Source organism: Amphiura filiformis, chromosome 10, assembly GCF_039555335.1.
Source record: "Amphiura filiformis chromosome 10, Afil_fr2py, whole genome shotgun sequence".
Classification (NCBI taxonomy): domain Eukaryota; kingdom Metazoa; phylum Echinodermata; class Ophiuroidea; order Amphilepidida; family Amphiuridae; genus Amphiura; species Amphiura filiformis.
The window spans coordinates 51,882,044-52,026,222 of NC_092637.1; the positions used below are offsets into that span (position 1 = coordinate 51,882,044).

The 144,179-nt window shown below is 37.2% G+C and overlaps 2 protein-coding genes and 1 pseudogene across 2 annotated transcripts in view; 1 reads left to right on the forward strand and 2 right to left on the reverse strand.

Annotated features, from left to right (window-relative positions):
• Nucleotides 1-34,290: 34,290 nt before the first annotated feature.
• On the reverse strand, nt 34,291-76,059 carry LOC140163009 (uncharacterized; annotated as a pseudogene).
• Nucleotides 76,060-76,343: 284 nt separating this feature from the next.
• LOC140161964 (nucleolar transcription factor 1-like) lies at nt 76,344-114,965 on the forward strand. Its single transcript, XM_072185258.1, is given in 23 exon segments — nt 76,344-76,656; nt 80,103-80,141; nt 81,230-81,349; nt 82,954-83,126; nt 84,495-84,578; nt 85,841-85,913; nt 85,916-85,995; nt 87,790-87,854; nt 88,730-88,859; nt 90,109-90,219; nt 90,966-91,096; nt 97,538-97,682; nt 99,616-99,657; nt 99,870-99,983; nt 103,674-103,835; nt 105,127-105,161; nt 106,016-106,109; nt 106,549-106,659; nt 107,543-107,595; nt 108,225-108,414; nt 109,571-109,648; nt 110,049-110,250; nt 110,655-114,965. Coding segments are annotated over 23 exon segments (2,487 nt in total). The 5' UTR covers nt 76,344-76,640; the 3' UTR covers nt 110,894-114,965.
• Nucleotides 114,966-129,768: 14,803 nt separating this feature from the next.
• LOC140163010 (sorting nexin-17-like) overlaps nt 129,769-144,179 on the reverse strand; it is a 24,137-nt gene continuing 9,726 nt past the window's right edge. The window contains exons 5-12 of the mRNA XM_072186346.1: nt 143,386-143,470; nt 141,590-141,659; nt 140,168-140,260; nt 137,077-137,277; nt 135,797-135,982; nt 134,544-134,663; nt 132,753-132,815; nt 129,769-130,989 (exon numbers count right to left, since the gene is read on the reverse strand). Of these exons, the coding sequence (XP_072042447.1) occupies nt 130,891-130,989; nt 132,753-132,815; nt 134,544-134,663; nt 135,797-135,982; nt 137,077-137,277; nt 140,168-140,260; nt 141,590-141,659; nt 143,386-143,470 (917 nt within the window). The 3' untranslated portion in view covers nt 129,769-130,890. The remainder of the gene's footprint in view (nt 130,990-132,752; nt 132,816-134,543; nt 134,664-135,796; nt 135,983-137,076; nt 137,278-140,167; nt 140,261-141,589; nt 141,660-143,385; nt 143,471-144,179) is intronic.

The window sequence follows — 144,179 nt, forward strand, 5'->3', positions numbered from 1 at the left end:
TCCGATTGCGTAAAGCCCGAGTAAAGCGTCCATATTCTATGCAGAGCAATACTTGTGAGGTTTCGTGTGCAAATTTTACATGATACGTGACGTAGCTTACATTGTGGATACGTGTTATTACGTTACCTTGATGTAAGCTATATAGGCCTACTTCAAATATTTATTTTAAAAAGTGATATTTTCTCAATCGCACTAATACTTGGAAATAAAGGTTGCTGCCTCTTTTATACACCCAAATAATTTTGTCCTTGGCAGTAAAAACGTTGAAATAAAGGGTTCAGGTGTGCCTCAACCATTGTGTTTTTACTGCCTCTGACACATTTATACATGACGTGCACAAGTTTTCAAAGTGAGGGGACCTGACAACTCAATCCCCCGACCGCTCAGAAAATTTGAGCTCACTTCGCTGTAATTGTATGCCACAACGGGAGCATTTACCCTAACTGAACTGATAAAGTGGGTGGGGGGTATATCCACACCCTCCCCTCGTGAAACATATATAGAACCAGTGGGGTACAAACTTGTTAGTGCACCAACAGAAATACTTTTTACCAACGGAAGCTGTGAAATGTTGACCCAATTTATAGGGCGTGCAATAAATGATTGCCCACTTCTTTGCCAGAATAATGACTACACTAGGCTTATGGAAAATGAAACATAGTCATAAGAACATGTTATGTGCTTGCACCAAATTATAAGCTGTACATTACTTTTTACTTCATCAAAATTGACAGAATTTTGACAAAGTTATGTCAATTTATAAGAAATGTTCTAAAATATGCACGTTTGTATCTCAGGAAGAATGTTTGATGGCATGTGCTTACATTAGGGGGTGGGTGTGGGTTCAGGGGTGTGTGGGGTGGGTGGGTGTGGTTTGACACCCCGAACACTTCCCCACTCGCTCGATCAATAACCTTCTTCTTCCGATACGTAACCACCCTTTTATTACATAACTTATCATAACTTTGTTAAATATGGCTCTATTTTGATTCAGTAAAAAGCAAAATGCAGCTTACCTTTGGGTGCATCCAATTAAATGTTTCTTTACACTTTCACACATCTTTGTACGTCAGGAAGGTACATGTAAGGGAAGGGGGCAATCACTTATTGCACACCCTATATTTTGCCTATGCAGTGCCTCGAAAAGGGGGAGGTGTGTTAAGGCATTTTTTTTACCGCACACAATGTAAACATTCATATTAGTTTCGGGGCAACATAATTATGTACTTTGTTTCTTCAGATACACATGCTGTTCGCGCAAAATTATTGTCTATTGTTGACTCAATTTTTTTCCCCAAGGCCCGCCGTGTGTAAGACCGGCCTCTATCGACCGACCCCACTGACTACGCCACTGTATGCTCAGCTGTATACTACTGAAGTTGGCCATTTCTCAAGTTCATGATATATTAGATTGTGAATACTATACTGAAATCGTGATAATAAGTTCTAAGGTCTCATGAGATTGAAACATGATCAAAATCTCGCTGCACACCGCTGCAGTGTTACATATTGTAGATTAATATTTGTTACAAGAGAACAACTTCAAGAATAATTTCTTCAAAGATGTAATATAAGACATGATATTGTAAACATACATAAGAAAGAAGCCTTTTAGTTGCCTGTTTGTCGTAATATATTTATTACAAAGGTTTGCACCGGTCCTGTGCTTGCATACTCCATCATTATTGATCCCGATCAGAATCGGTAAATATTCACTAACAAATCCGTAACAGAATTGAGGCATGCATACGGCATGCATGTCAATAAGGAAAATGTCATCCAGATAAACGACACGTCTCATTTGCCAGATTTTGTCAAGTTTCTATCAAGTTTCCTCCAAATTGAATAGATTCCAATCTCAGGAAGCTTCGCAGTATAGCCCATTCAGTTCTCACTCAATTGCATTAATTGCATTGTTCCAAAAAAAAACATGTTATTGAACTTTACTAGGATCCTAAACATGCTCACCTATCAGGGTAAACTTCTTTAACCCCAATTAGAGTCAAGCGGTAGCATGACCAGCAAGTTTTAAAAAAAACGACTGATAAAGAAGAATAAACAGATGCACCGCGGACTATATTTACACGAAACAAAACGCTATTTTTCTATGATATTTTTCGCTGGGTACAAAATATATCTAAAACCATGCTAAATCTTATTTACTGTCCAAAGTGTAATATTTTAATAACTCATTAATTCAAAAAGTTACACCAATCTTACAGTCAATCCGATTGTTTGATAATAAACAAACATTCTTGCTTCATTTTACGCGGTATTTTATAGCCAAATTTAGTGGCAAATCATAGCTAATCATACTGATATCCAAAATCTTTCGACACTGCTACAGCCATACATGGCTGTCACGGTCGCACTACTTTTTGAGATTCACTTCCAAATATACCCTAGCATTTTCCTGGATACCCTCCATACAAATTCTGGATCCCATTCGCCAAAAAATCAAGTTTTTCACAATTCTTTTATTCTTTCCGGACACAGCATACATTCATATTAATAAATGCTCCACTTTTACACGTCGTTATATCGAGACATCCCCGTGGTGAAGCGGTTAAGGCCATGGACTTCTAATCCATTTATGAGTTTTTGCTCAAGTTCGAAACTTCCCACCACTTTTTTTTTCAATGTTTTATTAACCAATTTATTGTCATAAATCAAGAATAACACCATTTTGAACACCGATTGCTATGGTGATATTATTTTTTTCATCAAACAAACAATTTATCAGTGGCTCTGTTCACAGCTCAGACTGAAATTATATTTGGAATAAATGTTATAAATTGTCACAAATTAAAATCACAAACCGCGAAAGATAACCAACAACTGCCGCTAAATATTGATATCCAACTAGATTTCCCCACAGGGCTATAAAGAACCACAAACCGCGAAATTTGGATATCCAACTAGATTGCCCGCGAAGCGCAGCAAAGAATCACACACCACGAAATATGGATATATCCAACAAGCTTAAATTATAAATTAGCTCCCGATAGAGGGCAGGGCTTGATAAGGGAAATTCAAATCACAAACCGCGAAAGATCGCCGACAACCGCCTTTCAATAGGGATATCCAACTAGATTGCCCCGCAGGGCTACAAAGAACCACAAACCGCGAAATTTGGCTATCCAACCAGATTGCCCTTAGGCCTATCGATTATAAAGAACCACAAACCGCGAAATATGGATATCCAACAAATTAAGACCACAAACCGCGAAAGATCGCCAACAACTGCCGCTCAATATTGATATCCAACTAGATTGCCCCGCAAATCGCAAAGAACCACAAACCGCGAAATTTGGATATCCAACAAGCTTAAACTATAAATTAGCTCCCGATAGAGGGCAGGGCTTGGTGAAAACAACAAACCACGAAAGATCGCCGACAACCGCCGCTTAATAGGAATACGGTATTCAACTAGATTGCCCCGCAGGGCTATAAAGAACCACAAACCGCGAAATTTGGATATCCAACCAGATTGCCCGTAGGCCTATCGATTATAAAGAACCCCGCAGGGGCTATAAAGAACCACAAACCGCGAAATTTGGATATCCAACTATTGCCCCACAGGGCTTCAAAGAACCACAAACCACGAAATATGGATATCCAACAAGCTTAAACTATAAATTAGCTCCCAGAGGGCAGGGCTTGATGAGGTAAATTAAAACCACAAACCACAAAAGATCGCCGATAACCGCCGCTTAATAGGGATATCCAACTAGATTGCCCCGCAGGGCTACAAAGAACCACAAACCGCGAAATTTGGATATCCAACTAGATTGCCCGCAGGCCTATCGATTATAACGAACCACAAGCCGTGAAATATGGATATCCAACAAATTAAGACCACAAACCGCGAAAGATCAACAACAACTGCCGCTCAATATTGATATCCAACTAGATTGCCCCGCAGGGATACAAAGAACCACAAACCGCGAAATTTGGATATCCAACAAGCTTAAACTATAAATTAGCTCCCGATAGAGGGCAGGGCTTGGTGAAAACAACAAACCACGAAAGATCGCCGACAACCGCCGCTTAATAGGAATATCCAACTAGGTTGCCCCGAAGGTCTATACAAAGAACCACAAACCGCGAAATTCGGATAGCCAAGTAAATTGCCCGCAAATACAAAGAACCACTAACATTAAAACACGATTATCTTGCCTAGTCGGGGCATTTAGACGCTTCCGTAGTATAGGCTTAAATATATGCGCATTAACCAGTTCCGACTTGAAGTAGGCCTAAATCGGACTTACTCTCTGTGTCTATCTGGCATTGTCTACATTGGGTGTGTGTTGTTCATATTTACATTTTCTTTACATATTTACGTTGCCTTGAATAATTAAAGTGTATTAAAATGTATCTTAACATTACAGTCACGCGTGACGAGCAAGTTTTAAAATAAACGACTGATAAAGTTTTGTTAATTTATCTTTTATTGTCATGAATCAAGAATAGCAATCTCAAACATCTATTTTTCGTTATATTATTCGTTTTATGGAGCACTTCGTAACCTGATGACTTTCCAAGCTTGGCGCTGATTGGCTACATTCATAAAAAGAAAAGAAATCTACCAAAAAAACGTTGACAACGTAAAGAAATCAGCAAGTTTAAAAAACCCACCTCGGCTCACTTTTTGAAACTTGGTCCCATTTTGAACACCAACAGCAAATCAGTGTTTTTATTTTATTTCAACAGAATACAGCGTTTCCAACAAGATTACAAGCCTATTTTGTTTAATTCAATCATGAATCATGATTATTATAAAACAAAACACAATAGGATATTGGTTTACCATGCAAGAACAAGATAATAACCTTTTAGGTCGTTTCAGAAAGCTTACAAATTAATATCGCATTTGCACATTAAAGATACATAACACTTCTGGAAATGTTTTAAATTTATATAAATGGTCAATTCCAGCGAAAGCGGGACAGAATTCTCTCTATGTTAACTTTCCACTTTAAAATGTCATTAATAAAGGAAATCACGTTATTGATGGAGCATATCATGTCACGTCCAATGTGCTCTCTTTGTGCATATAGGCCTTTACTAGCAAGTCATACCAGGGGACAAGTTATGATGGCTTAAATGAATTGGCGTTACCCACGAATTCAAAGATAAAGCACCATATATGTCATTGAATGTCCTTCAATCAAAATGAAATTATTACCATTAGAAAGACGTTTGCATGATCTCTCATCATATGTAAAACGATTGAATTCCACCAAAGTTTGTGGACTCTAGAGGCCATTAAGTCAATTTGGCTAATAATTTTGTTACCCGCGTATCAAAAATAAAATGATCGTTCTGAAAATGTTAAGTGAATATGCCATAAATGACTATATCATGAAATGAAGTTTTGTTCTTTTATTCTGAGGTCCAAGTGATTATTTTATGCAAATACGTTTTACCCATAAAATTCCATAAAATCAAATTTGACGTTACCCACGTATCAACTGTTACCCACGAGTCCAGCAAATATAATTGCCATAACTTAAATTAACATTTAATGACTTTGGACACTGAATTTAGTTTGACAAGCGCTTAGAATTGTAAACCGTAAAAATACGTTCACCGCTTTAAGAAAGAATCTACGACGGTTTAAACTTTTGTTACCCACGAATCCCGAATAGATGTTAACCTTGAAAAATAAGGAGATTGTTTATTTTAAGTTTAAATCAGCACATATTCAAGCCATGGGTATGCTATAATTTTTACAGTACTTACAGTTTATGCACCTAAGAAACGCAAACCCCAAACGGTACTATAGTACTTATAGCTTTACCCACGAATTCGGCGTTACCCACGAATCCAAGGATTTACTCGTAAATCATATGTTTCTTATGCATCTTAACATTTTGAAAACATGCGAAATAGGTTCCAAAACAGTCCTGTTTAATAGCGTCCCCTTGAAGTTATACTGAAGCTGTATCGTGAAGTTTTGATTGATTATCCTAAATTACCATTTTTGGGTAAATGCAATTGGTTAGAGAAACGGAATAATTGAAACACAATGGAGGAATAACCGCATGATGGTTTCCAACCTTCTGTAATATTTTCTATTTTGCCGCTTACCAATACATACCTTCAAATATGTGTTACCCACGAACATTTTGGTGACCCACGAATCCCTACTTAAATTATAGTTAACAATGTATTGATAGTGTTTTAGTTCATAGGAACTGTCAAACACGAGTTAATAGAATATTGCTGCATGAAAATATGGAATGATTTTACTAAAATAATAATATAAAACTGTTTGCTCTGTCTATTTGAATTTGGCAACTTCATTATTCTCAAAATTTTTATACCCAAAATGTCATAATGATCCATTCTAAATATTCCATGCAGTTTGTATTTTGATTAAAAATTCATTTTAGTGCCATTGCAGCCTGAATTAATGACATACGGAAAAGTATTTATTATTTTTATTAAAAACTTTTAATAGGAATTGCTATTTTCCTGACGCTGTTACCCACGAATCCATCCGAGATCCTCATCCTGCGACGAGATACAAAATCTAACTTTATATTTATATGAAGCATTTATTCTAATCTTTCGAAATAATACAGTAATGTTAAATGACAGCCACTTTGGAAAGAGTTCGAAGAATTGACACAATCTTAACTGTACACCTGGTTCTTTCTTAAAATTTGTAATAACCAAAATATTTCTTTGTAGATATATGTAATAACATTCTATATGAATGTCACACTGCAAAAACTCATCGTCCATAACTTCGTTCAATTGTGTACTGTCAGGTACTGTGACTGACCATGATTGTTTACTGGATCGAGGAATGGTTTGAAATGGAGAAGAGACCACTCATTTTGTCCTTAGTGGCTTCAATGGGTTATAATAACATGCACTGACTTAGGGCAAATTTTAATGTATTTCAGTAAGAAAATGAATTCAGCCAATCACCTACAATACCCATCCATAACAGAATTGTATACGGCATGCATGTCAATAAGGAAAATGTCATCCAGATAAACGACACGTCTCATTTACCAGATTTTGTCAAGTTTCTCTCAAGTTTCCTCCAAATTGATTGGGAATAGATTCCAATCTCAGGAAGCTTCGCAGTATAGCCTTTTCAGTTCTCACTCAATTGCATTAATTGCATTGTTAAAAAAAAAACATGTTATTGAACTTTACTAGGATCCTAAACATGCTCATCTATCAGGGCAAACTTCTTTAACCCCAATACATTTGTACATTCATTGAATGACCTGTGTACACTGTAAAAACTCATCCTCCACAACTTAGGTCAATTGTGTACCATTGTGTCAGGTACTGTGACCATGATTGTTTACTTACTGGATCGAGGAATGGTTTGAAATGGAGAAGAGACCACGCATTTGGTCCGTAGTGGCTTCAATGGGTTAAGTGCTGGTCATTAGAATGCTGGCTGATGTGGCTGACCGGTTGTTATAATGTAAGCTGTTGAATCCAGGGTTCGTTATATTCCTGAGATGCAAGTCTATACAGCAGCATGTGCCATAGTTTTTCTCAAAGCTGTTCCCAAGTTGAAACCTAATGCGGATGCGCGTTTTTTTAAGGATTTTTTTTATCTGTCAGACGAGTTTTAAAGTCCCATTCCGTGATCTCAGCGAAAGTATAGGATAAGTCGTTAAAATTGTCATTGGGTATTTCTGAAATGAAATATTTGGGCAAAAAAACAATTATTGACAAAGTTGAAGCCCCAAAAATAGACCACCTTTCATTTTTTTAAGGTTTCACTGTGGTCTAGATGAAGAGTTTTATTGAGATTTACGATTTAGGCTATTGTCAGACTTTTGTGCGTTGGAATTGAAAAAAAAATAAAACAAAGGGATAAATAATGAAACTTACTCAATCGGCACTTTCATTCATACGCACGGGCTTTGAGATCAACTATTCTTAGTCAGTGGGAGTGGTCTAGTTCGTAGACACATTTCTGATTGGACAATCGCATGATTTCTGGTGCCGTCTATCAGGCCGTAGACGACCCCACGTCATCATGCGTCTTGATAATGCGGAACACGCGTGTAGAGATGCGCGTATGTATCGTGCTGGATGCGTAGACTAGTGCGGAATACGCGAACGCGCTAGCAGTACGCGCAACAGAATACGTGAAGTTGTAAACAAGTTTCGTTCATTTTATAATGAGGGGAGTTTTATGACGGTAACTTAGTTTTTGCTTTAAAAAAATTGTTTACAGTTATTAAAATAATATTTAACGGACTAAGAATGAGAATAAACGATAGGAATTTTTATTTTGCCTATCCTCTACCTATGATAGACGACAGGCAGGTCCAATATTTTTATCGTAGTGGATACCGGCTGCGCCGGCATCCACTACTCAAAATATTGGACCTGCCTGTCGTCTATCACATGAAGAGGATAGGCAAAATAAAAATTCTATCGTTTATTCTCTAATTAAATTAAGATGGCTTCACTTTCAAGCAGGACCAAAGGAACACTCAAGTAGAACAGCTTAAAATGCTATATTTCATAATAGGAAAAATTCGAAAATATAGGTCGGGTCAAAAATGAAAATGTTCAAAATATGGTTCACTTTTCTGAATTTGAATTATTTATAGAAGATAGAATATGTGGGGAGCACATGCAGGTCATATATGGAGATGGCAGACAGCAAGGGATCACATGAATGATCAGCAAGGACTCAAGCCGGATCAATGGCGGACAAAGATTTTCAGAAAAAAGTAGGTCATTCAGTGATTATAGCACAATAATGAGGTAAATTGCGGTCCTTTTTTTCTGAATGGGACATTGGGTTAGAGAACGTGCTACAAAAAGGGGGTCATTCAGGGACAGCATGTATTAATTTAAACCATAATAGTGGTATACTGATTCGCCAAACAGCACAAATCATTATATCAAATTGCAGGGATTTCATAATAACAAGCATTGATTTTTAGGGTAAGTTCCAGTGTATTTCAGTAAGAAAATGTATTCAGCCAATCACCTACAATACCGATTTGCTATTTTTATGCCCAGCAATGTACATGACAATGTACTTTGTCATCCATTCCATAAGGAAAAGCAAAGCACCATTAGAACATTCCAGTAAGTAAGGCAGTCCCAAGATGTGTCTGCTCTAATTACAACATTTACCTGTTATTGATCAGATTTATTCCTTAAAGAGCTTTCCTTAATGCAATTCTCCATTAGCAGGTACTTCAACATCATATTGCTCAGGCCAGCTATAAACCTGTCTCAAAACAATTGTGCAAGTGAAAAGCGCCGTCTATGGCAATTAGAAAATGTGACGTGTCATGTCAAAAGGAGACACTTTTGGGCAGGTTGTCAATTTTGAGGTTTTTACATATCTTAAATATAGAGATATTTTGCTCCACAATGCCGTTTTCCCCAATGAAATCGGACAGTCCTAAGCAAAGATATTGAGTTCGTAAGTTATGGTATTATAAAAAATGGAAATTGAGATATCGGCCTTTAAAAATATTATTGACAATGTTGAGAGTAGGAATTACCTTAAAAAATGTCTCAAAAAATACAAGATGCCAGTTATTTTCCGGTCTGAAACTTCAGACAATATTTTCAACATTAATAACATCACAAATTCGCAGCAAACCCAAATTGTGAAAAAATCACCCCCGGGCAGATTTTTGACTATTTCTCCATTTACGATCCTGCCCAAAAATGTCCAAGTTTTATGAGGGTCCAATGTTCAAAAAATTGCAATCCCCCGATTTCCACAAGACATTTGACATCAAATATAACTGATTTTAACCATGTTCACTAGAAAATAAAAATGAACTGAAATAGATTGCATACTTGTCATGCTTGTTGAACATATCGTATGTTGAATATCATATGTTGAATATATATGTGCTTCGTATCATGAATACCATTGTAAAATTATAGCCTGTTATAGGTAACAAAAAGTGGGACAAGATTGAGAATTGTTTGCAGAACCATGGATCACGGCAGTATTGCACATTACACAACTTCTTCCTCATGAATACCACTTAAAAATAACAGTAAATTTATAGCCAGATATATGGGTATATAGAAACCAGGAAGTGGGGCAACCATACAATATCATGCAATGTTGAGAAGATTTGGAACAAACTGTTATGAATCAAGAGGGATATAGGCCATCATAGATAGTTTTTTAGTAGAATGTTATTGTTTTTTCCTTCTGGGGATGGTGGAAGATGGGGATGGTGGCAAGCAAATTTCTGGGAACTATAGGGCAAAATCTGATTAAAGGCCCATTCAGTGATCCCAGAGAAAGTGCAAAAAACATTAACATTTTTTAACTTGCCTAAAAGTTGAGGATAATTCATTAAAATTCTCATTATTTTGAAATGACAATATTTGGGGAAAAAATGAAAAAACAGCAGCATTGACAAAAAAATTGAATCCCTGTAGCTAATTTCTCTACATAAGTACAGAAATTACAGATTCATATAAAATGTCTTATCTTGTCTTATGGCTCTGGTTACAATGTTTGCACAGTATTTTTTGTGGGACATGAGAGCATATTGTACTTTATTAAGCTAGCATACCTACCAGTGGTGTATCATGGCCGCTCCTACCCCGGGAGGCTAAAGAAAAAATGTTGCCGCCCCTTGCAGCAACAGCCCGAAAAGGTTGACCCAGTTATTTAGTTATTCTTTTTGCCGCCCCTTTATCTACCGCCGCCCCTTCTTTTATGCCGCCCCCTGCTCGCGCCCCCAAAGCCCCCCCCCCCCCAAAAAAATACGCGAATCCCTGCAAAACTCAAGACTCTGAGGTGTTGTAGTTTTATCAAAATCTGATTTTGAATAAAACGCAGGAACCATCATTTAATCATTACGACGGAAATATTAGTCAAACGCGTATGGGATGTTCATAACACAGTACGTACATGGCGTGTGGGACGGCATACACACATCAAAGGATCCGTACAGTAGCACGCCCGACGGAGTGACACACATTCAATGATGTCATTGGCGACATCAGCGCTGGTAGTGCCTGACCTCCGTTGTTCGGCTTAAAATTAAAAGGGGACATATCTGACAATAATAGCTAACATTTTATGGAATAAAAATACTAATCTATTTTTTATGGAAATATTATATTATCATGGCCCCGGGGGGGGGGGCACTTCAATTTGAAATGGATATAGGTGTAGGGCTGGCGCTTTCGCACTAAGGGGCATTCGGTGAGAGCAAAATGTAAAAAATATGGGGTCATTGGGTGAGAGCATGATTTTTGGCATTCGGTGAGAGCAAAGTGTAAAAAATATGGGGTCATTGGGTGAGAACATGATTTTTTTTTAATGGAATCTTTGGGTGAGAACCGAAACAGCGCCACAAAAACCTCGAATTCTAGTTCTAAATGGCATCAAATTTCTTTATTTTTTCAAAATAAGTAACAAAATCAGTGATAAATGAAAGTTGCTGTTTAAATTGAACTTGTAAGGGTCTTTGGGTGACAGATCAAATGGAAAAATATGGGTTCTTTGGGTGACAGAGCATGTGTTCGTAAAAAATTATGGGGTCTTTGGGTGACAGCGATGCTGAAAAAGGGGGTCTTAACACCCCTACATACGCGTCACCTCCAAAGTTGGAGTACCCCCCCCCCCGGATCATGGCTTTAAATACATTGATTTCGGCATCACCACTACTAGCAGGCTATGTTGTTAGTACATCTATGACACTAACAAAAGGTGCCCAAACCTGAATTTTGAATTTTTACCATCCTTCGGATCATATCACTTCAGGCCTTATGGCTCATGGGATATTTTACCAATTTCTTATTTTGACTGGAGGCTAGACTATGCCATAGTCGAATTTTATTAAAAATATGTTATTATTAGTCATGATGAACCCATTTCGTTGAGCTCAAAATTATACTGATGTTTATTAAAATTAAAGTATTCAATAGTAAAATGGTCATAAAGAGTTAAAATATCAGACGATTAGTGACAATAAAAGTAATTGAATGCAACATTATCTTGCATAATTATAACGGCTCACTTTAATACTGAACAATTCTGATTTTGGAATCTACCAGTTTATTGATAGCGAACCCCGAAATTTCGGAAGCTAACAAACAGAGGGAGTAGGGTGACTGATCAGATGTGAAAATCTATCAATTGTGCACACATTAATTAAATCAGAGTTTTAAGCTTAATACAATATCCAGAGAGTATGCACAATATGGGCAAGTGGACTACGGGGTAGTCTAACTGGAGGCAAGAGGGTAAGGCTAGGGGGAGGGGAAATCATATATACAGATGGCCCAATAAGTGTTGAGACAAACTAGCCAAATGGTACATAAAAGTGTTCATGGTTTATATAGAAAGTGCCATATCAACTGTGGATTATGTTCACTTTGAACCCGGGGGAGGGGGTACTCATCTATATAAGGATATAAGATACACGGAGATATGCCGCTCTAGGGGGGTTGCATTTTTACAAGAAAACTCTAAACATGGGTCCGGATTTAAAGAAAACAGATGGTCAAAACTGTCAAATTGGCAGTTTTTTAGGTTTAAAAATCCCTAAACATGGGTCCCAATTTGAAAAAAAAAATGCCAAAAACTGTAAAATCAGCCGGTTTTAGTTTTTTAACTTTTTGAGGGTCCTATTCTTTGAAATTAATTTTGTTGGAAAACAATACACCCATTTCTAGTTGCTTTTATGAAAATTGCTTAAAATGAACAAAACCCACACAGTTGTAATTTACATACCTAATTAACCTGTTCAAAGAAGTGCCAGACATATCATCTTCAAAAATATTGATTAAAAAATAAAATACACGTTAATATTTAGTATACCGGTATTTATTCATAAACATTATGCATGTCTTTTGAACACTATTCGCCCATTACAGTCTTTCAATGTAGCAGCATACATCTGCCATAAATTACTGAAATTGGCGAATTGGTAAGACTAAAACTTTTACGGTTTACATAATTTCGGAAAACGGCATTAGTGCCATGCGAAGAACAAGGTCGTGCGCACTTCAATAAAACGTCGAATTTTATTTTTGTTTATGTTAAGGGAGTCAAAGTTAATAAGTTTCGAAAGCACTGAAAGGGCCTTTCGGACTAAAATAAGCTTTTCATATTTTTCACTCGCATACTACTTTTTTGTCTCATACTCCGGTAACTGCATCAACTGAAAGAAGAAACTCATTAACATGTATTGCTTATTCAACTAATTTGTCAACATTAGCATGCAACAGTAGAGTGTTTGTTTATTGAATTAGTTCAAGTTTTTGATGCTTTTGTGTTGAAGGACAAATTAATCAGGGTTGCCAAACCCGTGGTTTGGTAGCCCAAATGGGTGATTTTTGAAGATTTTTCCTGATAATTTCAACAATTTTCCCGCCAATTCCTGTCCCAATAGGAACAGATGTTGGGTGACTTTTCAGCATTGCAGGTGACTGGTAAGGTAAGCATCTGGATGTCTTGAAGGCCTACATTTATTCAACTAAGGGACTGTGCAATAATTAATTGTAAACCCTGCTCAGACCCTGGGTCGAAGAGGGTTTGTCTGATACTGGGTCACTCATACAGGAGTAGCAAAATATTTAGGCCCATGTTGAACGTAAGTGTCCTACATAAAATAGTAAATTTATTTTGATTTTTCTGAGACTGCACTTCAAATTGCGCTGCATCAGGTGAAATTGCACCACAACTTTCCAAAATGGGGTGCACCCAAGGTAAAAAAAAATCAAACATTGAAATTGTACCTTCTCAATTGTAATTCTAAATGACAATATCCTCTCACCTCACTAATCACATTAAATAGAGCATTAAAAAAAATTATATAAAATATTAGTACCACAAAAACAGTGACCGCGAAAGACGGTGACCGCAAAAGACGGGTGACTGCTAGTGAATAGCATGTATGGGCAAAATTAAGTTACTGTACCTTTAACCTTCCCTGAACATATTCACTCAGGAAAATGAACTAAGTTCAGGGTGCATATTTATGTTCATGAAGGTTTGGAGGTGTTGCACTGCCTTGCTCAAAATCACTGCTTAAAATAACACATAACTGGCAACTTTGCTGGATGTTTTTCTACCTGGGATGCTAAAGAGCGTTAGTATAGCAATAAAGCGTGTCAGTGTTTACTGCCGTGTAAAAACACTGAGATCATACATACAAGAGTGCTCAAGCCAGGCCAATAACTAGACTAATATGTGAAATATAAACAGTCTCAGCCAGGAAGACAGGATTAGGAGCCATATACAAGATGCACCAGTCACACCCACACACTAGACTAATATATCAAATATAAACAGTCTCACCAAAAAGGCCTAAAGGGCAGGTCTATTGCAAAAACAAGTTTAAAACAAATTACCGTCTTTCGTCAAATAGTCGCCCCCCTCAAATAAACGCCCCCATCACTTTTTTTAACCAAGATGTTTCAAAAATGCTGATATTTCCATGCTATCTTGTGTAGTAAGCTTACCAAGTTGCCCACATGCCATGGTCAATAATAGCGTCAATAATTGGCGAAAATCTGGATTGGAAACCCGGAAGTGAACCAGAAGTCAGTGTTTCTAGTTCATTTTAGCGTGAATTTTAAGTTTAATGATTTTAGCAGGAATTATCGTTCTAAAATTGACCTTGAATAAACGCCCCCCCCCTTGCGAAAATGTAACGCCCCCGGGGGTGTTTATTTGACGAAATACGGTATGTACCGTATGTATTTATTTTTTAGGCCTAATATTTCTCATGATATTGATATACATATGAATTGTAATATCACAATTTACTAAAATATTAAAAAAAGCGGCTGATTTCATGTTTAAAAACCATTAAATTTGTAATACTTAATTTGGAGTTTTTTTCTGTGAACAACAACAGTTTACGTTCTGTCCATTGAGAGCGTTTATAGTCTCTTTTCTCAAAGCGGGCACATCTCATTTCATGACGTCACCTTTTTTCTAGGCCAAATCTGTCTCGTTCGAAGGAACTCACCGCTTAAGTTGGTTTTGTGGAATATCAATTTTAAAGGTCTTATTTTCTCAAAAAAGGAGTCATTTTCATTATCCTCATAATATTAGCTTGCCAATGATATGATGTTGTTTTTGCAATAGACCTGCCCTTTAAAAGCATGCTGGCATTTATAGTTACTAGCGGTCACCCGTCTTTTGTGGTCACCGTCTTTCGCGGTCACTATCAACAAGAACAACAAGAAGCAATGAAGCTACTTCCTACAATCAATATAAAGTGTATGCAATACACCAACCGGAACGGTATCAATTGAAATGGCAGCCAAGCTGGAGGACAGTTCTTAGATAACAGACATGACAGAGGGACAGGTCTCTAGGTCGATTACACAACCATTCATACCTATCACACGTTTTATTGTATTATCGTGCGAATTTTCCCGTGGTACCTTTTGGAGGGCAGAATTTTATTTAAATGAGGATGACTCTGTTATGAGTGACGTCGTATTGCATACCCTCTATAGGGATGAGGCAGGAAATGCTGAGAGCTCAGGCATGTAACTAATAACTACCCCCCCATCACCAAATGCCCTTTTGGGTCAAAAAAGTCCACATTAAAAAGTCCACTTCAAAATCCATCCTCCCCCTAATCCACTTTTTCAAAATCAGCCCCCCCCCCTCAAAAAAAAAAGAAAGAAATCCTGGTTTATGGGCCTGGGAGAGTTCTTGTCCCTTTGCTCTAATGGGGTAAATGAAAGTGATCATGGATGAAATGGTAGTAGATCTTTAAAGTATGAGCCAATTGCAAATCTATAACTTACATTCACTTTTCTTTTTGTGACCCAGTTCAGCGTCTAGAATGAAATGGATAACAAAATGTGAGCCATTCGGAAGCAAATTACTGAAACTGTGTCAGTTAATTCTTTGGTCAACAATTATATGCGGGAAAACAGCAATGCAGGTTGCTTGATATATTTACTTTGGTATGAGGAAGAAGGCCCACAATGAGGTTGAAGTTTGTCCTTATTCAGAAATTCAAACTACTTTCAACTTACAATTGTGATTGGTCGCTTCTCTACGTGATCTATCTATCGCTAATTGAGTTCACGATTTGAGATTTTTGTTCGAAATCTAGGCTATAATAACATTGCCATGCATGGCTTATACATAATGCTCATCAACATAATATGATCTCTGCGAACATCTATGTAAAATCATGGACTAAACTGCAATACGGTATACTGTCTCAAAAACGCGGTCCCACATAGGTCGTGCAAAGATACGAGGCACTTTTTTCATTTTCAGCCAATTTTACAAGTTGTCCTTTTGGCTAAAAATGAAAAAAGTGCCAACTTAAAAGTTGTACTTAAGGGATGGGGCCATTTTTAAGCGATCTACAAAAGTTTTTGATACGTTCTTTGATTTCTAAAAAGTAAAAATCGCAGTTTAACAAATAACGGTTAAAATGGAAGCCATTATTGGGGGGCTAATTATTGTATCAATTTGAAAGGCCTGACACCAATATAAACATTTGTTTCGGTGACTCAAGTTCATAGTCACAAACGCTCACGCACTTTTTACAGATGGCCTAGAATTGCATATTTCGGTTTCAGCGATTGCCCGAAAAAAAGGTTGTATGTTTTTGAAAAGCGTTTCCGCTTGGAATGTAGATAGTTATTGTTGATATTGCTGTTCGCGATTTTTATTTATGCACTCTTTAGCCGACAATTTTCAATGCATTTTACACGATAGAAATGTCGCTTGCATAAATACCGATATTTTTAACAGTATCGGGTTTTTTAACCAAAATACCTTCCACATTAGTTCCCAGGGATACCATATCAGACTGCAGGTGACGGATAGATTTTAAACTAGAATTAAAAGAATCAGCGTAGGCCCTCTCAAAATTTAGTTTCGAGATATATCGCCTTGTGCAATTTTGGACAGCTTTTTGGCTGTTTTTTATAACAAGGAAATGTTTTACTTACCCCAAACTTCTCACGTAGTCCTTACTCAATGTCCGTTGCTGTTTGGTGTTATTCCAGTAATCCGATTTTAGTTATTTAATTACATTTTAGCACAAGTTTGCACACCGAACGGTGTGCTATATCCCAAAACTGTTAATGGCGTCGTCAGGCTCGCCTTATTTCAAACCAAGTCGTAGGTGTGTGACACTAAATTCACGGTTTTTATATTGGCAATTCAAACCTACGACAGATTTGGTGGTTTGCGATAGGCGATACCATTTTCCACGATTTTATGATATCCAGCTATATAGGCCTAGTATTTCATTTGATTACACTGAACATGGACATGATGAAGCTAAATCTCTACAGCCATCATGCACTGATCATTATTTTGCAGACCCAGCCTTTCGCATCGGTTCCACATGCAGTAGTCCTAAGCACCACATTAGATTATGTTAACAAAAAATATTTATAAAATATGCAGGGCCGGATTTACCATTGGGACAGATGGACCAGGGCCCAGGGCCCAGGGCCCGCGAAATCTGGGGGCCCCAATTTGGCATGTGCATGTTTCTTTTTAGCCCGAATACACCATATTTTGCACCAAAATATGCTAACATTGCAAATTTTACGCGCTTCGCGCCCACTGGCCTTTTATAATTAAAACAAAATTCACCTTCATTTTGGGCTAAAATTGTCTGAAATCGAAATGTTTGTGAAATATAAACAGTCTCAGCCAGGAAGACAGGATTAGGAGCCATATACAAGATGCACCAGTCACACCCACACACTAGACTAATATATCAAATATAAACAGTCTCAAAAAAAAGGCCTAAAGGGCAGGTCTATTGCAAAAACAAGTTTAAAACAAATTACCGTCTTTCGTCAAATAGTCGCCCCCCTCAAATAAACGCCCCCATCACTTTTTTTAACCAAGATGTTTCAAAAATGCTGATATTTCCATGCTATCTTGTGTAGTAAGCTTACCAAGTTGCCCACATGCCATGGTCAATAATAGCGTCAATAATTGGCGAAATTGTGGATTGGAAACCCTGAAGTAAACAAGAAGTCAGTGTTTCTAGTTCATTTTAGCGTGAATTTTAAGTTTAATGATTTTAGCAGGAATTATCGTTCTAAAATTGACCTTGAATAAACGCCCCCCCCCCCCTGGGAAAATGTAATGCCCCCTGGGGTGTTTATTTGACGAAATACGGTATGTACCGTATGTATTTATTTTTAGGCCTAATATTTCTCATGATATTGATATACATATGAATTGTAATATCACAATTTACTAAAATATTAAAAAAAAGCGGCTGATTTCATGTTTAAAAACCATTAAATTTGTAATACTTAATTTGGAGTTTTTTTCTGTGAACAACAACAGTTTACGTTCTGTCCATTGAGAGCGTTTATAGTCTCTTTTCTCAAAGCGGGCACATCTCATTTCATGACGTCACCTTTTTCTAGGCCAAATCTGTCTCGTTCGAAGGAACTCACCGCTTAAGTTGGTTTTGTGGAATATCAATTTTAAAGGTCTTATTTTCTCAAAAAAGGAGTCATTTTCATTATCCTCATAATATTAGCTTGCCAATGATATGATGTTGTTTTTGCAATAGACCTGCCCTTTAAAAGCATGCTGGCATTTATAGTTACTAGCGGTCACCCGTCTTTTGTGGTCACCGTCTTTCGCGGTCACTATCAACAAGAACAACAAGAAGCAATGAAGCTACTTCCTACAATCAATATAAAGTGTATGCAATACACCAACCGGAACGGTATCAATTGAAATGGCAGCCAAGCTGGAGGACAGTTCTTAGATAACAGACATGACAGAGGGACAGGTCTCTAGGTCGATTACACAACCATTCATACCTATCACACGTTTTATTGTATTATCGTGCGAATTTTCCCGTGGTACCTTTTGGAGGGCAGAATTTTATTTAAATGAGGATGACTCTGTTATGAGTGACGTCGTATTGCATACCCTCTATAGGGATGAGGCAGGAAATGCTGAGAGCTCAGGCATGTAACTAATAACTACCCCCCATCACCAAATGCCCTTTTGGGTCAAAAAAGTCCACATTAAAAAGTCCACTTCAAAATCCATCCTCCCCTAATCCACTTTTTCAAAATCAGCCCCCCCTCAAAAAAAAAAAGAAATCCTGGTTTATGGGCCTGGGAGAGTTCTTGTCCCTTTGCTCTAATGGGGTAAATGAAAGTGATCATGGATGAAATGGTAGTAGATCTTTAAAGTATGAGCCAATTGCAAATCTATAACTTACATTCACTTTTCTTTTTGTGACCCAGTTCAGCGTCTAGAATGAAATGGATAACAAAATGTGAGCCATTCGGAAGCAAATTACTGAAACTGTGTCAGTTAATTCTTTGGTCAACAATTATATGCGGGAAAACAGCAATGCAGGTTGCTTGATATATTTACTTTGGTATGAGGAAGAAGGCCCACAATGAGGTTGAAGTTTGTCCTTATTCAGAAATTCAAACTACTTTCAACTTACAATTGTGATTGGTCGCTTCTCTACGTGATCTATCTATCGCTAATTGAGTTCACGATTTGAGATTTTTGTTCGAAATCTAGGCTATAATAACATTGCCATGCATGGCTTATACATAATGCTCATCAACATAATATGATCTCTGCGAACATCTATGTAAAATCATGGACTAAACTGCAATACGGTATACTGTCTCAAAAACGCGGTCCCACATAGGTCGTGCAAAGATACGAGGCACTTTTTTCATTTTCAGCCAATTTTACAAGTTGTCCTTTTGGCTAAAAATGAAAAAAGTGCCAACTTAAAAGTTGTACTTAAGGGATGGGGCCATTTTTAAGCGATCTACAAAAAGTTTTTTGATACGTTCTTTGATTTCTAAAAAAGTAAAAATCGCAGTTTAACAAATAACGGTTAAAATGGAAGCCATTATTGGGGGGCTAATTATTGTATCAATTTGAAAGGCCTGACACCAATATAAACATTTGTTTCGGTGACTCAAGTTCATAGTCACAAACGCTCACGCACTTTTTTACAGATGGCCTAGAATTGCATATTTCGGTTTCAGCGATTGCCCGAAAAAAAGGTTGTATGTTTTTGAAAAGCGTTTCCGCTTGGAATGTAGATAGTTATTGTTGATATTGCTGTTCGCGATTTTTATTTATGCACTCTTTAGCCGACAATTTTCAATGCATTTTACACGATAGAAATGTCGCTTGCATAAATACCGATATTTTTAACAGTATCGGGTTTTTTTAACCAAAATACCTTCCACATTAGTTCCCAGGGGATACCATATCAGACTGCAGGTGACGGATAGATTTTAAACTAGAATTAAAAGAATCAGCGTAGGCCCTCTCAAAATTTAGTTTCGAGATATATCGCCTTGTGCAATTTTGGACAGCTTTTTTGCTGTTTTTATAACAAGGAAATGTTTTACTTACCCCAAACTTCTCACGTAGTCCTTACTCAATGTCCGTTGCTGTTTGGTGTTATTCCAGTAATCCGATTTTAGTTATTTAATTACATTTTAGCACAAGTTTGCACACCGAACGGTGTGCTATATTCCCAAAACTGTTAATGGCGTCAGGCTCGCCTTATTTCAAACCAAGTCGTAGATATGTGACACTAAATTCACGGTTTTTTATATTGGCAATTCAAACCTACGACAGATTTGGTGGTTTGCGATAGGCGATACCATTTTCCACGATTTTATGATATCCAGCTATATAGGCCTAGTATTTCATTTGATTACACTGAACATGGACATGATGAAGCTAAATCTCTACAGCCATCATGCACTGATCATTATTTTGCAGACCCAGCCTTTCGCATCGGTTCCACATGCAGTAGTCCTAAGCACCACATTAGATTATGTTAACAAAAAATATTTATAAAATATGCAGGGCCGGATTTACCATTGGGACAGATGGACCAGGGCCCAGGGCCCAGGGCCCGCGAAATCTGGGGCCCCAATTTGGCATGTGCATGTTTCTTTTTAGCCCGAATACACCATATTTTGCACCAAAATATGCTAACATTGTAAATTTTACGCGCTTCGCGCCCACTGGCCTTTTATAATTAAAACAAAATTCACCTTCATTTTGGGCTAAAATTGTCTGAAATCGAAATGTTTCTCGCGCGTCACTTGAGTGCACATGCCTTCCCCACGGTGAGTTTGAGGGCCTCCGAATTTTGGCTTGGCCCAGGGCCCCAAAAAAGGTAAATCCGGCCCTGAAAATATATATACAAAATTAAATTCATGTTAGATTTATATAGCGCTATGAATCAACTAGGCCGGTTGCAGCCGAACACGGCGCACACCTATCCGCTGCTAAGATTGTAACATCATCACCAATATTATTACAATATGGAATTTTGAGCGCTATGAATGAGCAAGAGTCGCCTCCTGTGTGAAATCTGCTATGGGAGATTTGATGATCATATCTAGAGCAACACCTGTGTTGATTCAATTCAATGCCTCTCTTTTATCTATTGACCTCAAATAAAAGGATTCGAACCATTATAAATAGCGTCCCTGACCTAATGTGACACATATTTAATGAGGCGAAAAGGGATTGGTCTGGAATATATGCTTGACTGAACTCAATGCGATCAGTACACTGTCCTATGCCTTATTGTGATGAGGCGGGAGTTTTAAAAACACGGCCCCTGAACATAACATAAAGCCCGAACATATTTCCAGATAAGGAACAATAGCCATAATACAGACAAACTGTCTGGTATAATGACGTCACAATAGTCTATAGTATGATCAGTACAAAATAGTCTGTGATCGTCTACAGTATAATCAGTACTAAAAGTCCAGAGCGATTTTTCATTTATTTTCTAAAATTAAAAGAACCACTTTTCAGCGGAAATTTTTGTAAGTTGCCAGCTGAAGTTGTGAAAGGGTTGAAAGACTACAATATTACGGCATAAACAAGAATATGTTTGTTTGGTCTTTATTCCTATAGGCACATCCCTTAAGTCTTTTAAAGTCATGTCACACGAGTCTTGTGTGAAGCAATGCATGGTTTGACCAAATCATTGGCGTAATAGGGGGCGGCGCCAAATTGACCGATTCAGCATCGATTCTGCGCCCATTCAAGCGATGAAAGTCAAAATGTTCATGCGCATTTCAGCACAAAATCAATTGAAAGAACATTTTAAGACCGATATTCAACTTCTAGTAACCAAAATTAATTAGTGGTAGGCTTTTCGTGCGCTTCAATAATTGGGGTGGCATTATGTATCCTTAGCCCTGGGCGCCACAACCCCTAGCTACGCCACTGCCCGCATCTAAGATAAAGTTTGAAATTTTGACATTTGATGATGTTTAAAACCAACCGGTCAACATGGTCTGTCCGGTGCCTATCTGTATCCGAAATATCGGATCAATGCGTCGAAGAGCGGCAAAATGCATAGCCGGACAGACACCACCAGGCCCATAAACCAGGATTTATTTTGGGGGTGGATTTTGAAAAAAGTGGACTTTTTTCCCAAAATTTGGACCTTTTTTGACAAAAAAAAGGCATAAAAAACCCAAATTTTTTCACTCGCTACGCTAGCAAATGGGACTTTTTGGGTAAAAAACAGGACTTTTTGGACATTTTGGGATTGAGGAAAAAAGCAATGCAAATTACTTTTGTACACTACTCAACAAAATTAATGGATCAGACTTATTAACATTTTTCAATAACAGCATTATTATTATTGGAAATCAGATGAGTGTCAATTCATAGTAATGGTAAGTCTTGTACTGAAGTCCCATGACACTTGAAACATTCTGGCCAGCACCATGAGAACAGGACAGAAAGAATGCAAATGAGGATTGACAGTGTCTGGTCGCTATCTTAGAGTGTAGTAATCTTATCTAAAGCCATATTGTAACATGAATCTGGATGCCTTCAATATATTTCAAAATTCTTTTTTTTACACAATTTTAATGTACTTTATTAAACTAACCTACCCTGCAAAAATCAAGACTTTAGGCCGGGACTTTAGGTGCTGAAGTTTGGTCAAAATCAGAGATTTGAATAAAGCGCAGGAACCATCGTTTAGTCATAATGGAAACATTAGTCGAATGCATATGTAATGTGCAACACAGTATATACATGGCGTGCGGGACGTTCATGTACATCAAAGGATCGTGCCATAGCACGACTGACGCATTGGCGACATCGGCGCTGGTACTAAATTCCTATTGTCTTTGCTTCACCTCAGTTGTATGGCTCAAAATTAAAAAAAGGATATATATGACACTAAAGCTAACAATTTATGGAAAAGAAAATCTAATCTATTTTTATGGAAATGTTACAATATGGCTTTAAGCTCTCACTGTATCATGTATATTATTGAAGACAGAATTAAATAGACTAGTTTGCGTCTGATGTCAGGGCAATGGCGCGGTGTGATTGGCTGCTGACCTGCGCAGTATAGCATTTTTGGTTTGGTTGACAGGACGTCATACACAAACTAGTCTTTTTAAATCGGTCTTCAATAGTAGTTACCATTTGTAACAACTAATGTCATGTGCATCTATGAGCTATGAAAACAAATAAGTTGAATTGAATTGAATAAGGATGAGAGGTGGCATGCTATTAACAACTGAAGACTCAGAAATAAAAGGGGTTAAGTCACATTGAGTGCATGTCTGAGTGGAATGTCTGAATTAGGGAACAAACCAAAAGTTCGATGATATCCTGTAAATAAAAGTGCTTTCGTTACGAGGCTGACAAGCTGCCCCCTCGCTGAAAGGTAAGTATGAAATGTTGACAATTCCAATCTGAAAGACCAACTTTGACCAATATTTTAACAGTCAAGTTAGCTCAATCGATAAGGCGTTCGACTATGGTGCGAGAGGTTGCGGGTTTGAACCCTGGAGATGCCTAGTACGCTCTCGTGGAAAAATTGAGTTAGCTTGAAATTCCCCTGGACAAGGAACTAACTGCTAATTTGTCTCATTGTAACTCGTACGAAACTCGGGGAGCTGATCCTGGTTGCGAAGGTTATTTGTGGAATGTCTAGGGTGTGCACTCTTGAAGCAGCAAAAAGTCCCTGAATTGTTGTTTAATGGTTTCTGGAATGATGTGGGGCCATAGTGGTCAGCGACAACCTGTAAAGAGTGCTGAAGCTTGTGGATCAACGTCTAGGCATTGTGCCTGTGCGTAAAGCACTATAAATCACTCGCCTTTTTTTTTTTTTTTTTTAACAATTTTTTACAAAAGTAATCACACTTTTGACACCCTCCGTTCCTAATGAAAGGATTTTCGTTATAGGATATGTCAACAACCTTTTGGTTTGTTCCCTTAATCTGATAATAATGTGTATGTCTGTGAAGACTTACATGCATATTAAGTGTGAGTCAATCCAAAGCAAATTAATGAAAACATCACTGATTTTTCTGCTTACTTTTGTATCTGCCAGCAGGTTGGTTCTAACACTTAAATCCCACAATGCACCAGAAAAAAATTTGTTCGATCTTTGGATCGACTGTCAATGCTGCTTCGATGCTTTTCTTAATGAACTAAAAACTAATTAATCAGAATTAAAGCTAAATTTAAATATCAATACAGGCAAAGACTGATATGTGATCACAATTAATATTGGTAAATTAATTGATTTCATAATTGATAAATAATAAGGATCGAGCAAGCATCGATGGTCGATCGAGAGATCAAACCAATTTGTCTCTATTGCCTAAGCAGGTCAGTTTATAAATAAAGTCCCACATAATTAATGAATAGTATGATTTTTTTAAATTCATGATAAAATACAAATGTTATGACAAATTATTACAATTTGATATTTTAAAATTTTTTGATATATAACAGTCCTCAAACTGGTAAAGTGTATGTAGCTGGGATGAAAAGTCGACCATCAATTGAAAATTTTGACCTTCATATTGAAGATATACATTTTCCCCAAAAAGACCTATTTATTTTTGTTTATTGAAGATATACATTTTCCCCAAAAAGACCTATTTATTTTTGTTTTGGGTAAAAAAAATCCATATCTTCAATACGAAAGGACAAAATTTTCCATTAATTGCGTCGTCAGCTTTTCATCCCATTTTCATTTACTTCGAGGACTGTTAAATATCAAAAATATCAATTTTTAATCATTTGCCATAAAATGTGTATTATATCACAAATTTAAAAAAATCAAAATTATTTGATATCAGAAGGACATTCTTCGTATTCAGAATGCAATTCAAACTGTCTGATGCACTCAAACCAAAGACCTTAAACGGTCTAGATCGGGGTCTAGATATATAATGCAATCGTAGCGAGCAGGAAATTTTGAATATTTGAAGTTTCTGTACTGTTTTCATCTCAAACACTTTCAAATTATACACCTTCAATTGTCTCATTATAGATGATAGTTACATTTTATTAGACACTTTTGTGACTCTTCAAAAAGCCCCAAAATAACCCATATTATTGCAACATTTAACAAGCACTTGGATATACATGTACAAACAAATAAAATCTAACATTATTTTCAATTCATACTCTTAGATAGCGAGAACCAATCAGAACAAGCGTTAGAAAAATCCAAACCATGCATTGACTGTGTCTAATTGCACTCCGCGCAGTGTTTCGCGCGCATTCGCGTCGCGTCGGATTGATTCATTTTTCGGGCGGGTTGATGCATTTATATTTACCTAGCTGGGGGGTTTACAACCCCTCGAGCTAGGTACTGTTTTGCTATCCGATCTTTCTTCTTCTTTCTGGCAATAATTTCAAAATGCTTCTACTCCTACATGTTACACCCTATAATTACGTAACTTGCACATATGTATTGGCTATATCCAGTGCCTATAGTGTCTAAACAGAATTGGGGTCAAAGGTCATTAAGGGGGCATTTCCGGTATTTAAGCAAATATCTTCAAAATGCTTCTTCTGCCACATATTATATAGTACAATGATGTCATTTGCATATATGAATCGGCTATACCACACGCCTATAACTTGCATACAGAATTGGGGTCAAAGGTCATTAAGGGGGCATTTCCGGTATTTAAGCAAATATCTTCAAAATGCTTCTTCTGCCACATATTATATAGTACAATGATGTCTTTTGCATATACAGGGTGTCCCATAAAAAATTACCGAGTGAATAAAAGTGAACGTAAGTCGAGTACTAGACATCAAAATCAAATAATTTAAAATGTAGCGCATAGCCTATTTTATTGTGCATCACATACGAAAACTTTGTTTGATTCGGTTGAATGGTTGCGAAGAAATTAACAATCACATAATGCGCCCATCAATGCAGTTCATTCCAAGTTTGATCAACAGGTGCTTTTTTCATACTCGCTCACCGCTTCCTAAAGGTTGTGTATCTCATTAAATTAATCCACATTGTCTATTTTATAATCCGACGGTGTTATGTTATTCATGTTTTCACTGAAGATGAATAACAGTTTGTCCGAGAAAACTTTGATTTCTGCAATTGGAAGCTTTCTAGCTTTAATTCTTTAGGTTGTGCAAATATGTTATGTTTTAACTTTCCAAAGAACATTAGAGCCAAGAATGACAATGAACAAGTGCTTACAGCTTTACCTGTGATTTTTGATACCATGCAACATTAATATTGAAGTTTTAAAAGATTTAAACTTTGCATTACAATTTATTGGAAATATTCCAAAAACATTAATGTGTGTGGGAATTTTTTAAAGCCAGATGGAATTCATTATGCAACATTTATATCAACATTAACGAAAAAAAGATATTTACAAGTACCGAGCATCATCTTACATGCAAGCTTTCATTTTTAATGTCGTGTGGGTTTTCAAATTTGAACAAAACCTGATCAAATGTTTTGCAAGAAACAGATTATTTAAAAGGAACGAAAAGGATTTCACGGTACAAAATATGAAACCCATTGACAGTTAACTACTATTGCGCATTGTGTTGAATGATCTATCTTTCAAACTTGGAATGAAGTGAATTGACGCATGCGTTATGTAATCGCTCATTTCTTCGCAATCAGTCGACCGATTCCAGTAAAATTAGCGTATAAGATACAGAATAAGATGGGCTATACGCTGATTTTTAGATTTTTGAATTCTGATGTCTATTTCTCGACTTACGTCCAAATTCATTCGCTCGGTAATTTTTTCTGGGACACCCTGTATGTATCGGCTATACCACACGCCTATAACTTGCATAACTTGTAGAATTGGGGTCAAAGGTCATAAGGGGGTAAAATCTTACAATTACATTATCTGGACATCTGTAAGGGGTATGGGGCTCAAACTCAGTGACAACAAATCTCATGACCAGGGGAACATTTTGCAGGGGTCAGGTCAAAGGTCATGCAGAGGTCAAATCTTAGAAAAGTATTTTCTGGACATCTGTAAGGGGTAGAGTGCTCAGACTCGGTGACAACAAACTTGATGACCAGAAAATCTTTTTTGAACATTTTGCAGGGGTCGGGTCAAAGGTCATCTGGGGTCAAATCTTAAAATTGCATTTCCTGGACATCTGTAAGGAGTATAGGACTCCAACTCGGTGACAACAAACCTCATAACCAGGGGAACATTTCTGGAACATTTTGCAGGGGTCAGATACCTCCAAAACACCAACATGCCCCAGCTAGGTTTGTGGTCTATGACCACCATTTGCCACTAGTTGGTTCTGTTTTCCAACATTTTTAGTGATAATTTGTTATATAAAAAAAGTAAATATCACGCTTTTTTTCTTCTCGTGTATGAAATAGATTAATATAATAAACTTGTATTACTTATTGGGAGAGAAATTAGACAAAATAATGCACTTGCGCTGATGTTGATGCGTCTAATGCACGAGCCCCGAATACGTGTTCATTAACCTATAATTCATGATAGTTGGAATGTTTGTATTACAGTGGAAACTCATTATAACGAAGTAGTCTGGGACAGAGAAATTAGTTCTATTCGCTATATCAGGGTTGTAAAAACATTAAATAACAAAAGAATTTTGTATCTTGGTTCTGGAAAAATACTTATAACAGGATTTTCCTTGTATCAGATTTTGTTATAATGAGGTTTTACTGTATATCCAACCATTACAAGATCATATTAATTGATTGCTGCTAAACAACTGTGCACCTTACTTGTGTGACATTTTGCATGCTACTTTAACCAGACAATTTTTTTGAAAAGAAATAAACCACTTTTTGGCTATAATTTTGCTGGGAACACCATAAAGATGCAAATGGGCTATTCCATTTAAAATCCACACTACCCCTGTGGAAGATTTTGGAAATATCTGCCACAGAGGGAGTATGAGTTTCAAATAGAATAGCAGTTGGGTAACTTCCATTTGAAAAACTCACTCCAGATGTGGAAGATTTAGGTAAAGCCATTATACAGGGGGAGTATGGGTTTCAAAATGATTAACCCTGACTAGTTACATTTGAAAAACATACTCCCCCTGTGACAGATATTTCCAAAATCTTCCACAGGGGTAGTGTGGATATTAAATGTAGTAGCCCAAGCGAGATTCTCAACACGTGGATCAAGGATTACTGAAGTTTGGTTTGGGTAGGGATAGGCCACTGAGAATTTACAAGTGGACCCATCAGTATACCAATTTTTGTGCTCTGAGCCTATGTGTAAGCATGACGTCAAAGCTAGAGAATTTGAAACAGCAGCGCAATCATGGACGAAAAAGATAACAGACCACGTACAAGCAGTCAAAGTCTCAGCATCACCTGATAATGAGGGCTGATTGTTCCATTAAATGCGATAGGCAAAACTGCTATGCACTTAACACATATTTTTACGGTCTATTGCATAATGTTATACACGGCACAATCAAACAATCGGCCCTCATGAATATGCGAGAATTCACAGCATACAATGCACAGGGACTTTGACTGTTGATACATGGTCTATAGTAGTCTGTGAGCGCATTCCTTTCATGAAAACTTGCTAAAGAAAATGTTAACGCATTGTGTCAAATCGGAAAGAACTAACAAAGACTGTAAGTTTTGTATGCACAGATTGTTTACCCTGGACCATCGGTTTTGCATATTAATTGGATTTGATACTCAGTGTAAACATTCATTTGCCAAAGAGTTTATGATTACACTCCCACTGACACAATAAATCTTGGATACTATTTCTATCCTTTGTCAAATATTGTGAATCCCAGGAGTAATCCATACATGTACATGGGCACATTCCACCATGCCTGTTTGGTACAAGAACATGGACTCGATCCTACATTGAGTCCGCTTCCAAGCCTGGTGAGAATGTGAAATATGTGGTCTTGATCCTACATCCAGGATGTAGCATTTACCTAGGACAAAGTACCAACTTGCCTAGTGAGAATACATTTACACATTGTATGTGGACTCGGTCCACTTACGCCCGAAAAACGTAAGCTGTTTTTTTTCAATCAACTTAAACATTAGAATTTTCAGATTTTTTATATTCTTTAATAAACTTGTAATATTTATTGGAAGTCTGAATGTCCATCTATCATTGGTGTAACGGCATGGCAGCCTGCAGTATTACGTGGAGATCATAGGAAATGGAGATGCTGGACGAGTTGTGGGCCAAAGAACACGCCCAAACATATAACATCCGTGTAAGTGGACCCGAGAACGCAATATCCATGTGGACCGAGTTGACTTGTAAGTGGTCCAAGACCACATATCTGTACCGAAAAATATGCCTTATGAAACTCTTTTTTGCATCTTTCCCTAGGTTGCATCTCCATGGCAACCAGATATTGGATCCGTTCATTTTGACACAATACAACTTGAATGGAAGACATGTTAGTATAACAATTTTAATTAAAATATCCCACAACATGATACAACATTTACCAACACACAAATTTGTGCTGTTTATATTAGTGACACGGTCAAGTGAAATGAGACTAATGTCAAACATTTTCACTTTCAAATCAATTACTAGCCCCTCGAAAATCCTACGTTTTGATGTAAATCCCATAAAAAAACTGAAAAATGAACTTCTGGTTCTAGGCATTTTATTAGTTGCTGAAAACAAAACATTTGAACAAGTTTGTGCCAGTAGCTCAAAATAAATATTACTAATGGCATTAGACTCCTTCCCATTGATCGGATCACATAGTACTTGTTTTACACAACCCTCATATAGACCCATTTTATATACAATTACATACAATATACTATAACCACTATAGGTTTATTTTTATCCATTTTTCAAATGGAAACAAATAGGGGTATTCCATTTCACACTCCCCCTGTGGGACATTAACCAACTCTATTTGAAATTCACCCACACTGTAAACTGAAAAGGTCCTAAGAAGGACAAATCAACCTAAGAGTTAATACCCTACTACAATGGGGAATTATCTCTACACTCCTTTGTGCCTCAATTCAACTTAGGCAAAGTTAGGTCACTAAAGAATTGAATTTAGGGCACTTTTTAGGATACCCACTTCACATAATAATGGAACCACTTCACTCCCAGGAAACCCACTTGAAGTGAAGTGGCTGTCCTAAAAGTGAAGTGATTGCCTTTGTTAAGTGAAGTGGTATCCTAAGAAGTGCCCTAAATTCAATTCTTTAGTGCCCTAACTTTGCCTAAGTTGAATTGAGACACAAAGGAGTGTAGAGATAATTCCCCATTGTAGTAGGGTATTAACTCTTAGGTTGATTTGTCCTTCTTAGGACCTTTTCAGTTTACAGTGCCACCCTCTGTGGAAGATTCAGGTCGAATCTTTCTCAGCGGGTGTATGAAATTAAAATGGAGATGCCTAATGTGTTCATTCTACTTAAAACTCCATTTTTGGAAATATTTGCCACAATCTCCCAAATAGCCCAATACAAAAAAGTAAAGGGTTACAAAGAGAGGCATGAATGACTATTTACTTGGTTTCATCTCAAGTTTGGTAGTGATGTGGGAGCATGTTTCAAATCTTGTGTGTCAACCTAATCCTGCAAACTGTATGCACATACATACAATTGCGGTTTATTAACATGCTTGTAGTACAACCATGTAAAAGCACCGACATAACACCTAAACTCAAGGGGAAACTAAGTACAGAACCCTGACACTAGGCAAAAGTTAACATTAAACTCATTTCTGATTGCATAGGCTATAGCCTGTCTCGTCTCTAGTTGAGAGGAACGTCAGGTAGGATTTTGCAGTGTAGTTTCGAATGGAATGCGCTAACCTATTAAATCCCGCAGGGCGTAAACACACACATAAAAGGACAACTTGTCCATACGCTGGCGACACAACATAAACTCACTTCAAATCTGTCACTGCAAAATCTAACATGGTGTTACTTGAGACACACTATAACAGAATATTGTGGCATCTCCTTCTGTCATTTTTCTTTTTGCCAGCATGGCACCTAATTCTCCAATTGCATGGTTCCACCATATGCGAGGAGAGCCTCGAACTGGCAATAGACATGAAAGTATTACGTAACTTTACGCAATGTTATATGACTGGTTCAATTCCCATTTATGCCTGCTGCCAGATCGAGGCTCTCCTCGCATATGGCAGAACCGTGTAATGGGGGTCATGAATGCACAGAGAGAGAAAACAGAGCCCGTACCACCAGTCAAAGTCTCCGCATCATCCGATAATGAGGGCCGATTGTTCCATGAAATGCGACAGGCGAAACTGCTACGCAATTACCGCGTATTTTCATGGTCTATTGCGTAATCACGAAAGCACGCAACGCTCTGGCGTGATTGTTTGACACAGCACGATCGAACAATCGGCCCTCATGAATATGCGAGAACTCACCGTATACAATACACGGGGAGTCGGGACTTTGACTGGTGGTACGCTCTGTTTCCTCTCTCCTCTGTGCATCAATGGTATTGTATTCTTACAAGGTGTAGATAATTAATGTTGTCCACATGCAGACTGATTGTAATATGTAACCAATTACAATGCCTCAAGACAAAATACAACCCTGAGATACTTGTAAATGTAGGCAGCAATTGGACTATATTGTTGAATTTTCTTGTGCCCTCATATAAGCCTCTACACAGGTTAATAACATAAAACATCCAAAGTGTTTAACAACATATATGTCCATATATAATTTAATTTAAGCAGCACCACAACCACCATAATCCTTAAATAGTAAAAGTGTATGTTTATTTTAACCCTAACTGCCCTGAATCCCATAAAACCCTATATCTGGGTGCTCCCTTCAGCAGGCAGGGGTGGGCAGCACATTGGGCACCTCTGACAAAACCCCTCTGAATTAAGGGATCTAAAATGAGCGTTTATTGTGTTTCGACAGTATTTTTTGTGGGACATGAGAGCACCTCGGACCTATCGAATTGCATTCTGAATACGGAGCATGTCTTTCTGATATCAAATAATTTTCATTCTTTGAAAATTACAATATAATACAAATTTTATGACAAATCATAAAAATTTGATATTTTTCAAATTTTTGATATATAACAGTCCTCGAAGTAAATTATATAAATCTAATGATATATTCTTAAAGTGTATGTAGCAGGGAGGAAAAAGCCGACGGTCAATTGAAAATTTTGACCTTTCATATTGAAGATATGAATTTTTTTCCCAAAAGACCTAATTTTTTTTGGTGTTTTGGGAAAAAAATCCATATCTTCAATACGAAAGGTCAAAATTTTCAATTGATCGTCGGCTTTTCATCCCACCTACATACACTTTAAGTATAAATCATCAGATTTATAAAGTTTACTTCAAGTACTGTTAAATATCAAAAATATCAATTTTAATGATTTGCCATAAAATGTGTATTAAATTGCGAATTTCAAAAATCAAAATTATTTGATATCAGAATGACATTCTTCATATTCAGAATGCAATTCGATATGTCTGATGTGCTCTGATGTCCCAAAATAAATACTGTCCAAACGTTCATACCCCAGCCCTTAAGGGAGTAATACGAAGCATTTTACAAGTGACGACAAAAAATCATGAAATAATGGGGAAAACCTGTATTTTCCTATACTTTGTACAAGAAAGGAGGATAACAAATACTGAATTCAGATTAGTCCTGAAAACGTACATCTTGATTTCAGTGTTACACCTTGAACACTGACAAACCTTGAAAGAATCATCTTCCAGTATTTAAATCTGGACTTTGTTGGTTCTAAATCAGCAAATTGGAACTTGTTTTCCCTTCTTGACTTTATTTCAACATGGCAGTGTATTCGATGAGGGTAATTTTTGTTCATTAAGAAATATTGCTACCAGTAAACATTATTAATCTATTCACGGAGATTATATTGTCACCCTGTTATGATAATTTCTAATACACTTTTCAGCCAAATTGAGCTTTTTGCATCAATCATGTCTCTATTAGTATGTGCACCTGCTGTAATTATAATAATGCCATTTACAATGACCAAGCATAAATGAGATTTTGGGGTGAGTTAGGCATTTCAACAAAACTCGGCTGTTTGTCTGAAAATTTTGCTCTTATGTTTGCCTAAGTCACAGGCCAAAGTCATGGAAAGTCACATCATTTGTTCTTGTCAAAGAATGGTGAATTAATATACTGCACCAAACAAAAGTATCTGAATGCTACTTTTCATGCCAAACCATATTTGGGTAATTTTTCAAAAATCCATGCACTAGACTTCTTTTCACCATGTATAGGTCAGTTTGTAACTTCTTCAGATCACATTGGATTCAATGGGGTGGCATAATGTGCAGGATTAGATAGTTCATCTATTAGGTTATTTTCAAATTAGCATTTTTTCAAGTGTTCTGATACTTTTGTAGTATATATTTATATGGGGGATATGCTTGAACTATATTTTTTACTTTTTCTCAAAACTACAAAAATTAGTTAGGCAGTTATCGTAGCAGGGTAATGATAGAGCAATTTGCATAATGAGTATGGATTCAAGAGCTTATTTACTAAGCAAGTCCTTACTGCATATATTTTTGAGTGCAAATCCATTAAGACTAAAAGGTTTCCATTAAGTTTTCGATTATCTGCTGCTATTGCTTTAATCTTAGATGTGATACCCCGCTGAAAACATTTGGTACATTAATGGAAAAACATGTTTTCATATACCCTGGTCTTAACTCTTATTGCACGCACCTCACATTTCAGTGGCCCTATTATAATGCTATAGGAGGATGGTCCGTTTACACCACATGCTATTTCAGCCTTGCTTAATGCTCTGCGTGCTAGCCATGCGCTTCAACGGAAAAAGTTGAAGTTTAGAAATATTTTTTCAAAATATCAAGGGATATCGTAAAAACTACTGGACCAATACTAGGCTTGTTTGTACTCATTTTAATGCATTTTTCATGCTTATTCCAAATATGGTCATGAAAATTTACATTACTGAAATTTTTGAATTTTGAATTTTTTTTTTTTGAAACTTGTCGTCTTTGCAGTCGACACCCGCGTGAAGCCCACTGCCCAACTGTAAAGTCTCTTGCCAGTATTCAAATCTCTTTTAATATGAGAGAAAAAAATAGAATTTGAAGGCTCTTCGAATACATAATAGTGTGAAATGGGTTAATACACTTTAGACACACATTGGCTTACCAATCCAAACAAGCCATCTTTCACTCAGCCCTAATAGTTCACAGGGCCAATGAGATGAGGAAAAGTGCAGATGTGGCTGTTGATTAGACCATCCTCCTTTACATACAACATTTCTGGTTTCTACATTACAACACTGGTTCGTCTCAAGTTCGGTAGTGACGTAGTTGCGAATTTCATTGGCAGCAGTATCGAATCATGCGCCTAAAGTTAGTCGTGTAGAGCATATTCGCACACATATACAGGCGATTTATCAGCACGCTTGCAGTGCAACAGCGATAATGCATCGACGTCATTACTGAACTTGAGGTGGACCAAAGAATACAATATAAAACAAACCATATTATATTGTGGATGTTATATATAAAATTTAGCTTTTATCTCTTTAAATCAAACTTGTTTCTCTCTTTGAATTTTAAACTATTCCCATGCAACTAACTCGAGTCAACAAATTGTTATTATTACAGGAAGGAATGAGCAGAAGAAATATTTATTTTTGCCTTTCTTTGTTTCATTTGGTCCATAAATTATATCTTGGTCCATAATTTGGTTCACAAAAACACCACCAGCTTCCTTTTAAATTTTGATACCAAAGGCCACAATTATACAACATATATCCAAAGCAGTCCTCAGAACTTACGATAACAAATCTTGCTGTAAATAACTTCTGAGGATAAGTATATTTATTACTTGTTGAGGTCTAGTAATTACTATGGGCAACTTATTGAGTGAACCTTAATACATCAAATATACTGCCTGGGTTATTATGAAGCGCCAGTGTTTAAGTGGTTAAGGCTCAGGTCTCGCAAACCTGGCTTTGATTCCCCAACAAAATTGGGCTATTCTAGTTGAAATCCACACACCCCTACAGAAGACATGACCTTAATCTCCCACACAGGGGGTGTAGATTTCAAATGGAGTCACCCATTCAGGTAACCCACTTGAAATTCACGGAGCGATTGCCGAATAGGGTGCAACTCTACTAGTCTTATTACAAGACTGCATTCCCCAACCTTAAACCCTAACCCTAAACTCCGTAAACGAGGACTGGACTCAAGTCTAGCAAGTTGCACCCTATTCGGTAATTGTACCAAATTCACACCCCTATGTGTGAGATTAATGTCATGTCTTACACAGGGGATGTATGGATTTCAACTGGAATAGCCCATGACTATTCCTACACCATCCTTTAAAATGCGTTACAATAAGAAACATGTTGAATCCATATTAACAATCAAGCAAAATGAGTCCGATGTCGAACAAAATCAAAATTCAGTTTTTAATCTCATTATTTGAGCCATTCTCAGAGCTTGATTTTGCTGAAAACCCCATCATAATTGGACTTACGGTTCCAGAGTTATGGCCATTTTAGCGTTGCTCAGAACAATAAAATACAAAGGAAGTTGAATACTATTATTGATTATATCTAAAAATCAATATTCCCAAGATCCGACTCATTTTGCTTGATCGCATCACATATTTGTTTATTAGTTTATTCCTGATGATTCAGCCTCCATTTTTGTTACTCAAACTTTGTTCTCCATGGACATTTGTATGGTTTGTTAGTCATTGTGAGAAATAATTTTGATTTGCAAATCGAACATTATAATTTCATAGGCACAATATCTATTCACACAGAGTTGAATGGACAAAAGGTAGCTGAATCAGTATCATAGGCTTTGAGGTTTATGGTCGGACATCTTGCGGGTGATTTTCCATCTCGACACACACAACAACTAATTTTCAGGCAGTGTCTTCCACAGCAGCTAAATTTGCCTCGGCGTTTGTTACGGAAGAAGCAAAACAACACCAGCACACAGCTAATCACTTGAGTGGAAAGAAAAGTCATTGCAGAAAACTGACATTGGATTATGCCTGCATGGCCTTTTGGCAGTTCCGGTGGATGACATTAATATCATACCTGCCAACCCTAAAATCTCACAAATAGGGACAAATGGGAGAAAAAATCTGGAAATAGGGACATTCCTGAATTTCCTATACATTACTATAGTCATATTTTTGCAAAAATAGGGACACATGGTAAAATTGCTCTCTATTTGCTTTTTGTTTCAGTAATAGGGACAGTTGGCAGGTATGCATTATCACCATCACATTCTTTCTTTCAGGACTCAACTTTTCACCAGAATTTATGCTCACTGCAATTCTAACCCTAAGACCATCAAAAGTGCAGTAGAATGTAATAGCTCCAATTTACAACATTTCTATCAATGTACTTACTTTTGATCAATAACACATAAAGAACCCCACACAGCGACGACGCCTGGGAAATAATCATTTCAGGCTATGCCAATAAATACCAGTGGTACACTACTGTAATCTCCTGTGTGACAAACCAATATATCAGATTTACTGTGGTTTTACACACACGGCAATTCTGAGTCGGTTCTCTTTGACATTAATTTGTCCACTCAACTCCTGAATGATCAGTACACATATTGATGAATGTTTTCAGTCATCCAGTTGTACAGTCAGTATACTCTGAAGTACAAAGTACCGACGCGGACGCACGCATTGTGCCGACTTTGAAGGCAAGCATACCTGCAGCAGAGACGCAGCACTACGCACTGTTAACGTGCTGTATATGCACACGTTGTCACTTTGTACTTCAGAGTGGACAAACTGTAGTATATGAAGTTTGGAATTAAATCAAAATACTGGACTTACTATTTTTAGCAAAGTCACATGACCAGTCCAGCGTAAGTCAAGTATTTTGATTTAATTCCAAACTTCATCAGTACACATACTATACAACCTACAAATGCATTAACTATATAGAAACACCACACCACATTAAAACTTTGCTGACCCAGCACCCACAGTCCGGTTATCGCTAAAGGTATAAAGCACATCGCTTTCCTTCATGACGACGTGTACAGAGCTAATCCCCTGAGCTGCTGCTACAACCTTGTGACCTTTCTCTTCCAGACTCTGAACAATTGTTGTATTCTTGTATAGTGTCTCTGTGGAAGAGATGAGAAATAGAGCAAAGCCTGTCAACTAACCATATAAAGTGTACACAGGTTAAATAGAGGGACTTATCCCTATTAACCAAATATATTATAATTATCGCTTTAAAAAGTCAAAATATATGATTTCCATCAAATTTTAATTTTGTTATTTAAAAAACCTGAAATAACATTAGTAATAGCTGTCAGGAAAGGTTTCTGTCTGAAATAAATGGTGTAGTGAAAGAACCCCCAATTAAATTGAAGTTCATTGGGGACTTAATGTGCACTGTTGACCTACAAACACAATGCATTTGGCTGATTCCATATAGGTGTAGTGGTTATGTATATTAAAATATTACAAATATGCCAAAAATCAGGTTTGAAAAAAACTAACCAGTTTCATATTATAAGAGTGTAAATTATGGCTTTAATCATCTGATGCACAAATAATGAAGTTATCGTGAGATATGCAAATGCAGAAATCATGTGTAGTGTATATAGTGTGTATACACCATGTCACACACACAGATCATAGCAAGGTATGAATTACTGGTGTGTGCAATAGAACTTTATGATCAAACGTGATTGGATCACATATGCTATGTAAAAACATGAGATAACTAACATGGGGTACAGCAATTTGTAAAATAGGTTAAATCCTCTCGTTTGTTAGAAACAGTAAATGTAATGCAAAGGACTTGACAAATTTGATCCGCTGATTTGTGGACAGACTGTTGGTCAAACTGGTCCAGTGGTATAACCTTACTCCTAAAAAAATTGTTAGGTTGGCGTAACATAAAAAAAAATTAGGGTAGGTAGGTAGGTCATTACATGTACACCTATACTTCAACCCTAACAGATATTGGTCAATACAGCAAACTGAATCAGGCAGTCAACCTTTAAAGGGTATCCAACCATTTTGGGCCTCAGGGCAAAGCTTAGACAGTCTAACAGGCCATATCAATTAATTTATATATACTCAGGAATCAGGATGTAATTTTTGGTAAGAAAAGGCTTTACAGGTTGGATTGGACACACAGAGGAGAAAGAAAACATAGAGCGTACAACCAGTCAAAGTCTCCGCATCATCAGATAATGAGGGCCGATTGTTCCATGAAATGCGATAGGCGAGACTGCTTCGCAATTACCGTGTATTTTCATGGTCTATCGCGTAATCGCGAAAGCACGCAACGCTTTTTCCCGTATACGCGAAGGTGCGCAGCGCTGGCGTGATTAATTGTTAGACACAGCACGATCGAACAATCGGCCCTTATGAATATGCGAGAACTCACCGCATACACTACACGGGGACTTTGACTGGTGGTACGCTCTCTGTTTTCTTTCTCTGACAGCTGCATTGTGGGACATCAATTGTTTTAAATAGAACCCGAGTTTCATGAGGTAATGAATAGTAATTACTAACCTTCAGCCTCTATGTGGTTGGGTATAAATGGGTGATGTAGTCTTGTCATTGATTCAATTGAATCAGGCAGTGAGTCTCGAAATCCAAGTAAATTCAGTAGAACCTGTGTTACACCAGTCCATATCCGACTTCCGTTGGTTCCCCGGTGGCCATCTTGCGTGAACAGGCGTTGGTCTTGTTCCAGGCTATGACTGGAGCCATGTGAGACTGGGGGCGCTTGCCTCCTGAAATGAAGTTCACCTTCAAATGGAAATTTCAAAAAATATTAAAAGTTAATAAATATTTTTTTAAAGCCGACCTATATTTTTTAAAGTCTGTTATGCAGATAAAACAGTATTTATTTATTTATTTATTTATTTCTTATTTAAGGGAACAAACCAAAAGATCGATGACGTCCTATAAACGTAACTAGTTTCGTTTCTCAGCCGACCCCCTCCCTCCCTGCCAGAAACGTAATAATGATATGTTGAAAATTTTGACATAATAATAATAATGACACATTCTTCAGACCGATGTTTTTGTACAAACGTAATAGAGTATTTTTACCCCCTCCCCCCTAAACGAAACTAGTTTCGTTTATAGGACGTCATCGATCTTTTGGTTTGTTCCCTAACCTGGGGTGACCAATCAATGCACTGGCACTGTTCTCCCTTGGTTCCCAGGGAACAGAAAAATATTTCTGTTTACTCCTTACTCAAGCTGTGAGTCTAATGATCATAAGAGGCAATTTCATGTGGTGATTTTTTCTTGGGAGGGGAAAAATGTCCAAACGTTTCATTTTTACATATTATGTGACATGATCTGGTCCATGGGGGCCAAAGGAGGCACTTTTGAAAATTGAGTTACTATAATTATTACCTTATAGTAACATTAGGCTATTATATACTTAGTTCTAAAGTTATGAGGTTTTGTGATGTGTATTTTCTTATGTATAACTATTTTATTGTTTTTTTACTCCACATTTTTGCCTTTATCTCAGTTCCAAATTTGCTGCCTTTGGCCCCCAGGTCATGGACCAGATTGTGTCACATGTTATTGGCCACAACTTACAAAGCGCATGACCTATGGAAATATAAATGCGATTATTGGCATCCTGATTCATTTCCAATCTGTCGGCGTGAGTGTGACATCAACATCTATCGTTGCCAGGTTAACTGGTTCACGCTCTCGGAACCACAATCAAAATGATCACAACAAAAAGTATATGGGTTGCTAATGGATGTACAAACCAATAGTGAACCAGTCACAGCAAATAAGATCAATGTTACACTGCAATATTTTAGATAAATGGCTAAAACTGGACAAATAAGGCTTCTGCCAAATAGGATGGAATATAGGAATATAAAGTCTGCACAAAAAGTAACTCAGCTGTTATAAATACGCCTATAGATTCAGAACAAATAATTGTTTTCACAATATTTCAACATAGAGAAAGGATGATTTATTTACCGCATTTTGATACCCCATTTATCAAATGTCGTTCAATATTAACAACACAGTAGTGCTTTTACAGAAAAATATCTTAATTTAAAAGTTGCAGTTTACAGCGATCAATGGTTATAATGCCAGCATTGTAAACACATAAAGCCCGCCATTATCTTCGCGGTTACTTCAAATCAATACAAATAACTGCAACTTTTAGATTGGGGTATTTTTCTTTCAAAACACTGCTGTATTGTCAATATTGAATAAAATTGGACAAATGGGGTATCAAAATGCGCGTAAATAAATCTTCCTTCTTTTTATGTTGAAATATTGTAAAAACAATTATTAGTTCTGAATCTATAGGCGTATATATAACAGCTGAGTTACTTTTTTGTGCAGACTTTATATACAGTAAATAGCAAACATACCACACTATCCCCTATGGGGTCTGCTGACTTTCCTAGCCAGTTGAAGTCATCCATCTCATTGTTGAGAATTATGCCACTGTCTGTCATTATCAGAGATCCAAATGCCCTGTTTATTGAACTGTCAACAAAGTGAAAGATACAAACTGTTGAGTCATCGCGGCAATTGAGATTGATGCCACATTGATACTTATTATTTGTGACATGTCATGTCAAAAGGAAACACTTTTGGGCAGGTTATCAATTTTGAGGTTTTTACATATCTTAAATATAGAGATATTTTGCTCCACAACACCGTTTTCCCCAATGAAATCGGACATTCCTAAGCGAAGATATTGAGTTCGTAAGTTATGGTATTATAAAATTGAAAATTGAGTTTACAGCTTTTAAAAATATTATTGACAATGTTGAAAGTAGGAATTACCTTGAAAAATGTCTCCAAAAATACAATATGCCAGTTATATTCCGGTCTGAAACTATCAGACAATATTTTTAACATTAATAACATCACAAATTTGTAACAAACCCAAATTGTGAAGAAATCACCCCCAGGCAGATTTTTGGCTATTTCTCCATTTACGATCCTGCCCAAAAGTGTCTCCTTTTGACATGACACGTCCCATTTAAAACTAATGAATCAAAATTATTGGTAAAATGTTATTTGGTCAATACATTAAGAAATGAAGCTACAATGTGTTTGATCTTTAGCTGGATCATCAATGCTTGGTTGAGCCTTACAATTTATAACATACCAAGTAATCATACCTTATTCATTATGAACATATTTAGTCATTTATATATATTGTATTGACCAAAACATATAGTTAATTCTGATTAATTAGTCGATAGTTTATTAATCAATTGATACTTCATTAAAAACAAGTATTTCCATAATTGTTGTATTCAACATATGGAAGTTGTGAAATAAATGTAATTATGAATGAATGTATCATGCAAAACATAACTGGATGACTTTGCACCCATTTAACTGTGAAATCTTTATTGAGGGATTTAAACTACTTCAATTTTCTTAATCTGTTTCGCGCTGACTTCCGTGTTGACAATATTGCTTATAACACGACCGAAGCGCCCGCCCAATGTGTGCAATGCGACGTCACTACAGCCCAAGTATCGAAACATGGCGACTTCCACTGATGAATTTAATTAATTTATTACACTAATTAGCTAATGTGTTTGATTCTAACAATACTGTCAATGTATCTAGAAAGACAAGTTCATTCATTCAATTTATTCACACATGATTTCACATATATATAATAACAATATTTCCAAAATCAAATATATAATATGTATTATATACAAAATTTAAGCATCAATAACAAAACAAATTTAATTAAGTTGGTAACATAATGAAATGTATCTGAAGGATAATACAGAATTAAAATGGTTATATGTGACTACAATATGTCCTTTAAAAAAATTGTGCAGCCATTTCCTTGAAACAAAAGCACAAAAAACATGAAACAATTACCTTGTAATAGAAACCATATTGTTTGCGTTATCAATGACAGAGACATGTGCTGTACCATGTGATTGCTGTGGCAGGAATGATTCAATGCCGGTGTTATTAAAATAGTAACCTGGATCATGTGTCATGTCGTCAGTTATTTTATCTCGTATTGCAGCTGCATTGATTTTGCTGTAAATTGTGAAACAAAAAGAGATGCAAAGACGAGAAACAATTAGTGATTTAAAAAAAAATAAAATGCTAGAGTGAACAATAGCCCATAAGGAGTGACACATTTCAAGAACTTATATAGGCACCTAGGCACTATAAAAGACAACCACATGGGCCAGTCAGTGGTTCACAGCAGCTTACGAACAACAAGAGTGAAGGGGTACTACTTAAGCATAAGACACATGAAATGAGATGTTTATGCACTCTGCTCTTGAAGGATGGTGCGCCGTTGTCAGTTACGTCTCCGACTACTCCATCTGCAGGCTATTCCAAATGTGAACTACAGTGTGGATGAAGGTCCTGCCAGTAGATATGGTTCTAGAAACTGGTACTGTGAGAGGATGGCAAGGCATGGACAAACTGGAGCGGGTAGCTCTTCCGACTGCAAATGACTTTGGTAGCTTTGCTTTCAGATCTGGTGGGCACAAGCTGGTGTGCATTTTGTAGAGGACTGTTGCTGTTGATTTCTTTGTATCTATATTAAATTAGGGAGTTGGGTAATCTTTAACCCTAACCCCACGCAATCTTGCATAATCTCACACCCTGGCACCTATGCTAGCCTGGGCCTAGTCGGGTAACACACAAGGCACCCTACAAAACCACACCTGTGGTGATATGCAATCTTGCAATGTAGGCTAAACCTTACACTCCATATATTATTCATTTCAATCTTTGCCGGCTTCAGCCCCTGCTTTCTGTAAAAGCATGCAAAATCAGCTTATTAATTGGGGCTTGTTTCAGTGGGTTCCTACCACTAGAAACTTACAAGGTCCAGAAAGTACTAATTTTAGGCAAGAAAAGTCCAGAGTAGGAAAGACTAGGTGAACAAAGTCTAGGTAGCATATTAAAGTAGTCCAAGAAAGTCCAGGTGAAGATAATCCCAGATGACTTTATCCACAAGTCAAAAATAGGCGAGGAAAGTACGGGTAAATTGAAAATAGTTTGTTGTGGGATAGACTTTTATTACTGGAGTTCATAACAACAAGTAAGTTTTTAGAACTGTCTAAGCAGTTCTAAACTTGTCCGACACAGGGTTCAGTTTTTGCCTGCAAAAACCTGTTTTTGCCAGCAAGGGTGGCAAAAACTGGCAAAAACCTGTTTTGCCAGTTTTTGCCTGGTTTAAACTGGCAAAAATGGCAAAAAATGGCAAAAACTCACTTATAGTCACTCAAATATTAAAAAGTAACACAGGAAGCTCATAAACAGTAACACACAACTTTTAATGAATCATTCAACTTATTTTTTGTCTCATCAAGTCCTTAAAATGAAAAAGTTTTGAATTTGATATATGCCACATTTTGGTTAAATGCACTTGAGCAATGAAAACGCATGCCTTTAATTTTACTTAATGTTACTTATAATTAAAAAATCTGGCCTTGTTACACTCAGGAAATTATTTTTGTAACTTAATAATTTGTTTTGAGATGAAAAAAATGAACTACAAATCACTTTAGTTTTTGCCATTTTTGCCGGCAAAAACTGTTTTTGCCAAGCGGTTAAAACCGTGGGTTTTTCCACCTGCGGCAAAAACCTGCGAACTCTGTAGTGAACCCTCTAAAAACAATAGTGTTAAGTGGGTACAACTTCTTGCAGACACGTGGCAAGTCTGAGTGAGCTGAATCTCAATTTCACCTGGACTTATTATCCTCACCTAATCTTGACCTGTACAGACTTTCATAGATAAAACTCACCAAGGATCAGAGCAAGACAACTGAACTTCCATGGACTACTTTGATATCCTACCTGGACTTTTCTCGCCTAACCTTGCTTGGTCTGGACTTTTCTCGCCTAAAATTGATACTAACTGGACTTTGCGGTTTTCTAGTGTACCCACTCCCCCAGGTGCTCAGATTTCTGAGCAAAATTATATATTTGCTTTACATCCTCTCAAACAAGTCAGTATCAGTTATAGGTCATTACTTTTAATTTCTCCCCTACCCATTTCAGATCACGACTAGATCAAACACAATCCTTTCACGCATTCCTTTTTATTTTTCTTACCTTAGCATTTCTGTGGTAACATTCTGTACTTCATCACTGAAACCTGGATCTCCAAGATGAGACCCCATGGCAGACGTAAACTTGAATGCCTACAAAACAAATGACAATATGAGAATATATGTGCAAAATGAGTCATTTGCCATGCAAGCTCAATTTTTATTTGCATTATTCTAAGCATAGGGAAAATGCACGATTTTTGAGGGCAAAATGCGCACACCAGATTTTGAAAATGCGCAATTTGCACATATTTTTTCCAAAATGCGTGATTTTTCTCCCCAAAATATTTGAATTTGCAAATTTGAAAAAAAAATTCTTTTTTTCTTCTATATTTGTTTGCAATTTTTTGTGACAGCCTATTTTCTATACTTTATGATTGTGTTGCAGATCATTATGGATTCTTTGATTTTAGTGAAAACTGCAGGTTTTTGGAAAATGAGTACTTAAAAAATGGGTTTGGGGGGGGGGAAACTTAAAATAGAAATGAAACATATCTTGGACATTAAATTCAACTGGGATAATGAGAAAAAAAAAGGATTTTCTTCCTTATACAGGGATGATGGTGGCCACTTTTTAAAATATCTGAAAATGGTGAAGCGTAGCAAGCAAAGCTCTCGCCTACTACGGCATGGGGTCCAGGGGCCCGCTAAGGGCCCCGGCAGGGGTCCAGGTGGCAGAGTCTCAGTGTTCCAGAATTAAGGGCCCCAGTGGGGGTCTAGGGGCAGAGTCTCAGTTTTGATTTAAAAAATGGGGGGAAAAGCTGTTGATCCTGTTAACATAAATAAGCCTCCAGTTTTGACCATATAGCTTGAAATATAGATTGAAAACGGAAATCTTATTTTATTTGTTTAGTATTATATGAGCACAATGGGTGAATATAATACAGTTTTGGCAAGGGAAATGATATAAAGAGTTGCAGTTTCCTGTAAGCTTACCTCAACCAGTCTGTGATAAAACAGAGGTGACCCTTTGTCAGCTGTTGTTATGTTATAGCCTTCCATGATATTCATTGCTGACAACACAAAAGGACCACCGCTTGGGGCTGGTAGTGAACTGATCTGATAACCTGAAATAGGCACATAAAATAAGAACAGTTGTGAAAAGCTTAACCCTAACACTCCCAAATACTATGAGATTTTCTTATTGAGGCTAAGGCTCATTTGCATACTGATTATGCTAATCAAGGGCATGAGGTTTTTGGATGCCATGGAGGGGTGTGGTTCCTCATTGACCGTGTTCAGCCCTATGCATACAGACGTGCTAGTTGGTTTCTCTTTCAAGAAGCAGCTTTAGTTTTCTCACAGCAGCAGTTTTTTATAACAGTTATTTCTCAGTATTTTTATAGTAATTTCAGATTAAGAGCGAGAAGAATTACAAGCATGGATAATGTTTGAGGGTCGGCAAGAATTGGTGGAAGAACAATTGCAAGGCCGAACGTTGCGGTTTAATAACAACAACAGCAAGGGCCCGTAAACTAAGCTCCGATACAGCAAGCTCCGGTACAGCAAGCACTGTTACAAGTAATCTCCATTGATAGCATATTAAGTTCTACAGTGAAAGTAGCTGTGGGAGGAATGAAAGAATATATAATAAGTATATCATGAAAAGCATGTAGGATGTATATTTGTGTGTTTAACCATTCTTGGTGTGCATGTTGGAGAATGTCAATAAGGTTTTTATTTCTATAGATGATGCACTGATAGCTCAGAAAGGACAGGTTTTGGAGTCAAGCAAAGTGCAAATTAAATACCATGGAAACAGAACCCAATACAATTTCCACTTTCAACGTAAATTCCGTAAAGGTAATAATCTGGGAGGATTAGCAGATTTAGAAGAGGCAGTCGGCGAGAAACAAGAGGAATTGCGGACAAGTCAGACGAATACCTGGCAGACGAGTTGGCATCAGACAGCAACGATGAAAAGAAGATTAGGGCAGCGCAACGGACAGCAGCCACAAAACATCGCCCCCATACCGCCAAGATAGGCGTCGAGGTCCCGCAGAGACGTATCCTAATCCAATCATGGTAGTTCTTTTCGCAGCTATTATCACCAGAATAGGCGACCGTATGGATCAGCTAGTAGCTACCCAGTCAGAGACCGCTCACCAAACTACTGCTTTGCATTGGCGACAGGACTTCCCAGGTTTTCGTGCTTCATCATATAAACCAGTCAAGGAGGATACCATGGGCTAGTAAAGAATATAGAATATTACATGATATATGCATCCATGGCTACTGGTCAGCGACCTGGTCAGCCAGGTGTTTCAGATTTGAATTCCAACCAAAACAAACAAATTCTTTGTCCATCTCTCTTTATTCCTTCCCTCATTCATTTCCATTTGCCAAAAAGCACTTAGGCATTAGGGTTAACCCTATCACTCCATTCCAGAGAGGCACCAGTGTGTGGTGATTTGTGGGATTGGCTGGCATAAGGGTTAACCCTATCACTGCCGCATGGTTTGGGCGGAGTGTCCCATATGTTGCCCATTCCCACTCCATTCCAGGGAGGTACCATAGTGTGGCGAATTGCGGCATTGGCGTTAGGGTTATCCCTAACACTGCAGAGTGGTTTGGAAGGGTGTCCCATATGTTGCCTCTTTTTGCTTCATTCCAAGGGAGGCACAAGATGCTGTACATGCCATCCATAATTCACCTCTTGAGGTGGAGCATGTGTCAGGTCAAAGAGTATGATCTCTGCAGTACAAATGAGTTGTGTGATGTGCTGCCATGTAACGATCCAAGATCATGCATGATGAATCATGCCAATGTTAAGCTTAAGAGCACAAATTAATTCTACTTGTACAGTAGGAGTCCTGGAGGTTCCTTTCTAATATCACAAAAGATAATAAACTTCTGCATTTCAAACTGGTAGCATGTGTGACTAGCATGAAGTGAAATGGATACAACTTCACGTTTGTACTTCTTTATATTTGAATCGGTTTCATTTTGGTTGTCAATTAATCATTATAATAGCCAAATACAAGCTGGTAAAATACAATTTATAAAAAAAAAGGTAAAGGAGGCGATCCTGTACATAAACAGTGATCGGAGTGCCCATCTCTCTTTCATTGGCGATTAGGCCAGACTCCTCCATGTAATGTTGCTATAGGGGATCGCTACACCTCCTCCACAGCGATTCTGTTACTTTCCCAGCATTTAAGAATTCCTGTTTGCCATACAGGGTGGTTTGTCACCATGCTTGCAGTGCAACAATATAAAATAAATAAAATAAAAATAAATGTAGACATTTATATAGCGCTTTATGCCGTAAACAGCCTCTAAGCGCTTTACATTTATTCCGCCGTCATTAGAATATGCCGGACCCACGTTTGCAGCCTACAAGTGGCGCAGGGTCCAGCAGTACAACGACTGTGACTACCCCTAACAGCTTCCCATTGCACCTGGGTGGGGTGAGGCAAGCGAGGCAAGCGCCTTACCCAAGGGCGCAACACGGTGGTGGGACGGGAATCGAACCCACGCATACGTCGAGCAAGCTCTCAGATTATGAGTCCAAGGCCGTAACCACTGAGCCACCGTGCCTCAAAAGCACCAACAGCAAGCTCTCAGATTATGAGTCCAAGGCCGTAACCACTGAGCCACCGTGCCCTCAAAAGCACCAACTTCATTACCAACTTGGGGAGATATGCAGTGTAAAAATAATTATTTTACCACAAAATCACAGTAGGCTTTGCTTACCTTCATAATCTAGGCTTATAAATGGAGGTGTTTTAATCTGATAACCAGCAAGGTCTGATTCTGTCATGATGCCTGCACCGTCAGTAACCTTAATGTCAAACATAGAAATTAAACAAGAAAATTAATACTATTAAAGACTAGTTTGCATTTAACGACCTGCCAGCTCAAGCATAGTGCAAATAGCACGAGCGCACACAAAAGAGAGTTCGTGCAAGCGCTGACAAGTTGAGCCCTCAGTGTCGCCAGGTCCAGATACTGAACCTCTGCTGAATTCAAGTACGATTAGAGGGCACAGGCATAAAATAAATAAATTAAATAAGACCCTGGTGGATAAAGTAGTTAAGTGCCATTTTGGCAAAAATGAGTTTTATATTCCCAATTCCTTATTTTTATATACTTAATTCAAAACACAAAACAAAAAATTAAAATTCAACTCTTAAGTACCCAAACAGCCCCCCTGCTGTTTCTGACCAATGCTCTATTGTTATGGAAGAAGTAGTCAAGTACAGCACTTCAGTGGAAGAAGCAGTCAAGTGTAAGTGCAGCCAATCAGTGATGCAGAAAGCAGTCACATGACATGCACAGATGAAAGTTTTGAGGTTCATGAATATTAATAGCAACAAACACTAAACATTCAACATGGATGATCCTGGAGAAGGTGGTGCTTTTGGCAATGTCTTGCAAGAAATTGGCAACAAGAATGGTAAAAGAAGGAGAAGTGACCCAAATGAATGGAAGAAAACAAAAACCAAGAAGTTGAGAGATAAAGGTATGTTTTTTTGTTGTTGTTGAATATTTAGTGTGTCATATTGTCTTTAAAAAAATCATGTTTTTTTTAATATCTTTATAAACTTTATAAACACAGTGTTAATGCAGTCAATGTTATATTTCTTTACAATGTTTAGCGTATGAGAATGAATAACCTTTTGTTTGTCTGGAAAAAACTATAATTAAAACAAAATTTATAGAGCAATATATTGTGTGAAATAGAAAAATAAAATATAACATTAAAGTAAAAAACTTGTATGGAAAATATCATAATGTTACTGCATGCCTTCACAGTGTGTAGGCCTCCTTGGATACTAGTTTGCGTACATGTAAACACACGCACGCGTTAAGGTGCGTATATACGCATTAATTCTTCACATCAGTGACAGGACTGCGCTCTTTAGGATTTAAAATATTATATTTTTTTTGCTTTTTTTACTATTCACATCGGTGACATAACCGTGCTTTTTTTTCTTTTTTGATTTGAAATATTAACCCATATCTTTTTATTACGGTACTATTAAGATTTCTTTCTTTTTTCTTTCTTTCTTTCTTTCTTTCTTTCTTTCTTTCTTTCTTTCTTTCTTTCTTTCTTTCTTTCTTTCTTTCTTTCTTTCTTTCTTTCTTTCTTTCTTTCTTTCTTTCTTTCTTTCTTTCTTTCTTTCTTTCTTTCTTTATTTATTTATTTATTTATTTATTTATTTATTTATTTATTTATTTATTTATTTATTTATTTATTTATTTATTTATTTATTTATTTATTTATTTATTTATTTATTTATTTTTTTGGCTTATGTTTAAAATAATGAAATATCACTGGAGTTTAGTATAGCATCTGTGTTATTTTTTTCCTGTAAAAAAAAATTATGAGCACCGGCCTATACATGTATTTTATTTTACTAGATTTACTTGCTATTTATTTATTATTTTTATTCACTGAACCAATGCCTGTGTTGAAGAAGGGATCAAAGATGGCTAATGTCAAATCTGCTGTTAGAAGGGCCGCTGATGCATTTGCAGACTTCCTACCCATAAAGGATGCAAAGCTAAGAGATGTCAACTCTTTACTTGAGCATGTTCACCTTCCACCATCTGTGACATTCTATGGTACTCTTAGGGGAATAGAAGCTGATGACTCAGACGATGATGAACTGGAATAAAGTGAACTCTAAAGTTGTCATAAAAGAAAATGACTTATGTTCCCAAACCATTCAAGCACACGCTTTTGATTATTATTTATGAGCAATCATGTAGGCCTAGGCCTACTTAAAGATTTGTAACATTACAGTTCATTGGTAATTATGACGGTGATTATGATCTTGAAAGCCATGGTAATTATGAGGATGATGTCTTTTGTTTTTATTATACATGTAGGCCTATTATAGTATGTTTTTACCAAACAATAACATCATTTTTGATGACTTTAAGATGGATTTATGTACCTTTCTTTTCTGAACCTAATGATGTTGGTAATGATATACATTACAATGATGATGATGTTAGTGTTTTGTATTACGGTACTTCAAACAACATCATTTTTAATGGTTTTAAGATGGAATTTTGTATGTTTCTTTTCTGAACCTAATGATGTTGGCCATGATATACATTACAATGATGACCATGATGATGATGACGATGTTAGTGGTTATTATCTTTTGTTTTCATTATAGTTATGTTATTTTATGCAGTGTTTTGTATTATTTCAAACAAAAACACAATATTTTTGATGGTTTTAAGATGGATTTCTATACATTGGTTTTCTGAATCTAATGAAGTTGGCCATGATGTACATTATTACAATGATGACCATGATGATGATGTTAGTGGTTATAATCTTTTGTCGTATTATGCTACGTTATCATATGCAGTGTTTTATATTATATCAAACTATAACATTATTTTTGATGGCTTTAAGATGGATTTCTGTACCTTTTATTTTCTGGATCTAATGATGTTGGCCATGATGTATATTACAATGATGACCATGATGATGATGACGATGATAGTGGTTATTATCTTTTGTTTATTATTCTATGTTATTACATTCAATATTTTGTATTATACCAAATAATAACATATCATTTTTAGTGATTTTAAGATGGCTTTTTGAACAGTATGTTATTTTTCTGAATCTATGTTGGCCGTGATGTATATTACAATGATGACCATGATGATGATGATGATGTTAGCGGTTATAATCTTTTGTTGTATTATGCTACGTTATCATATGCAGTGTTTTGTATTATATCAAACAATAACATCATTTTGATGGCTTTAAGATGGATTTCTGTACCTTTTATTTTCTGGATCTAATGATGTTGGCCATGATGTACAATGATGACCATGATGATGATGATGACGATGTTAGTGGTTATTGTCTTTTGTTTATTATTCTACGTTATTACATTCAGTGTTTTGTATTATACCAAACAAGTGAACAACGACATAATTTTTGGTGATTTTAAGATGTTTTTGTTTTTATGACATTACTTTTCTGAATCTAATGATGTTGGCCATGATGTACATTAATGATGATCATGATGATAATGATGATGTTATTGGCTATTATACCAAGTTTTGTTATATCATGTTATTATAATCAGTGTTGTGAGTTATTTGTTGCAATAAACCTATTTTGTATCATTTTAAGATGGAATTCTGTATGTTTCAAACATCATTTGTGTGGAAGAAGTAGTCAAGTACACATTTTCTGTGGAAAAAGTAGTTAAGTGTAAATTATTGATTATTAATTAAAGAAAATCGATAAGCAGTACGGCGTTAAAACTTTACCAAAAAAGTTGTATGCTCATATCATACAACCTCTGTAAATTTTGTTTAAAAATAATAATGTGTGTGATCTGCAGACATAAATGAAAACTTTGAACCCCATTTTCTCAGTTATGACATTATGGCACTTAACTACTTTATCCACTAGGGTCTTCGCAAATGGGATTTTCAGGGAAATAGGGTCACTATTTTTCCCTCTGTACTGGCTACAGGCGCACCACCCTGAACTCGAAGGTAGCCAGTACCTCAGGAAAAATAGTTTCCCCTATTTCCCTTCAAACGAAGTAGTATATTGTATATTTTGTATATAATTATTGTATAATTTCTGCATATTTACCTCATTTGACCCCAAGATGATCTTTGACGTCAACATTCATCAGGTCACTGTAAGTCCCCTACACAATGATCATTGCTATACCAAGTTTGAGTTCAGTAATAGGGATACTTTGGGAATGGGGATTACTTTACAAAACTAGAACCAAATTAGCCCCTCATACATGCATACACATTGTATTATAAAGCTACCGTAGTAGAAAAGTTATGGAAGATTTTGGTATTCTGAAGAAAATTTCCTAAATATCGTCTCTATTTGGGTAAAATACAACTGCACTTGAACATATTCCATTGTTCTCAGCTGGATTTTAACATAAACAGCACAAACTAATCCAGCTGGATTCAACTATAATTGAGATTGCAGCTTCATTTTCCACAGGGGTGACTGGATTTCAAGTGGAATAGCCTAGTTTCTGCTAAACCAGGTGGTGTATGACGTGCAGTCCCTAAATTCAGTAAATTTTCATCGTCAACCGTGTAATTGAATGGGATTATTTTGAAATTTTAAAACGCTTGAAATCACAAAAAAATAGGCCTATGTTGATAAATAATATAAATACAAGCTAAAACCGTTGGGGTTCGATAATGAACCCCACAAAACTAACCGAGTATATAGAAAATGCCATACGGCCGGGCGGTTTCACGAGTTGCCGGCTCGATCATGTCATGCGCCGCCTGTGCTAAACTTACCTCTTTAATAATTTCTTTGCCTACATCTCCTTTGTAAAACAGATTCACAGCTCCATCACGGCTTTCAGCAAGCCGTTCCAACAAAGCAGCAAGGGTTGGTCTCTTTATAATGTCCCCTTCTGTCTTTTTCTGTCCTTCAGGTGCGTACACATCTTTGAAGTTGTCCGACATGTCTTCTACTGACAATTTGGCAATTTGGTCCGCTGCATTTTTGAAAAAAAAAATGAGCAGCAAAGTCAGTTTGGTAAATTTCTTTAACACAGATGCAAACTAAAAACAGGAATGGTATTCCATACCTGCCAACTTTTGAAAACTAGAAATAGGGACACTTGCGAAGCGGAGCGAGCATAGCGCTCGCGACTACGGCCGGGGGTCCAGGGGCCCGCTTAAGGGCCCCTGGTGGGGGTTGAGGGGGCGAAGCCCCCCGAAGCCAGAGGGTTTCTACACATTTTACACTACAGGAGACACCATTTCTGAGGGGAAATTACATTTAAATGGATTAAAAAATAAGGTTATTTTGAGAAAACAAGCCTAGATTTCTGAAAGCATCATTTTTGGAAAATGTGATTATTTTTGGCCCAAACAAAAAGATTTTTTAATGAAAGAACTTTGGGAGGGTAGGAAAATGATTCCTTTATTCACAGGTTTTTAGATTTTTCAAAACAACGAATTCTATGTCAAGTTATGCAAAGAAATGTCTTGTAATTTTAGGGGGGGAGTTATTTTTGTGAACCCTTTATAATGCATAATATAAAATGATGATTCATCAAATTTTGACCCCTCCCCTCTTCTTTTTTTTTTTAATTTTCAAAAAATATTTTTGGCCAAAAAAGCAACTTATAGGCCCTAAATTACTTGCTATTCAAGGTTGGAAACCAGAGAAATATTGAAAAAAAAAAAAAAATTGCCAATTTATTTTTACAACATTGGATAAAGTTGTACATGTTAATTACTTTTGCTTCTATTGAACAGCTAGCAATGTATGGTAATTCAATGTGTCCCTGACTGTTCAAAAGAAGCAAAAGTAATCAAAATGTACAACTTTATCCAACTTTGTAAAAAAAAAATTGGCATTTAAGAAAAAAAAAAAGTAGCAGTATTTCTATGGTTTCCAACCTTCAATAACAAGTAATTTTTTTTTTTTTAGAAAATCGGGACTTCGGGGGTCTAAAATCGGGATGTCCCGCCAAAATCGGGACACTTGGCAGGTATGGTATTCCTGAGACACAAATGCAAGCATGTTGTTGATTACGGCAGCTCCAGTGTATTGAGTGTCAGTGTTGATATATCGAGGGTTAAGAGCCAGAAAGCCTGAACTCACAATCACCTGATCCCACAAAATGAGCACAAAGTAGCTAGGGCACTATAGACGATACAGTCCATTAAACATGACAATCATGGAGGTTATTGATATCCATCAATGACCTCGGCGTGTGATTACGCGGTACAATGACTTCCGCGTCAGGGACTGCCTTTTGAGAGGAGTGAGAGCAATCACTCCTCTACAGCTCTTCTTATGTTGCATTTGCAAGAGCGATTAATAGCTCCTCTACCTGACTCGTTCAATTTTTTATGCTTTAATGGCCACAGGTGCAAACAGCTCTTCTAAAACTCTTCTTGAAGAGACCAGAAGAGCATTCTACAGCTCTTTTAATCATTTTCAAAAGGCAGTCCCTGCGCGTGTGTGCATCTGTTGCGCAAACACTTCACACTGCACATGGTGTGATTGTGCACTGCTGTAATTGGTAAGTCTGTTTTAGCCTGTTCGATTTTTTGAAGGGCGAAATATAAGTTGTGATAAAAATTGTATATTTCAACAAATTTGGTTGAGTGATGAGTTAAAAATTACAGTTATGAATTCGCTTAATAACTTTGCATCAGTTATATGTCGGGCACTGTGAAAAATCTAAACATTTTGCTTTGGACCTCGGAATATCCCTCGGTTCCAAAGGCAAAATGTTTAGGTTTTTCACAATGCTCTCCAAATAAGGGCTCATATTGAAATTCCCTTACACAGGAAGGTGTGCGCCATCCTGCAGCTTTCCTGTGCTAGCCTTCTTTTGTTAAAATCCTGGGCAGGGTGTATCACTGATGCATATAATCCATCCGTTTTATGACCGAGCTTTCCTGAGGCGCACGCTTAGCGAGGGGAATCCTGCCTTCTTTCTGTGGGAAAACGTGGTAGGGTATTTCAATATGAGCCCTAACTGATACGCAGTTATTACCTATAAGTATTACACAAATTTAAGATTGATAATATTTGTTTTATATCACTTATACAATACATATTCTATAACTTTTCAAAGTTGATCAGAATAACTTATACTCATTTGACAAAACGACACAAGTTTTACATTACATAATTTCCAATAATTTACCTGATAATTTAACAAAAATGACTTGCAGAAAAATAAAAATAAACATTGATATAATTCAATTCAATTAAAACCAATTTTAAATACACATTTTGACTTGATGAGAAACATATGGTAGAATGTAGATTCTGAGTCAGTGGGAGTGGTCTATTATGTAGACACACAATCTGATTGGACAATCGCATGATTTTGGGTGTCCTCTATCAGGCGGTAGACGACCCCACGTCATCATGAGTGTTGATAACGCGTAACACGCTCATAGAGGTGCGTGTATATATCACGTTGTATGCGTAGACGCAGTGCGGAATACTCGCACGCGCTAGCAGTACGCGCAACAAATAATTGGAAGTTGTAAACAAGTTTCGTTCATTTTAGAAAGAGGGGAGTTTTTATGACGGTAACTTAAGTTTACAGTTATTAAAATAATATTTAACTGACTAAGAATGAGAATAAACGATAGGAATTTTTATTTTGACTATCCTCTACATTGTACCTATATGATAGACGACAGGCAGGTCCAATATTTTTGTAGTAGTTGCGCCGGCATCCACTACTCACTATACACAGTAGAGGATAGTCAAAAAAAAATTCCTATCATTTATTCTCTAAATAAATCAAAAATCAGCTCTAGAGGTAATAAAACAACAAAACACCCAGCTGGTTGCAGGAAATTGATAAGTATACGTACAATACTATATTAAATCATATCACCAAATCAGGGGCAATTTGCATAAGTTGCTTTGGTATTAAAGCCAAATTCAGCATTCTAATCGTTGTGCCTTCACTGTTTTCATGACCATCAAATGAAAGAATAGACAAAAATGGCACTGTTGATGTCCTTTTCTCATTCACAGGGCATTCAGTAATAAATTTGCATTTCCTACCTACTGTCAAACTACCATTGAAAATTAATATGAAAACCAATCCAAAAACATTAAAAAATAAAAACATCATTCTTTCCACACTGTCTTCATGCTGTGAAGAATGTTAGCCCTGGGTTTTGCAAAACCGACATTTTTTAATGCATGGCTTATTTTCATGTGATACATGATTATATTTTTCTTTCAAGAGCAATTATATTCTTGTATTGTCCACAATAAGCCATTGAATATTATTTTTATCAGACTTAGATCTGGAATGAGCGTTTTGAGCATTTCGACAGTATTTTTTGTGGGACATGAGAGCACATCAGACATATCGAATTGCATTCTGAATACTGAAGAATGTCTTTCTGATATCAAATAATTTTCATTTTTGAAATTCACGATATAATACACATTTTATGACAAATTATTAAAATTTGATATTTTTCACATTTTGATATATAACAGTCCTCGAAGTAAATTTTATAAATCTAATGATATATTCTTAAAGTGTATGTAGCTGGAAGGAAAAGTCGACGATCAATTGAAAATTTTGACCTTTCATATTGAAGATATGGATTTTTTCCCAAAAAAAACTAATTTTTTTTGGTGTTTTGGAAAAAAAAATCCATATCTTCAATACGAAAGGTCAAAATTTTCAATTGATCGTCAGCTTTTCATCCCACCTACATACACTTTAAGTATAAATCATCAGATTTATAAAGTTTACTTTGAGTACTGTTAAATATCAAAAATATCAATTTTTAATCATTTGCCATAAAATGTGGGATTACATTGCGAATTTCAAAAATCAAAATTATTTGATATTTGATATCAGAAGGACATTCTTCGTATTCAGAATGCAATTCGATATGTCTGATGTGCTCTATTGTCCCACAATAAATACTGTCCAAATGTTCATACCCCATCCCTTAAATTTGCCTGATTTGACCTAAATATTGATTAAAAAACAATATTTAGGCCTATATATTGTAGTCATCCAGGTACTTTATGACGACACACTGCAATATATGCCATGTTATTGTGCAACTCAGAAGCCTGATATAAATAATAATGAAACATAAATGTGACATGTCATGTCAAAAGCAGGCACTTCAGGCAGGTTATCAATTTCGAGGTTTTTACATTATATTACATATCTTAAATAAAGAGATATTTTGCTCCACAACACCATTTTCCCCAATGAAATTGGACATTCCTAAGTGAAGATATTTAGTTCGTAAGCTATGGTATTATAAAATTGGAAATTGAGATATCAGCCTTTAAAAATATTATTGACAATGTTCAGAGTAGGAAGTACCTTGAAAAATGTCTCCAAAAATTCAAGATGCCAGTTATATTCCGGTCTGAAACTATCAGACAATATTTTTAACATTAATAACATCACAAATTCGCAACAAACCCAAATTGTTAAAAAATCACCCCCGGGCAGAGTTTTGGCTATTTCTCCATTTACGATCCTGCCCAAAAGTGTCTGCTTTTGACATCACACGTCACAAATGTACTCCTCCTTACTTACCAAGAGAACCAGAGCACTTAAACCCATTCCTTGCTAGTTTGATTGACCCCTGAAAAAGTTCACTCCAACTCACTCTGTCAAACAAATATGACATAATATAAATCAAAATGAATAACATGATCTGATCTACTCAAGACAAAAAAAGGGTCATTCCATGGTTTTGTGACAAAGCTAAATGGGTAAAGTAAAGAACAAGACCCAAAGTTATTGGATTATTTCGCAACTTGATCGCAGAGAAACAAATGTGGTGTCAAAATTTGCAGTATTTGCTCAATACCCTTTTGTTTTTTTAAGTGCAATAGTATAATCCAATACATTCAATATTTGCAAGCTACTGTTTGCTTCCCCTATACCTTATTCCGATTTGAAAAGAACTGTATCTTGTCTCAGAAATTATTTAAAAACATGTGACCCATCACAAATAACGTCAATAATGACAATAATGCTACTGACCAACACTTGTTCAATCAGGCTGCAGTGCCTTGTATTTGTGGACACTGGATAGCTACATCTGAAATGGTGTGCATGTCCATGCAGTATTACATATAATTAAATGATGTATATTCATCTATGACGTCATCGGAGGTGTTCCAACAACATCACTAGCAACAACAAATCTTCAGAGCAATAACATCCGCTGAAGACGCCATTTGACCCGGTGAAAGCGCTCCGGTGAGTGAAATTTGAGTAGCGTAGAAGTCTAAAATTACTTCCTATTTAGTATTACATATGTTTATAAACAATTCACATAATGTTTGAACAAGTTCATTTGGATTGTTAGATTTAACTGTTAACATTGTTCGTTTTATGCAAATCCAAGAAAAATGAAGATGTTAAACTCACATTTTTAGTGACGTTTCACCACTACACTAGTGGTTTCATCAGACTGGCAACTCATCACATCTGACTGCTTCCTTTTATAGGCAACAGGAACCGCTATATATAGAGGGCGTGATGAGTTGGTCAAAGATGTTGTTGAGTGAGTAGGCCCCCTCGTCCTTGTTTAGAGTGTCTTTTCCTTTTCGGCGTATCCAGATGGCTTCTTTCAGCCACCTAGTGGTCTTGTCAGCTTCTCTATCGATGACTTTTGAGTCCTCCCAATTGATGGAATGATGGAAAAATGTGAGTTTTACATCTTCATTTTTCTTGGATTTGCATAAAATGAACAATGTTAACAATTCACATAATGACAAAACAAAACTTACTTGCCATACTGCTCATGGGCCTTTTGTATTCCTTTAAGTTCTCCTGGAACTGCTACTGCAAGTCCTCCCTGCAATTTTAAATCATCCATATTTATTTTTATTTATTTTTTATTTTGTTATCTCATTAAAGTTTATTGTTATCATGGATAATAACTCTGCTGTCGCTTTATTGATAATGAAACATGCAACCATGTTGTTCGATCTCTTGTACTGTCACGTCTAGACTATGGGAATGTACTATTAGCAGGAACTAATGCAACATACATCATGAAATTACAACGCTTGCAGAACTGGAGTGCAAAATTAATTTTCTCTGCTTCTAAGTATGACAGTGCCAGCCAGTATTTGCAAGAACTTCATTGGCTCCCTGTGAAACAGAGAATTTTATATAAGATCATGCTTTATGTGTTCAACTGTCTGCATGGATATGGACCAAATTATCTCATTGAATCAATTTCATTATACAACCAAACTCGTCCTGGCTTGCGTTCTGCAACGGACACTACACGTCTCTCTGTACCAAAATTCAAGCCTAAAGGCCTGCAATCAGCTTTCGACAAGAGTTTTTCTCTCACCACACCTGCACTCTGGAACTCACTTCCATCTGAACTCCGTACTGCTGTTTCACTGCCAAGTTTCAAGAAAGGCCTCATGACCTTCCTGTTCCCACAATAATCTGATGGCTTTGTTTCAGTTTACTGTTTTATTTTGCCTTTCAAATGTTTTGTGTTCCATCTTGGCACCATGGTCTTTATGCAATGGTGCCCTATAAATGCCTTGTATGTATGTACATGTATGTATGTATGTATGTATGTATGTATGTAGCAAACGGCTGCATGCAATTTCGTTACAATTACATTTCAAGACACAGCCGGATCATGAATATCCTTGAAAAGGAAATTAAAAAATACAACAGGTGTGATATCTACCGTGAAAAGATCATCTCGGTGCCCTGGTCACGAATGAGCGATGATGAAATTGAATTCGCAAACATCTTTCAGGGCATTCAAGCAAGAAAACCAGACTTATTTCTCATTGATCACGAAAACATGAAGTGTTTCATTTTGGAAGTAACTTGTCCTTTCGATGCTTTCATTGAGGAAAGTTACAACACAAAGTTCCAGAAGTATACTCCTCTTTGTAACTTGCTCACATTGTGCGGATTTGATTGCAAAATCCTTGTCTTCGTGATTGGGTCACTCGGTCATATTCATCACTGTTTCAGAAGTGGGTTGAAGAAACTTGGCTTCCCTAAACGTGTTTCCAAGGCTGTTGCCAAGTATGCTTCTGTCAGTTCCATGATTGGAACCAACATCATTTGGAGACTGCGAAATAGGCTCGCCAAAATCAATTAATTCTTCCTGTTCATTTTCATGTTGTTTGTAATTTATTCATGTAATGATTTATAATGCCGCTTTGGTGGCCCAAATGTATTTGTTCATTATTGAATAAAAAATTTGTATATGTGATGCGATCAAGCAAAATCAGTCGGAACTCGGATATATTAAATTTTCAGTTTCTTATAGGATAGTAAAACGCATTTACAAAGCTGCATTTTGCAGAAAACTCCATTAAAATTGAACAACCAGTTCCAAAGATATTACCAATAACAGAGTTTCCAAAACAATAGGAAACAAAAGGAAATATTACCTTTGTTTAGCTATATCTCAAAATCAATATTCCCGAGTTCCGACTGATTTTGCTTGATCGCATCACATATATATGTTGTCAACCAGGATATCAAAAGTCACGTTCAAATGGTCCATGATAATTGATTACATCGTAAACCTCTATGATTAGCTTGTAGTTAGTACATGTACATTTAATCTGATAGCTTATTTACTTGCAGGTAAAAAGGTTGCATCTGATGTGTTGTCTGTTTACAGACACAACACTTTTCCTTGGCCACTTACTTTAATAGCAGCATCTGGTCTACCAGCAAACATTGTATCATTGCTATTACTTGGGGCTGTCTCTCGAAGATAGGCGATGGCGCTATCAGCTTTATAGTCACGCATCAGCATGAAGCCACCACTAGGTAAAAAGTAAAATTATGCAAAAAAATTGTCTAAAAATAGGGAAACATATTCAAATACATAAAAGGATGCTTTTTTTGCAAAATAAAACATTAATTAAGGGATTGGGTATGAACGTTTGGACAGTATTTATTGTGGGACATTAGAGCACATCAGACATATCGAATTGCATTCTGAATACGAAGAATGTCCTTCTGATATCAAATAATTAAGATTTTTTGAAATTCGCAATGCAATACACATTTTATGGCAAATGATTAAAAATTGATATTTTTGATATTTAACAATACTCGAAGTAAATTTAATAAATCTGATGATTTATACTTTAAGTGTATGTAGGTGGGATGAAAAGCCGACGATCAATTGAAAATTTTGACCTTTCATATTGAAGATATGGATTTTTTTCCAAAAAAAAAAAAAAAAAATTAGGTCTTTTGGGAAAAAATCCATATCTTCAATATGAAAGGTCAAAATTTTCAATTGATCGTCGGCTTTTCCTCCCACTACATACACTTTAAGAATATATCATTGGATTTATAAAATTTACTTCGAGGACTGTTATATATATCAACAATGTGAAATTTTATGACAAATTATTAAAATTTGTCATAAAATTGTATTATATCGTGAATTTCAAAATATGAAAATTATTTGATATCAGAAAGACATTCTTCGTATTCAGAATGCAATTCGATATGTCAGATGTGCTCTCATTTCCCACAAAAAATACTGTCGAAACGCTCAAAACGCTCATTCCAGATCCCTTAAGGTAATGGTCAGGAAGGGTTTCTGTCCATTTTAAGCTGAAATAACGAGGTAATGAGAAAGAAACCCAACTTGCTATTTTGGCCATTTACAACAAATAGTATGGAGTTCTATAGTGGACTTAATGTCATATCGAGGGTTTAGAACAAGAAAGCCATAACTCACATGAGCATAAAGTTGCCTTGCTTTTGTCCTCAAAAATCAATATTTCCTCCACAATGTCTTTTGTTTTCTATTGAATTTTGTCATGAATAATGGACTGTGTCTTCTATAGTGCCTTAGCGACTTTAAGCTCATTTTGTGGGAGCAGGTGAATGTGAGTTGAGGCTTTCTGTCTCTCAACCCTCGATATTATGACTTTATATACATATATGTCAATATTGCTCTGCTGGCCTACAAATTAACACAATGAATTTTGGCTGATACCATTTAGGAGTAAGTTGGGACAAGTATAAACATTATATTTATATAGCAAAATCTGCCAAAAATAATTTTTTTTATTTTTATTCCCGACTTTTTTTAAGGTACATGTATTTTGAGAAAAAAAGTCTGATTTTCGCCCAATTTTTCTGGAAAAAACTATAAAATTTTTTTTTTTTTTTTGAAATAAAAAAAATGTCCGCATTTCTTTTTGTCAAATCGTGTGATTTTTCAAATGCACGTGCGAGCTTTGAGACAATCATTTTTATTTGTTGACCTAATCACCTACCCTCCCAGGCCAGAAGCATGTCCCTGCACCACCCCAAGACATGTCAAGGCAGCTAATGCTGCATCCACAGCGGAGCCACCCTTCCCCTAATCACTCACCCTCCAAGACCAGAAGCATGTCCCTGCACCACCCCAAGACATATCAAGGCGGCTAATGCTGCATCCACAGCGGAGCCACCCTTCCCCTATTCACTCACCCTCCAAGACCAGAAGCATGTCCCTGCACCACCCCAAGACATATCAAGGCAGCTAATGCTGCATCCACAGCAGAGCCACCCTTCCCCTAATCACTCACCCTCCAAGACCAGAAGCATGTCCCTGCACCACCCCAAGACATATCACGGCGGCTAATGCTGCATCCACAGCGGAGCCACCCTTCCCCTAATCACTCACCCTCCAAGACCAGAAGCATGTCCCTGCACCACCCCAAGACATATCAAGGCAGCTACATATAATGCTGCATCCACAGCGGAGCCACCCTTCCCCTAATCACTCACCCTCCAAGACCAGAAGCATGTCCCTGCACCACCCCCAGACATATCAAAGCAGCTAATGCTGCATCCACAGCGGAACCACCCGTCCCCTTATCACTCACCCTCCAAGACCAGAAGCATGTCCCTGCACCACCCCCAGACATATCAAGGCAGCTAATGATGCATCCACAGCAGAGCCACCCTTCCCCTACAAGTAATCACTCACCCTCCAAGACCAGAAGCATGTCCCTGCACCACCATACTCGGCAGTGAGGTTTGACTCCCACCCTTTTTATTTTACCCCCACCCTTTTTATTGAGGCACCCTTTATACTGAAAATTCCTGACCCCCACGCTTTTTACTGAGGCACCCTTTATACTGAAAATTCTTGACCCCCACCAGTTTTTGCTTTTTCCGCTATTTGTAAACTGACAAAGTCACACACAATTTGGTTCGAAGTATCAAGTACGCCGAATTCTGCACCTATTTCACACGTGCGTGCGAGTCCGATGTTTTTCTCTCCATTAAGTTGATACATTACGTGAACAATGCAAATTATATATGAAAAACTACTACTGTACTCTAAAATAAGCATTTTAATGAATAACTGTACTTTTATGGCGTTCAAATGTTGTTCTTGTCATGAAACTTGACGTACGCTATGTTCAGCGACTATATCCTACTTCTTCTGTGCTGCTTCGCTCAATCAATTATGCATGATAATGACGTCACTCATATACGATCAATGTAAAGAAAAATAACACGTCATGGAAAATCGGACATTTGCATATGACGTAGGTGTTTTGGCAGGGCTTCCGGGGAGGATATTGTGTACATTGCACTGGATTCACGTAAACAAGCGCGAGCCTGCATCAAATGGAATTTTATGGTGATTTTTCTTGGAACTATGATTATTTTATCATTCAATAAAAATATACTGTAAGTTGGAAGAAGCACCACGCTTTTTATTTTAATCCCACGCTTTATATCAGTCCACGCTTTTCACCCAAAAGTTTAAACCCCACGCTTTTACCAATTTTCAGAATTTCGAACCGCACGCATTATAAAGCGTGGACTGCCGAGTGTGCCACCCCAGCCAAATCAAGCCAGCTAATGCTGCATCCACAGCAGAGCCACCCTTCCCCTAATCACTCACCCTCCAAGACCAGAAGCATGTCCCTGCACCACCCCAAAACATATCAAGGCTGCTAATGCTGCATCCACAGCGGATCCACCCTTCACCTGTAAGATAGATTTGCCAATCACCCTCCAAGACCAGAAGCATGTCCCTGCACCACCCCAGCCAAATCAAGCCAGCTAATGCTGCATCCACAGCGGAGCCACCCTTCCCCTAATCACTCACCCTCCAAGACCAGAAGCATGTCCCTGCACCACCCCCAGACATATCAAGGCAGCTAATGCTGCATCCACAGCAGAGCCACCCTTCCCCTACATGTAATCACTCACCCTCCAAGACCAGAAGCATGTCCCTGCACCACCCCAGCCAAATCAAGCCAGCTAATGCTGCATCCACAGCGGAGCCACCCTTCCCCTTATCACTCACCCTCCAAGACCAGAAGCATGTCCCTGCACCACCCCCAGACATATCAAGGCAGCAAATGCTGCATCCACAGCAGAGCCACCCTTCCCCTACATGTAATCACTCACCCTCCAAGACCAGAAGCATGTCCCTGCACCACCCCAGCCAAATCAAGCCAGCTAATGCTGCATCCACAGCGGAGCCACCCTTCCCCTAATCACTCACCCTCCAAGACCAGAAGCATGTCCCTGCACCACCCCAAGACATATCAAGGCAGCTAATGCTGCATCCACAGCGGATCCACCCTTCACCTGTAAGATAGATTTGCCAATCTCTGAGCAGTCTGCATTTGATGAGGCTACAGCTCCATGAGGTGTTATCTGTAGTATGAAAATAACAAAATAAAATAACAACATTGAACTAAAATATCCATAAAGTCCTGTAATTAGTTTTGTTTCATACATGTAGTTGACCCTCCCTCCACACTCTACCTTGATTTAAATAACTTGACCAGGCCAGGCATGCCACCAAATGGTATAATATATGTTGTCAATATCATTATAGAGCACACCAAAATCACCCTGATAAGGTAAGCTGACAATATTATTTATAAGGTTTCCTGCAGTAGAACGGACGCTACCATCTATTGTTTTTTATACCGCAGGTCACCCGACACAATTAGTTGTTATCAGCTAATCTGTTTTATCACCGAAAAGTGTGAGACTGATCAATAAACACCACCGCATCAACTCAATACGAAGCCTACATGCGTAAGCTTCCAGCACCGATCTATTTACATAGGCCTACCTAAAGTCACTGATTTGAAACTCTTATCTTAAATCATGTTTATATTGTTAATTAACATATAACTGGTAGGGGAAATGGCCTGGCGGGGTTGAAGCTTTTGGATTACAGCTTTTTCAAAGCCGATTGGGAGCCATTCTGGAAATAGGACTCATTTTAAAATCGCTGGTAAATTGGTAAAAATGGTTTAACCATAGACCCTGGGTATAACCTAGAAAGGTTTTCGATTTCAACACACCAATAAATGAGCCTAATAGTAACATAATTATAACATTCCTCATGGTAATGTTACATGGGTTATAGAACTGTTTTTATACCGCGAAAACTTCAGATAACTGTCCTGAAAACATCAGTCGCTCGTCGCATGCAATACACGGCATGACGGCAATCCCCTTTTCCGCATTAAAATATATGCACTATCGCCTCGTGTTTTCATACACCCCACTGCACGTGCGAATTGGCAATCTTTCCCAGTTTCGCGTTATTTTTGAACGGAGGGTGCAAGCATTCCCTGCATATTTTTTTTCTACGATATCAGAATCAGAAGTTATGCTGAAAAGTATAGTCCATTATAATAAATCTTCCCAAGAGAGAAAAAATCTGATTTTTATATAATTTTTATATGAGCTTAAACTCCTAAAAATGTACTTATTAAAAATTTTAATAGTATATTTGAAAACGCTTCAGCACAGAGTCGGGTTTCCCCTTTACATGATAAATGAAAACATTAGGCGATCTAAAACATGCTTCAAAGTCTTACTTTTTAATCGAGTCGTATCAATTTCATGTATATGATCAACCAAGCTTCATTAATAAAAATAAGTATAGTCCTGACGTTTGTGACAATGTACAGTATTTCAAATTCAAATTTTCCATTTTGTAGGTTGTCATGATCTGTTTGCCGATACACCTCCTGATTGAATCGCCGCCCCAATTAACATTGTTTGAGCATTCAATAGAATAATGAGATAATCTGTTAATTCTGTTTACCACTAAAGTGTGTGAATTGTTCTCGATTGACCGGGACCGGGACCGTGTTTACAACTCTATCCTAATTGCGAGATTAAATCAATTGCATGGGATTTGGCAGTTCACACATCGGATTTGGCAGCCGTGTTTACAACTCTATCCTAATTGCCAGATTAAATCAATTACATGGGATTTGGCAGTTCACACATCGGATTTGGCAGCCACAAGTCAATAATATTATAATAATCTGCATTGCATTTGCCACTTCGATTTTCGTTTAGTGCTGGCCAGTTAGGGCCTACTAGTGCCGCCCGTAAAGTAAAAATCACTAGCTACCGATACCATCAACAATAGCTGGTTAATACTGTAACAGTAAACAGTTATATTCATCCATTATCACACATTCACACACACTCCCTAGATGTTTATAGTTATATTGACCCATGATTTAAACCAGCGTAAACAATGAACATTGTTTATTCAATGTGCACTAGTGCAGAAGTCCGTCGTACTGCGGTGTACCGCGACTGGTGCCACTACTATTAGTGACCATTGATTTTATCGGAAATCTCAAGAGGTGCTAATTGCTACTTACAGAAGTGTGAAAAAATGGGATGAGGTATGCGCCCCATTTGCGGGATCCCGCTAAAAACTGCAGTGCGACTGGGTAGGCTTTATAAATAATATTGTCAGCTTACCTAAATTTTGTGACTAATTTTGCATTTTTCTCAAAAATATCTACACACTGGTAACAAAAGTTATGTATGTATATTACAGGGGCAGGAATCCAATTTCAGTGATTCAAGACAAGTGGATCATTAAGAAATGAGGTACATTCTAGCGGTACCTCTTTTCTTATCATACATGTAACGTACCGCTTGTCTTGTCCAGTGTAGTAACTGGATTCCTTGCCTTTATAATATATACATTTACTTTTGTTACCAGTGTGTTATTATTTTTTGAGAAAAATGCAAAAATAGTCACAAATTTTATATCAAGGGGTGTAGTACCACCAAATTGTCAAATCTTTTATGCTAGATTGTAAAAAAATGTCATTATTCTATTCAAAAAATTGGTTATTTTAATATGAACACCACCCTTATGTCTGTAGGTTGAGGTGGTTAGCACAACCCTTTAAATTGCACTGTTTTTGTGATATAGAAATGAATAGGGGTGTTGTAGCATTATATATCACCATTATGTCATTGTCTTCGGCAGTAAAAATGTTTAAAATTAGGAGTTTCACTACACTTCACCGATTATTTACGGGATTTTTTGTCAAACTTTTCTGAAAAACATGGAAAAATCATTTGCGATTTTGCACCTTGATGTAAACAACTTAAAATTTTGGGCAAGAAAAAGGTGATACTCTCTTTTTTAAAATCACACTATTTGTGCAGTAAAAAAGTAAAAACAAAGGTGGTGCCTCATTCATTACACCCAAATAATGTGTCCTCGCCCCTCGGCAGTAAAAGGGTTTAAATAATGGGACTGTGTCTCACCCATTATTTACATTTTTACTGCTTCGGATTATGTGGGTGTAAAGGAAGGGTATTACCTGGATTCATTTCTTAATTTAGGACACTCACTTGTGGATCTCCAATGAGAATAGTTACAACCAGCGCAATAAGGATAGCCACCGCAAATATAAGAGCAGACACAACAATGAACTTTAACCCATCAAATCCAAATATGGTTTCCTGGTGGTAGCTCGCATCACGTAGTGGCGCTGTTTCTATACCCGTCGAAGAATGTTTCTTGCTCTGAATTAAAGACTGCTTGTCTGAGGAAAACAAAATAGAAGAACACAAATAAAATATTGCATTTTGTGAAACAGGAACAAGATCTAGAGCTCTATACAAAATGTACAAATTCCTAATCCTTAATTAGTTGGCACTAGAGTACGATACAGAGCATATATCATGCTGAAATGATGAACATGGCTGCATGGGATCAATGATTTCCGATTGAACCAGTTCACTTCCAGGTTTTCCGATGTCATTTTCAACTGTTACCAATCGCGCATGGAACGTGGTATGCTTACTTACACAAGATAGCGTGGAAATTTCAGCATTTTTTAAACATCTTGGTTGAAAAAAATTTTGTGGGCGCGTTTAAGGGGGTACTACACCCCTCGATAAAATTGTGTCTATTTTTGCATTTTTCTCAAAAAATAATAACACAGTGGTAACAAAAGTTATGTATATTATAGGGGCAAGGAATCCAAAAATTACACTGGAATTTCAGTGACCCGAGACAAGCGGTTCATTATTTATGATAAGAAATGAGGTACCACTAGGATGTACCTCATTTCCTATCATATACTGAACGGCTTGTCTCGAGTCACTGAAATTTCAGTGTAGTTGATTCCTTGCCCCAACAATATACATAACTTTTGTTACCAGTGTATTATTATTTTTGAGAAAAATGCAAAAATAGTCACAATTTACCACAGGGTGTAGTACCCCTTAATTAGAAAGGAGTGACAAATACTGAGAAAATACATTCAATGGTAAAATATATATACATGGTGATTGGTGACCAATTAAAGTCTTGTCTTTGGCAATTTTTGTCTCAAAATGACTGACACCAACCTTTGTAACCAACAGCTTGTTCTCCCTCATCATATTCTACAGAAGCAGTCTGCAGATCATTCTTATCGCTGTACACTTCTGCTGTGGCCATTATGTCTATGAATATTTTTAATTAGATACTGGTATGTAAATTCTTCTGCAATTCTTCCGTGGTAGTCAAATCAATAACTGTATGGTATGCGCATAAATCATCCCAGTCTTAAGACTAGCATCTGAGGCGATAATGCTCTTACTGAATGTGATAAATGATGAAAAACAACCCACACACTACCGCGGCCTCAATATAATGTTCTGTATGCATGCAATTTCAAATGATTGGAATGGAATCTATACCAAACCAATTTTCTAGGATGCAGTAATAATAGTAATGAGGATAAAGTCCATGCACTGGACTCTCGTCCTGTTACGTGATGTATTGCGTAAATATACCATCCATCAATATGCCTTGAATTACAGCAAATACTATGCCAGAGCTGTAACAGCTAGTACATTGTAAATGGATCACAATGACATGGTTGTCAACACCACCATCGACAGCATCCAACCTATGAATATATACTCGTCACTAACTGAGTGCCTAATTTTATAACAAATGCTGTATTTCACAAAATCTATAGATCTGCTAGCTGATTGTCCCAGCAGCTATACGCTTGATGTCCCGCTACATGTACAGTACTTTAAATGCTTCAAAAATTTAATGCATATTCCTTCAATCCAATTGATCCAATAAGGCATAAAACTCAATACACATACACTGCAGTCACGGCAATATAGTGTAGGGTTCAGTATACAGTGTCTGTACAGAATGATCAAGCAGCACAAACAGGTTTCAAAACATCAGGTAAACCACTTGTCAAGAAGATCCAAACTGACACAGATCTCATTTGTACAACAATATTTCACCTTGTACAGGACAGATAAAATACATGTACACAATAACTCACTGTGCTGCATGCAGTACAGCAAACAGTGTATTTACCGAACAGTCCCATTTATATTCAGTGACCCATGACCAGCTGCTGAGCTGACAAGTAGGAGCTTTAGAAATATTGAAAGTGGTTTGGCAAGTGGGAATCATTAGGCTGGCAACCCAGGGATTGATCAGCTGATTATATTATTGCTTGAGAAATTTTCACTGTGCGTTTATTTTGTAGAACTTTCAATCTTCTTCTGTGCATGTGCAATTCTCTTCAACAATTCAATGATTTTTATAAACATAATTTTTCACCAGGTTCGCCGGCGCAAATAATAATGAGTTTTAGCCAAATTTAAATTTGTGTGTACTGTGTTTTAGATATAAATCTGAACTTTAATTGGCTTGAACTGTTGCAGTGTTTAAAATCTATACTGAATCAATTGAAAAACTTTGCTGCATATATTTGTGACGGGGAAAGTTGTTTGCTGCTAAAAAGAATCAACTGCACTTGCTGTTTTAGCAATTTATGATCATTTTAGTGTTGCCCATCAGAACAATAAAACACAAAGGAAGTTGAATTCTATAACTGTTCTCAAAATCAATATTACAGCGTGTATTATTAATTTATTAGCTGTATACATAGAATCAATACAGGGTGAGTCAAAATAGCCGCAGTCTGTGGCCGTCACGGACTTAGCGAGCGCGTAGCGCGAGACGTTCAATCGAGCGTCAGCAACCTCTCTGGATAGTATACTAATAGCAACAGAGCCCGAAAGTAGTGCTAAGTCAAAAGAGTGCAATAAGGCTAAGAAGCCATTATTTCAAAACCATGTTGAATCCAATTCTAGGTTACTTTCCTGAATGCACCTTGTACTGAAAGAAAACTCAGATGCATTTTAAAATGTAGAGTTGGAAGATTTTTCATTTTCTTTTCTTTTTATTTGCGCTGAAACAAATAATGGCCCTGGTCTTGAAATAAATCCTGTTTTAAATGTTAATTTTCACCTTCTTTTGTTTCAAAGAGGTTTATATTGTTAAGGGGGTACTACACCCATGTGGTAAATTTGTGACAATTTTTACATTTTTCTCAAAAAATAATTACACACTGGTAACAAAAGTTATGTATATTATTGGGGCAAGGAATCCAATTACTACACTGAAATGTCAGTGACTCAAGACAAGCGGTTCAGTATTATATGATAGGAAACGAGGTACATCCTAGCGGTACCTTATTTCTGGTCATAAATAACAAACCGCTTGTCTTGGGTCACTGAAATTCCAGTGTAGTAATTGGATTCTTTGCCCCTATAATATACATAACTTTTGTTACCACTGTGTTATTAGTTTTTGAGAAAAATGCAAAAATAGACACAAATTTATCGAGGGGTGTAGTACCCCCTTAAGTTTCAATAACAGGATCAAAAAACATATAGATTTATCTGTGGTTTTTTCAAATGTCAAAATGTGTGCAAATTGAAGTGGAGTTCATTATGATTAATGAAATATTCAGTATTTAAAGTTGGCTTGGGCATAGAGAACCTGAAGTTGGATTTTTTTCCTGGGTATGACTTAAAACATGTGTGAGAAAAATGGTGTAAAAGAAGGCCAAATCAAGTTTGAGTCAGTGTTGGATCTGCAGTGTTTGCAGGTGCGTAGTGGACAAAAAGTGAGTGATTGCATTTTTTTTAAAGGCTCGTAAAAATAACTATAGATGTGATTGAAATTTGTTCACAGATAGTGACTATTGAACGTAGCATTTATACGTTTCAACAACTGAAAACTAAATATAACCCAACATATAAACGTTTTTCTGTACAACATTTTGTGTTTGCTCCAAATGGACTTCTCTGTTTTTATTTTAACATTTACCATAATTTTAAAACAAAAATTGACAGCTGCCTTAGTGTCCGGTCACTAAAAAACCCACTTGAGAACACTAAGAGTGTCAATTCTAAAGCTGAATTTATACTCCCATCACTAATGAGTGACAGTGTGCACAAAATCGCCATTGTTTTTGTCCACCGAGCATACATGTATACATGCATTTCGCTTTTCCACATAATCGATAGCGATTGCGCAGCGCCTGATATAATTAGCATACACTCATGCAGTAGGTGGTGACGTAGGATTCAGTCTAGAACAGACGACGGTGGACTACATTATTCACTGTGGCAACAGCCAATATCGTAAACAAAACAGACAATAAGACGGCAACACTGCCTGGACATTGGACGCCCGTGCGAGTTGTGTTTTTAGCTCTATTGGCCCCAAGTTACAGAAAAAAAATGCACAAAATATATTTCTCAGTGAATGTATAAATTTTCACATAAAATAAATATTTTTGGATTCAAAATGAATGTGAAGAAAAAAAAAATTATAGCCGGGAGTGAGCGGGACTCGATCTCGGGACCCTATGCACCGCAGGCGACAACCGTTACCATTACACCACGCTAACCGTGATACACAATGGGGGAAATTTTAGGTATATCATAAACATAGCTTGCGTTATTCATACAAAACATTCAAAAAACAGTACTTATAATGAGGTTCACTGGCGAACCTCAACGGATTTAGACTGATAAAATAGTGCTTAAATAACATACGTAAAGTTTTGGAATAATTTGAGACATTTTTGTGTTTACGTGTAAAACCAATGACGACGTCAAAATTCAGCCAATCTTGGCCGGCCCCCCCTGGTCTAGAATGAGTATAAATAGAGTACACATAACTAGCCCCAACTCCATTCCTGCTTTTTGCCGAACGATGGAAGAAAGAAAGAAGATTTGAAGAGAAAACTTTCCAAGTTTTCTCTGTGCAGGGATTTGAATGAACCCTAAGATGCCAACCTGCAGACAGCGGGTAGCAAGCCATGCAGATGATGTGGCCAACATTTCTGTGCGTTCATAACTTGACAGGATTACACAGTCGATTGGCACCGTATCGTCTAGTAATTGAGACATACGGTAGTGACAAAAGGGCGTCACTGTGCCAAATATGGTGCAAAGTGACCCGGATGTCCATGGAAACTATGTACAGGTACAGCAAAATTTTCCTCCCAGCAAGAAGTTGGAAATCAGCAATCAACTGGATTCAGTTTCATGATCATGTGCCAGATCCAAGTGACTAGACACTAGTGTACAAGGTGCTACATATTACCCAAAGAAAATGTCAGACAGCGTTGACATTTTCACATACCTTCTCAGCATGTGCGGATTCAGTGGGGGCGGTGGGCCCCAGGCAGGCCCACACACCCTCCTCCCAAAAAAAGAGGAAAGGAGAGAAGAGAAGAGAAAGGGGGGAAAGGGAGAAAAAGAGTAATTTAGTAGGTTCATGCCTAAAAAACGCACAATCAGGGATAGCAAATAGAAGGCGGGTCCTCATCTTAAAAGATGTGAAAATTACTCTAGTCCCCCGATATGCAGGGTCAGTCACATTGCCACCAAAGTCGGTATTAAGACGGATTGACGACTCCATACTGACTTCATCAATCCATGCTTTAGTATAAATTGCGAGTCTCAAGTTTTGCAAATTGAGTTTGGGCCCTTTTTCTATTTAAGCAATTAATTTAAATACCGGTAGTGTAAAAATGATGCACCAAATGGCTTCCATTGGACCTTCATTTTGCACAATTTTCCAACTTAGGGGGGACGTCCCCCTTCCGTGTCCAATTCTGAAATTTCATTTTAGTTTTTCAAAATTATACAGGACTGGTGAGGGAGTCTAGCCCCTCCCGACTGCTCTAGATCCGCCACTGCTTCTCAGACCTGAGTGATATAATCGACATCCCAATCCCGGGTCCCAATGCACTGCAGCTAAACGGACATGAACAAGGCTTACGATTGGCTGATACGTTATGATCGCATGTGTATAAAATTAGTCTCAGGCCAGTATGTGGCTATCACAGGTTTGTTAGGATCGACGAGCGTCAGACCGACACAATCTGGTTGTGTAGGAGACTATCATTGTGACGCCCACGTTGGACCCCAGTTGGAGGAACCATTGGAGTACGGAAGAAATTAGTGCCGTACTATTACGCTGACTTTCGTATTCGGCGAGGAGGTCGAAATCGTTTTTTTGTTTACAAACAGAGAGGTAGACAAAAGGGCCTGTCAAAACTGTTCCGCTTGTCCAAATACTCGAGTATCAAAAGGATGGACCACAATAGAGTGAGTCAAGCAACATGAATAGGGGATTAAAAAACTGTGAAGTTCATGTAGGACCATGTGCTTCCTTTGTCCAATTTGCCATCAAGATTTCGAATGAAAACAGTTCAGACCCAGAACACGATCATGTCAGAAATTAATATTTTGTTCTGGGTCTGATTATTCGGACTAGGAAGAAATATTCATTAACTGAAGCAATGTGGCCATTTCTATGTTTGTACCGGGCAAGTACAGGGCATTCTTCGACACGGAGAGTGCTACAAATTTGTCCAAAGGTAAGCCAAGGGTTGGGATCTCATTTTTAACTATGACTAAACTGTTTCGGAGTTGAGGTCCACTTAAAGTAGACCATTTTGGGGGTTGCATTTGGTGTACTCAGGGGCGGATCCAGGAATTTTCAATAGAGGGGGCGCCGAGCCACCGCCACCAAAAATTAGGCGCCGCTCTGCAAAAATACACAGAATCAGACGCCGATCTGCAAAAATAGAGGGGGTGCGCGCCGGATGCGCCCCCCTCTAAATCCGCCCTGATGTCACGTTTTTGAAAAGAGTAAAAAACACCATTATTTCCTAGTGAGATAGACTCGCTTTACCACGCTGCAATACTACGTATTGCTAATGCTTGGAGCGTGAGATATCACTATCTATGGTGAGACACCACATAATTTTATACATTAATTTGATTCATTTATTGAATTTGATCTACAAATCATTCTCTCGGTCGGGCTGACGTCACAAAGGGGAAATAGCCTTGTAAAACCAGTGTGAGCATGTGCAGTTCCCCTTTCTCGAGCTGGTTGCTATGCGCGCGCTTGGGCAAAGGGGACGAAGGGCCAATGTTCCCGGATATCCGACCGAGTGAATGCAGCCTGCAGGTGTTTGAATAGAGGTTATCCATGTTCTGTAAGCTGCATATCCTATCAACGACTGCTATACCTTGTTAGGACTTTCAAAAGAAGTACCTGCATGTGCAACCATGACTGTTTCAAAATAGCCCGCCAAAGTCATGCAGGTCGTGTATTGAATTGGTTTGAATCAGGGACAGACTTAGGTTTCAGTTTTCTACTGGCCCTCCGGGCCAGTGAAATGGCAGATCTAGTGGCCCTGCAATAAATTTACTGGCCCAGCTTTTTCAATATATTCTACTGCAAAAAAAAAACCTAATTTTTTTCTTGGTGTTTTAGGGAAAAATCTATATCAATTTTTAATCATATGCCATAAAAATGTGTATTAATAATATCACGAAATTGGCGCCCCTACCCCCCACCCAAGGATATCTTAGACGCGGGCAGTGGCGTAGTACAGGCTAAGGATACATAGTGCTCCCTCATTCTTGAAACAATTGCGTGCGGAGCGCGTGCAAATTTGGACAATAAGGTCTATACACTAATTAATTTTGGTTACTAGATGTTGAATATCGGTCTTGTTCTTTCAATTGATTTTGTCCTGAAATGCATCCGAAGCCTTGAAAATTTTGACTTTCATCGCTTGGAGGCGCAGAATCGATGCTGAATTGGTCAATTTGGCGCCTCCTAATTAAGGGTGGCGCCCGGGGTAGTTACGCCACTGGTCCTGCCTTTTTTAGTTCCAAATATGCGGTATTTGTGGTATCGCTATCATCATCAGATAAAGCACGAAAGAGCTTAGTCTTAGAAGTAGTAGGCTACGTAGGCCTACTATCGGCGTAAAAAGCGGTATATTTCCAACTTGCTAGCAATGCAATAATAAGAATATAAATATATGAAAAATCATTGAATAAAGATATAAATTACAGGTGACAGGCGGAGCAGAAACTGTGTAAATAATGTCCATGACTGATTATATCTTGTCTCATAATGTGTTGGCTCAAAAATCTAGTGGCCCGGCGGGCCAGCATTGTTGGACGTTTACTGGCCCGACGCAAAATCCACTGGCCCCGGGCCACCGGGCCACTGCTTAAATCCGTCCCTGGTTTGAATGAGGAATACTATGGGAATCAGCGCCTTTTACATGAGTGAAGTGGATAACCCGAAGTCTAACATGCTATTTCAGTGTTTGTTCAGCATCATAAAAAAGATGATCAAACTCAAGCAAGGAAGTAGCAAATTAATGGAATTAAAATGTCATTTAACAGAGAAAATGTCAAATAAAAATCAAATAATTAAATATTTTGCAATTCTCAATTTTGGATGCGGGTATGCGGGAGGGATGATTAGAATGGATTAGTAATGTTCAATGATGTATTGTTAGTATTTTTAAGCTTACCTATTTCTCCTCCTCCACCGATATGGTCCTCTTCATCCCCACTCGTCTGGGATGCGTACAAGGGATCATAGTTTTTATCCGCCGATGTCGCACTAGCCATTGTCACTAAAAATAATAAACAAATGGTTTAAAAGTATTTACAGATCAGCAGCAGATTGACACAAACAAACTTCAGCCAGCTGTGAAATTATGGGCATGGCCACGTAAAATAATAACAAATTTTCCTATATTGTTCCAAGTGTATTCTCTAACATGCTCTACGGCGCATACAAAAATTTTGGAAACCAACTAACGTGCGCCGTTAATAAGCAATCAATTATGCGGAGAAAATTAATAAACATAAGTTCTCGGCCGTGCGCTGAATTTTGATTGGCTAATAAGATACCGTTATCCTAATAAATATTCATATAATATCATAACCAGAGTGCGTAGTGGGTCACCAATATTTTTTCAGTAATGAAATGCGTACTTTGTTATTTCATGAGAGTGATTGTGATTTCCACGTGTATTCCAACAACCAAAACATTATTTTGCAAAATTGACGGGTTCCGCGATTTCCCGCATACGTGAAATTTAATAAAATTTTCAACAAAATTGCAGAGAATTAGGGCTTTGATTGAACACATCTTTCGATGGAAAATTCGGACTACTTTCTTTGTTAAAAGCTAACGAGATTTTCATAAACAACACAAGGACGCCATCGTTGCCCAAGCAGCGCGGAGGAAGCCACGCGGGCGGAGCCGGCTGAGCTGACCCGGGAGTGCAGGGGCTGGAAACCCGGCTGATCAGCATAAAGATGGCTGAAAGTGAGGGTAAGTGACTTTGTTCTTTCTTCTTTTATTCGCAATTTTAACCATTTTGAACACATTATGTACGATTTTAGTTATATATCCGTGTAGATTATTCATTGTAGATCACCATGTGATAGTCAGCGGATAGTTTTGTGGGGTTTTAGTCGACTAAAACTGGCGGAAATGTAGCGAGTTTTTGGCTATTTTACCTTGCTTTCGTCCCCGGGGTTCAACGGGCGTTGTAATGCGCGTGACTCGTGAGCTCTCTCTTGCGTAGCTGCACGCACACAAGGCAGCATCGGCGGCATAGCACACCAGACAGCCAGGGTAGTCTCGTGTCACTGAACTGTCTGGCTTTATTTTTTTTTTTTTCGATTCCTTGAAATTTATTTTTCTCAAGAAACCTGCGTATGAGAACATATTGAATTGCCTCTACTCACGATGAATGTGTTCAATGTATTCTTGAGAACATTTTATAGAACGGGAAGTTGAACATTATGAGTAAGGAATGAACTTAGGGAAGTGGTTAAGTGGTGTCCGCGTTGCAGTTTTAGCAGACATGCCCGGGCTTGAAAACCACGACGTCATCGATGTTACAAGCCGCAGCGGGCGGGGCGCAGAATGGAATAGCATGTGCCAGATTTTTTTTCTTCTTTGGAAATCAACCCAGCATTGCTATGAATGTGACCCAGGGTTGGGGTAATATATTGTGAGCGTAGCTAGTCAAAGTCAAAATCATGATTGCTGCTGCTTTCTTGTCTGAGTGGGCCAGTTGAACGTATCGAGCGAGTAAAAACCGCTATATTATTTTGCCTCACAACCCCGGAGGCCGCGGCGGTTCTTTCTTCGATATGTTGAGCAGGCCATTTTATAATGAATCCTAGACTACTGACTCACTCACTCAACCAACGCGATCGACTCAGCTCCGCGAGAGCAGTGGATTTTAATTTATTCCTCGCCTGAATTTCATTACCGAGAAAAAATGTCATGCCGTTTGCATCATAGATATTTCTTCTTCTTCTTTCTTATCTCATAAAATTTAATAATTGATCTCCTGTATTTTTAGAGGTTAAATAATGTCCTTCCCGGCCTCGATAAGACTGAACTCTTCATTGATAAAATGCGCAGAGCAAGGTCTATTTTTGGAACATTATGTTGTGCTTATTCAGATGGCCGACCAATGCGGTGGAGGTGTGTGCATGTCCTTGCGCCTCCAAGTACCTGGGTGACACTGGTCAAACTTTAGCGAGTTTTGACCACGGTCAACAACCCAGGGTACTGAGTGTACCATTCTTGCGTAATAGCAGCACATGTGTACACTGTGATACACAGAATGGAAGTAGGCCAAGGTCCTGTATTTAAGCTGTGCAGCCTAGCCAGCCTATCACGGGCCTATCACTTACAGGGCAATAAAATTATTATTTTCCTTTAAAATCAGATTTTTATTAAATTATTTCCATGTGATTTCTGTTTACTGAGCAAAAATGTTGACTCCAAAAATATACGAATAAATATAGTCTGAACAGTTTGAATAAAAACATTGTAAGCTGACCAAATATTTTTATTCATTGTTTGAAAATTATATATTCCTTTCTTTTTTTGTCAAAGTTTTCCCCCTTGGAAATTTGCCTTGGCCCCTCTTGCCCTCCCTCTGAAAAAGTCCTGGTTACACCACTGATCCACTACACCCTACCTCAAGTAACCCCTAACCTCTTACTACCCCATCCATCCCTATCCTACCTCACCCCTTTCCCCATCTAACCCCACCCACCCCAACCTCATCCTGCCCCTTACCATTACTTATTTTGAGAACCTCCAGCCCTGCTGACCCCCGTACTGAATTTTGTTACTGTTCCCTACAGATCTCTAGATGGGGGGGGGGGAGGTACTTATCTATCCACTTCACTGTATGGAATCTACCCCCATCACACCCTCCACCACATACCTCCAGGGGTAGCGCTAACTTGCGCCATGGGGGTCATAGGCGCATTCTTTTAGCTTTTGGCGCACAAAATTACCAGTTAGTTGTTGCTAAAGGGTCATTTGCACCCTTTATTTCTATTGTTTGGATCCATAGTTTCATAAAATTTCAAATTTTTGACCCCTTGTTTAAAAACCTAGCGCTACCCCTGCATACCTCATACCTCTCTCCACCTACCCCACCCATACCCCAAGTCCCCAACCCACCCAGCACCCACCCATACCCTACTCCTACCCTAACACACTCTTACTCCTTGCCTCACTCATCCCCAGCCCTACCCTTACCACAACCCTTACCAGGGTTCGATTTAGAAAATAAAATGTACATGCACAACTCCGATTTTTTCCTCAAAATGGGCCAAATAACACAAAATTTTGCATGCACAGGCAAAATTCTACATGCACAGAGCCAAAGTTACATGCATTTGTGCATGTAAAACCCCTCTAAATCGAACCGTGACCCTTACCCATACCTTCCCACCACACTCTACACTACTCCATCCACTACACCCACCACACCTGACCCTACCCCAAGATACCCAACTGCTTACCCTAACCCTCTCCACCTACCCCACCCCATACCCTACTCCTACCCCTAACCCTGCCCATCTCCAACTTCACCCCTACCCTTTCCCTGCCCATACACTACTCTCCCAACACATACACTACCCAACCCCTTTATACCATCACAACCTTCTGTATTCCAACTCACCACTTATCCTTACAGTCCCCAATCAAAGCCTTATGGCCCTGACACATGTATACCCTTACCCTACCCCTCCAGTCCACAACTCGCTTACCCAACCTCAAATCAAGTGAAGAACCTCTGGTCCTGTTACCCTATCATTGGCTTAGGAAGATTTTCAACATGGGGGGGGGGGCTGAAAAATATTTTTAAATTGGTGAGCCACCCTGGGGGTGCCCGAGTCAGACAATTTTGCAAAATATAGGTCACAAACACCCATTTTCCCTCTATTTTATCACAATTTTTGAACTTCACCTAGGATTATTGGGGGCTGAAAGGTATTCCAGCCCCTCCCACCAAAATTATTGAGGGGCTGAGCCCCTCAAGCCCCCCCCGTTCCTAAGCCTATGTTATAATCATGATAATTACCCTTCACTTTAAGCCATTATGAACAACTTTTGACTTAAGTAGCAGGGGATCACTGATGGTGCTCTTTAAGAGGGCTGGATTTGCACACTGGGCCATGATGGGGGGGGGTGGCAATATTTTGTAAGTTGTAATTTGTATCTAACATTGGCCTGGTTTGTAATTTTTCCCCAACTTGAAGCAAAAATTCTTGAAAAAAAATTTGGTTAGGGAGGGGGGCTGGGGTGGGGATGTTACAATTCGATCCGAAGAGTTCCAGAGGGATGCCATAGACAAATGCATCAGCTGGAAGATCAGATGGTAACCATCACAAAGCCAAATGTTGTTTTGCAAATTGTAGATTTAAATTTTTGTTACCTTGTGTTTGTTTCCTCAGTTCATTCAAGCTCAACGGGGCTGACATCCTTAAAATCAGGTATGTCTGCTAGTACAAGGAACTTATACGATGTCCTCATTCACAATTTGATACTATCTGTCCATCGTATAAGACTGTTACCGTACGGCAATGTGGTGAAGGAATATTACACAGTCTAGGCTCCATCATTTTTTGATTATGATCCCTCTCAGTCTCCCGAAACATCAAAACATCAAAAGCGTTGCACTAAATACTTACTTAAGACTGTCCTTTTTCACATAACACAGAAAAAGTAGGGCCAACTTGCCTAGAAATGGTCAAATTTTGGCAAGAAATATCTCTGTGTAATCCTATGTAAGTCCCATATCACATCGTTATCGGCGATCAAGGTTTGGTTGGTACCCACCAGCGTCATGCATGTGACGTGACACAGCTAAAATAATCGACCGTCGTTAAAACGTCAACAAATTTCAAAACACAGAAAGCAGTAAACTTAATGGCGAAGCGGTCCGAATTTTGAGCCATACAAGTTTACGTGGTGAACTAGTATGTCTGCTACATGCAAAAGAAAAGAGATTTAGAGTCTATATTAATTATGTGATGCGATTAAGCTAAATGAGTCGTTTGTGTCAAATGTAGGAACTATGAACCATCACAGTCCACAAACAAATGCATGCAGCATTTTATTTTTCAGTTCAGTTCAGATTTATTTTGTATCCAATCAGTATAACATACATTTTTAAATGAATATAAAAGTTATGTAAATATGTTGATAAATTTATGTTTATTGATCATTTGGTCAATAAGGTAAGCAAATATTTTGTACTGAAAATCTTATACTTGTAAAGAGGCCCGTACGCAGGATTTTATTTGGGGGGTGCTGATTTGGAAAAAGTGGACTTTTTTTCCAGGGGGGGGCGATTTTGTGGAAAGTGGACTTTCTTCCCCAAATTTGGACCAAAAAAACGTAAAAAACCTGATTTTTTGGTTAGCTACGCTCGCAAATTCTTAAATTTTGGGACTTTTTGTATACTTTTGCAAATTTGGGGAGGTGCGGTCGCACCCCCCCTGCGTACGGGCCTGCTTGTAAATTATTAAAAAATTGCTTATTTGGAGTCATTCCTTCTCAATCTTTTAATGATTTGTAGGAGGAAGCAAGGCAAAGAAGCGTAAGCTTGCTGAAGTCAAGCATGAGATCAAGCAGGAGCATGAGATCAAGCTAGAGAAGAAAGAAGATGGCGAACCAGCTGCAAAGGTCATCAAGACAGGTAAGTGATCATGCAGCATTGAGGGAGAAAAAAGTTGACCAAATATGACTCAGTGGCAAAAAGATGTATCTCCATTGAGAGTACAACTGCCTGTGTTATCATGGTGGATCATGAATTGTGTATTGATTGACCTCATACAGATCACTGGCAATCAATCAGTGTACAGTACATGAGCTTTATGCAGATTGTCTTTCTGCTGCTGAACAGTCGCAATGAACTGATTTGTTTGAGTGGGAACAACTTGAAAATGTGGAATAATTCTGGTATATCCTGTGCACAAGTATAACCCTAATCCTAACCCTAGCCCCAACCCTAAAAAATAGGGTGCGCACTGCGCAGGGTAAACCAGATCGAATTGTATCGAAAACACAGGGTGCGCAATGTAGACCAGAATAATTGTACCAAAACAACTGATAAGGCTAATGAAAGTCAATTCCGAGTTTATCGTCCCTTTTTTTTCCCAGGTTGGTGAGGTGACTTTTTCATTTTTCATTTTTCATTATTTCATCAGATTTCATTAAAATTGACCTAAAGTGCGTGTTGATTTAAAGCCACACTCATACATGTTATTTATAAACATGTTTTTATATGGGTAGGGACTAGAAAAGTTAGAAAAGAGCCTGGTTTGGGTTCCAAGTTATACATTTTTATGTTTTACAAACAAAAATATATGTTTCCAATTGCTACAACTGGTGAAAACACTGATACTTTGAAAATAATGAATTATTTTGGCATTTTTGAAAATTTGACGCGGGTGTTTTTGGTGTCCAAAAAGTGACGCGGGCGGGGGACGATAAACTCGGAATCGACTTTCATTAGCCTAAACATTATTTAGCAGTAATAATAGCAACCTAGTGTCCATTGAAATTCCATTTGTTTTGTAGCCCATTTACATGATATTGTTTGAGGGGGTAGTCCATGAAAGCCTTATAGATTTTCAGTATAGTGTGCATAGCTAAAAATATGGCACCTGGCAGCTATTCAGATAGGGCCTTTTTGCACTTCCACCTTGTATAATAATAAATTGTGCTTTACTTGGTGTTTTGCATAATATATTTATGAAGCACATGAAAAACTGACATTTGGCACCAAATTTAAATCAACTTTTTTCATTTTTTACCATTGTTGATCAATGTAAGTTAATCTTTCTTAAATTGACTGTTTTACTTCATTCCCAATGTTTCTACAACTTTTGGATACAATTAAAATACCTCTATGATGTCACTTTATCTATTGCTGAAAATTCATCTTCAAGGTGCAGAATTCAACAGGTTTTTTCCCATGATTTTACCAAAATTTTTATTTGAAATTTTCACGTGCAAAAACACGTTTTTATTTTTTTGTAAATACTTAGTAGGATTGTGCATATGACTAGCATTCCACTGGTACTCTTTTAACTTTATCATGGGGTATAGCAGTTCTTTGAATAAAAAAAAAATGAAAAAGTCAATTTAAATCAAAAAAATCTGATTTTTTTTTTTTTTTTTTTAAATAAAAAAATCAACAACCTTATGACTAATTATAGTACCTTGTGACATCATCTGCATAGTGCATCCACCTGTAAACTGAAAGTGATATGTCCAACCATTTTATATGTTATGTAGCATTCCCACGAGAGGACCGGCTGCAACTTATAATCAACATAAGAAACCAGGCCCCAAAGAGAGATGTGCAGACATATAAGACAAGGATCAACAGGATTGACTGGAAGGTAGTCGCCTTCAAGGATTACCTGCCCCAAGATTGCAAAACGGAATGGGAGGTCATCCAATCTCAGGTATGTCAGGCTTTAAACATTCTTATTTGATGCGAAACTCGGTGGATGTGATTTCCATTGATCCCTTTTTTTGTACAAGTCTAAATTAAATGTAGACCTATTTAGCAAATAAATAAATCCAAGATATACATCCAAGATGGTTGAAATCATCCAAAGGTAAAGTATTTAGCACACATTTTTCAATTTAGCTTTCAACATAAACATTCTCACATTTCTCTTGCATTTGATCATCTTCTACTCTTCCCTAGGAAAATCATTATAATACCAAATCTACACACCATGGAATTCACCATATCACGTCCAAGCTCACATTGGGCGCCCCATTCCTTTTTTAAAGGAATTTATTATTTGTGCTTTTGGTTGTTTGTGAGAGATATGCAAACATACAAAACAGTCTTGATACAGGATCGACTTCATTCATTCATTCATTCATATTTATTCGGCAAAATCGACAAGAACAATAAATATAATCAATCACAAATTATCACAAATTTAGCATATATGAAATACAAGGATACAAGCAAAGACACCAAAAAGCCGAAATGCCAGGATAACCCATAAAGTCTAGCTGCAAATGTGTAAACTTATTTCTAATGGGGTCCAACATAAAGGCTAGATGGTGCCTGGGACGGAGGACAAAGCAAGCAAAAGGACAGAAAGGAACAGGTTACACAAATGCATCTGACTCTTGGGTTAACACACTTCTGGCAAGGTGTTTTTTATGGCATATATTTAAAAGTATTTTTGTCAATAATAGCTTTGATTTGGGATGGTAAATTATTCCAATCAAGTGTGGATTGATAGAAAAAAGACTTTTTGGTGTAAGATCCTACTCTTGGGACATGGAAATTTGAAGCACTAGACCTAGTGGTATAATTATGAACACGAGATATTTTTGTAAAGACTTGAAGCTGGTCGCTTTCAAGAATTACTCAATATTGCTTCCCTACTGATTAGCTAACTGAATGGGTGGTCATCCAATCGCAGGTGGTTTTATTTGTGTGTGGGTTTGTTAAACAGGATTGACTTGGAGGTCTTAATTTTAAATGCATCCTCTGCCAAATTTATGTAGGACTATGTAAGTTTGTTTTGTAGAATTGTCAATAATGTCCATTAAGAGGGCTCTTTTTGGATTGTTTATTTCCAAAATCATGATCGTTTAAATATAAAGCCTTCCAAATTAAGTTCAACTTCGGAGAGTCATCGCTCCAATTAGAAATGTGGACCCTAAAATTCCCACCACAGACCCCTGAATGTCATCTGGGGTTACAGGGTCCACATGCCTTTTGCAAGGTGTAAAAATGTGTTCAAAATGAAACCTTGGATTACAAATAACAGCCATAATTTTGTTCATATTCACTGATACAGGTCCGCAAGGTTAAAACACTGACTGAGGTGTGCAATGACGCACTGAATATACAGAACGACCCAAATCTGAGGAGGCGGAGGGCTGTAAGTGAACTGTGCCATAATATGCATACTTTGTTTCACCTCTGGGTGACATAGCGGTGTATTTTGCTGATATATCCCGCAGTATTGCATTGTATGTTTACCCAATTCCACAGAACGTGTATACACAAGTACAAGGGTGTTTTGTCAGCACACTGATGGCGCAACAGCCTAAAGGCACTGACGTCAACTACCAAACTCGAGGTGAAACAAAGTATAGTACCGTATTTCAGTCAAATAGTCGCCCCCCCCTCAAATAAACGCCCCACCACTTTTTTTTCAACCAAGATGTTTCAAAAATGCCGATATTTCCATGCTATCTTGTGTAGTAAGCTTACCAAGTCGCCCACATGGTCGATAATAGCGTCATTAATTGGCGAAAATCTGGATCAGAAACTCGGAAGTGAGCCAGAAGTCAGTGTTTCTAGTTCATAGTTCGTCATTTTAGAGTGTGTTTTTACTTTACCTAATGATTTTAACGGGAATTATCGTTTTAAAATTGACCATGAATAAATGCCCCCCCCCCCCCCACTTGGGAAAATGTAACGTCCCCGGGGGCGTTTATTTGACGAAATACGGTATTTAAATTGAGGAAAAACATACATTGTAATGTATGCACTCATCTTCATGTACTGAATGGCAGTTTTTAAAGTTGTGATGGCACCAGGAATGCTTAAATATGTCTTGATTGTGGGACATTTTGTTTGGAAGTTGATCCCACAAAAGTAGGGGCAAAAGTACATCAATGATTTCACAATTTTTTGACCACAGTGACTGACATCTTTGGATTTTAGCAGTGCAAAAATTGCTGAGCTTGAAGTGAGAACACAACAAATGGGATCCGTATATTTTTTTGAAGAGATTCATCAGGAATACAAATATTCAGATTACAAAGTTTTCATAGTATATTCCAAGAAAAAAACTCACTTTTTTTCCATACAGTTTCGGCAATCCACTCTGTTGCCTTTCTCAATGGTGTCTGCCAATAGATCCTTTGTTGGATGGTATGACGTCATCAGAAGATGATGACGCCCTCAGGATCAATTGGTCGTAGACGTGACTCAGTTGGTAGGCCCCCTCGTCGAGTCCATCTGGATCCGGAGGAAGTCACAACCAAGTATGAGAGAAAGTTTAATGAATCTTTGAAAACGATGTATTATGTGATATAAGTAGTCAAACCATGGTTCACTCAAGTAATTTTTTTTCTCGCTCTGGCCTCTGTAAGCTATCGCAAATTAATTTTGTATTTCTCTATACTTTTGTAGCTCCATCCAGACATGCCCAAGAGGCCATTGACGGCCTTCTTTATGTTCTACAAAGACAAGAACAAGAAATACAGGAAAAACATCCAGGAGCTTCACAGCCAGAGATATCAAAACAGTTGTCTGAGAAATTCAAGACATTGTCAGAGAAGAAAAAGGTTTGTCTTTTTTGGATTTACTATTATTTATTGTATTCAAGGACATGCGTTCGCATTGTAGTTTGAAATATGCGATATAAGATCGCGGTTGGATTGGGTGCACCTGTTGGAAAGCTGTGTTCATTCAATTTGTAGTATAGGTTTATAGTCTATCCAGTAGAAGGTGGAACATGACCTACACCAAAATGCATTCATCTCACTCAAACTTATGGTAGAACATACTTTAGTTCTTAGATCATTTAGAGAAAGATGGAACATGAATTTGGACAGGGTGCAAAGCTTCATGCACCCTGAGGTCCACTTCACTAAACTTTACGAAACTTCATAAATAGTGAAATAGTTCGTAACTTACGACAAGTCTTAAGTAATAGGGATTTACTATAGGGACCCTTTGTAAAGTATTGGGTATTCGTAACTTTACGAAAGGTTACTTGAGCTAAAAGTATGTGAAGTGGACCCCAGAACTGCACAGCTTAGTGAATCGTAACAATGTTGCGTGTCTGCACAGTTTGATATTTTGTGTCCGAGGGATTCAATGGATTGGCCGATTTTGTGCACAGGAGTAACTTGGTGAACTCAATCAAAATGGCCATAAAGAGTGGACACAAATTACATGCAAACATGATTAAGGGGGTACTACACCCCTGTGGTAAATTTGTGACTATTTTTGCATTTTCTCAAAAAATAATAAAACACTGGTAACAAAAGTTTTGTATATTATTGGGGCAAGGAATCCAATTACTACACTGAAATTTCAGTGACTCAAGACAAGCGGTTCAGTATATATGATAGGAAACGAGGTACATCCTAGCGGTACATTATTTCTTATCATAAATAAAAACCACTTGACTTGGGTCAATGAAATTCCAGTGTAGTAATTGGATTCCTTGCCCCTATAATATATATATAACTTTTGTTACCACTGTGTTATTAGTTTTTGAGAAAAATGCAAAAATAGACACAAATTTATCGAGGGGTGTAGTACCCCCTTAATTACAGGTGATCTGTTTAAGAATGAGAATACAGGTATTGTTTTGAGACCCATCATAGCATTTTTTGCATATATATATCTCGTGTTAGGCCTATATCAGGCAATAGAGATGTCTCAAAACAATGTTTGATCTCTTATGAGTCCATGTTGTTTTCATAATATTTGTTGTTGTTTGTTTTTTCATTACTCTTTGCTTGAGCTCTTTGTTGCGCCATGAGTGCTCTTTGAAGATTTGTGCGCAATAGAAATGTTCATTATTATTATGTATTGTAATGTGGGCATCAACTAAAATCTGATAATCATGATGCCTGATCCGACATTTCAGAATTGTTTGATGCCCTTTACACATTAGGCAAAAAAAAAAGGTTAGTCTCAAAGCTTGCGCTTGCGCTTAAAAATCATACGATTTGACAAAAAAGAAATGCGAATTTTTTTTTTTCAAATTTTTTTTTTTTTTTTTTTAGTTTTTTCCAGAAAAATTGGCGAAAATCAGACTTTTTTCTCAAAATACCATGAAAAAAAGTCCGGAATAAAAATTTTTTTTAAAAATCGCATTTGTTTTTAAACAAATCTTTTTTTTTTTTTTTTGGCCTTACAATGTTTATTATAACATGGACTTGTATTCAAGTGTACAAATGAACAATTTAAAAATGTACTAACAGGTTTGAGCACCAAACAGTCGATGTGATCAATTTGTGTCAGCAGATAGGAATGTACAACTGTCATCATAACTCAAAACTGTGGCAATCAAAATGAGTAATTAACAGACAGAAATAAATATGGATGTTTTCTAAATGTTTCAGAACAAGTACCTGCAGAATTTTGAAAAAGAAATGCAGACATACAACAAGGACATGGAACAGTTTATGTAAGTATTGATTTCAGCCAGGTTAATTGACACCTGTAAGGCAAAACAATTTTAGTATATCTCAGTTGCTGGCTGCACATGTTCAGTTTGCAGTACCCGGTACGCATTTGTCTCTGAGGAATTGGCCAATTTAATGTTTTTTAAACAAATGTATTTGTAACTTGTATTTTTAAAGCATGTTTGTTTGAAGAATTTACCAATTATTCTTAAAGGAGCATATAAAAATAACAGATGTGGAAATAGGAGTGAGACCAGTAGATACCAGTTGTAGTCCTACTGTATATGGCATATTGGATGGCCTAGGAGAAAGTTAGCCCATATTTGCAAGACTATCCTTGCCTTCAAGGTGAAACAAACCTACTCATGTTACCCTCTGGCCATGGGCTGGCCTGGTGTCAGATCTTACCCAGGGAAAGATGACATTCCAATATGCGCCTTTAAATGTCCATGAAATGCTGAGAGTTTGTTCATGTCTGCCTTTGTGGCATGCCAGCATTCTGAGCCATCAAGAAGAAATGGTTTAACATTCATTGCTGTTGTAAAAAAAATTGGATGAAGTTTGAATGTGTGTGGTACTAACCTTGCACTCCACATCATGAGGTCAAATTTTGAGATACGGTTGTTAAATGAGGGTTTATTGAACCATTTTCAATTGTGCTCATCACCAGGGACAGGCGATTTGCGCGGAAAAAAATAGCAAATTGCGCGGAGATTGCGCGGAACTGATTTTCAGTGCAAATTATGTATCCCTGCCCATAGGAAAAAAAATAGCAAATTGCGCGGGATAGCAAATTGCGCGGGATTGCGCGGAAAAAAAGTTCCGCGCAAATCGCCTGTCCCTGCTCATCACTACACCTTGATTGTTGCAAACACAGGGAGGATCACCCAGAATTCCGGCCGGAGCTCAAGGACAAACAACCAACTGCCAAACCACCTAAATTGAAGACCCCATATGTGATATGGTCCGATAAGAAGATGACTGATTATTTGGAGAGAGACCCAGAGGTAGGTAGCCAACTATTATTAGTTATTTGGTGAAACAGAGATATGGTTTGAAGACACCGTATGTGATATGGTCCGATAAGAAGATGACTGATTATTTGGAGAGAGACCCAGAGGTAGGTAGCCAACTATTAGTAGTCATTTGGTGAAACAGAGATATGGTTTGGCAAATACCAAGTCATACTAGGGGGAGGCTAAGCCTAGTTTGACACGGATCACATGGCATTTCCCGTACCATATCGATGCTGAACCCAATAGCGGATTTATCATATCTTAATAAAAAACATTATTTCAAACAAAAAAATATTAAAAAGTAAGGTTTTGAATAACTTATGGTAGCTCCTTTTTCACATAATGGGCTTTTCCAATGTGCAGATACACTACAAACACTCGTTCATTGACCACTTATTTATTTTGTGAAGCAGGCCTGTACCCTCAGGTTTTAAATTGCACAATGCCACCTTGCTTCCAACAATTTGATGTCAAACTTCTTATATAAGGTGGTGAATAGAGGTAATGTTTTATGCTGTGCCTCAAGACTGTATGCAAAGTTCCCCAGTTACTGCGGGAACATTGAAATAATATGAAGCTAGGTGAGTTGCCAATTGGGAAACTATTATGCCCTTTTCTGCTAAATGCACATAGTCCACAGGATTTTTTGTTAGCTTTCCTGGTTGCTGCAGGTATAACATCCTCTAGCTTTTTATCACAAAAAAAAAGAAGAAAATTCTTATTGGTAAAATGTTCCAAACTGTGGCCATTTATGCACCAACAGGTTGAAACCAAAAACAAAGCATACCGTCTGCATGTTTTGTTGATAAACTAAGGTTATGCCTTGCCAACATTTTGCTGACTATGTGTGAGAAATGGAAATATGTTCATTGAAAGGGAACGATGAACCCAAACCCAAGACAACTTTCAGATAACCCACTCGGCATGGTTCTTATGCGCTCTTATTTACTAGATATACTCACTGACTGGATATGGCAATATATAATGTAGTTGGCAGGGTTCTTTGATGTTGTTGTTGCTCTTATATGGTCTTAGTGATATGATAAAGAGTCCTTACATGGTCAATAAACACAATATTCATCATCATCATCATCATAAATCATGGTCATTATTATCATCATCATTGTTATCATCAGCATTACCACTGCGGCCACCTCACAATCAATTACCAAATGTTATGAAGTAGTGAACAAAGCATTGTAGTTATCCTGTGTCTTGTTTTCTCCAATTGATTCTCCAGGCAAACAGAGGCCAACTAGAGACCCAGATGAGAGAAGAATGGAAAGCCATGCAAAGCAAGAAGAAAATCAAATGGATAAAGAAGGCTATCGAAGAAAAACCAAAATATGAGGCAAGTCACATGATTTATAGGTTAATAAATGCGTGTCACTTGTTGGGAGTGAAATTGTACAAAATAATGCACGCGTACTGACTACTGAGATGTTGATGCGTCTAATGCACGAGCCCCGAAGGTTGGAAAAGGCAAGAGAATACAAATGCATTCACCCACAAGAAAAATGAACATGTCTGAAAGCACAACATGTACTACGCGGAGTGCGCGCCCGTGCAATTATACAATATTTATGCACAGCAAGTAATTTACTAACGGAGGCTCTGATTGGTTCTCACTATCACGGAGTGTATGAAGTATGTACAATACATACAAGTATAGGCAGCAAACATGATTACCCACATAAACACAGGCTTGAAATCAGTGCTTGCCCATAGTCTCGTAAGTCTCCGGTTGAAGCCAGCTCCTTTGTCACTACACAAACCATCTGGCGACAAGAGCATAATGGTTGGTTATGAATTTCCATATCAAAATGTTTTCAATTGGCTATGTAACCAAATGACTTTGGAATTTGGATGTGAGTGACTTGCAACAATTTACTACCAAGATTTATAGCTAAACTTGAAAACCCCAAACACATCATGAAAGTGATAATCGTCTGATAGCACGTTTTATGCCAGAGAATCTGCAGCGCTTACACATGTACCTTGATTGAGAGCTGGTAGCTCTGGTGAATCCCAAATAAATTGTTGCTTTTGTTTCTTTATCTTTCAAGTCTTGTCATTTTCCATTTCTTTACTCTGCAGCAAGAACTGGAGCACTACTGTCTCTTGCATCCAAACTACAAGATTCCAGACAACAAGAAGCCATTGTTAAACAAACATGAGTTGGACCTTAAGGAGCAGTTGGTTGATGGTAAACCTGTCAAACCACCTATGTGAGTAGACCATGAGAATAACTGGTATTTTGGAGGGAATATTAGAATTTCTTCACTCATACCTTCCGACACTGAGATCCCTCACTGGGCCCCCTCACACAAACAAATAAACATACCAAAACACGATGAAGTGAAATTAAACTATTACTCAAAGCGGAAAATGAGCTCACCTGAGAGCTTTCGAAACGTAACACTGTTTCTTGTTCACTCGGTAAAGATGGACTGGTGAATGATGCTAGTTACTGGTCAGAGACCGTCCGAACCGTGGCGTGAGTCACGTGACATGCTCTGGCGCAGTAAAGAGTTATAAGCTCCGGAGAGTCTGTGGCGGCCCTGGTCTTTGTTCAAATCACTTTTACTGGTCCTGATGTGAATGGATTCATAACGCCCCTCCGGAACCAATCCGTTTCTCTGTCAAGTATCTTGGCGTCTTTCCACTCAATGCTGTGACCTGCCTTTTGATGGTCACCAACTGGAGAAGTAGTGGTACTGGGTCTGCGATGTTCTGCGATCCTGGTGTTAAGCGGTCTGGCAGATTCACCCACATAAGCCGAGTCACAGTCATTGCAGCTGACCTGGTAAACCGTGCCGCAACATTTACCAGGGGTATCTTGTCCTTTAGGCGCAACAAGTGCTGAGCGAAGTGTGTTGGCAGGTTTAAAGTGTACAGACACACCGCGCTTGCTGAAAATTCTCCGCAGAGCTTCCGGCGCACTTTCCACGAACATATGGGACCACAATGCTCCCTACATGGGGTTTGTCTCTGATGACATGCTGTCTGTCAGGAGCTGTGGCAGGTTAGGCGACGTTATAAACCCAATCTCCATAACCACACATTCTGAGGGATTTCTTAATGTTGTTCTTCTCATTGATCTTGTCGGCTTCCTCGGTAATACAGGTATCGGCTCTGTGCATGAGTGTGCGAACAACAGACAGTTTGTGTTGGAGTGGGTGATGCGACTCAAAGGACAAGTACTGGTTGGTATGAGTTGGTTTCTGGTAAACTGTCACTTTGATGGACCCATCTGGCTTGCGGTGTAGCAGAGTGTCTAACATCGGAAGTTTGCCATCTTCTTCCCTCTCGATGGTGAATTTGATCGCCGGGTTGACACTATTCAGATGAAGTGTGAAGGTGTCGATGTCGTCTGTCTTCAATACCACCATGGTATCATCAACATATCTTCCCCAGTAAGAGGGCTTGACGGGTGAAGTGTTGATCGCCTCTTCCTCAAATGCTTCCATGAAAGATGTTGGCAACCAGCGGGCTACATGGAGAGCCCATCGCAGCACCCTCAATTTGTTGGTAAACTTGGTCTTGGAAGGTGAAGTAGGTGGTGGTCAACACAAAACGAAGTAATTCCACAATCTGGGAAGGATTAAGATTAGTTCTTTCATGAAGGGTAGTATCGTTCTCAAGTCTAGGTTGGATTATGTCCAACGCCTCCTCAACAGGAACACTGGTGAAGAGTGCTGTTACATCATACGAAACCAATTCCTCATCATCGCCGAGTTTGAGGACCCCTATTTTGTTGACAAAATCCAATGTGTTCTTGATATGGTAAGGAGTATTCCCAACAAGCGGTGAAATGATCTTGGCACAAAAATTGGCAGTGTCGTATGTGATAGAACCAATGCTGGAGATGATAGGTCTGAGAGGTATGGTGGCTTTGTGGATTTTGGGCAGCCCATAATACCTGGCGGTGGTTTCTGAGGTCGGGTACAATTTCCAAAATTCGTGTTTGGAGAGAGCCGTCACCTTTCCATTGTCATCTTCCGAGACTACGTGATCTTTCAGTTGAGTGAGCATAGAAACAAGTTTCTTCTTGTGCTTGTTGGTAGGATCAAGTTTCAATTTCTTATAGGTGTTGGTATCATTTAAAAGATCATTGCTCTTCTTGATGTAGTCGGTTTTATTCATAACAACTGTAGACTTACCCTTGTCTGCTGGTAAAATAACGATGTTTTCGTCACATTTCAAGGTCTTAATCGCCACACGTTCACCCTTGGTGATGTTGCTTTTAGGAGGTTTGCAAGATTTCAAGACTCTAATCGCTTCGCTTGCGATTTCTGCCTCATTCGGATCGTTCAACAACTTGCATGCCGACTCGGTACAGGTGACGAATTCGGCAACCGGAATGTCTTTCGGTGCTACGGCGAAGTTTAAGCCTCTGGAGAGTACATTTCTCTCATCCTCACTTAGGGCTCTGTCAGAGATGTTTATCACCCATTTTTCCTTTCTTTTAATCTCCTCTTCCTTTTCTTCTGCGCTGATGATAACATTTTCTTTGTTGGTTTTTTTTTCAGACGATCGTACTTTCCGATATGTCTTTGTTTACTTCTTTCATGTTCAGAGAGCTGTGCATGCTGGGTAAAAGATGTTACTTCCTGGTACACATTCGCGGGTAATTCTAAGCTCAGTTTTTCTCTCAAATCGGCGATTTTTCTCTCTAAAGATGAGATGGTAAAGTTAGTCTGGCGAATCCTTTCGTTGGTTAAAGCTTTTTCAGCACGCTCAAGAATCCGATTGGCTTCCATGCCAACAACGGTGGATTTAAGACGTAGACTAACCGGTGTCAATTTGGTGTGTTTACATTGAAGCGAGAAGCGGAGATGGTTCCGGAAGCGGGCCAGTTTTCTTGCATTTCTTTCCAGATCTCTAGCATCGTGGAGGCATTTCATGCCAAAATCATGTTTGATACGTTGGTGTAAACTTAGCTGCTTTGGTGGAGTCATGATGAAGTGAAATTAAACCAAAACACAATAAATTGTCGGTACTGTTATTGACCAGAGCACTATTGTAATGCTCCATGATTGCAAAAATACCATGATAGGAACAGCCATCCAAAGTGCTTGGATAAAATCACATCTTAGGGCTAGAACTATACCTATGTTCTAACAATTTATCGCCTCTGCCAGATTCTAACATAAATATTCGAACGTAAATATTTAATTTCTTGAATTTCATCCATCAGGAAATAATAAAGGCCAAAATGGTGCCGAAACCCAATGAGGGCAAATCAAGGTTCCTTTTTTTTAAAACTTTCTAGCCCGTGAGGGTCTTTATTAAAGTGACACAAAAAACAACAATATACAAACATGTATATTAACAAAAACACACACAAAAATTATATCAGCCAGCAATGATTTTTACATAATATATGACAAAACTTTTCTATAATTTGTATTACTAGGGATGACCAATGAACCATCAACTTGATTAGAACACTCCCATAGACATGCAGGGAGCTCAACTGTGCACTGCTTGCACATACATTTCTAAATTGATCTCATTCTTTTATTTTTCAATATTTTTCTGTAAAATTTGGGGAAGTTACTGCCAATTATATTTTGTAACTATCTTGCAAATTACAGCAACATAACTTATTTTGTTTTTCTGTAAGTGCGAGTCAAAATTGGTCCATCGCCACAGTGCGCTTAATTGCCAGTGGCTGAGTTTAGCACTGCTCAAGAATGGCACAAAATATTCAAATCAGTAAGATCAGGTGAAAAACGTGGCCTACTGAGCTGTAATTTGGCAGAGTTGCCAGTAATACCTCTATCATACCCTCTGTAAAAAGGTTAAAAAATTGAGCAAGTAGATCTCGAGTTACAAATTAAATCACCAGCTTCCCTTTGGAATTTTTATATTCCTTTCAAATCATGTTAAGAAGACACCTTTCTGAACATAAATGTGAAGTTTCGTGCTCATTCGATGTATTGTTCACCTGATCTTAACCCTAAACGTTTTCTTATATTTAGGCCTATAACATCTACAACTTGCTGCTGGCTATACCTTGTTTAGGACTTTCAAAAGAAGTACCTGAATGTGCAACCATAACTGTTTCAAAATAGCCCGCGATAGTCATGCAGGTAACTCCGAGGTCAAGCATTGAATTGGTTTGAACAAAGATACTCATAATGTATTGAGTGCTACTTTGGTTTGAATGAGGAATACTACAGGAATACACATGAGCATGATGAGGATAATCTCTATTGTTGTGAATGAGTCAATGACCTTCAAAACTTAAGATTTTGTTTACATACACCTACTAATTGGTCATATTAAACCCAATAACATTGAAATTCTTGGTTGTGAAAAAAAAAGTTCACCTACTTATAGTGCAATTTTGATTTTGTGCCATATCGGCTATCTTGGATGATTTTTGGCAAATGTCCTCTAAATGCATGATTTCAATGCCTTGGTTTGAAAAAATAAGTTATGCCAGTGACTAGTTAAGTGCCATTTCATAAGAAACCCTTTGATACTTTCACAATATGCTTGTTTCATGTTTGCAAATATGTTAAAATAAAGAAATATATAAAGGTAAATATATGCTTATGCCAATTTTGCTCCCAACTGCTATTTTTGGACCTTGTCATTTTATTTCGTTCCAATGACCGGTCAGAATGGGAAACTTTGATAATTCATAATTCGAAAAGTTTTTGACCGATTTTGACCATTTAACCACCAAAATACTTCTGTTGATTAGTTCTACTCAGAAAACAATCTTTTGTAGCAATAGGGTCAACATGAAATTTTGATGGTTATCCCTAGTATTACCAATACAATACAAATCAAGGTTCCTGAACATGTTTTCATCATATGAAGTATTGCCCTAGAAATCAAACTTAATGTTGGAACTAGCCAATTCTGCTCTGACGACCTATCAAAAGTGAATGCATCTATTCCATAACTACTTGGATTCCAAAACCTGAATAAATTTTGCTTGTTTCATTATAGAAGGAAACAAGCGGTCTATAGCATGAAGACCCATTATATGATAAAAAATTATGTATACAAAATCTGAAATTGCCCAATCATCAGAATCTAAAATACAACTTAAAAATCAGCTGTCATTCTTTGCTCTAGGTATAAACTCTATTTCCAAATAAATGTTGTGTCTGACACAAGTCCCACATATTCTGCAACACAGGTTTCATACTACCTTGTTTAGTTATTTTAACTACTGCTTGATTGTCAGTAAATCACTTAATCCTATGATTGGAACGTTTACCAACCATAGATTGCATCACTAGATCAACCGTTAATTCTCTCCATGTAAAGCTTCAGGAATAACAAAGCTATACTCATATCTTCGAATTTTACTACTTTCTCATGAATAAATTGGTTCACAATTCTTAGATCGAGAATTAATCTCTTCTTCCCAATCTACTGGACAAAAACTGTTATTAGGGTTAATAACATGTGGCGCTATATGACAATCTTCAACTGTGCCTAATTGACCAAATCAGCAATAGCCCCAATTACAAAATCTCTAATCTCCAAAGCAGATTTGTTATTTCTTGAAACTTGAATTTTCGGCAAATCATAAAATGGGATTACATAACCATATTTTACTGTGTCCAGAATGAGATCAGGAGCACCAATTTTATGCCAAAATTCTTGAGAACTTAAAATGGCATGTACCATTAGATTCTTCATATTCTTGCTAGATCATTTACCCTAAGCATTATCAATATTCATGATATCTACAAGAACATCAAACTTAACTTTTATTTACATTAGCGGCTGTCTCCAGTCTGGGTTGCATTCTGGTAGGGCTTATCTCTGTATTGACTGGTATTGCGTGCTCGACAGGTTTCCTTCCAATGACCGAACTTGCCGCAGAAAAAACAGGTTCCTTTCGCTTGCTTGAAACCGGGGCCATACCCGGGGTTGCCAAGAAAAAGCGGATTAGGATTAGCCCTATGAGGGTTAAAACCAGAAGTAGACTGAATGTCTCTCTTGAAGCGTTTTGGCGATTTTCTCGCTTGCTGCTTCTGTTTGATTTTCCTCCCCGCTCTTGCTTCTGCCCGCATGATCCTCTTCTCATCGTCTTCATCTTCAGCCAGCTCGTTTGTCTCATATTCAGTGACGGTTGTCCAACCATGTTAGCTCTGTTCAGCCAATTTTATCAACTTTTGTCTATCTTGTAGTAGACCCACGGCTTTTCTTAATGATTGGTCTGCATCAAACGGTTTCTCTATATAGCTTCTTCTATTAACTCCACAATGGATCTGATAAAGAACAAAAAATACCAAAACATGGTAAAGGCTCATTAATTTTATTACATAATAATCATTAGGGCTGGCATTTTCGGGCAGGCTCGCGGGTACCCGTCCGAGATTACATTACCCGGGCAGGGAAAACCCTGCCCGGGTGCCCGAAATTTTTAAAAAATATATAAAAAAAAGTTGCAGAAAAATTCTGTCTAATTGAAGGGAAATTTTGAGATCATGTTACCAGGAATCACATTTTGCCAGCACTGGTAACAACAAAAAATAACATAAATAATAAAAATGTATGAATATAATCAAAATGATAACATTCTTCAAAAGATAAGCAAATAAAATCAATGCTTTTGACATTAGGCTTTCAAACAAAACCAGAAAGCATAATTATTATATTATAGTATTGTTTTTGTTCCTTTTTACTTGCAGGAATGCATACAGCATGTTTTGTGCTAAAATCCTGAAGCAAGCTAACAGTAACATGTCTCCCAAGGAGAGGATGGCAGAATGTACCATACAGTGGAATAAGCTTACCAATGCCAAGAAGGAAGCTTACAAGACAGAGGCTGCCAGGGTAAGCAACACAAATTAATTATTGAGACAATGAAAGAAACAGTGTAATTGACAATGAAAAACAAAGGTAATTGAGGTGGGTGGTCCAAGTTTAAGGTTGCATGATTGGAAACCTTATGGCACAATAAGAGAATGGCTGAATATACAGAAACAATTGATCAGTTTACCAATGCCATAAAACAAGACTAAGACTGCCAGGATAAAGTAAAAGTAATAGAACAATGAAATACAAAAGTATTAATTGTGTCCGACTGTCTGCTGATCTGATTTTTCAGTTTTCTACCTTACTTTGAGGCCTACCGCTAAATGTATCTAATTCCAATTAAGTTATATTGCTCCAGTGTTTTGTGCACAAATCCTGAAACAAGCCAACAAGTATTTTATCACTCATGCATAAATTCTAGACAGTTCATTGGTTGATTACCATTTGCCATTTTTACCATCCCCCACTCCGTGTGATAGCCATCATGTGCTTTGCCGTAGTGCGCCTGCGCCAAGCCGTTCGCTGACTCGTGGACTCGCCGATTTAGTTATGGGGTGGACCCCAAAATGTGAAGTATATCACCGCAAAACATGGTGTTATGTTGATGAATAAATGTATTTCCTACCTTAAATAGTATTTTAGTAATAGAATTTATGCATGAGTGATATAAGACAAATATTAACTGTCTTAAAGCCGTGTAATGGTCGAAACATCCTCACTCGGTGAAAGATGTATTGTTCCATTCCACTCGCCGTTCCGGCTCGTGGAATGGAACAATCCATCTTTCACCTCGTGATTATATTTCGACCATTACACTCATAAACAGTTAATATTTGTATAATATATGACAGTGTGTGTGATGTGATACAGTTTTTAATTAACTTATCAATGCCAGAAGTAAAGCTGCCAGGGTAAGAACAGGGGGTAACAATGGGGGTGCAAAGGGGCAGACTCCTCCCTGAAGTAAACTCAGGACCATTAGAATGAAAGCCAATGGGCTATTCTAGTGGAAATTTATACGGTTAAAACTTCTATCCTATGGAAGATGTGACCTTAATCTTCCACACATCGAGTGTGAATTTCAAATTGGGTTACCTGTATGGGCGATTCCATTTGGAATCGCCCACCTGCTGTGTGGGAGATTAAGATCATGTACACCCATCGAATGTGTGTCATCAGCCCTCAGATCGGCCCTCAGACACACACATACAGGCATAGAGTTCTGCAGTAGCATGTTTTGTTGACATTTTGTGTAATGTTTACATCCATGACGGTTCTAATACCATCATCAGACAACTCAAATACAAAGGATGTCAGTTGGCAATCTTAATGTTATGCAATCAAGTTTACAACACTATCACTCTTACAATGAGCAAAAAGTCACTCAGGTACGCAATTCAAGGACCAATATTGATTACCTGAAGTGGCCTACTGCAAATGACCAGCTATAACCTTTCTCATTTTCATGTTATTTTGCAATAACAAAACCATGTTTTCCTTGATTTTGGTATGAAATTGAGCAAATATAATTAATTGTCATGTCAATTTGGAGTTATTAGGGGCAACTAAAACTGATATAAGGTAAGTTTTATATGTTTGGAATCTGTATTGCCTATTCTGAAGGAATTATTGCCATGTAAACAAACCATCCCTTGGCCAATATGGACATGGTGTACAGCTATTCAGTACACTGTTTTCCATGGGTGACTGTAGGAACCCATGGATTCGATCCATGTAAAGATCATGTCTTTCATAGGGGGTGTATGGATTTCAACAGGAATAGCCCAATGTTAACACAGCCAGCCATTTCTGGATCCTGTTAGTCTTCAGCACAGACACAAAATTCAATTGATCTGCAGTAAAAAAAATGTGACATGGATATTGTGTCCAAAATTGTATGTTTGAATTTTGTTTCTTCTAATTATGAGTGAATTGTTTTCTTTTCTTACAGTTGAAGGAAGAATACACACAAGCTTTACAGAAATATGTAGCAGTAAGTATACTGGTTGACTCTGATTATGTTTGAGTATTTGCCAAGAGCTTTTCATTCTGACAAACTTTTTTGGATAATGAAGTGCACTTATGAACAAAAGGGACAAACGTTTCGGTATTAATTAAGCAATAAATGTAGAAGTGATGATAGAATTATTTCTTTCCAGTTGAGTTACATCTACAAATAAATAAATAAATTTATTTTTTACACAGAAATTAACACCTGACAAAGCCGATGAATTCCGGGAGGATCTGGAGGCTCTTCTCAAGGCATCAGCCAAGAAAGCTGGCAAGAAAATAGTGACTAGTAGCTCATCCCAGTCCAAGGTAAGCAAATAGCTGCCCATCCTCCCAGGGTACTAATGTAGCATCTATAAATACATGATGAATTAGATGCTGTGTTTTATATTGGGTGGGCAATAATCTGTGCATGTGATAGCATCCTGTATTTTATTATGTGATGTGATGTGGTAGTGTAGTTGCAATGTGCAGCCTTGTCACAAAAATATGCATGGGAACTTGGCAGGCTATTGTCTAGCCCAAATTAATACCGTTATAATTTGGCATGTGCCCGTGAGAGGTTGAAAGAGATATTTAGTTACAGTTAGAGAATAAACGATAGGATTTTTTATTTTGCCTATCCTACTGTGTGATAGAGCGACAGGCAGGTCCAATATTTTGAGTAGTGGATACCGGTGGCGCACTTTTCGATAAAAATATTGGACCTGCCTGTCGCTCTATCATAGGTAGAGGATAGGCAAAATAAAAAGTACTGTCGTTATTCTCATTCTTAATCAGTTAAATATTATATTAATAACTATAAACAATTTTTTAAAGCAAAAACTAAGTTACCGTCATAAAAACTCAATGAACGAAACTTGTTTACAACTTCACGTATACTGTTGCGCATACTGCTAGCGCGTTCGCGTATTCCGCACTAGTCTACGCATACAGCGCGATACATACACGCGCACCTCTGCAAGCGTGTTACGCAATATCAAGATGCATGATGGCGTGGGGTGCGTCTACGGCCTGATAGACGACACCGAAATCATGCGATTGTCCAATCAGAAATGTGTCTACGAACTAGACCACTCCCACTGACTAAGAATGTGTGATATTAGGCACTTGCTTCAGTGAAGAGATTCATTCAGTTGCATTGATGAAGATAATCAAAAGTAGATTTTTGTAGCCAAATCCAAATAAGTTTTTTTTACTCAAAAATCGGAGCTTCGTTATTCTTGGCTGATAGCTAGCTTGATCACAGTTAATCTGGTGTGGGCTCTGCTTCTCCTACAAGCAAGGATGCATCAGCTACCAAGTTTTGTGGGACAGGTAGTGGACCAGATCATCTGTGATCAAGGCATTATTCAGCCAAGATAGTGAAAGCCCAGATTTGTGAGTGTTTTTAGATGTAATTATTTTGCCTAAATCTCCCCTACAATACATGCACTCAATATAAAAACTTGACGGTCATATTTATAGCAGCAGATCAGTTTTTAAATGTATGGGCTAATTAAAATGCTAGCAGACAAGTTGATCAAAAAGATAATGTAATCCTTGTGTGGACATGATTTTCAAATTTGCATTATTGCTAGAAATACTACCAAAAGATGAAACTTGCAATTTTGGTGTGTAATTAGATCTACATTATGATGTACTTGTTCCAAATTTTATTATCCGATTGTAGCTAAATATTAAATGGCCAATTTTAATGAAGGTAAAATATTTTATATCGTGAATTTTATTTTGTTCATAGTTTTTTTGATAATGAAGTTTTAACTGTTCATAGTTTCATTCATTATAACCTTTTTTTTGTTCATTTTGATAGTTTCATTATGAATAACAGAGCAAAACTTTCCTACAATTTTAAATTTTAAGAATGCTACATCCTTAGGGATGGCAATTATTTTACTTAAGTCATAGTTTCTTTGATATCCGAGTTTCATTAATTATAACCTTCTTTCAATACCAAATCTTAACAAAGCTGCATCCTTGTTAGGTTATTTTATATAATGTTGTGGTTTCACATACTGACAAGCCCCAGATAACTAGAAACTGTCCCTTTGTATTATACCAACTGTAAAATCTTGAGGTGCCAGAAAATAAGTTTGGAAGACTAAAGTGCAAGAAATTGCCAAAACTTGCTGTATTTATCTAGTTGTTTAAGGGGGTACTACACCCCTCGATAAATTTGTGTCTATTTTTGCATTTTTCTCAAAAACTAATAATACAGTGGTAACAAAAGTTACATATATTATAGGTGCAAGGAATCCAAGTATTACACTGGAATTTCAGTGACCCAAGACAAGCGGTTTGTTATTTATGATCAGAAATAAGGTACCGCTAGGATGTACCTCGTTTCCTATCATATATACTGAATCGCTTGTCTTGAGTCACTGAAATTTCAGTGTAGTAATTGGATTCCTTGCCCCAATAATATACATAACTTTTGTTACCAGTGTGTAATTATTTTTTGAGAAAAATGCAAAAATAGTCACAAATTTACCACATGGGTGTAGTACCCCTTAAAGCACAAATGATTGCATCTAAAGGTTAGTTTTGTAGCCAGAAAAGCTAGAAACCTCATAGTTATGTTGATATCTGCTCGAATTGCTGACTTATTCCCAGAAGGTGTACATGACGGCATGAATAGGGATGGTTGACAGTAATCTGCCATTTGTTAGTATAGCTGGAAATCATGTTCATATTGTGTTTGCATGTGCTCATGTTTCTGTGTGCGCTGACATTGTGTGATAGCTTGATATATATCCGCAATCCCTGCTTTAATGTTGTGTCAAATTTTATCAGCAGCATTTTTCTGATCATATTCGTAACAGGTAATGAATGCTGTATTCATAGTTCTTGCATATCATATCACATTCTTAAAAAATGCCCGGTGGGTTCAGTTTGTATTTAAAGGTAGGACGTATGACCGTTCCAGGATTTGAAAATGACCCCTATTTCACAGGGAATCGAGGACATTTGCAGCAATTTTACCCCCTATTTTGCGCGAAATCAAGGAAAATTTGCCCCCAAATACCTCCCCTATTTTTATCATTTTGAGGACGCATTTTCATTTCACCCCCTTATCAAGAGGAATCGAGGACATTTTTCCGAAATAAATACCCGTATTTTTACCATTTCAAGGACACTTTTGAATTTTTCCCCTATTTCACGGGGAAATGAGGACAATAACGAAAACTGTAGCGGTAAAACGCGGACCAAAGTCCTAGAAATACACCCTATTTTTCATTTCAAGGACAATTTTGCTCCAAAACACCCCTAATTTGGACAATCGCAAACAATTTTGTCCTCGAAAATTCCGCGGATATTTCTTGAAAAGTACCCCTAATTGGAACCATCATGCGTACACATTGTCAGTGAAGACTGAACCCACCGGGAAAAAATGCTGTACATCTTTTGTTATTGGACTTGTTTCTTGTTTGTCAGTATGTATTCCTATGTTTTCCTTTTATATTTGTGTTTTTATTTGCTTTTTGCACAATTCTGTTATTCCTACCTTCACAAAATTCATTGAAACTAACAATTTCTTCAGTTAAACATCTTGAAACTCTTTGACACAATTGATTAAGATTTATTTATAACTGGTTTTGTTTTAGTTCTCAGGTACTAATTAAAAATAGAGAGGATGGATTTTGATCAAATCACACCCTAATTCAGGGTTCCTACAAGTACAAAAATGTAGTCCAATTATTTAAAAAAAAATATTATTACAGGTTTGTTGAAATAATGAGTCTAAAAATGTATGAATGCAAGAAAACTTGTTTTGCTTCTCATCCACCTTTTCTGGGGTAGGGTCGGTCAATGAACTGTTAAAATGTCAAAATTGCAAAATGAAAAAATAAACCTCTTATGGAATTTCCAAAAGTTTGTATTCTTTTGTACAGTAAACCTTTTTTCCTGATTTTGAAAATGTGGATCTCTCTTGACCATTTTGTAGGAACCATGAATTGTTGCATGCATGAATAAACCACTTAGTTTACCTCCGCACAGGTCAAAGTCCCCACCAAGAAGCCAAAGAAACCAGTGGATGCCCAATTCATTTACGCGGAGGAGCACCGTCGTAAAGCCAAGAAGAAAAATCCCAAAATGAGTTCCACCGAAATCACTAGGCTCTTGGCGAAGCAATATAATGAGCTGTCGCAGAAGAAAAAGGTACAGCAACAGGGATTAGGGTTGCCAGTTGGCTGCTAATTTTTTTTTTTTTTTTTGAGAAAAAAAAAATTGTAGAGTAATCAGAGTGGGTGTGGGAAAAATCGGTGGATCACAAATAAAATGGAATTTAACAGTAATGCTTAATGTGGTCATAATGGGTTAATAGTTTTCAGTAGAATGGTGGTGGTGGCGGAAATGACCAGGTGAGGGCTACAACAAGCTTGCATTAGCACCAAAATATTACTATTGTATTTCATTTGGTGTGTAGAAGCATGGGTTTGCGTTGGTGGTGGGAAGTCATTTCCTCTGGAATTCCTAGTTTTCCTAGACAGTAATTGCTACCTTGATATGGGATGGTAAAGCACAGGTCACTATTTTAACCTCGAGTCTGGAGAAAAGTGGTATAACAATATAATTCAGTATGGCTGATTAGTGCTAGGATTATTTCTTTACATTAGGGTGATTGGTGATGGGAAAACGTTGGTAGGTATTATGACCTAATGCCCTTCACTAAAACATAAAGTGCAACATTTGGTAATGTGATTTTTTTTAATGGTTTTCCTTTGCATCATAGCTGTACCCTATGGCATCCCCCTCCTCCAGCTGCATAGTTTGAATGAAATCCTGCCAATTGTTGCACAAATGTTGTAGAATGCCAGCCTGCCAATGTAGATGTGTATTATAGTAGTATGCTGCATGCTTCATGTGTAGGAAATGTGCATGGTGGTGGTTGCATCAAATATATATATTAAATGTGAAAAAAAAATGTTTTTATGATGATTATAATGTAATTTGTACAGGGAGATGTTAGTTTTCCCAATTAATTTAGAATCTGAAATTTTCCCATTTTGAACAAAACATTTCGATTGTGGTTGTTGACCAAAACACATTTTAAGTCATTTTAAAGCCCCAAAATGCATGATCCAAAATTGTGGTTTAAAATCCAAAAAATGTAAGATATTAGCCCCCTCTGGCTCTGGGAAGTGCTGTGTTTGAACCTAGCTAGGGATCTAAGACCACAGGCATAATTTTCAGAGGAGCTACTGGCATCTCTGTCTGTAGAATATCAAGCAAACAAGAAGAAAATAAATATTTATGTATTTTCATTGGTAGCCCTAAAGAAAGTTGAGCTGTTTCATTATCTGTATTGGGAAAATGAACCTATTTCAGAAAATACAAGTGTACAGGTGTTAGGCAGTCACAAAAGAAGTAAAGATGGTCTTGTACATGTATAAGAGAAAGTGTTTTTGTCAATTTTAAATAATTATTACATTGTTTTGTTATATTATAGGATAAGTACATCAAGAAGGCTACCGAGGCTAGAGTGTAAGTTTACTTCAACTAATTGTACTGATTTCACCACATATTATCACAACGTATGTAGTTTTATACCAGTATTCCAATCCCTTTGGAAAGCCAAAACCTGTATTTTGAAAGACTTTATTTTGAATCTTGGAAGCTATTTCCATGAAGACTTTGCATTACATTTGGATGGAAAAAATTGCATCCCCAAATAAGGAAATATGTAAGTTGTGGGAAATACTGCTATTTTTGTGGGAGGGGAAACTATGGATTATCTTCCCAGAAAAACCTGAGCAGGTAGCCCTTACAAATGACTAGTCTTTAGTTCAAATTTGTTTTGAGCTAGCTTTGCTCTGCTCATATACTGTATTTCGTCAAATAGTCGCCCCCCTCAAATAAACGCCCCGCACCACTTTTTTCAACCAAGATGTTTCAAAAATGCCGATATTTCCATGCTATCTTGTGTAGTAAGCTTACCAAGTTGTGCACATGGTCGATAATAGCATCAATAATTGGCGAAAATCTGGATCAGAAACCCGGAAGTGAACCAGAAGTGAAGTGTTTCTAGTTCGTAGTTTGTCATTTTAGCGTGTGTTTTTAGTTTACCTAACGATTTTAACGGGAATTATCGTTCAAAAATTGACCTTGAATAAACGCCCCCCCCCCCCTTGGGAAAATGTAATGCCCCCGGGGGCGTTTATTTGACGAAATACGGTACAATGATACATGCTTGTGTTTATGTCATAAACAAGATTACATCTGAAACAGACAAACTGTCAGCATTTTAAACACTGTGGACTTCTGCTTGTGAACATTGATTAATAAATATATGATAATGCAATAATAAATTGGATTTTTTTTTTGTTCAATTCTTATAGGGATGGTAACCGTGAGAATGGGGAGACAGAAAGGATGACAAGCAGAGATATGTACATCAGCAGCAAAGTAGGAGACTATATGACACAAAATAAGGTGAGTTAGTAGCAAGGAGTTACGTAGGAGAAAATGGTCATGTACGGGGACCAAGATAACGTACCTTGGGAATATTTCAAACTTGAAAGGATCAGCCATACAGGGATGTGTTATCGTCAAAATTACATCACATGCAGAAAGCAAATTAAAAATAGTGTTTATAGGGTGTATGGCAAAATGTTCCAGACTTGATTAATTCCCCTTGCATGTATGACTACAAATGTGATGAAATTGTGTGTGTCTGGTGTCTTGACACACTCATCATGCTCATGCAGACTGCCATCAGGGTGCTGGGGGTGCTAAATATATAACATAGATCTAAACAAGCGTCGCTAGCATAGTACAGTGCACATTCCCATGCAACATATGTGAAATGGTTATAGGATATGCGACTGCCACATTCAATTCTTCACAGTTCATTTGAAAACTTATTTTGTAGGTTAACAAACAGAAGGCATTGGCTGCATTGAGAAAACAGTGGGAAACACTTCCAAAAGAAGAGAGGCTGCATTGGATCAAAGAGTCGGCTGCTGCTAACAAACTGGTTGCTGTAAGTAGTCTGCACTCAAATGCCAATTACAACTTTGCTCCTTCCTGCATTGAGAATTATTTTGTTATGTAGATGGCTAAAGTATTATCATTGATGATTTGCACTTATAAATAAGAGGCATGTGCTTTTCCTGAATGATGCAGAGTCAATACATATAATTATGCCAATAAAAGTGTCAATTTTAGTTTGTCCTATGAGACTAGATATTTTTATTACATTTAGCCGAAGCCGGGTAAGACCCAATAGTGGCTCCAAGACCACTTAATTAAAGGGATTCCTAAAACAAATAAACAAACAAACACCCTCCCCTTCCCACTCACACACATGACACAACAGGACCAGACAAATGGGTAAAAACAGTTGTGTGACACTTGACAAATATTGGCTCAGTAAAATAATTCCATCAGTCACACGGGGGAGAACATGTACGCTTCAAACGGGGGAAGAACACGTACAAGGCTGAACTTTACCCACACAATTTCTCCTTTTTCAGGAGAAATACGCTCAAAAAAATTGCAACAAGTGTCAACTTGTAATGTAATAATTATTCTCTTCGAATAGAGATAAACTTGTTTTGGCTATAGACCTGCCCTTTAAGGTTCCAGAGATTGGGTCTAGGATGAGGTTTGTAAGGATTTGAAGATGCTGAAGATCTTGTAGCCACTGACCACAGATCAATATGGATGAAGGTCCAAGGAAGCAGAACTCATACAGAATAAGGAGTGAACAAACATGGAAAGTGCATGTAAAATTTAACCATGGACTTTGGTACTTATTTTTGACTTTTTATTATTGTATAGGTGTATAATATGGTGGTTTTTTTTTTCAAATTGAAGTTCAAGATCAATGTTTCATCTATGTATATTTTCATTATATGTTACAGGATACACAGAAGGACAAACTCTTGATCAAGAATGCGCCTCAAAAGCCATTCAAGTAAGTATAGGATTTGATGTTATTATGTTGTCACTTATACTTTGATATCAAGAAGGTTAAAGAAAAGGTCTTATTTATGGTTAGATTAGGGAACAACCCACAAAAAAATTGATGTCCTATAAACGAAACTAATTTTGCTTGGGAAGAGGTCAGCTATGACATGAAAAGGGTAACTAGCATGTTATCAGTCTTTAAGATATTCTAGGGTTTCCAAAAGAAAATTAAAAACGATTTACAAAGCTATGTTGTCCTAATAGACCTGTCAACTGGTACTGATTTTCATTATTTTGTTATTTTGCACTAATTTTACTCCAGAACACTGAAAAAATTCTTGACAATGCTAAACAATGCCAAAACTACTTATTGTACATGAATCTGAAAATACTGATTTTTTATAGAAATTACTGATTTTAAATGTTGAGAATATAATAGTGAAAAGTGATGTTGTAGGGGGTTGGCAGCTATGACGTAACCACATCCGATAAGTGTCACTGTATCCTGCACGATAACAATTGCTTGACCCATAGCCCTTGCATCCCTAAGCCCTAGCCATAACCCTAATCCCATGTCAAGTACAGTCTCATACCTGAAATTAAAACCATTCCTGGCTTTTTTTTCTCACCACACAGTAGTGCATATAAGTTCTTTACCTCCGAGATCATGCGTAGCGACGAACTGCGCCCTCTGGATAACAATGACCGCATCAAAGAGGTTGGCAGGCGATGGAGGGAGCTGAAACCTCAGGAGAAGAAGAAGTATGAAGTCAAGAAAGAGACTGAGATGAAGACTTATAAGAAGATGCTAGCCAAATATAAGAGGGTAGGTTGAGACTCAAATTACAGGTTTCCATGCTTTTCAAACTGAAAGTTGTATAATTTGGAGCCAAAGTGCCAAAATTTGACTTTTGTGAAACAGACATTTTATAGACAGCTCATATTAATTTAAGTTTATTTACAATTTTGGGAATGTGACCTTTTGGCAGGTTGTGTGATATTTAATTTTCTTGGCACACCTTTACCAGTGAGCCATACCAATACATGGACCTGGCTGTTAGGATATTAAGCTGTTTTGGTATGCACAATATAACTACATAATATGCATGATGTGTATCAAGATTGTATTTATGTAGGGAGTGAGCTGATTCTCATAAATACCGGCACCTTTAAGGGGGTACTACACCCTGGCCAATTTTGTGCCTATTTTTGCATTTTTCTCAAAAATTATAGCGCATTGGTGACAAGTAAGATATGTATATTATAGGGTCAATGACTACAACTACTACACTAAAAATTCAGCAACTCAAAGCAAGTAGTTATTGATCAAATATTGGTTTCCCCTCATTTTTGACTGTAACTTCACAACTGTTGTCTGTGCTGAAATAAAATTTCCAGTGCAGTAGTTGTAGTCCTTGCCCCTATAATATACATCTCTTACTTGTCACCAATGGGCTATAATTTTTGAGAAAAATGCAAAAATAGGCACAAAATTGGACAGGGGTGTAGTACCCCCTTAAGATATTCGTAATGTTAAAAGTGCTCAACAAATAATAATAAACAACCAATCATTGAAGATGGAACCAAATACAGTATAGTTTTCTACTCGTAACAAATCCAGTGAAGTCAAGCAAGTTTTGCACTGTTCGCCACCTTGAAAATGTAATACAGTGTGGTGCATGTCTGAAACAGATTGCTATAATTTGAAATCGAGTTTGGTAGTGACATTGGCACTCATACGTGGTGGGTGCACCGCAAGAGCGCCCACAAACCATCCCCCTTGTATGTGTGTGTACACTGTACGTGCGCTAAAATACCCTTCATGATTGCGACCAGTGAAAATGCGCACCTGCGTCACTACTAAACTAGCGGCCATATCAACACCTGAGTAAATATTGATACTTTTAACACAAAGTGCACAATTTGTGTGGATAACCAATGTTACAGCTGTACTATTGTTATGTACTTGATTTGCATTGCAGACATTATCCAAAGAAGATCAAGCCAGGCTGGATGAGCTGCTATTACCAAAGAAGAAACGAGTCAAATCAAAAGTCAAAGTAAGTCCAATATTTGTCCTCCATGCCAGGCCCGTACGCAGGGGGGTGCCAAGTCAAGTCCCAGGTTTTTTACGGGTTTTTAATCAAAAATGTCCAAATTTTGGAAAGAAAGTCCACTTTACACAAAATCGCCCCACCCCCCCTTGGGAAAAAAGTCCACTTTTTCAAAATCAGCACCCCCCAAAAAAATCCTGCGTACGAGCCTGCTCCATTCAAAATTAGCCTTTCAAAGCTTTCAAAATCTTGAGTATAGACTATGATGTCAGGATGTCAAATTTCTGAAAGAAAAAAAAACACCTAATTTTGTTGACCTACGGCAAGAACTTTTTGTGTTTATTCAATTATCACTCTATAAAGTATCCACCATCAAGCCTAAACATGTCCTCTCTTGGTTTTTCAGCAGGAAACCTTATCTGAATCAGAGGAAGAGGAATCAGATGAATCGGGCAGCGATTCGGAAGGAGAATCCGAGTCCGGATCCAGCTCAGGATCAGGTTCAGGATCGGAATCTGAGTCCGAGTCTGGTTCAGGTTCGGATCAAAGTAGTGGATCATCGTCAGGAGAAGAGGACGAGGAAGGGGAGGAGAATGGGGAAGAAGAAGGTTGGTAACGAAACCAGACTATCAACACTTTTAGTCCCTGTGCTTTGTATGCTGTGAATTCTCGCATATTCATGAGGGCTTATCATGCGTGTCTAACATTTATGCCATTGTTGCGTGCATTCGCGCTAGAGCGTTGCATGTCCTTGTGTTTATGTGAAAGACTAAAAATACGAGGTATGTGCGTACTGCGTAGCAATTTCGTCTGCAGCGTTTCATGGAACGATTGGCCCTCATTACTTTGTATGTAATGTATTGACCAATTCTACCATTCATTTTAATCAATTAGCAGCACCAAAGGTCACTCTCAATATCAAATCAAATTTGCCTTACCTCAAGCGACCAATTACTTGAGTTCTTACATGATGTCCAACTTAACCAACAATCACATGTTTTGTTTGTTCCAGATGGGGAAGAAGATGATGATGACGACGAAGAAGAAGGCGAAGACAACAACGAAGAAGGAAACAATGAAGAAGGATCAGGGTCTGGATCGGGATCAGAATCTGGCTCTGGATCAGAAGAAGAAGACGGGGATGAAGAAGACGGTGATGAGGAAGGTGAAGGGGGATCAGGGTCGGAGGGGTCCAGTTCGTCCAGCGAATCCTCTGGGGAGGAGAGCGAAGAGGAGGAGGAGGAGGAATGAAGAGAACCAGGAATGGTGCATTATGATGTGCAATGCTGCGTTATGCCGTATGAAGTAATGACGCCTAGCTAGCATGTTGGCTGATGCTCACGTTTGGTATAGACAACAAATAAAGAGTACAGATGCAAAATATCCAAAGGCCAGCTGCCTTGTATGAATGTCAATTAACATATTGAGAAACTTTGGTAATCACTTAAGGAGATGCGCTAAATCAGGCTGAATAGGATATCAAAAGCTCACATCCATTCTAAAAAGAAATATGACCACTAACAATAAGTAAAAAATTGCTTTTAATAACAATATTTCTTAAACATTTATATTTGTCATTTTCATTGGCTCTTGCCTGTGTTATATGAGACGATAGAGTAGGGGTGAGTGCGCACATATTGAACTGCATGGCTGCGTGAATCGTTTGCGTTGTGCATAACATGATAAATGCGCAGTGATCTCACACAATGGCATGGTGCTATATTTTGTGTCCGCGTATGAAGGAGTCAATGAATTCACCAATTTTGTGCACGGGAGTGACTTGATACAAATAGACCTAAACAGTGGCCGTAAAGTACATGCAAACATAATTGTATGGGTGATTTGTTTTTAAAGAATGAGGATAAAAGTATTATTTTGATACCCGCCATGTCTCTATCGCCTGATATAGCACAGATATAGTGTTATTTTTGCGTGAAGCAACTCGGCATACCGCTTTGTTGTTCCACTTAAGACAAGGCAGCAGTGGTATGTTACATCTTAATTCTTCAAATGCTGATAAAAAATAAAACATGAAAACATGGCGTAATTCAAGTTGTTAAAAACACTTGATTCAAAATGAGATATGTATGAAACTTATGACTGTTTGTACTGTAACTACAGAAAATGCTTAAACCTTCCAAAGTGATGCACATTGACATAAATTTGTTTTAATATTGTCTCTGAAATTGTAAATTTGTGTGAAAAAAGTCAATGCAAGTATAAGCTGTCAATACTATTACCACATGCATTGTATATCAATTGGTGATATATTGAGTATTGCTCAACACAGCTGTGTCTGTCCTGTTTGATTTGCTTGTTCTGAAATCATTCAGTATTGTATGTGATTTGTAATGTGATTTGTACTGGATGAGAATTTTCAGACTGATTCTAGACTTTCATGTTAAGATTGATACAGTAGGTATGTTCAGACTCTTTGGGCACAATGTATTACAATTTCAATTGCAGGAATTTGAAGAAAAAATCAAGTTTGATTATAGCTTTCAAAGTCTATTACTCAGGTCATTTGTGACTTTACTTCATACTCATAAGGCACTATTGGGTATAAAATACTGTTGAGGAAAAAGTGTAAGGAGTGACTGTTTCAGACTGAGTGGAATAAGTACCTAAGCAGGCTAGGTATCACATTGAGGAAAGTTATCAGAATTTGAAAGAGCAGACTAATGTTTTCATGAAAAAGTTGTCAAATACTGTCCATCCAGTTTGATATTATTTCCATTTGTACTCAAGTAAATGTTAGGCCCGGGGAGTAAGAGTGAATGATGTAATTTCACTATACACTCCAATGCAAAGCTTTTACTCCAGATCCAGTGAGTAAGAGTAGTACAACAAATCATACCTAGAATATTTTCTCAATTTGAATTTTATCCTTTCTAGGTATGACTGAGTTTACCGTAAAATTTGCGTCAATTCCCGATGTCATGATATATGCGCCACGTTTTGTAGGTTCCGATTGCCGATTATATAGACGAGTACAACTGGTAACCAGCCAAAGCCGGTACTGTGCAGTTCCGGTCTGCTATTCAATTGTGTGGTGCATTGGGTGACATGTATTTGCTACATCATTTGCCTATACGATGATCCACCCAAAAATAAAAATCATCGTATATATCCCTGTACTAGAGTAAGAGCCTCTTACTAAGAGGGGTTGGTGCAGAATTACAGCATTTCATTATATAATCTGATATTGGTCTGTATCAATCAGGTTTGGTTGTAAACAAATTGTATGTTGTCCTTCAACAAGAAATCAGTGATCAAGAATTGATTGTTTTAATTATAAGGTAGCCATAACACTGAAATGTTTGGTTTAACCAAGAAATATATTTTAAAATTATGTTCAACAAATGTGTGATTTATCTGTGAAATATGATGTGTTGTTTTATTGTTCCTTCAGAAAAAATAAATATATGAAAGAAAGTCGGTCATTGACCAAGACGTTTTAAGCGTAACCAAAGATTCAGGTGAAAAGGGTCTTTTTTCATGATTAGGCACTGTATGTGTGTATCATGAATATGGTATCTAAAACAAGTAAATTTAAGAAAAGGGGTATACCTTGCACAATAAATCAAGTGTTCAGGGAATATTTAGCATGGCATAAAGGTTGAAAGCTATCAACTTTTTCCAGTTGTTAAGAAGGGTTTTAAAGTCAAGAAGAAGATAAAGGAAAGCCAGTACATTTTGTACATGTTTAGGGTAGGAAATTGCACTTGTTACATGTACTTGTTTAGGGGTTCATTTTCAGATGTCGCAAATAGCTGTGTACTTGGAGGGCCAAGTGAAGTGCCACTTGCTGCTTCACCATGCTTTTATAATGTTTACAGGGTGTCCCAGATTGATTAGAACTCATTCATGCAACAATTTCCATATCTGAAGTTTGTGACCATCAACATGTTATGTGCTGGTGCTAATCATTCTGAAAACCCCTGTAAAAGTTAGTTAAATTTTGTTACATCATCCTAAATGCAGAAAATTGTTTACGTAATTATGTAACCTGAAATGAATGGTCCTTTATCTTGCACAATCTTGCATTTACATTTGAAATTTAAAAGGCGTTGTGTTTGAGATGAGGACTCATTGAAATCATTCTTAAGAGAGCTTGGATCAACATTTGTGTATAGTAACCATTTCAATGTGCTTCCATAAATATAAGACATTTCATACTCGGTGTACATCAGTTACAAGTATTTGCTATGCTGCAAAGTTCAGTCATATTAAGACAACAAAATCACAGATTGGATTTGAGAGATGGTTGACTGAAAACATGTTTGACTTGTTTGTTATTGATTTTATAAATCTGTGAGGGCTTTATCCTGTTTCTGCCTAATGATATTTGGTGGCAGTTCAAAATTGTACTATTTCAGCACAACAATGCTGTTTCCAACTTTGTTGCAGCAATGAATTATACATGGGCAAATGTGTAACCAGGGTGTGACAGGGTGCCTCTTTGGAGAACAAAATAAAAACAATGAAAATTATTAATTTAAACTTTAACACTAGTTTATTTCGCTTACCGGGAGCGCTTTCGAGGAACTTCCTCGTCATCAGCCGATGTTGTTAACTCAAACAAGTAGTGTTGAAGTTTAAATTAATAATTTTCATTGTTATTACCACTACGTATGAATCTGCAATTCTATATAAAATAAAAACAATTTTGATGAAATCAGGAATGGTATGTGTTTCCCCTTTTAAACAGAACAAAAAGCTCATTGATGAGACTTTTTGCACTCTCTGAAATGAAAAATAATTCTAAAATTGTATAATTACTGAGAGGCTAAAATTGGCTGGAATTGTCTGATTTTGCCAGGGGGCTGGCTTTACTCGGCATGCCCAACTTGGTTATGCACCTGTACTGTATGCGAGTTATGGTTGTGAACATTCACAAAGAGGTTGGGGGGTACTCAGTTCTGGCTGAAAATTTAACCCATGTTTGCATTACATCCCCTTATAGTCATTTTTACTGAGTACTTCCCTGGGGTTGAAAGTGCAGAAAAGTGTTTGTTGCAACAATTCTCTGCACACTATCCCTTTGTAAGTTCTTGGGTAGAAAATATGTAAGTGTGAAACAGATGTGAAATGCTCTCCCACCAAACTGCAAATTGCCTTGTCTATCACAGGGTTTTGTCAACCTTAGGGTTATGACCCTATACAAACTACAAGCTCACAACTTTGGTTGTGAGAGTTTGCTTGCATCGGTTGATTTTGACGCATGCGACCCCATTTCTTGAAAGTTGGGCCATACAAGACACCCAGTGGTTTACGTGGGTTGTGTTTCATGGCCTTATGTCAGTTAATGGGATTGGGTGCTGTATGTTATCGTATGCCACCCTGCATAATGTTTTAAAAAAGAAACATTACTTACATGTTTTGGTCATGATAGTACATGTGTCCATATGTTGGTGTGTTACAGAATTGTATACTTGGAACTACTGGTTGCTTCAACTGTGTGGCCAATTGTAATGCAATGGAAGCCGCATGGATTGTACGGTCTAATTCCATTTCAAAAATGGAATCTTTGAAGAGTTTGTTTTCCCCTCTTGATAACTTGTTCTGTTATTCTTGTGCATGTGATGAACAAACTTGAATTCTGTTGATAAATGTTGTGACAATGTAATCCTTTTCTTTTTTTACAAAAACTTGTGTTAATGTTTGAATTAAGCGAAAATTATTATATGCGACGCGTCTGAATACGATATACCGTAATCACCTGATTATAGTCCCACTGGTTTTTGAGTGAAAACTTTGGGAAAGGGGGTGAAAATATGATTGGATGTACTCTGTATTTTAGAAAATCGGAATCCCGTCCATAAATGACCAAACTTGTAGCGTGATTGAGTACACAGAGTAGTCATGTATCAAGCTTATGACATTTGTATGACCTGCTGCTACCTTTGTAAACATAAGTACACTTGTATGTTTAATTAACAGTTCCTTTATATGTATGTGTGCATGTTAAACCAATTTATTTTCCGGAATTAAAATCTGGCAACTTATTAAAATCTGGCATCCAATGAAACACAGGAATGACAGATATTTTTATGACCTTTTTTCCCCCAAGATTCAGAGGTGGGACTATAATCAGGTAAATATTTGAATTTGAATTTCTTGCCAATATATTTAAATTGTCCAAGTGGCCCCCCAAACATTTTAAAATGTGATGAATTTTTACGCACATTATCAGGGACATTATGTGGTAAAAAGTGTTATTCAGGGCCATACTCTCTTCATAAGTTTTATCCTTATAAAGCAAACAATGTTTAAATAGTTGAATATTTAAAACTATGTCCAACATTGTTATTTTAATTGTAATTAAAGTATGCGATGTATTTGTTATTTATAATGAAAAGCTAACGATACCATGTGTGTGTTTTTAATGTTTGATATACAATGTACATGCACCAGTGGCCCAAAGATCCTAAATGAACGCATAATTTAGAAAGAAACTTTGTCATTTCATGTTTCATGTACCCATTTTATAGGTTAATTTTATCTCATGAACTTATTAATAACAACAGGGTTTTCTTGGGACAAAGTGGTTCAAAATAGGCTATCCCAGTTGATCTATACACCCTCTATGAAAGACATGCATGACCTAAATCTCCAACAGGGAGTGTGAATTTAAAATGGGGTTACCAGAATGGGTGACTCCATTTGAAATTCACACTCCCTGTGTGGAAGATTAAGGTCATGTCTTCCATAGGGGTGTATGGATTTCAACTGGAATACCCCAATGTCAATGGGAAAATCTGAGAGGTTCTGATGGCAATGAATCAATTTTGTGATGTTTAAACAGTAAACAATTTTGTCATTGTAACATTCATAAGGGAGGAAATGGGAAAAGTGATAACTACTTAGGCATTACAGTTTTATGATGAGGAAGACTAAAACTGCTATAGAAAAATTATTTCATTTGTGTACATCGTGGACATTCAAACTATGCTTGATCCTCATCCAGATGCTGAACAGGCTTTGATGAGTAGCAGCATAGAAGTAGAAGATACTTCGCGTCTAATCATGCTAATACACAAGCATACAACGCTACTCTACGCGTCCATATTAGCGAGGTTATCTGCGTACAACAGCTTAATATGCACATCCACACAAAGAGTTAGTGCCGTACTATTACGCTGACTTTCGTATTCTGCGAGGAGGACAATTTCGACCTCCAAGTTCGTTTACAAAAAGAGAGGTAGACAAAAGGCCTGTCAAAACTGTTGCGCTTGTCCAAATAGTCAAGTATCAAAAGGATGGTCCACAATAGAGTGATTCACACGACATGAATAGGGGATTAAAAAACTGAAGTAGGACCATGTGCTTATTTTGTCCAATTTGCCATCAAGATTTCGAATGGAAACAGTTCAGACCCAGAACACGATCATGTCAGAAATTAATATTTTGTTCTGGGTCTGATTATTCAGACTAACAAAGAGTATGTTCTATGATGTACGCGAATTAAATAATTTCTCTATAAATAGGCAGTATAAGGCTAAAATAAGAAGCAAGTCTGTTTCCAGAAGAGCATTGCATGGCCATTATTTGCGCACTGCAATTTTATTTTAATATTTGTCTTCAACAAACATTAAAATTCGAAAAGCACAAAGCTAGAAACTGGGCTACAAATAATTCATGATCAGCGAAAGCAACCAGGATGCAATGAAAACATTTCTAGTCACAGGAATAACACACTTGTGACAAGGTGTTGAGTGCCTGCATATCACATTTTCAGTGTGCATAAGCTTCTGAAATGGTTAATGTACCAATAGATTCATTGTCAATGCTCATTTCGCCTTGTCCCAGAGGATGTTTAAAGACATTCCCATGACCCAATGGGGTTTCTGACCTTGGTATGTCTGGTTTTTGTACACATGTGGCAAGTTGACCATACTTTGCATTGGGCTTGTGTGCAAATATCTGATGTTTTTATCCTATTATTTAACATTGAAAACATCGAGACTTAGGAATAAAATTAATGCAGTGGGACAATATGAATGTTTCCTGTAAGAAAATCAAATATCAGTCCTAAGTCTCAACTATTAGCTCGTTGGCTGCAGTTTTAAAATGACCATTTTGTGTGTGTGGCAATGGGGACTTTGCCTCTAAAATTAGGTTATATTGGTCAAATTTCCCAATCATAGTGCATTGTAGGAATGCCTTTAAGCCTCCTCTGGCCTTGTCCATCAGATATACATGCTTTGGTACCAAATAACAATGCTGTTAGCTCAAATCAATACAGCTGTAGGTACCAAATCAGAACAATGCTGTTAGCTCAAGCAAATCAAATCAATACAGCCGTTACTACCCTTGGTTTATAACTTCATATGCCATCTTTTTTATTGGTCTCATGAACACTAGGCCGGGATTTGGATTGCAGACCAAGTTCTCGTTTCCTGTTTACTCCAATAAAATTATATTGCAACATTGAAACTGACAAAATTCCTTCTGAATTAGATTATTAGGTACTCAACGTTTCAGTAAGGCAAGGTTCTCCTTTGGATTAGACGCAATGGTTTTTATCCCAAATCTTGAAGATGAGTGATTAAAATCGTCAGTCGATTTAACAAGAATACATTATTATATACTCATACGAGAAAACTTCTGTATGAGGAGCAAAAATAAAAAACCGACACGGAATCAACTTGTCATTTGGTACATCAGACTTGTGCCGTCACTGCGAGAGCATCAACGCTTCATGTGGAATTGTCATGACCACTCAAAACATGGTGTTGATTCCTTGACATTAATGTACGGTTTATATTAGTCCCATAGTGAACAACAATTCACATAAAAATACAAGGTTAAAAATGGTAATTTTCAAGATTAAAACACTGTACATATGTAACACAAATAGGGCATCTAAAGCAAGCAAAGTTGCGAAAAGGGGTTTCTTGCTAATGTCCTGTATGAAATCAGGTATACTTTCCCAGTTTATATAATGCAGAGTTTAGAAAGCCTTGTTTAGGTTTAGAAATGACACACACTATTCTTGTTTATGGGTGCATAAATGAGACTTGCCATTCTGGTTTCAGGGTGCAGAAATATACCTGGATATACAGGAAGGTGGTTTTGGGTTAGACTTAAAGCCATATTATAACATTTGCTGAGGAGAAAGCCCTCAAAAAAAATTTAAATTCCGGTTTTTACACGATTGTAATGTACTTTAGTCAATAAAGATACTTTGCAAAAATCAAGACTAGGTGCTGTAGTTTTGTCAAAATCCGAGTTTTTGAATAAAACGATGGAACCGGCGTTTTATTATTACGATGGAAATATTAGTCGAACACGTATGCAGAGTACGTACACAGCGTGTGGGATACACCCACCCAGAGGATCGTGGGAGTAACATGCATGGGCGCTAGTAGCAAATTCCAATTTTCTATGCTTTACCTCTCTTGTTCGGCTCAAAATTAAAAGGGGTCATATCTGACAGTAAAAGCTAACATTTTATGGAAAATCTATTTTTACTGAAATGTTATAATATGGCTTTAAAAGGAAACCACACCTTCACAATGAGCTCATAATGATAATTAATGCATGCTTTGACCAGCCAGGTGACAGAATAGTAAACCATCCTTGTTGAGTACCATTTTAATAAGCATCTTTTAAACATTCCTTTTGTATTGATTTGTTTTAGTTATATGTAAACCAATCATGCTGTTTGACAACATGTTATTAAGTCAGAATTAAAACTGTGAAAGATTTATTATACCAAAGATATATTGTGTTGTAAATGTGTGTTTATTGCTAGTTGCATATGTTAATATAGACTCTTCATACATGTATGTTGTCTTGAATCTTGTTCCTTCTTGTCTTGTTTCATTCTTTCCTTGTTCCTTCAAGTTCAGTTATTTCCCCACACCAAATTTCAATCAGAAGTGGAATCAAAAGTTCAAGCTCAGTTAGAATATACCCAACCATTAACCCAGCAAACAACGCTTTTACAGAAATGATTTTATCAATGTTGGGCTATATAAAGAGTATAAAACGTTCAAAAATATTTTTGGATACTTCTGGAAAACATTCTAACATAATTATTTAACTGATGACAAAATATATTTTGTAAAACATTTCAATGGGTTTTTTTTCAAAACATCAAAACTTTGTAGTGTTTTTTTCAAATAAAACATTTTTAAAATATGTATATAGCCCAACATTTAAATGTTATTAGAACATTTTGACCGAAACCAAAATATGCTTAAACCGGTTTATAATATTTTCAAAAGATTTTTGTGTTTGCTGGACAGTTCATTGTATAAAGGCAGTACAATTAAATATCATCCATAATTCCTAATCTTAAGGGGGTGCTATACCCCTCGATAAATTTGTGTCTATTTTTGCATTTTTCTCAAACTAATAACACATTGGTAACAAAAATTATGTATATTATAGGGGCAAGGAGTCCCAATTACTACACTGAAATTTCAGTGACCCAAGACAAGCGGTTCGTTATTTATGATAAGAAAAGAGGTACCGCTAGGGTGTACCTCATTTCCGATCATATATACTGAACCGCTTGTCTTGAGTCACTGAAATTTCAAGTGTAGTAATTGGATTCCTTGCCCCAATAATATACATAACTTTTGTTACCAGTGTGTTATTAATTTTTGAGAAAAATGCAAATATATTCACAAATTTACCACAGGGGTGTAGTACCCCCTTAAAGCCAAATAACCCTCCATACATACATAGATGATCCTACCAGGTTTTGTCTTTATTTGTTGACTTGCAACATTTGGCCCAAGCCAGACAAAGCCCAACAGTGCTCGGAGGATACTACTGTCTGTTCATTAGCTTAGATTCTTGTATTTTTAAGATATTTGAAAAAATATAAAAATTTGGTCAAAGTCATCAAAGAAAAGTGTTAGCACAGCCCTAGACCCAATGTGATTTTAACTTTTCAAATTCCAAAGTTCAATTTATAACCCCATTTCTTTTCAATTTTGCCTCATTTTAGGCAGTTACTTGGGTCCACCAAAAGGGTTCGCGACCTTTTCACAAATCGAGTGAGACGGTCCATTCTCAACTTAGGGCATAGACCCTATCCAATTTAGCAAAACAATCTGCCCACCAATCTGTCCTGTCATATCAATTGTTATACCGTTCCGGTTATTGGATAGGGTCTATAGGTGATGCCCAAGGTGATGATGGTCCAGCGGTTTTGTTGCCCGAAATTATGCGCGATTACATTTTATGCATAACATTATGCTGAGCATTTTTTTCCTAAACAATGACATAAGAATTATGGATTTTATTCTTATTTCAACTGGTTTACAATGTAAATTGAGTTTTGTTTAATATCATCATTCCTTTCCTAAGAATATCAGCATTTGCATGACTTTCAGATACAGTGACTTTACAAGAATTGTTTTCTGTGACCTCATTGTTTTAAACAATATTTTTTTGTACAAAAGTTCTTTTGTTTCCAAATGTCCTTCGCATAGTTTGTATTCGTTGAAATAACAAATTGAAAATAAAATGTAGTTTTATAATAGGCCTAGGCCTACACCTTCACAGACCCATTCACACAATAAATAAATAAATAAATAAATAAATAAATAAATAAATAAATAAATAAATAAATAAATAAATAAATAAATAAATAAATAAATAAATAAATAAATAAATAAATAAATAAATAAATAAATAAATAAATAAATAAATAAAAATAAATAAATAAATAAATAAATAAATAAATAAATAAATAAATAAATAAATAAATAAAGTTTACTTTACAAGTGACTAACTTTTGAATTAAGGTATATACTAGAGGTCTATACCAGAGGTCTATACTTTGAATTTGTAAATAAATAAATAAATAAATCTATAAATATGCAAACAATGTATTTATATAAGCTGGGCATATTCTGGAAAACCATAGATCATCTTCACATTTTTATAATAACGTGATGTATCAACAGTGGGGTTTCAACACAAATTATTTTTTATAGGCCTACTGGCAAATAATTATAGGTACTTAGCTGGACAATACTTCCTGATGCGGATGGTCCAATAAATACTATCTCAGCGCATCTGATTTTTATGACATTCGTCCCCATTGCACTAAATGGATTGCTTCAAAAAAGTTTATGGTACCCGACGTTCTACGGCTTTTTATAAAAATATCGCGGGAAAAGACCAAAATTGAAAAGAAATGGGGTTTCAATTTGAAATTTGAAAAGTATAAATCATGTTGGGTCTAAGGCTGTGCTAACGCTTTTCTTTGATGACTTTGACCACAATGTTTTATTTTTTCAAATATCTTAAAAATGCAAGAATCTAAGCTAATTGAACAGACAGTAGGGATGCGAACCAATATGATGGTAGCGCTTTTACCAAACATATTAAAACATGTCCAAATCTGAATATTTAGGAATTGAAGGGCAAATCACTGCAGTGATTATCTCATCCAAATAATGAATTTATGCTTGTTGATCATTTAAAAGGTGAAGTAGTTAATGCAAAATAGTCAAACAGAAGCTCTGGTTGTCCACCTTCGCACAGTAATTTTGTGGGACCTGCGAGCACATCAGACACACCAAATTGCATTCTGAATACAAGGAATGTCACTCTGATATCAAAAATGATAAAAATTGACATTAAACAGTCCTCCAAGTAAATTTGATAAATCTAGTGATTATAAACTCCTCAATGTAGGCTACATATTAACTCAGCGGTTCCCACTGCAAACTGTTGGGTAGCCCTTTTGAGGGTCGCAGTCTCTTCCAACAGTACCACTGATACAGGAGTATTCTGATTCTGAAGAAACTGACATGACACACATAATGTATACATTATACACAATTTCAGTGTAGCTTTAATAAATTCTCCATGTACATGTTTAAATAAAACATTACAAGTCATTGCTTTTACATGTGCACCTATTTAAGCAAATTTAGCATCATTATTGGTACTACAGTTTGTTGTAAACTAAAACATTATCAAACTGATTACACCAATGCAGCCTAGGCAATATACTACCTATAGCAATTTGTCCATCACAAACATTATTTGCATTCATTATCACTGTAGCCAGGCCTTGTCTTTTGAGGAGAGTGATCACTCGCCTAAAATGAAGCTTAGGAGAGCTTTTTATCACTCGCCTACATTTGGTGTAATAATAATACAAGTGATTAAAATCACTCGCCTACAGCTCACCTGGCAAGTTTTGAGGAGAGTGATTTGTCACTCGCCAGCAATTTTCAAAAGACAAGGCCTGTGTAGCCCTTTATGTAAAAAGGGCATATCTTGTTTATACTTCCCCTAACATGTAACTTCCTTTCAATAACCCCCGGCCCCCAACTCGACACAAAAGTTGGCAACCATAAGAGTTATCAAATCTTTCAAAGACCCCCTTTGCAATGATTTTTCATAAAATTTACCCCCCTTTTTCATGCAAAATTGAGGACAAAATTTAGCCAAAAACAACCCCTTTTCAATGACTAGAATTTCAAACACCCCTTTTCAATGACACTAAATATTGACATAAAATTACAGAATTTTCTCAAGTTTTTCACGGTCAAATTTCACGGACAGTCCAAATTAAACACCCCCTGTTTTTGCCAATTTTGCAGTCCTTGCTACTGGTAAAAAATTACCCCTTTTCTGTGCTATTTGGTAACTCTGATGGTTGCCTATTTTGGGTTGAGTTGGGGGCCAGGCAATAACCCCCACATGGTCAAAAGATGTAACTTGCAAAGGCATTTCGCTGTAGAAGTAGTGATGTAACAGGATTAATTAAAATGACATCACTACTTCTATGGCGAATAAGCGGGAGATACTTTCTTTTGCCAAAGTGTGTCATACATTATACCAACCTATAAATCGTCACCCTGCTATGATTATTGCGTAACACACTTTTCAGCCGAATTGAGCTTTTTGCCTAAATCATGTCTCTATTAGCACATGCTCCTGCTGTAAGAATGCTATAATAATTGACAAAGACCAACCATAAAGAAGATTTTTGGGTGAGTTAGGCAATTTTGACAAATGATTAGTTATTCCTAACTCAGATGTTTGTCTGATAATTTGCTCTAATTTTTGCCAAAGTCACATGTGCATCAGTTATGTAATCACCCTAATCGTTTCTGATAATTTCTTTTAATTTGACTCATCATTTTGTTCTTGTCCAAAGATTGTTGAATAAATATTTTCTCAAAACTACACAAAATGAGTTATGGGTGACAATATGGCAAAAGAGTAGCAACAATGTCTTTTAAGACATTGTTGGTCTTTGTTAGATATCTATGCATGTTAAACCCTTTTTTCCATGCGATTTAAATATAAATATTAACCTCAACCATAACAAAAGGAAGTACCGTATTCGTTCCAATAAGCGCCCATGCCCCAATAAGCGCCCACCCAGGAAATTTCCAATTTGCTAAAGGGTACCATCAATGTTGAAGTGACAGATAGACGTCGATATGGTGAAATAGCTGGAGGACTACAAGTCCTGTGTAAACTTGCAATACATTTTCTACATCAGAAAAGCTACTAGAATGTCTCAGGACCCTTTTATAACATACATAAATTTGTCTCTAATCAACACCCCCCTTACGAAAAATTAGGTAAAGCAGGTAAAAAATAAGAGCCCACCCAAAATGACTTTGTTAAGCACCCTGGGCGCTTATTGGAATGAATACGGTACATTGCTAGTGATGCAAATATTGTTTTTGTTCGCCTTAGAGCCGACTGCGTCAAGCAGTCTTTCAGGAACAGCAACAATGGAATTCATCTAATAATTTGTGACATGTCATATCAAAAGGTACCTTGTGGATACCTTTGAAAATATTGAGATTTTACTTGAAAGAATAATGACCAAGCTCTAAAATGATACCTTGGTTTTTAAAATGTAAGGTGATGCATGGACTTCTAAAAATATGAAGAATAGTGTAAAATTATATTCTCATTATTTTGTTTATATTTTGCAAGTTTATTTTACTGTTATTTGGTACTTGGTTACAAATACAGGCTTTTCAAACTTAAGGTACCTTTTGATATGACTCGTTACAAACACCCAAATAATGTGTCCGAGGCAGTAAAAACGTAAATAATGGGCAACAAGAACCCATTATTTAAAACTTTTTACTGCCAATATATGAAAGATATACTACAACACCCTCTGCTTTATTTATATTCTATAACTGTAAAAATAAAGTGTGATTAAAGAGAAAGCCCCACCAGAGCAGTTCTTCTTGGGTGAACCAAACCTGCCTGGTCATCAAATTAATCAGTGACAATGTTATCTCTCAATTTGACAGGTGCTAATTGATGTTTTTATGTTATTGCATCAATTAGCACCTGTCAAATTCAGAGATAACATTGTCACTGATTAATTTGATAACCAGGCAGTTTTGGTTCACCTCAGAAGAACTGCTCTGATGGGGCTTCCTCTTTAAGAAACAATTTCACTGTTTTGCCCTAATATTACAACAAGGGTGAGTGCATTATGTGTATCCACAGCACATGTGACCATGCATATCACAGAAAATTTGTAAATGTAGCCATGCTCTGTGTAGAATGTGTTACCCTTTATTGCATTTCAGATGAAATCAGGGCACATAAATGCACTCGCATGATGCTATTGGACTTATCATGCACGGTGCATAATTTTGAGTAATGGACGCAACAGAATTGAAATATAAAACATGATCTGTTTGTGTAATGATACATATTAATTGTGCAAGGTTAATTTTATCAGCCCATTGTTTCATGATATAAAAAATATACAAAAAGCATTTGATAAGATAACAAAGATAACAATTTATAAAAAATTGTGCTATAAGCCTACAATGTATAAGCCTAAGGCGACACTGTTCTTTCTATGGGATGACCAACATTTTGCATTGTATGCTGTATCCGCTGTTTGAAAGTAAAAACGGGCAGTTTTTGGCTGAAGAGGTTTGATTTTAACCAAAATATTTTAAAATACAATTCAGAAAATGTGACATGATCTGCTCCATGGGGGCCAAAGAAGGCACTTTTGAAAATTGAGTTGCCGTAATTATTACATTATACATACAACAGGCAATCATTTACTGAAAACACCAAAGGTCTAGCATGGTTGTAAAGTTATGAAGTTTTTTTGATGTCTATTTTCTTATATATTTTCTTGTTTTTACTCCATATTTTTACCTTTATATCAGTTTCAAATTTGCCGCCTTTGGCCCCATGAACCATATCACAAATATGAATAAAATTTTCAAATTATTAACCATTTTTCAAGCTTTCTGTGATTTAGTGTCAACCGACCCTACTTTGCTGTCTGCCCGTGGAACAGGGGTGGGGTTTTTTTCTTCTTTTGTTGTCGCCTAAGCAAGTTTTGTTTGGATGGATGTTGAAGAGCAAGAGAATCAATTGTAATTGTATGCAGCCTTTCACAATATAAACAAACACGTAATTGAATGCATCTTTACCAGATATAATGTGACCCAGATGTGCCATTTATAAGCAGACATAGCTTTTATGAATGTCAATTAAAGCCATAATGTGTGATTTGCTTCACAGCGACGCCCTCAATTTTACTCGGATTTCTACTTCTTGCATAATTATAATGCCCAGTGGTGTACTAAAATACCACGTAAAAGACTAAAGCCTGAAGTACTTTATAACAGTAGAATTTAACTTTTTATATTAAAACCGGGTCGACCCGCTTTTATTCAGAGTTCATTGATCAACTGCTTGCTAACATCTCCCGTGGATGTCAGCTTATGTGTACACACGTTGAGCGCGATGCTCTGTGTAGTATTACATGTTACGATTGGCGAGCGTAGTATACGCATTGTAGGTGCTGGAATGAAATCACAATTTTCTTCGTTATACCTCATTTGTTTGGCTCGAAATTAAAAGGGGATAATGTGATCAGTGAAAACAACATTTAAATAGGAATATATTCTTTATGCAAATCACACATTATTGGTTTAAGTGTACAGGATAAGACCAAAAAAAAAAGGTTTGTCTCAAAGCTTGCGCGCACATTTGTAAAATCCCACAATTTGACAAAAAACAAATGCGGACATTTTTTTTATTTAAAAAAAAAAAATTTTTTTAGTTTTTTCCAGAAAAATTAGCGAAAATCAGACTTTTTTCTCAAAATACCATGAAAAAAAGTCGGAATAAAAAATCAAAAAAAAATCGCATTTCGCATTTCTTTTTAAATTTCTCGTGAGCTTTGAGACAAACCCCTTTTTTTTGGGCCTAACATTACGGTAGTCCATGAATGTACTGAAAATAACGCACAAGCCAATTAACAACTTTTTACACTTTGTCACTTGGCAGAAAAAACATACTGATTGACCTTTGAGAACAAAACCTCCATTAAGTGCATTATTAGCGATGAACTTTACATAATGCAATTTGATCAAGCGACCAGGGAAATACACGCTTACGTTATTACAAACTTAAGGCTAACCACCAAACTTGAGGCTAACCAATGTATAGATCAAGGCATGGATTTTATAGAAGAGACTTTCCCAGGGTAAAAAATCACATGCCAATGTCTAACATGCATTAAGGTTGTTACCCGGGGGGGGGGGGTACTCAAGTTTGGTTTGGTAGGGACGTGCCGCTGAGATTTTGGAAGTAGACCCATAAATATACCAATTTTTCAAGAAATTTGGACCCATTTCGGCCGAATTTACCCAAAATTGTCTTAGTTTTTACAAAAAGGGCACTTCTTGAATCACAGAGCTGGACCCTGGGGATTTTGTGGTTCACAAATTAGAAGAATGGAGTTAAAACAACAGCAGCATAAAAAGTTTTTAAAAAATTAAGAATGCACCTTTCAGATCACAATGTGGAATGCCACTTTAATTACAAAAATTATGTGGATGTGCCTTTCAGCAAAAACGGGTACCACATTCCATGTATACTTTGAAAAATCACTCTAAACAAAATGATGCTATTGCCTTTGACTATACTAGTGATAATTCCCAGAGAAATCAAAACTTCTCTCTGCTCATGTCCCCAAATGTAAGAAACTAGGGTAATGTTATTCCCTTCAAGGTCCTGCATATTTTTCGCTGGTTTTTGTCCTCCAAAGTGTCCCCTATTCTGTCGGTCCAACATCCGGGCTATCTCTAGCCTCGGCCCCAAACTGCATGTGGCTCACGGTTTGTTATGAACAACAGATACCGGCTGTGAAGGAGGCTACATAGCGATGTTGTTGGAGTGACCTTCAATTTCGGAAAAAACGACACTCGACCATGGAATTTAATTTTAAGTTTGTCAGTATATAAACGGTAAATCAAGTAAGTTTCTTCCACTCTGAAGACTTAGAAACGGTTGTTTGATTCCACTGACTATTTGCGATCGAAATTTACATAACACCAATGACAGCAATCATCAACAAAAATCAGGGACTTGTTTTCACTCGAACATCATCAACCGGAAGTGATGTGACACGGACCGACAGAATAGAGACTCATGCATACGCATGCATGGGCACCCAACCTCATCACCAAGCATTGATGTTCACAAAATAAAATGTCTGTTAACAATGTCCTATAATAATACATAAATATAAATATATCATATCATAGTCCTACATGCAACATGGCAACTTTTTATATAATAATAAAGCATTTATTAGAAAGCATGATCAGAAAATGGCAATATTTCTGGAACGATATTGACAATATAACATTCAAAGATTGAGATCAATAAGCCCTAATACTAATACAAATTATGAGGTAAAGATATAACAGCTACAAAAGTCAAAATGAAAAAAAACCCTTTTTACTCCTTGAAAAAAATGATCAACATTAACCCTAACCCAACTAGGTCTCACTAAAGCTCACTATTAAAACCACTCTGCGTGCATGCATTCCATGTGACTTGATGACGCAATCTGACCAAGTCATATATACCCATGGAATCGTTGGCCGGGCCAACGTCACCTGTGTGGCTACATGCTGGGGATCTTCTGCGTGGCATGCGAGGGGTCCCAGGCTCGAATGATACCGCGACCACCGAGACTTTTCTCCTCATTTCCCCTCCCGACGTCTTCTGCTTTCCCTTCCGACAGCAAAAAACCACGGGTAGGGTTAGGGTTAAGGGCAATCTACATTATCATCACTCGGCTGGCAGCTGGCGTCCATAAGAGTTCTCCATGCATAATGCTCTGACAAGTGTGGCTATCTGGTCTGCTTGAATACCTTCATCATATCCTACATTGGATCTATAAGTTACATACAGTATTTCCTTGAATAGTCACCCCCCAATTCATTTATTTGAATAATTTTAATGCAAGAATCTAAGAATATTCTCTCCTAAATATATAAATTCTGCACAGGTTAAATGGGAGAGAATCCAAAGATTCTTGCAAAAAAATTGTCAAAACAGATTCTCACAAATTTCTGGATTTGTAATAACATTTTAACCTTAACATGTTATAACCTTTTTTCTGGGGGAACAAAATGAAACCTGGGGCCAAGTCTGAAAATGTGACTCAAATTTGGCAATTTTGTCAAAATACTGATAAGTGACCTGCTCCCACAAAACCAGACATAAGTCACTAGTTTTGAAAATTGAGTTTTTGATTGCATCATTTAGTATAGGTCTGAAGCTTTCATTTGATACCAAAATAATGTTTCTGGGACATGTGGTCCTCCTCATTCTACAGTCTTTCAACGGGAAGCAGGGAAGCGACACATAGAGAAAAAGCAAATGCAAGAAAAAAGGCTTTAACATTGTAAAATGACATGTTAAGGACCTAGTTTTGGCTCAGAAAATGCTAGATTTGGGTGCTTTAGACGTAAAAGAAACTGAACTGAAATCTGGAAGGTTTTTCACCCCTTTCCCGCGACTTATGGCGGGTTTCGTCAGAGCGGGTCACATATTTTCATAGATTGTTTGTTCTGATTGGGGGAAACCTGGGTAGAAAATGCCCCCATGTCTTCTCCCCCTGGCACCACCAATGCAAATGATGCATCATTCATACTGTTACTACAAGAAAGCTACAAAGTGTAGACAGTCCTATTGGGCCAAAAAAAAAAAGGTTTATCTCAAAGCTCGCGCGCGCATTTGTAAAATCGTGAAAATTGGAAAAAAAAGAAATACAGATTTTTTTTTCTATTACAAAAATTTTTTTTTTAGTTTTTCCAAAAAAATTCGGCAAAATTCAGATATTTTTCTCCAAATACCATGAAAAAAGTCGGAAATAAAAAAAAAGTTTGGCATTTGTTTTCAAACCACTTGTGAGCTTTGAGACAAACCATTATTTTTTTGGCCTTACAGGCAAAAGGGACAATTGAAATCAACACATCCTTTGGCAGAATGACTGACATGATCCTTTAAACATGCAAGTGCAGAAAATGTAATCTTTGGCACGTGCAAATTTATAACAAAAGCTAAAATAGATAATATCTTGATTTTGAAGAAGACATTTTGCAAATATCATATTACATAAGATATAAAAATATTTCACTCTTTTCTCTACTATATCTATGAGAACAATCCAAAAGACTGATGAAGTCGCATTAAGGAAACTAGTTCAAAATGTTGCCATGTTTCCTCTATGCTCTTAAAAAAAACAATGATGTTATGACCCATTTGTTACAGATTGCAGGTGGCCAAAACACTTAACCCCATGAGAACTACCTGCCGATTGGCCACAAAGAAGTTTTCATTATCAATTGGCCCAATCAGCAATCAGTTAGAATGATTTCACCATGCAAAAATATTTGGGTGATTTATTTGCAAAGTTCCATTCTGATTGGTGATTTTGTATATTTGTAAAGCGCAATGTTCATATTTTTGGTATTGCGCTATATCAAGCGCTGTTGTTATGTTATGTTATGTTAAAATTGAAAATATCATGTAATTGACCAATCAGAGGCAAAGTTAGATCAGCAGGTAGTGCTCAGGGGGTTAACTAGTTATGTTTATAGGACTTTATTGATCTTTTAGCTTGTTCTCTATATCATATGCCGGTGGTCACACTTTGCATAATCAAAATATGTATGATGAGCAAAGTGCACTGACCTTTTCCACATATTTCACAACCTTTCAATGCTTCCTATTAAATTCCATTTCTCTTAATTCTATGTTCCACACTTAGAAGTACATTTTAAAAGTGATTAAAAATTGTCAAAAAATAATCAGAGGTTTGTTTAAGTAGACTGCAAGGTGTATTGTATATAAGTCTTCTTCATTATGTGCACCATGATTGTGGAAATTGATGTAAGGGATTATGACTTATGTGGAAAAAGTCCAACATGACAAGGTCAAAGTTCACAAGGTTACAGGTCATCTTCGCCAATGCCTTCAAAGATGTCGTTTTCAACTGTTGCCCCTGGTCCTTTAGACTTGGAGTTGACCGATACAGATTGCAGTTTGTCCTGTAAAATTTGAACAAAAGAATACATGTATCTATGAATATTCTCAATCATCCAGGTAGTCGAATAAAGTTAGATTAGGTTATAAATCTTTGCAACTGGACTTACTGTTTTTGTTGACTACAGTATCACATCATATCTCTGACGCTTCATCAGGCCTAGTGATGTGAATTGGCTCTGTGTTATTGACCTGTGACATCACAGAGGGGGACTACGCCACAACTTGTCTCACAGCTACGAACCAACCATCAGGAAAATTCCTCGGCGACTCCAGTGTGACGTCACTCCTACCACCGTGATGTCACAGGTCAATAACACAGAGCCAATTCACATCACTAGGCCTGATGAAGCGTCAGAGATATGACGTGATACTGTAGTCAACAAAAACAGTAAGTCCAGTTGCAAAGATTTATAACCTAATCTAACTTTAAAAGAATACATACTAGTATTACTTTTACATTACCATGCACACACATGATATAAATTTAGCCTCAGCACTGTTTTTTCTTTTTAAAAAAAGAGGTTTGCAAAAACAGGAAATATAATCCTAATTCAGATAATTGCATTATTACATTGTAGACAATGTTGGAGACTTCAGTCCATACAGACACTTTATTACTGCACACGCATCTGAACGCAGGTGTTGACTGCAGACAACAAGTTCACAATTTTCATCAAAAATTCAGAAATTTCAGAATTGTGTATTTAAATGACCATATTTGGTATCAGCATGAAAAATGCATTAAAATGAGAACAAGCACACCCTGTATTGGTTCAGTGGTTCTTCAGATAGCTCTTGATATTTTGAGAAAATATCTCAAACTTGGGACTTTTTATGTTGAAGCCTACGGGCAGCTGAATCATTAATTTGTCAGCAATGCCTTTTTGTCATCTAATACCTAATAACAAATTTATAGACTTAATCAAACAATGTTCATGCTTGTGCAGGGTTCACTAACATGCATATCATACCAGGCAATTGCAAAGAGCATAGCATTATTTTCTAATGTAACCTCCGCTGCTTATCAGAAAAGTGGTTGCCGATATATGACCAATAAGGCGCAAGCAGTTGGCTTGACGGCAAATTGTCACTTTAATAACCACGACTGATATCTGGCAGCAATTGTGAAAACGCTACCAGCGTTTGATTACTAGTGATTTTTAAATCGCACGATATGACTGCTAATATGATATGCCTTGATTATAGTTCCTTTTAAATCACGATAATTTCTAGTGTATTAGTCCATTTCTCAAACTGCGTGTTTACACTGAGCACTCTGTATTTTTACCCAGTATTACCTGGTAACCCATAATCCGATTCAGGCAACAACCAGTACGTTTCTACTGATGCTTAAAATAAGGGTTGTGGTGTGTACCGGAAGTACTGAAAATATTTTCCTGACCCCCCAAGCTGCTTTTAAGATCACGATGTGATACATAAAATGTACATAAAAGAAGTTCAACACCCAGCAACTGTTAACCGTTGTGTTTCCACTGACAGAAATACCGGGTGTCACACCACATGGTCTACCTCAAGAGGTGGATCACGGTTGCCGGGTGTCCACACCGCATCACTCTGAACCGATCTGTTTCCACTGAGCACATTAACCGGTATCACACTAAACTAAACCACATTACCCGCCAACCGTTCCCCAGTAGAAACACGCAGAAAGACTTAGAATCAATCTTACTATTGATATAATAGGGGTTTATGCATGGTATTATTGTATGATATTTGATAAGGCTTTGGATAGATAACTACTTACCGATATTCTCTTGACTGATTCCATGCCTTTGAATGCCTTGCTTGGGCTCTCTTCTGTTGGACTCTGAAATACAGAACATGCATGCCACAAAATGTTAGTGCTAGGTTCTAGTACAGTTTGATTCTCAAGCTTGGTTTTCAGAGAGGAAAGTCATACAGTAGGAGTTGCTAGGCGGTTGCACCAAGACTTTGGAACCTGCTTCCTCTTGCTATCAGCAATACATAGACAATATCTCAATTCTCTCTCTCTCTCTAGGTGCCATATCCTAAGACGTTGGCGATCATGTCATGCCACAATTCTCTGTTATAAGCCATCTCCAGAAGCTCTGTCGCTTTATGTTCAGCTCCCCTTTCTTTTAGCCAGTCTTTCAGATTTGATAACCACATCACTCTCTTCCTGCCTCTGCTCCTTGTTCCTTCTATTCTTCCTGTCAATACTAGGTTCTCGAAACCATCCTTTCTGAGGATATGACCAAGGAATTTGAGCTGCTTAACTCTGATTTCACGTAACAGCTTCCTGTTCACATTTGCTCTACTTAGGACATCGTCATTAGACACTTTATCAGTCCACGGGATCTTCATCATTCTTCTAAGGAACCACATCTCACAGCTCTCCAATCTTCTTTTAATGTCTGTTGTTATTGACCATGCTTCACTTCCATACATTAATACAGGGATGACATAGCAGTTGAGTACCCGAATTCTGGTCTCTATACTGAGGGCACTGTTTTTTAGGATCTTGTCTAATTTTGAGAATGCAGACTTAGCCAGTGCAATCCTTCTCTTAACCTCCTTAATACATCTGGCATCTTCTGTGATTAGACTGCCAAGGTAGTTGAAGGAGGAAACTTGCTTAATTCTTTGATCTTTCACCTTCAATATGCATGTTGGGCTTTCAGTCTTTGATACCACCATACATTCTGTCTTCTTGCAATTTAACGATAAACCTTTCCTCTCACTTTCAAGTCATCTAAAAACACGCCTTTTTAATGAAGCCCTTAGCTTTTAACAACTGAGAAAATTCTGCATAACATCTGTGTTAAGCACAGTAATGCCTTTACATGTGCTATATAAATTCACTCCATCAAAGGAGATCATTGAAACAAAGGTTGACTAATTATGTTATTTGTGAACCACAATAGCTGCATCAATCTGGGACAATGAACAAAATGGGGCCAGGTGATCAAAACATATAGCATAAGCCCTGGATTATTTTGCATGAAATGGTGAAATACAATAAAGGTGATTGTTCCCCTTTGGTAATGTGATTGTTGCAATTCACTTGGTAGCACATCCAGGAACACTGCCCACCCCCTTACACAAGCGTGCGCATAGCAACGTTAACTGGCTCGACGAAGGGGGACTACACATGCGCATACTGGTTTTACAAGGATTTTCTGCTTGTGTGATGTCAGCCAGACCAATAGAACTGTAAAGTCCAAAAGTTTGTGTCCCAAAAATTTGGAAAGAATGCCCTATTCTGTGCCCTGAAATTATTTTGTCAATGGATTTCCTTACTGGGAAATAAGTATTACAAATATCTGGGAGTGTGAGATTTGGCATGTCCTTCATGCAAGCATACATGAAATTAGCCTATTATGAAGACTTCATTGAGGGATTAAACAGCTTGATTCCATAAGCTGTATAACCCCCGTCTTGATACAAGGCTAAGTATGCTTACATGAAGGTAATACCGAACATACATCACATGGTTCCTTGTGCCTTATTACATAATTTGTAACATGTACATGCACACAAATATCTGGCTTTATAGTGGTTTGTGCTGACTTACTGTGAGTGGTGATGATGGTGGGTCAGGTGACGCAACAGGTGTAGATGATGAGGATGCGGTAATCACACCTCCATCTCGCCCTTTGAATATTCTCTGTGGACCTTTTATTCTGTCTTGAGGCTAATGGACACACAAAGCAAAAATGCACATGTTAAAAAAAAATTAAAATGTAACAAGAATGTTTGCACTTATCCCTATGGCTATGGCTAAGCATGAAATGGTATTACCATGAGCAAATGAACTTGTCAATTTGTGGTACCTATTTGCCAGTGTTGTGGTTACATATTAGTCACAGATAACTGGATCAAGCTCTTTTTGGAATGATATACCGTATTTTTCCCCCGGGGGTGTTACATTTTCCCAAGGGGGGTGGCGTTTATTCAAGGTCAATTTTAGAACGATAATTCCCGTTCAAATCATTATAGGTAAACTTAAAAATGACGAACTATGAACTAGAAACACTGACTTCTGGTTCACTTCCAGGTTTCTAATCCAGATTTTCGCCAAAAAGTGATGCTATTATCGACCATGTGGGCAACTTGGTAAGCTTACTACACAAGTTAGCATGGTAATATCGGCATTTTTAAACATCTTGGTTGAAAAAAGTGGTGGGGGCGTTTATTTGAGGGGGGAGCGATTATTTCACGAAATACGGTATGCAGTAAACTTTTTGTGGTGATCATCTTGTTCAAGACTCAAAATTGTGATCCAGTTGAAATAATGATAATCGGATTACACCTAACACTTCCATGGTAAATTGCTGATCATTTCAACAGTTTATGAAAGTTTGCAAAAATCATTCAATTCTGTTGTTGTTGTTTTCTCAGACAATTTACACCAACCAACTTTGGAGAGGGGAAGCGAAGCAAAGCAAAGCAATGCATAGACTGCTGCCCTCATTCATCAACTGTCTGGGTTGACAACTGAGAAAACTATGTGGGAAAAAAGTGACAGACTTTACAACCAGATTCTGGTTGCACTGAGACTGCGCAGTTGCATCCAAATTGACCTTTTGACCAAGTTTATCTTTTTTTTAGAACTTCAGAGCATGATCTTGTCACAACGGCGCACTACCCAGGTGACGTTATTCAGTCGCACTATGGCGCACAACCAAAGTCACAATGTTTTCATCAGTCTGACCTATTATGAACTGGAAGTTATTTAGTCTTCAATGAAGCATAAAACAGGTACATGCACAGTGTATATGAATGATGGATTTAGTCTCATGCAAACCATGCCCTGGCCTTACTCACCCTTTTTATTCTAGCTCCTTTTTTCTTCATCACCAATTCATCTACCATATCTTGCAGACATAAACTCATCAATATCGCCTGCTCACTGGCAATTGTGATCCACTGTAATTTATTCTTGGCTACCAGGTACTCAAAGGCTAGCTCTAAGTCATGTTCATTTTCACTTGTGTTGTTTTCATGAGATACCTGACGGCAACAAAATGAATACATACAACAGTTACAAGGGGCGGTCAGTAAGTAATAAAAGTTGATCTTTGACCCCTTATATTGAATATTTAGATGGAATTTCTTGATGATCACATGAAGAATGTACCTTTGTCTTTTAAAGCACAATTATATCATATACTTAATAAATTCATGTGATTTTTTATGGATGATCTCAACCTGAAATAACCCGAAATTTTTTTAATATAAATTTCTTATTCAAACGATGACCCCTCTCTTTGTACCACTACTTTTTGTATAAATGTAACAATAGTAGAATAACAATTATATTTTAATCACAGTTTAATATATTTTTCTAGGGAGACTCCCGTTTTAATGTTTGGGGGTTAGTAAACAAGAACTAGCAAAAAAATTAAATTTCAATGTTTGCTATTGTTGGCAATTATCAAAATGTTTAGAGAAAGAAAAGCCTTGTTTTTGTCAAAAATAACACATGTTTGACCACACATTACAAATTGGGGGGGTTCTGGCTATTGGTTTACATGCTTTTTAATATTCTATATATCATACAGATTGTTGTAATTTTATAATAGACCTTTTCAAATCAAAGTTTTTCAAAGACAGCTGTTTGTTTACATGCTTGCCACACATATTGGGTAGCAGCACTTACGCTAGTTGCGTTTTGCGTGTCACTGGCAAGGCGCTTATGTGAATAAATGCAAATATTTCAGATGCTGATTTGAAAAGGTGTGAATTGCACATCAATGCAACTTTTAGCTGTTGTGTTTTAATAAACCATGAATAAGAATAATACTAAAAAATACAGTAAGTTCATACTTCACATTTTACAGGTTTGGCTGACCCTATGGACCTCATAAAATGAAATGTTTGCTTCCTTCACTTATACTTATGGTCTGCATCCTTATGACTACAGGAATACTTTGGTGTTTTCTTTGAAACAATAACCACATTTTAAGTTTCATGAAATTAAATACAAAAGGGGGTGTTTTCACAGTTCTGGGGATGACCATGCATATCCAGAAATACACATGTGTGGACCTGACAACATTCCTAAATTCATTACATATTCCAACACACAAACTAAATTAACTTACAGTGGTTATTCTCCAACATCTCATCCGTGTGATTCTAAACACTCCTTCCTTACAACTCCCATCCTGCATTGCGACTCTGAAGATGAGTTCTTTGTTGCCGGCACAAACCATGACCGGGGTATTGTCTGCCGGGTAGTCCGTCTTGCAGGATTTGAACTGGATGAAGCCGTAGAATTTCAGTGTACGGGCAAATTTCAGATACTGCAAATGAGTAAACACAGATTTTAATATCATTAAATCTTTCTTTCCTTACACACTGTCAGGGATGAAAACAAATATTTCTCAAGAAGATAAGCCACATTTCCCTCCATATTCTTCTTTGGAATGAGTTTCATGCATTTAAGGTTGGTCTGAACCCTGGAATTATGGACACTTTCGGGCCTCATAACTGCTAAATTGTTGGTCTAAAGTATATAAAAGTATACATATTTAGAATAGCAAAGACTTGATAAGTTCATCTGTGAGGTCAAATTTGGGCCAAAATGCCATTTTTGGCCCAAAATCTCAAAAATAATGTTTTTTGTTCACTTCTTTTTCGTAAACGTAACAAAAAAATTCTTGGGCCAAATTTTTTTTAAATTAATTTTTAAAAACTAGATAAAAATATCCAGGAGCCGTTTTTTTATTTTTTTTATTTTTGACCTTAACATAATCCCATTCAATGCTGAGGTACTTTTATTTTTAATTAAGCAATGCAAACTATAGAAAAATTATCAAATTTGTGTACATCGTGGAACATACTCAATTGCGTAGTAAGCAGTTGTACGCAGATAGCCTCGCTAATATGGATGCGTAGAGTAGCGTAGTACGTGTGTGTAGTTAGCATGATTAGTCGTGGAGTAACAAGCGTAGTTGAATGTTCCACGATGTACACAAATTAAATATTTTAACAAAACGCATCAACCCCATTGATTCATGTGACAAAAATTAATGTAGCTGCATAAAAATTAATGCTTCACTATTTCAGGTACGGCACCAACTAGTAAACAAAGAAATAATTTTCAGAGATTAAATCACAATTGGTCTAATGCATTTTTTTATCAGAAATTTCAATACATGACTTTACATAACTAACCTTAACATAACTTAAAGCCATAATGTACGATCTTATAATATGAAATTGGTTAATTTTTTTCAAACCTGATTTTTTTGCATATTTGTAATGTTTACACATGTCCCAACTTGTCCCAAAATGGAATCGGCCAAATTTGTTGTGTTTGTAGGTCAACAGAGCAAAGTTCGACATATTATCGTAATTTAAAAATTATGATAATATGTCCTCCCATAGAACTGCGTGTTAAATGGCCAAAATAACCAGTGGGGTTTCTTTCACTTTACCTTGTTATTTCAACCTAAAATGGACAGCAACCCTTCCCGTCAGTTATTACTAATATTATTTCAACATTTTGAATAAAGAATAACAAAATCAAAATTTGACGGAAATCGTACATTAAGGCTTTAAAGTTAGAAAGCTTGGGCAGGGTTAGACTACCCCGTAGTCCACTTGCCCATTGTGCATACTCTGGATATTGTATTTAAGCTTAAAACTCTGATTTAATTAATGTGTGCACAATTGATAGATTTTCACATCTGATCAGTCACCCTACTCCCTCTGTTTGTTAGCTTCCCAAGTGGACTACTGACATTGCCTTGCGGTAAAGATTTTTAACACGGGACTCTATGGAGAGTTAGGCCTATTTCTGGCCTAACTAAAATTGGCCATGATGTAATGCATCTTTAAATGGATCTGCCCTGTGATTGGTCGCCCATACCTCGCTATGGTTTAAATCGTCTGGGCCCGCGCCATTACCATTAACTACACCGTAAACAACTGTCTGTGGTATTTGCGGCGCTTTTGTGTTGACGCTGAAAGTTAATCTCTCATCAAACATCTAGCGCCAGCATTTGTGGTTAATGGACTGATAAACAAGTATGCTTGACAGTTTGTTTTTAGAGAGCAAAGTCCAGGGGGTAAAGTTCTGCTTACAATTCAAAGTTCATAGTCGAAATTTTGGGGTTCGCTATCAATAAACTGGTAGATTCCAAAATCAGAATTGTTCAGTATTAAAGTGAGCCGTTATAATTATGCAAGATAATGTTGCATTCAATTACTTTTATTGTCACTAATCGCCTGATAATTTTAACTCTTTATGACCATTTTACTATTGAATACTTTAATTTTAATAAACATCAGTATAATTTTGAGTTTAACGAAATGGGTTCATCATATAAAAATATATTTTTGCCTGTTGTTATTTTCGCACCGGCATACCCACTCACAAAATTTGTGAAAAAAAACCCATCAGATTTGGGTCATTTTCAGGCCTTTATCAATTTCGGTTGGAATTTTCATAAAACTGGTCAAGATATAGGTATTTTTTCACAATTTTCTCCAAAAATCTGGTAAAAGAGTTTTTTCATTGTTTTTTAAATTTGCAAACATTTTCTGGAATTTGACCACAATTTTGACATTAGTAATAGAAAATTAGTATATTAGGGTGTCTTTTTTGTTAAATATTGGTATAATTTGGGGTACCAAAGAGGAATTTATGTTTCTACTTTCGAAAGATATCGTATTAAATACTTCCTATATAATTGATGGTGCATTATTTTCATGCACTTTTAAATGTACACTATATAGGTATTTTAGCAGATATCAACCATTCTTTACACACTTTATTTGCGATTATTTCTTGCATGGAACACCACTATTTCAGAAGGAATACCAGTTTGGTTACCTGAATACTAGTTTATCTATCAGTCTACAAACAACACACATTACATTTTGTTACCTGGAGAGATTTGATCATGTCTTAACTCCTTTTTCAACCAAATCGACGGTAATAACTCTTGTAGTGAGGGATCAACATTTAACCACAAATTGCCTCAGGCAAAACTCACATCCTGGGACCAAATACAACACAAGGTCATTTTTATGTAACTGATTGACCCATGTGTGCCTCTAGCTATAATGACAACCTGGTGATGTGGTCAACTCATTGACAGCATACCAACCTCAGGAGGGAATTCAATTTTTGATCAATTCCCTTCAGGTAGTGAAACGTAATGACATAAATGAGCACCACCTTACCTCTTTCTTGGATCCTTTAGCTTTAAGAGCTTCTAGTCTACTGAGTTGTTCCTTTGTTCCTTCTACCCAACCCCTCTCCACATCACTTACAATCTAGTAGAGAAAAAAATACATGCTTGAAAATTATATCAACTAAAAAAAACCTGTTCTACATGCCTGACCAACCCATATTTTCTGTTTTGAGATTTGTTTTGCTTCGTTTGTAAAATCCCCCATTTTTTGGCCGAAAAATGGATTGAGTTTGATAAAAAAGCATTTTTCTCAATTTAAGATATGGGCAAATATAACTGGTCAAATATAATGAAAATAATATAACAAAAAAAAAAGAAGACTTGTGGAATAAGCCCAATCACCATTTTAACTTACGGTTTTTGAGAGCAGTTTTGGGACACTTTGACCTCTGACATATCGGGGAAATTGATGTGATTATTATTAATTACTTATTATTGTCATAATGTTATCATTAAAAATACTTAAATAATTAATTTATGAAATAATAATATTTTTATATTTGTTTTAATTATACTAAAACATTTTAGATTATATTTTGTACGTACAAACCCCCAATATTTCTGAATTTTCCCAATAGGTCAAAGGACAAATGTCCCAAAACTGCAAAAACTGTCCTACAATGCATTGGAAACTTCCAATGCCGATTTGGCTTATTATAGGGCTGGCATATGTTGGTGGCATTAACTCACAAAGTTTGACAACTCTGTGTAATGCCTTTTGCAACTGAACTTTTCGTTTATTGTGCTATTCCAGTTGAAGTTCATACACTCCCTATGGATGACATGTCTTTAATACCCCACACAGGGGGTGCAGATTGCAAATGGAGTCACCCATTCAGGTAACCCCATTTGAAATTCACACTCCATGTGGAGAAATTAAGGTCATGTCTTCAAGAAGCGTGTACATGGATTTCACTGGATACTGCTGGGGTGGAATTTCGGCGGGAGTCCGAGAGTCGACTTTCGCAGAGACTCCCGTAAAAGTCCTATTGCGAGAGTCCATGTGGACTCGCTGCTGGAAATGATCGGCTCAGCTTAACTTACGCTTAAGTTCAACACGCCTTAAAAGTCAAAGCCTGCAAAATATAAAGGAAAAGTCGCCAAAGATGCAATTCATGACATATATGGAAGTGAGAGTATGATGACACATATATTAAAAACTTAACTTTGTTAGTTTATTTGTGAGTTTGTTTGTTTGAATGCATTTTACGTAGGCCTACATATAATACCTTTTAGACTCCCGCAAGATTGTACAACGGGAATCCATTTACGGGAATCCATGGATTCTCGCAAAACTCTCTGGCGAGAATCCACTTGGACTCCTGTGGCACTTTATGAAATTCCACCCCTGGTGCAATGGACCATTAACAGTGTCCTACTTGTACACAAAGAGACAATGAGAATCACTAACCTGTACATATAAGAGTTGTAATGCCACTCTGTCATCAACTAGTTCATCATCATAGGCAGAGTCCCAATATCTGGAATGGATACATATTAATATAGCTATAACTTTAGTGCAGACTTTCATAATTTAAGGACCAATTCTTTCATACTTAAAAAAGCAACAGTATACAAATAGAACGCGATATGTGCGATCCAATCATATTTTATTATTTGTGAAAACGCGAACGCAAATTGAGGTCATTAATATCTCACAATTGACCGCAAAATGCATAATTGTTCGAAAGTAGATTATTAGTAACCTCCGCGAGTGCCTTATTGTGCGTCGATCAAACTGCGCGCACGCTGGCTGCCATATTTGGATTGCACGCTACCATGGTCGTCCTGTTTTAACCTGATCGATTTTTGGAAGGGGAAGATGTAAAAATTATTTATTTTTACATACTTTTGAGCGAAATTTTGTATTATTTTGTAAATCGAAGAGATCAAAGTGATGGTTATGAATGAGGTCAATGACTTTGCATCAGTAATATGTCGGGCACTGTGAAAAATCCAAACATTTTGCTTTGGACATCGGAATATTCCTCGGTTCCAAATGCAAAATGTTTAGATTTTTCACAATTCCCTCCAAATAACCGATGCGCAGTTATTAACCTCTAAACAGAATAGGCCCCCTACATAACAAAACGACCATGCAAAGTAACTTCACACTCTGTCTTTTTGGGGATCTTCTGGAGGAGTTTGAGACGACATGATGGCTCAGCTTGGAATTGGGAGACGGTAATGTGGGATAATCTAAGCATGTGTGCAATATCGTTTGTGTATCGATACTATCATTGAGTGTACCAACATTGATGACTATCGATACTTTCGACAATCAATAACGGGCCTAATTTCAACTATCAGTGTGTATTTGTAACCAAAGAATAATGACTGTATCTTTGCGTAGAGAAGTGTGTAAAATTCAGCTAAAAACAACTGCTGTTCGTAAAAGTAACCTGTCCGGCCTGAAAGTTACCTGACCATATATGTGATCCGTTCTGACAAAACCAGGAACAAGGCACATTTTTAACATTCCGTGATTTGAATACAAATGTAAGCACAGGACAATTTAAAGCTTTAAAATGATACCAAATTTATATACATAGCACCAATACTTTTCAAGGTATGGATCATTTTGTAAATGATACCTTGATATTTTCCCCAAATTACTATTTTAAGTAATGAGCTAATTAGTTTCCTGCTTTACACAGGATTGAATAGGGATTATCATAATTCAACTGTCAATTATTGATTAAATATACCTCTTTGTAATAATTACTTTAAAGGATTTGAAAGTCCACTTAGTTCCAAGGTCAAATACCATTAAATTAAGAATTCCAAAATTTGATTTTTTATTGGAATGGCATCTTTAAAGGCTTATAACTCAAAAATATGCCTGGTGACTTGTTCCGGGTTATGCTGGAGCTGGTCACATATGTGCAACTTTGATGTTTATGTATTGGTGCCCGGGACATGTTGCATGTGAAGTGCACACAAATGTGCAATTTTAATGCAGAAATGGGCCTGAAATAATGACAATTGTGGCCTACAAGAAGCCAAACGGAACATAAACATCACAAATTTGGTCAATTTGTCCTTACGCCACTACTGGTTAAAGTAGCAACATTTCAAGGCATCTGTTGGATGGGCTGGTTAGGAATAGCATGAAGGGAATCCAGTCAATATATTCCACACATTACAATTGACCAATGAGATATCGGTATTACCTAATAAATATTTCTAAGGTTTAGTAATACTTGCTTTTTTCTAAGAACTATTTTATGTTTTCCTGTGGCAGCTTTCATTGATATGAATGGTGACTCAAAGTCCTGTATCCTCCTGACAACTGTCAAATAAATAATGAAAAGAAACATATATGCTGTCAATTTGAATTCTTATAAACTATTCTCCCCCAGCCCCCAACTCTCTCTTTTCATCCAATAACTGGTTGATCATTATCTTTCAACCTCACTCAGAAGAGCCATGTATTATTTGAACTATAGTCTGCCTCGTCTCAAGTTGACAGTAATGCCATGTTGGATTTCGCAGTGACATATTATATCGCACACGCTGCCCTAATCCCGCAGGGTGTATATATACACATGCGTAGAAAAGGGAGATTTGTCCATACCCTGGTGACCCAAGTTCATAAATGCATTGTTTTCGAATCTGGCACTGTTAAATCCAACATAGCATTACTCTCAACTTGAAATGGGACACACTATAGCTATTTCTCTGCCTGCCTCAGTGTCTCATGTCTCTCCCTCTCTCTCTCCCTCCTCTCTCTTTCTCTTTCATCTCTTGTTCTTGTCATTGGTTTGACTGCATTGAATGCTTTTTTCTCTCTCTCATTCTCTCTCTTAAACTTTCTCTGTCTGTCTGTCTGTCTGTTCTCACGAGGCTATGCTTGTGTGTCTTTTTTTTCAGTACAAAACATGCTTGTGTGTTGATTTTTTCCTGTGCGTCTAGGCACACAAGAAAGATCTTGCAGGGGGGTGTAGAGGGGGTATAGATGTCATTTTTAAAGGTTTTGAAAAAGGCACACAAGCAACAAC